Here is a 144,179-nt window from a genome sequence, read left to right as displayed (position 1 = left end):
GTCCGTTGAGTCGGTGATGCTATCTAACCATCTCATCCTCTGCCACTCTTTTCTCCTTTTGCCTTCAATCTTTCCCAGCATCAGGGTCTTTTCCAATGAGTCAGCTCTTCGCATCACGTGGCCGGAATATTGGAACTTCCACTTTGGCATCAGTCCTTCCAATGAATATTCAGGACTGATTTCCTTTAGGATTGACTGGTTTGATCTCCTTGCAGTCCAAGGGACTCTCAAGAGTCTTCTTTAGCACCACAATTGAAAGCATCAATCCTTTGATGCTCAGCTTTCTCTGTGGGCTTTCCAAGTAGCACTAGTGGTAAAGAACTTGTCAGTGCAGGGCACGTAAGAGACCAGGGTTTGATCCCTAGGTTGCGAAGATCCTCTGGAGAAGGGCATGGCAACCTACTCCAATATTATTTCCTGGAGAATCCCCATGGATGTAGGAGCCTGGTGGGCAACAGTCTATAGGGTCAGGAAGAGTTGGACATGACTAAAGCAGCTTAGCAACTCTCACATCCATGGGTGACTACTGGAAAAACGATAGGGAATTTAATTCAGATGACCATTGTATCTACCGCTGTGGGCAAGAAGCCCTTCAAAGAAATGGAGTAGGCTTCATAGTCACCAACCTCTTGCTTAAGATCAACTTATCTTCTAGCTCTCTTTGTTTGGCTGGGCCATGAGGCTTATGGGATCTTAGTTCCCTGACCAGGGATTGAATTCAGGACCTTGGCAGTGAGAGCACAAAGGCCTAACCGCTGGACTGCCAGGGAAGTCCCTATACCCTATAAAGCATCTTCTCACATCCCTGCCTAGGTACAGTCCCTCTGCCATCATTGCCCATACCGTCCCTTTAAAGCTGCAGTTATGCAATTGTATATTAACTACCTGGAGTGTTGCTTGGACTGGCAGAGACAATGCCTACCTTGTCCTATTCAGCAAGCTACCTAAGGCAATGTTTGGCCCAGAACCAGTGACCAATAAATATTTGTTGAGTAGATGAATGAAAGTTACCCATTATCAGGGATACATGTGTCAGTGTCAGCCAGCTGGCCACTCCTCAGTGATGGGGCAGCTGGGAGCTGTGCAGAAAAGGTGGGGAAGGGGTAGGATGAGGCTGGCTGATCCTGAGGGTCCCTTCTGAGACTCTGAGTCTCTGCTGTCCCTCCCAGAGGTCCAGAGGACACTTATGGGCTTCCTGCTGCTTGCACTGCAGTCTGAGACCTGTACAAAGTAGGTCAGGTACCATAATAGAACTCGACAAGTCACTCACGAGAGACCTGGCTGTCCCAAACAATTCAAGTCAGAGAACCAGGCCACGGCTGAATAGGCAGACGACGAGGACGTTTATTAAGGTGATACAGCATAATGAACCCAGGGCAACAGAGAGATGTCTGACTCGCTATTAGATCAGTTATCAAACACTACAGCAGTGTCCCCTCTTCACCGTGGAAGCCGAGCTAGCCAGTGACATGTTAGGTCAATCAAGGGATGCAGTCACCGTCGCTGTAAAAACAAGCACTAAGGTCCCTTTTCAAGTCTAATTTAGTGCTTGGATTTCTACTGGACCTTCCTGATCACCTTGCGTAGCATTTAATGACAAGGTGACTTTGGGACAGCGCCTCTACCGGCTACTTCAAACCACCCCTGGGCTATTTCAACCCTTCTGAATTTTGTGGCAAGCAGCTTCCAAACCTGTTGAAAGTCAACGGGGGTCAAATACTCAGTCATTTTAGGAGAAGAGACATATTTTGGCCTCACCAAAGAGGTTTCAGCAAGCAGGTGACACAAGTACCTTGAAAGAATGGGCTGCTCGGAGGTAAACTGGTTACGAAAGTGCCCCTGATGGCGGAACTTCAGCCGGATCACAGCTGACTGCAAAAAAATGCCCGCACTTCCAGCATGGTGTTGGTGTATCCCTCAATCAGGTGCTCGCCTGTGTCTATAATTCATCCCCATCCCCTTACATTCTGAATACATGGGATTCCTGACTCTCCAAATTTTCTGTTATTGTCCATCTCTGCAGAAAACACTGCTCAAGTGACCCTTTCCTCACAATACCATGTGAGGTATAAGATATAAACATATCTTATATTATTTATTAAATAATTAACTCTTATATCCTTGTCTGACTGGGCCCCTGTGAGAGCGTATATGGTCAAGAGCAGGGCATTTTATTTATTTAGTATTTTCTCATATGAGCCCCAGTGCTTGATGTAGTCTCTGGCAAACAGGCATTATCACATACATAGTAGTTTAGTTCATCAAAGAGTGAGTGGACTGATGAATGGACAGATGAACACAGGACTGGGAGGCAGGGGTTTGGTACCGCAAAAATGTGGACATTCCTCCCTGAGCCAATTGAAGCCACTCAAGAGTTTACAGGAAAGAGTTATATGTTTGCTTTAGAAAGATCAGTCCAGTGACAGGGAGTGAGGGTTGTAGAGACCTCCTGCAGAGGGATTTGTGGGGAAGATGTAAGAGTCCACCAAAGACATAATGGTGGCCAGGCGAGGTGACAATGGGACTGGAAAGAAATTGATGTATCAGGAAGGTAATTAGGACCTAATATAAGCAAGACTTGGTAAATACTTGAATAAAGATGGTGAGAATGACTTCCTGTTATCTGCCATGAATAAGTGGGTAGATGGAAACACCATTCAGTGAGTTGGGAAAGTCTTTTAAACTGCATAGAGACTCTTTCCAGAATTATTTCTGACATGAGTGTTAAATTCCATAATCATATTAATAATTTATTAGTTGTCTGTAGTGTATCTTTTTGTTTTTCTGTAAAAAAGATATACGGATTAAGTTACACCTTTCTGAGGACTTGTGTATATTTCTGTTGCCTATGAGTTTCTGATTTAATTGGCTAACTTTATTGATCGTAATCTGAAGCTCTTTCAGTGCTGAGCTAGGTTGAGGTTTACTTTTGTTCTGAGACTTGTCGTTCTGACAATATCTTGCTTTATATTCAAAATAAAGTTGACAACAGAAAATTCTTGGGGCAAATATTCTTTGACCTCAGAATTTCATGAAGATTCATATTTCACTATCACTGTGGCAAAAAACATGTTCTTTGAGTCTAACACGTAGGTGTTAATATGTGACAACAGACAGCAAAGCCCATAAGTGTATGTTCCTGTTATTTGGACTTCTATTCATGTGTTTGGAAGATGTAAATGAAACTTTTGAGTACCTTGTGGAGTCTACAGAAGAAAGCATTGATAACCTAATGGATTCTGTAGAGAGAGTATATGTCTGGGAAAAGTATGGCAGAACCAGAAGCTCAGAAGCGCTAAGATTTCCACCAGAAACTTGGAAAGTTTGTACATCAGTAGTGAATGGTGATCACAAGATGGACAATGTGTTAGAAGACTGGCAAAGCAAGTTTCAATGAAGTTAAATGTTTATATTATCTAAGAAATCACGGACCAATCATTTCAATGTGCATTTTGGACAGGACCAAATATCAAGGTCCTTTTGTGTGGACCACATGTCTCCATGAAGATTTTGGAAAGTACCAAATGTCCTGCAAGAATAAAAATCAGTAACGTCAGTTCTCTTAACCCCCTGATTTAAGGCTATTACATCAAACTGTAGTCAATTGCTTCTAGCAAGCCTTTAGCAGAAAGTAAGAAATCAATTTGAGCAGATGTGTGTTTATGGACAGTAATGAATGATATCTTTAAAAGTGAAATATTTCTTCTTTATTAGGCATTTTTAAATAACGTGTCATATTTTCATTAAATTTTATAAACATTTCATTTCTAATACTTCATCATTGGGGAAATAGGGAAATTTGAATTTATAGTGGATCAATACATAAATTTTAACAACTAATGTGCACACCAAAAAAGACTGTTCATTAAATTCCAATGCATTCAATAGGCAAGCACTTCTGAGTTGAAATCAGAGAAGACTTATGGTCTCTGGTTCTATTCTCAGTACAGGGGACACAGGGACAAATTGGTCCAGCGCCTTGACTTCAAGGACCTTACAGTCTGGGCTGAAGACAGACCTTCAGATGATGAAACACAGTGCTGAGATGAGTGCATCACAGGAAACAGGGGAGTGCCCACGTTGCAGGGAATGATCAAAACTCTTCAGAGTGGTTGAAATGAGGGCTTGCGAGAGACTTCTAAGAAGAGGGGGGGTTTTGAACTGAAATGACATGGGTGCGTGTGATTTTAAGATGTGCTCATAAAACTAAGCAGTTCCTCATTCCTGGAGCATAACACTCAAGGAAGGAGAGATAAGAATGGAGACCGGGTCAGAAGCACCTGCTGTTGTTCAGCCACTAAAACATACCCAACTCTTTGCAGCCCCATGCACTACAGCATGCCAGGCCCCGCTGTCCTCCAGCCTCCCAGAGTTTGCTCAAATTCATGTCCGTTGAGTTGGTGATGCTATCTAACCATCTCATCCTCTGTCTCCCCCATTCTCCTTTGGCCTTTAATCTTTCCCAGCATCAGGGTCTTTTCCAACTGAGTCACATCAAGTGGCCAAAGTATTGGAGCTTAAGCTTCAGCATCAGTCCTTCCAATGAATATTCAGGACTGATTTTCTTTAGAATTGACTGGTTTGATCTCCTTGCAGTCCAAGGGACTCTCAGGAGTCTTCTCCAGCCCCTCAATTCTAAAGCATCAATTCTTTGGCGCTCAGTCTTCTTTTTTTTTTTTTTTTGGTGCTCAGTCTTCTTTATGGTCCAAGTCTCACATCTGTATGTGACTACTGGAAAAACCATAGCTCTGACTACACAGACTTTGTCAGCAAAGCAATGTCTCTGCTAGGTGTCTTTTAATTTCATGGCTGCTGTCACTGTCCAGAGTGATTTTGAAGCCCAAGAAAAGAACACCTGTCACTACCTGTTAAATACTCTAGGATTTATCCTGAGAGTGGCTAGGAGACAATCCATTGTTTGCGGCAGAGCAGGAGCCAAAATCCAAGGTGGCCTCTGAAACACCTCCCTCCCTCCTTTCCCCATCTTCTGTGGCACAGAATCCCAAGATCCAATATTAGGATCACATCAAGATGACATCTGTGGGGCCCAATTTGTTTTTTAACTAAAGGAAGGTCATCTCGCGCACCTTGAGGTCATAGGAGAGGAGAGGCACCCAGCGTCTTCGTTGGTACTGAACCCCCACTTCACTGCCAGAGTGGAGGTGCTCCTCTCCTGAACTCTCTCGTACAGGTGTGCGCCAGGCAGTGCCCTCACCCGGCTCTGTGTTTTTCTTCTCCCAGAAACAATGGGATTCTAAGTGCATTGCCCAAGAACTGGGGAAGCTGCAGTCTCTTTTCAGGCTGTGGCCCTGAGCTCTCAGGCCTTCACAATGGCTTGCCTGATAGCAACAGGCTGTTGAAGACTTATTGTCTCTTTGAATTTTGTTGTGTGTCCTTTTCTTTCTTCCCCATGAAAAGAAAGGGGGCCATTCTTTCCAGAATACAGGGCATTTTTCTTCTCCCCATAGTCACTCAGCAACCTTGAAGTTTGCAGCAGTTACAATAAACAACTTTGCCTCTTGGCTTTGCCCTTTGGAGGCCAAGGCTTGTTTTCTCAGGGACAATAGGTAGAAAATTCCCCAGCGATCAATTCTTCTCATTAAAAGTAACGATAGATGCCATTTGCTGAGTGCCTTTTTATATGCTGAATACTAAGCTAGTTTGTTTTCTTTTTTAATTAAAATGTTAAACCTTTCATTGGGAGAGAATTTGATTTATAAAGGGGCTGCAGACAGACTGCAAGATTTTCATGTTCCTTTTACCAAACTTCCTCAAACATGCGCGTCCACAGGATAATGATCAAAGATAGCAAATCAATGTTCACATACTATTGCTATTAAGTAATCTACAGACCTTATTCAAAGACTGTCCATTCCCCTTTTTCCTTGTTCTAGAATCCAGTTCTGGACCACATACTGCATTTGCTTGCCATGTCCCTTTATTTCTGGAATCTAGAGGGATTCCAAATGTTCCCCATTTGTCATGACCTTGACACTTTTGAAGAGTCCTAGTCAGTTGTTTTGTAGAAGATTTGGCCTCCATTTGGGTTTATCTGATATTTCCTCATGTTTGGATTCAAGTTTTCCACTTTTTTGTAAAAACAGCAGAAAAGTGATTTAGTGCTCTTCTCAGCTTCAAGGGTCCCGGAGATAAATGTGTCTCACCTCTGGTCACTTTGGTCACTGGTCACTGGGCTCAAATGGTAGCAGCCAGATTTCTCTCCTAGCAAGTCATTTTGTTCCTTTCTAATATGGCGCCAGAGTGTGAGACCATGTGACTATCCTGTCTCTCGCTGTTCCTTCACCTACTATTTTTAGCATTCATTGAAGACTTTTGACTGGAACAATTTTTACTGCAATGTTTGAAAAAGTTGAGTTTTCAAAATTTTGCATTGTTTTGTACATATTTCTAAGTTGAGATTCTCTTATAAGGAAGGACTTTCTCTTTCCTTCCATGTTCTTATTTATTTGAATATTTATGTCAGCATGGATTCATGGGTTCTGATTTTGTCCTGTGATTAGAATCTATCACCATCGTTATATATCCTGTTGTTTAAATTGTTCTACTTTTGGCCATTAGGACAAAGTTCAAATTGGTACCTATGTACATTTAAGAAGTCCCCGTTTTTTCTTGAACATCTTATTTTTTAGGGACTAAGAAGATATGTTGAAGATGAAATTCCAATACTTTGGCCACCTGATGCGAAGAGCTGACTCATTTTAAGAGACCCTGATGCTGGGAAAGATTGAAGGCAGGAGGAGAAGGGGACGACAGAGGATGAGATGGCTGGATGGGGTCACCAACTCAATGGACATGGGTTTGGGTGGACTCTGGGAGTTGGTGATGGTCAGGGAGGCCTGGCATGCTGCGGTTCATGGGGTCACAAAGAGTCGGACACGACTGAGCGACTGAACTGAACTGAAGATGATATGGGCTCATCTTGTACTTTTCTTGCACCAGTCCTGGAATCAGCTGTTTATCCAGACTGATTTCTTTTATTAGAGGATGATACCTAGAAACCAAAATCTGGGTTCTAAGAATGTTCATTGCTACTGAGCATCTCTATTTCTAGGCCCTTTTGGTAGACAGTACATACACTGACTTATTTGATCTTCTCAACAAGCTTCTGGTAAAGAATTAATTGTGGTCATCTTATCAGACAATGAAAATGAGAGCATTTGGCGTGTGTTGAGGTCTCACAACTCAATGTGGAAGAATTAGAAATCAAACTCATGTGTTGGCTTGAAAAGGCAATATCCTTCGTACCATGTGGTGCTAACTCCTGGAGGGTGAGGGCAGGCCTCTCCTTTCTAGTTGGCATGGCTGACCCATGCTCCTTCATGCCTCCTCCCTGGATATTTCCTCAATATTTTTTTCTAGTTGACCAGACTGCATCATTCTACTGAGGCCAACATAATCTACTTTTGAGGGTCTCACTTTGGAGTCTCAAGCATTCTTTGATTACCCACCAGTTCCTTTCTTTACTGATTATTCCTGTTCATCTATCTAGTTCTTTATTCCTCCAGGAAACCCTCCATGATAACAACACGTGCACAACATCCATCAGAATCCTGATCTTATTTGTAGCCAATCAGTTGATTAATTACATGACTATTTGCTTAATGCATAACATCTCTGCTAAAATTTAACATCTGGGAGAGCCGGAATAGTGGTTGGTACATTACTTGACTTACAACAGGTACTTAAGCGATATTTGTTAACTGGACAAACAGAGGAAGTTGGCCACTCCTCACTCTACTTCCCAAAGGATTACACCAGTGGATTCTGAGAAAGCGCTCTTGTCTCCCCCAGGCTCCAAGGAAATATTTATCTTCTCTTGCCTGTCTTTCCCCAACAGTAGAAAGGCCATTCCTCTGTGATCAGCAGGAACTCCATTTTGCTCTTAATTACTTAATTGTTTCATTAAGTCTAATTGCTTAATTGGATTAATCCCAACTTCCCTCAAGGGGCATCAGCAGTGGACAAGCTCTCCACCCACTGGGGAGAGGATCTGCTGCAAGACCATCTGAGCACAGTCTACTGGTCCCCTCTACATAGATCCTCTGGATGGAGGTAAAAGTCTCTGCAGATTAGCAGGGCTTTGAGAAGTTAGTGTATGGACTTTGTGGGGAGGCTGGTGAGGCCAGGACTAAGTGCCTGCACCCTAAGAGGACAGCTAAGATGCCAGTCCCACAGGACTCCGGGACAGGACAGGAAATGCAAACTAGTGCTGGGGGCAATGGTGTGCAGGCAATGAAGAGAGCATCCTGATGAATAGGAAGGGGGCCGCCAAAGCTGGCCCGGTTCCCACATCCACTTCCACCCACCTCCCTCCAAGGGGACGTCACATCATCTCCTTGTGAGCCCAGCCCACTGGTTCTTCACAGGGTTGCAATTGAGCCTCATTTAAGTTGGTGATTTTCAAGAACTCTATCCCAGACAGTTACCGGGCAATCTTGAACATTCCTACAACTGAGTTTCCACCCCCCCGCCCCGCCTTATCTGGAAACCAACCCTCACCCAACAGGCCTCCTTGCTCCCACAATAGATCTCTGTCTTGTCCAGCAGACTGGGGTCCGTGCTCAGGGTAACAGTTGTATCTTGAAAACCTGAACCACTGAAATCTGTGAAGGCAGCAACTATCTCTTTCTATGTGGGACAGTGTCTCTAGGGCCACAAACAAAGTCTGGCACAGATCGGGAGCCCAGTAAGTGCTTAGAGGAGGAATGAGTCAAACAGCTGTTGCCTTTGTGGCTAAGAGATATATACTCACCCTGTGACTTAGAATGGCAGAGTGGGGAAGTGGGTTTGGGTCCTGAGTGAGAAGGGATGTGTTCATTGTCAGCTACCTTATGGAGTCACAAGTGGTGTCTCCATTCCTAAAGGACTCCAGGGGGACTTTAGGTACAGGGATACTAGAAAGGAATTTCTGCAGAGTTGGACCACATGGCTTATATGATGGACCCCATGGCTCTAAAATACTATGATTCAATAGGCAGCAATAGTACAGTGATTAAGGCAGAGAGCTTTGGGTCATATACAGTTCAGTTTGTAAATTGCAATTTAATTTTATTCCTGATTTTATCATCTTACAATTGTGTGATTGGAGCAAGTCCTCGTCTGTTATTCATAAATTGTCCAATGACAGGGGAGACCGCAGCCAAGAGCGTCATGTCTCCTCCATCATTTTCTACTCCCTACTTAGCTCATGCATCATTGCCATGGTTCTTCCTTGTCACACACACACACGCACATACGTACAAACACATCAAATCAGACTGGGGTGTTTTTCTCATTTAGATTTACAAGCTGACATGAAAATCCATTACTTGAACTACTTACTTCACATACAAGGCTCAAGGGAGAAGAGTTATTTTTACGAAGTCAGAGGAGGCACCCTGACCCGGGCCTTCTGGAGCCCATCCCAGGTCCTCTGCCAGCTGGTCATGTGTTTTGAGATCACATGGTCCCTGACTCTGAATGAGAAAGATGCCACTGTGGGCCTCTCCCCCAGGGGCAGACGTGCTCGTGAACTTGAGAAGAGATGTGTCGACTTCCGGGGAAGGTGCTAGAGCCTGCTGGAGGAGCATTCACAGTTACCTGCTCCTGGACTAGTTCTAGGATATTCCGATGCTGGAGGCCCCATAGAAGTGTTACTTTTCTGACAGTGGATTTCACGTTTCAGCACATAAAAATTTCAAAGGAGAGAAAAATCAGCTTTTAACTTTTCCCCTCTGCAGCTTCTCCAGACTTGACAGTAACTTGCTGGGAATGGCATTTACACCAGAAAAAGCAAGAAGGATAGTTTGGGGCCTGGCAAAGGCCTGTCAGGGCAGTGATCTAACAGGCCTGGTCTAGAGGGCTTCCCCAGGCCCCAGGGCTTCCCCAGGCCCCAGGGCTTCCCCAGGCACCCAGGGCTCCATGTTGACCTGATGGGACTGGAGGACCATGTCTGCTTCAGAACATGTGAAAAAACATTTTGCAAAATCACCTGAACCTTTTGGACTGTTTTTGTTCAACTGAACAATATTAAAAACTCAGATATGTGTTAACCTACTATGATGATCTTTGTGCAAGAGAAAAAAAGGCTGTTTATTAAAATAAAGCCTCTGACACTGAAGAAAAGCAAAGATTTGGTATCCTAGGGTCTAAAGTCATCTCTGATAGTAGATGAAAAAGTAAAAACTGTGGGCAAGAAACAATTTAATGTACTATATATATACACATTTTAGATAACATATATAAATGAGATAATACAGTGTATTTCTGACTGACTTATTTCACTTAGCATAATGTCCCAAGATATAGCCACGTTGTCACAAATAGCAGGATTTCCCCTTTTTATGACAGAGTATGTTATTTATATATGTATATATAATATATATCATATGTATTGTTACATATATTATTCTACCATATAATAATCATTATATATATATATATATACACACACACACATATATAATGAAAGTGCAGTCACTCAGTCATGTTTGACTCTTCGCGACCCCATGGACTGTAGCCTACCAGGCTCCTCCGTCCATGGGATTTTCCAGGCAAGAGTACAGGAGTGGTTGCCATTTCCTTCTCTAGTTGCCTGAGCTAGGAGCAATTAAATCCATTTCTTTTTCTCCTTATTCAGGAAACATTCCAACAGGTCAGGCTTACACTCAAAGGTTACTGAAACACCAAGATGCAGTCTAGGCATGCACAGCCCATCGGCATCACTGAAGCTGGTCTGGGGATAACCAAATGCATTCTTGTTTTCATTAACTTAATGGATGTTCAAATTTGAGCTTTTCTCTGGAATCTTTATTTTCTTCTGAAAAATGAGATTTAAAATTCTAGCTGCTATCAGAGATCAGATCAGATCAGATCAGTTGCTCAGTCGTGTCCGACTCTTTGCAACCCCATGAATCGCAGCACGCCAGGCCTCCCTGTCCATCACCAGTTCTCGGGGTTCACCCAGACTCATGTCCATCCAGTCAGTGATGCCATCCAGCCATCTCATCCTCTGTCGTCCCCTTCTCCTCCTGACCCCAATACCTCCCAGCATCAGGGTCTTTTCCAATGAGTCAACTCTTCGCATCAGGTGGCCAAAGTACTGGAGTTTCAGCTTTAGCATCATTCCTTCCAAAGAACACCCAGGGCTGATCTCCTTCAGAATGGACTGGTTGGATCTCCTTGCAGTCCAAGGGACTCTCAAGAGTCTTCTCCAACACCACAGTTCAAAAGCATCAATTCTTCGGCGCTCAGCCTTCTTCACAGTCCAACTCTCACATCCATACATGACCACAGGAAAAACCATAGCCTTGACTAGACAGACCTTTGTTGGCAAAGTAATGTCTTTGCTTTTGAATATGCTATCTAGGTTGGTCATAACTTTCCTTTCAAGGAGTAAGCGCCTTTTAATTTCATGGCTGCAGTCACCATCTGTAGTGATTTTGGAGCCCAGAAAAATAAAGTCTGACACTGTTTCCACTGTTTCCCCATCTATTTCCCATGAAGTGATGGGACCAGATACCATGATCTTCGTTTTCTGAATGTTGAGCTTTAAGACAACTTTTTCACTCTCCTCTTTCACTTTCATCAAGAGGTTCTTTAGTTCTTCTTCACTTTCTGCCATAAAGGTGGTATCATCTGCATATCTGAGGTTATTAATATTTCTCCCAGCAATCTTAATTCCAACTTGTGCTTCATCCAGCCCAGCGTTTCTCATGATGTATTCTGCATATAGGTTAAATAAGCAGGGTGACAATATACAGCCTTGACGTACTCCTTTTCCTATTTGGAACCAGTCTGTTGTTCCATGTCCAGTTCTAACTGTTGCTTCCTGACCTGCATACAAATTTCTCAAGAAGCAGATCAGGTGGTCTGGTATTCCCATCTCTTTCAGAATTTTCCACAGTTTATTGTGATCCACACAGTCAAAGGCTTTGGCATAGTCAATAAAGCAGAAATAGAAGTGTTTCTGGAACTCTCTTGCTTTTTCCATGATCTAGCAGATGTTGGCAGTTTGGTCTCTGGTTCCTCTGCCTTTTGTAAAACTAGCTTGAACATCTGGAAGTTCACGGTTAACATATTGCTGAAGCCTGGCTTGGAGAATTTTGAGCATTACTTTACTAGCGTGTGAGATGAGTGCAATTGTGTGGTAGTCTGAGCATTCTTTGGCATTGCCTTTCTTTGGGATTGCAATGAAAACTGACCTTTTCCAGTCCTGTGGCCACTGCTGAGTTTTCCAAATTTGCTGGCATATTGAGTGCAGCACTTTCACAGCAGCATCTTTCAGGATTTGGAATAGTTCAACTGGAATTCTATCACCTCCACTAGCTTTGTTCATAGTGATGCTTTCTAAGGCCCACTTGACTTCACATTCCAGGATGTCTGGCTCTAGGTCAGTGATCACACCATCGTGATTATCTGGGTCATGAAGCTCTTTTTTGTACAGTTCTTCTGTGTATTCTTGCCATCTGTTCTTAATATCTTCTGCTTCTGTTAGGTCCATACCATTTCTGTCCTTTATCGAGCCCATCTTTGCATGAAATGTTCCTTTGGTATCTCTGATTTTCTTGAAGAGATCCCTAGTCTTTCCCATTCTGTTGTTTTCCTCAATTTCTTTGCACTGATCACTGAAGAAGGCTTTCTTATCTCTTCTTGCTATTCTTTGGAACTCTGCATTCAGATGCTTATATCTTTCCTTTTCTCCTTTGCTTTTCACTTCTCTTCTTTTCACAGCTATTTGTAAGGCCTCCCCAGACAGCCATTTTCCTTTTTTGCATTTCTTCTCCATGGGGATGGTCTTGATCCCTGTCTCCTGTACAATGTCACAAACCTCAGTCCATAGTTCATCAGGCACTCTATCTATCAGATCTAGTCCCTTAAATCTATTTCTCACTTCCACTGTATAATCATAAGAGATTTGATTTAGGTCATACTGAATGGTCTAGTGGTTTTCCCTACTTTCTTCAATTTAAGTCTGAATTTGGCAATAAGGAGTTCATTGTCTGAGCCACAGTCAGCTCCTGGTCTTGTTTTTGCTGACTGTATAGAGCTTCTCCATCTTTGGCTGCAAAGAATATAATCAATCTGATTTCGGTGTTGACCATCTGGTGATGTCCATGTGTAGAGTCTTCTCTTGTGTTGTTGGAAGGGGGTGTTTGTTATGACCAGTGCATTTTCTTGGCAAAACTCTATTAGCCTTTGCCCTACTTCATTCCATATTCCAAGGCCAAATTTGCCTGTTACTCCAGGTGTTTCTTGACTTTCTACTTTTGCATTCCAGTCCCCTATAATGAAAAGGACATCTTTTTTGGGTTCTAAAAGGTCTTGGAGGTCTTCAAAGAATCGTTCAACTTCAGCTTCTTCAGCGTTACTGGTTGGGGCATAGACTTGGATTACTGTGATATGGAATGGTTTGCCTTGGAAATGAACAGAGATCATTCTGTCATTTTTGAGATTGTATCCAAGTACTGCATTTTGGACTCTTTTGTTGACCATGATGGCCACTGCATTTCTTCTGAGGGATTCCTACCCACAGTAGTAGACATAATGGTCATCTGAGTTAAATTCACCCATTCCAGTCCATTTCAGTTCGCTGATTCCTAGAATGTTGACATTCACTCTTGCCATCTCTTGTTTGACCACTTCCAGTTTGCCTTGATTCATCGACCTGACATTCCAGGTTCCTATGCAGTATTGCTCTTTACAGCATCGGACCTTGCTTCTATCACCAGTCACATCCACAGCTGGGTATTCTTTTTGCTTTGGCTCCATCCCTTCATTCTTTCTGGAGTTATTTCTCCACTGATCTCCAGTAGCATATTGGGCACCTACTGACCTGGGGAGCTTCTCTTTCAGTATCCTATCATTTTGCCTTTTCATACTGTTCATGGGGTTCTCAAGGCAAGAATACTGAAGTGGTTTGCCATTCCCTTTGCCAGTGGACCACATTCTGTCAGATCTCTCCACCATGACCTGCCCATCTTGGGTTGCCCCACGGGCATGGCTTAGTTTCCTTGAGTTAGACAAGGCTGTGGTGGACATTAACTCACAGAAAGGACCACTTTCACATGGTGTAAGTCTTATAGTTTCCACTGGAAGACAAGCATTGACAAAGTAGATGCTATTTTATCTTCATTCAATGAAAATGAGCTGAGTAAGCTTACTCAGCTGAGTAAGCTGAGACTTACAGACTCAATGCAATGGAGCCCAAAATCACATGGCTGCTAAGAACTAAAGTGTCTTAATAAATAAATACAATTAACTCTTCTGAATGTAAGTCCAGTGCTATTTTCTTGGATCTATATTGGGAAAACAACCTACTAAGAAATCAACAGTTTATTGGTGCTTTGGTTCTGAGTAGACTCTAGCTTTTTTTTTTTGCCTTCATTATTTTAAATGAAGTTTATTTTTTTTAATTATTGGAATATAGTTGATTTACAGTGTTTATTAACTTCAGGTATATAGTAAAGTGAATCAATTATACATGTGTGTCTGTGTGCTCAATCGCTCTGTCATCTACTACTCTTTGTGACCCTGTGGACAGTAGTCCGCCAGGCCCCTCTGTCCATGGGATTATCCAGACAAGAAGATTGGAATGGGTTTCCTTTTCCTTCTCCAGGGGGTCTTCCTGACCCAAGGATTGAACCCATGTCTCCTTTATCTCCTGCATTGGTAGGTGGATTTTTTTTACCACTGAAGCCACCTGGGAAGCCCCCATGCATATACATGTACCCACTCTTTTTTAGATTCTTTCCCCTTAGGTCATTACAGAGAAGATAAATATCACATGATATGTGGAACCTAAGGAAACGGCACAAATGAACTTGTTTATGAAACAGAAACAGAGTCAGAGGTGTAGAAAACAATCTTAGAGTCACCAGATTGGAAAGGAGGGAGGGACAAACTGGGAGATTGGGAGTGACGTATAGACACTAGTAGACTGACGCGATTCAGCATGGCTGCATGCCTTGGAGAAGGAAATGGCAACCCACTCCAGTATTCATGCCTAGAGACTCCCAGGGACAGAGGAGTATGGTGGGCTGCCATCTATGGGGTCAGACCATCGGACACGACTGAAGCGACTTAGCAGCAGCAGCAGATATAAAATAGATAATAAAGACCTACTGTATAGCACAGAGAACTCTACTCAGTACTCTGTAAAGAGTCTAGCTTTTTGACAGACATTTGTTAATATGTTTCTCTATTGTTGCCTAACAGGACTTAGCTTACAGGTCACAGTTGGTGCATAATGACTTTAACAGCTGAGTTCATGGGCCTCAGAGGACCAGAGCCAAGGCCAGTGGAAGTTAATTGTTTAAACAGCCATCTTTAGCCATGTAAATCAGGATGGAGAATGTGTCATTCTATCTTCGGTCAGTCTGACATTCAATAAATCAGCTTACTTTCTTTCTTTATCTCCCCGTGTCCACTTCTCATGAGTTTTCAAAAATAATGGTCACAGATTTTACTTTCAAACTCACAGTGCTTCGGCCTTTCTAAGTGTGACTTGAGGAATCTTCAGGTTCTATAGAAGCCAAAAAGGATATGCCCTAAGGGTGTCATCATGATGGCTTGACCTTAGGAAAGTTACTTCACTTTAAGTTGAGTTTATATTTCTCACTTGGGCCTTGAGGGAAGGACCTGAAATTTTGAATGGGGGCTTATGCTTTACCCAAACTTAGTGGACTCTTGAGACTCATTGTGCTTCAGTACTGAGAGGGAAACACAGAGTGAGACTATGCTTAAGATGACCCCCACTGGGGACAGCAAAACAGCTAAACTGTGAAGTCCCAGGAGACCAGTAATAGTAAGGGACAAGAATTTTCAGTTTCCTTCTTCCAAATTACATACGCTAACCTTCTCAGTCAGGGGACTCAATATTTAACTATAGTTTTAACACAAAATGGGAGATAGATAATGCAATATCCAACTGAAATGTCACTCATTTAAGCATTTACTTGAATGGACATAGCTTTACAAGATAAATACTATTTAAACTAATATGCATATGTATTCTTGCCATCTTAATACCAGTGTCTTTTTTTTTTCCTGTATTTTTTGCATTTATTCCACAAATATTTATAAAGTACTGACTGAATTGCAAAGACTTGGGCTAGCATTTGGTTTTAATGAAATGTGTGTAACTGTTCCAAGTATAGATTTTTATGTACTCTTTTTTTTTTATTGGCATGTAATTATTTCACAATGTTGTATTGGTTTCTGCTGTACAATGAAGTGCATCAGCTATATGTATACATATATACCCTCTCTCTTGAGCTTCCTTCCCCCCACCCCCGATCCCATCCCTCTAGGTCATCACAGAGCTCCGAGCTGAGTTTCCTGCGCTGCATACCAGGTTCCCACTAGCTCTGTATCTTACACATCACAGTGTGTGTATGTCAGTGCTACTCTCCCAGTTTTTCCCTTTCTTCCCCGCAACCCATGTCCACACATCCGTTCTCTACACCTGCATGTCTATTCCGGAGAAAACCATAATTTAAAATGACACCTGAACCAAATCTGTATGCAGGTCAGGAAGCAACAGTTAGAACTGGACGTGGAACAACAGACTCGTTCCAAGTAGGAAAAGGAGTATGTCAAGGCTGTATATTGTCACCCTGCTTATTTAACTTATATGCAGTGTACATCATGAGAAATGCTGGGCTGGAAGAAACATAAGCTGGAATCAAGATTGCCAGGAGAAAATATCAATAACCTCAGATATGCAGATGACACCACCCTAATGGCAGAAAGTGAAGAGGAACTAAAGAACCTCTTGATGAAAGTGAAAGAGGAGAGTGAAAAAGTTGGCTTAAAGCTCAACATTCAGAAAACAAAGATCATGGCATCTGGTCCCATCACTTCATGGGAAATAGATGGGGAAATAGTGGAAACAGTGTCAGACTTTATTTTTCTGGGCTCCAAAATCACTGCAGACGGTGACTGCAGCCATGAAATCAAAAGATGCTTACCTCTTAGAAGGAAAGTTATGACCAACCTAGATAGCATATTAAAAAGCAGAGACATTACTTTGTCAACAAAGGTCCATCTAGTCAAGGCTATGGTTTTTTCCAGTGGTCATGTATGGATGCGAGAGTTGGACTATAAAGAAAGCTGAGCACCAAAGAATTGATGCTTTTGAACTGTGGTGTTGGAGAAGACTCTTGAGAGTCCCTTGGACTTCAAGGAGATCCAACCAGTCCAATCTAAAGGAGATCAGTCCTGGATGTTCATTGGAAGGACTGATGTTGAAGCTGAAACTCCAATACTTGGCCACCTGATGCGAAGAGCTGAGTCATTGGAAAAGGCCCTGATGCTGGGAAAGATTGAGGGCGGGAGGAGAAGGGGACAACAGAGGATGAGATGGTTAGATGGCATCACCGACTCGATGGACATGGGTTTGGGTGGACTCCAGGAGTTGTTGATGGACAGGGAGGCCTGGTTTGCTGCGGTTCATGGGGTTGCAAAGAGTTGGACATGACTGAGTGACTGAACTGAACTGAACTGAACTGAATCCTAATATACATTGTAGCACTGTTTATAATTGCTAAGACATGGAAACAACCAAAACGTCCAATGACAGATGAATGGATAAAGAAGATGTCTATATATATGCAGCAGAATATTACAATGGAATATTACTCAGCTATACCAAGGAACAAAATGAGTCATTTGGAGAAATGTTGATGGACCTAGAGTCTGACTTATTGAGTGAAGTAAGTAAGAAAGAGAAAAACAAATTTTGTTATCTGCTTTAACCATTTATATAATTTGTAAGAATGTTACTGTATTTCTACAGTATTTGTATGTTGCAATTTTAACGTGCCCTGATAGCCACTGTGATCTCCCTAAGTAATTCTACTGTCACATTTTAAAAGAGTTTTTCCTGAGCTACACACCCATGGTCATTCTTATTGAATTTAAGCATCCGCCCTGAATATTTCTGAATATGCAGAACCTTTGCTGGTTTAGTCTTTTTAAGACTTCAATTCATAAACACCCATCAGTTACCAACGATTTGCCTTAGGGGAGACAGGAGGGTCAGGGGGCTAGCTCCTGACTTCAGGTCCAGTTTAGCCTAAGGTGGGAGATACATCAATCAAACAATGACACAATTACATGTAAAAATCACATTCTAGATGTACTAGAGGGGTGCTTGGTGCTAGATGCTTGGTGCTCTGGAAGAGGGTAATGATCTTCCTGAGAAAGTAAATGAAAGTAAAGTTGTAGAATTGCATAAGCTTCCCTGGTGGCTCAGACACTAAAGAATCTGCCTGCAGCACAGGAGGCCTGGTCTCTGGGTCAGGGAGATCCCCTAGAGAAGGGAATGGCTACCCACTCCAGTATTCTTACCCAGAGAATTCCATGGACAGAGGAAAAGAGTTGGACATTATTGAGCAATTTTCATCATCATTTTGGGGCTTCCCTGGTGGCTCAGATGGTAAAGAATCTGCCTACAATGCAGGAGACCTGGGTTTGATCCCTGGTTCGGGAAGATACCCTGGAGAAGGGAATGGCTACCCACTCCAGTATTCTTGCCTGGAAAGTTCCAAGGACAGGGGAGCCTTGTGGGCTACAGTTCATGGGGTCACAACAAGTTGGACACCACTGAGCAACTAACACTTCCATTGTAGCACTGCTGGCTGGATTGTATTTCTTTGAATTAATTCTACAAAGGATAAAGTGGGGAAAGAAGGGTGAGAATGCTTAGAATCTTGAGGCCGCAGATCATCATCATCTAATCCCCCTGCTGCCTGTAAACATACATGACATGTGAACACAGCTGCTTTCCCCTTTAAAGCTTCCATCATGTTGTTCTACAACAAGGGTGCGTCAAAGAACAATTTTGCTGGCTACTTTATTGGTTGAGTTAACACAACAAATACCATAAATCCAGTAATTACTAATTGTCTCCTCCATTATCAGGGAAGAAATGAATCATAAACCTTTTATTACTTTAACAGTGGACTGCAGGAAGGATTAATCTCCCAGAGAGGCATTTTTCATCTTCACCTGGTGCCAGCTCCCTCTCCACACTCATCCTTACCTCCATGGGCTTCCTGCTTAATGCTCTGCCGTGGCTCCTGTTGGGATCAGGATGTCTTGAACTATCTGTGAGCATTGGCAACTGGTGATAAATCTCTGTATCCTTTGGTGACTTAGCAATTACTCTCCTTCCCTCACTGGGAAGAGAATGAAACAGCGACCGTGGTAACCCAGAGTTCTTTCCCACTTGCTGTGAGCCAGCAGTGTAGGCTATTGCTCTGGGCATCCAAGGCCAAGAGCAAGTCTTTAGAAATACTGCTTTGAGGCTGGCAAACTGTGCTTGAAAAGAACAGCTTGTCCCTAGCAAGAGAGCTTTGACCTGGGTATTGATTTTTCATGTGCAATGTCTTGGGTTTACTGTCTCTTACAGGTTACTATCTCCTATCAGGGTTCCCCTGATAGCTCAGCTGGTAAAGAATCTGCCTGCAGTGCAGGAGACCCTGGTTCAATTCCTGGGTCGGGAAGATCTGCTAGAGAAACAGTAGACTACCCCCAAGTATTCTTGGGCTTCCTTTATGGCTCAGCTGGTAAATAATCTGCCTGCAATGCCGGAGACCTGGGTTTGATCCCTGGGTTGGGAAGATACCCTGGAGAAGGGAAAGGCTACCCACTCCAGTTTTCTGGCCTGGAGAATTCTATGGACTGCACAGTTCATGGGGTCTCAAAGAGTCGGACACAACTGAAGTTTCACTTTCACAGATTAACGGACACAGTCAGATATCAAGAGCATGTGTGAAAAAAGCACCCCAAAGAAAGGGAGGATGCAGCCATCATCAGAGACAGACTGGAGCTGCAGCTGTTAAAGCATTTTCCTCCTGATGTCATAGGTGGGTCCCTGGTCACCATCCATCTTCACTCTTCTCTCCTGTGTCTACTTACTGCTACAGTTTCATCCACATTCAAGACAGCATGGCATGCTGCTGCTGCTAAGTTGCTTCAGTCGTGTCGGACTCTGTGTGACCCCATAGATGGCAGCCCATCAGGCTTCCCAGTTCCTGGGATTCTCCAGGCAAGAACACTGGAGTGGGTTGCCATTTCCCTCTCGGATGCATGAAAGTAAAAAGTGAAAGTGAAGTCGCTCAGTTGTGTCTGACTCTTAGCGACCCCATGGACTACAGCCTACCAGGCTCCTCCATCCATGGATTTTCAGGCAAGAGTACTGGAGTGGGGTGCCATTGCCTTCTCTGCAGCATGGCATAGCATGGCTTTTAAAGTCCAAGGCCCAAGACTCACTCCATAGACTTGGGCACATTATTGCCCTTTCTTTCTCATTCTTAAATTTTCTCAATCATAATGCAAGCTGGATAGTTTCTGCCTTATAGCAGAGGGCAGCTAAGCTCAAATACTTTGGCCATCTGATGCGAAGAGCCAACTCATTGAAAAAGACCCTGATGCTGGGAAAGATTGAAGGCCAAAGAAGGGCGCTGCAGAGGATGAGATGGTTAGATAGCATCACCAACTCAATGGACATGAATTTGAGCAAACTCCGGGAGACAGTGGCGGACAGAGGACCCTGGTGCGCTGCAGTCCATGGGGTTTCAAAGAGTCAAACATGACTCAGTGACTGAACAACGACAATGATAATAAGTATTATGAGTTCTGACTACAAGAGGTTCTGGAGCCTTGAAAATATTCACATGCAACCCTTCTCTGCTCTGATCTTGGCCTACTTACCCTGCATGTCCAGCACCACCTTCCTAAGAGATAATAGCTCACTCTTTGTTTGATAAACAATCACTCTTTGCACAGCTTACTGAAGCACCTTCTATGTGCCCACCTCTTATCTTGATCCATGGGTTACATCAATAAACAAGTTCTCTGCTTCTTGGGGGTAATGTGCTAATGGGAGAGACAGACAAAAATAGACATAATAGTGAAATAAAGCATACAAAAAGATGTGTGTGTTAGATGCTCAGTCATATCCAACTCTTTGCAATCCCATGGACTGTAGCCTGCCAGGCTTCTCTGTCCATGGAATTGAATTGTCCAGGTAAGAATACTGGAGTGGGCTGCTATTTCATTTTCCAGGGGATCTTCCTGACACAGGGATCAGACCCTATGGTGGAAGGTGATAAGAATTGTGATAAAAAATAAAATAAAATAGAGCAGCAATGGGTGTTAGGAAGTGCTCAGGATGGGGGGCAGGGTGAAGGAAGTTGCAATTTGAGCAGGAAGTTCTTGCAGGTCTCATTAGGGTGGCCTTCACTTACTGCATACCAGGCATATATGAGGCACTCCCAATAGTCCATTGAATGTCTGTATTTATCTAGACTTTACAGAGGTGGAAACTGAGACTTAAAAAAAACAAACAAACAAAAAAAAACTAATGCGCTTGATACAAATAGCAAGTGGTAACAACATTATTTAAATCTGTGCTCTTAACTGCTATTGTCATTTCATCAAATAAATTTAATATATAGTCTACTCTGTCAGCTCCCATGATAGGTTTTTTTAGGAGTTTAACAGGCAGTAAGAAGTAGTCACATGGTCTCAAAGATGTTAAAATCTCAATATCTGTAAAGTAATAATAATCATAGACCTGAATGACTCTAGATGCCCTGGAACAGAAACTCATTGATGGGGAAGTAAAAGGCATTAGAAGAGTAACAGAAGTGAACCAGTCAGTTTATTACTGGATCCGTAATGCTCTGAACTGCCAGAAACTTCTGTGGGGTGTTGCTACCATTTTATGCCATCACAGCCCTGCCCATAATACACATTTGTTCAGCACATTTAATACCGAGGAAGAACATAGCATTCCACAGTTTACAACAGTATATTAAAGGCTTCCTAAATGCCAGTAGCAAAGGAATTGCCTTAACATTGTTTAAGCCAGCATCTCCCAAATTTGTTTGAGAGAATTCTTTTTTGCACAGATTCATAATGAAAATAATAGTCCACAGAGACAAGTTTAGGGAAATGCTACTCTAGGGAAATAAGACTTTCTATCCCTTGACTCTTAAAAGGAACATGTGCAAGTTCTCACTGTCATGTTTACGTAAGTACATATTGGTGTGTATGCTAAGTCATTTCAGTCATGTCCGACTCTTTGTGACCCTATGGACTGTGTATCCCGCTAACTCATCTGTTCATGGGGTCCTCCAGGCAACTATACTGGAGTGGGCTGCCATGCCCTTCTCTAGGGGTTCTTCCCACCCAGGCAGCAAACCCTCGTCTCTTATGTTTCTTGCATTGGCAGGCAGGTTCTTTACCACCAGAACCACCTGGGAAGCCCACGTATTGGAAGAAGGATTTTAGTAGAAATAGGGATATATTTGGAATCAAGAAGCCTAAGGTTCAGTTTCTATCCTTGTGATACTGAGCTTGTCACTGAACATTTTCTGAGATCTGGATTTCTCACCCATGAAATTTTGTAGAGAAATTGGATGCTATAATGGATCAGACACTTCTGAGAAAGTGCTTTGCCTGGAGAACCACTGATAAGTAGAGTTTGAATGTGAACTTATGATCTCCCTCTGCTCAGATATCATCAAAAACAGGCAAGAATATAACTTTTCAATGTTCTGCATTAAGAGAGCCAGAAAAAAAGTTCCTTAATGCTGAAAGGAATAACTTATTTTTTACGACAATAAATAAATTGTTGAGGATACAGAAGTCTCTCCCCTAGTCAGTTGCCCCTCTATCAGTTACACAAGGTAACACCCCAACTTCCCAAAGGACTTGCTAATGATCCTGAAAGGATACAGGAAAAGAGAAAAGCGTGAGATTTTGAAAACTTGATAGAATACAGCATACAGTAGATTATGGACTCATTTGCTTCCCTCAGAGCTCAGTTGGTAAAGAATCTGCCTGCAATGCAAGAGACCCCAGTTCGATTCCTGGGTTGGGAAAATCCCCTGGAGAAGGGAGAGGCTACCCACTCCTGGAGAATTTCATGGACTGTATAGTCCATGGCATCGCAAAGAGTTGGACACGACTGAGCGACTTTCACTTTTCACTTTATATCATGGTGAAAACTGGTTCTGCACTATTGTTCATGCTATGAAAAAGTGGCTTATTTTAAATTACAATAGACACAAAAGCAGACATGAAAATAAGTGTACTTAAGACTTTGGCTCTGGTTATGAATACAATTTTCCTTTTGCATTAAAGAAGAGATTTTTTCCCCCCAGCATTCTTTTCTGTAGAGAAAAGGCCCCTAATCCTGGAAAAAAACAAAAAACTTAGATAACTTCTGATATCATCAAAATATAGATCGAAAAATGTCTTAGTTCCTTTGATGCAACAAAATACCACACACTGGATTATAAACAACATAAATTCATTTCTTATAGTTCTGGAGACTGGAAGTCTAAGGTCAAGGTGCCTGAAGATTAGGAGAAGACTCTTGAGAGTCCCTTGGACTGCAAGGAGACCCAACCAGTCCATTCTGAAGGAGATCAGCCCTGGGATTTCTTTGGAAGGAATGATGCTAAAGCTGAAACTCCAGCACTTTGGCCACCTCATGCAAAGAGTTGACTCATTGGAAAAGACTCTGATGCTGGGAGGGATTGGGGGCTAGAGGAAAAGGGGACGACAGAGGATGAGATGGCTGGATGGCATCACTGACTCGATGGACGTGAGTCTCAGTGAACTCCGGGAGTTGGTGATGGACAGGGAGGCCTGGCGTGCTGCGATTCATGGGGTCACAAAGAGTTGGACACGACTGAGCGACTGATCTGATCTGAGGAGTCACTTCCTGGTTTGTACCATCTTTTTGCTGTGCCCTCACATGATAGAAAGAGCAAGCGAGTTCTCTGTGAGCTCTTATAAAGGCATGGATCCCGTTCATGAGAACTCTGACCTCATGACATCATCTCTCAAAGTCCCCACCTCTTACACCATCACATTAGGGATTTTGATTCCATATATGAATTTGGGGTGAGACACAACTGATCTATTACAGTAATAAGTTTTCTACTGGTCATTAGGAACACATGTAAATCATCTTCAATTACCCTCTGATTCCGTGGTTTCTGAATCCAGGACTAAAATGCTGACTCCAAAAGGAAAAGCCAGTTTGACAAGGACACTCTCTACCAGGTTCCTTCAGAAAGGATTTCAAGCAGACAGGTTGTTGTTGCTGTTTAGTTGCTAAGTCATGCCCGACCCTTTGCGACCCCATGGACTGTGGCATGCCAGGCCTTCCTGTCCCTCACTATCTCCTGCAGTTTGCCCAAGTTCATGTCCATGACAAGGACAGGTTAGAACCACTCAATTAAATGGAAGAGTTGGTTTTCCCCCCAAGCTCATTCTCAGGCAAACTTCCACCCAAAGTTTTAGTTTCAGCTCACATATCTTCCCTGTAACACTTCCCAGATCCATCCATACAGAACTGGCCACTTGCTCTCCTGCTCAAACATGTTTCTTCTATTTGCCTTTCTCACACCGGTTCACTCTGTTCTTTTTTTTTTTAATTTTATTTTATTTTTAAACTTTACATAATTGTATTAGTTTTGCCAAATATCAAAATGAATCCGCCACAGGTATACATGTGTTCCCCATCCTGAACCCTCCTCCCTTCTCCCTCCCCATACCATCCCTCTGGGTCGTCCCAGTGCACTAGCCCCAAGCATCCAGTATCGTGTATCGAACCTGGACTGGCAACTCGTTTCTTACATGATATTTTACATGTTTCAATGTCATTCTCCCAAATCTTCCCACCCTCTCCCTCTCCCACAGAGTCCATAAGACTGTTCTATACATCAGTGTCTCTTTTGCTGTCTCGTACGCTCTGTTCTGTGTACTCAGATATCTGTCCCCTCTGGCTCTGAAACTTCCACCAGGGCAAAGACTGTTTCTGGTTCATCTCTTTATCCCTTTTCCCTGGATTGGTGCCTGCCCTCATCTGAGAACCAACATCTACCAGCTCTCAGTCTTCAGCAAATGACTTTACCTCTTTGTGCCTCGGCTTCCTCAACTACAAAAGTCAGAATAATACCAGTAGCTTCCCCAGAGAGCTGTGGTGAGAGTTAAATGCTATTCTTCTTAAAATGTCCATGGAAAGCAAGATCCATTCTTGTTCCTGAGCCTCAATGACTTTATTCCACATCCAGGAATAGTTACAGTGAGTTTGTGGTCTGGGGATTTGAGTTTTGTAAAGATATATTCCCCCTGGGGTGTTCAGAAATGAATGAGGCATGATCCACCTTACCACCTGGCATCTCCTTGTCTGGGGGGCCCGGCGCTGACAGCAGAATGGCCCAATGGCTGGGCAGAAGTTCATGAGCAAAACAGCAATAAAGGTCTCTCGACTGTCACAGCTGCACCCCGAAAAAAGTTAATTAAAGGATTTTTTTGCACATGTCTTCAAATCAAAGAGGGCATGGATGAAGAAATCTGCAGAAATTATCTAAGGCTGCTTCAGCCTTAGCATTTATTATTCAACACCTCACTCTTTGCCCTTATTATAAATATTTAATCACTGCACAACTGTAAGTGGCTGGGTCTTCCAAGAGGACCTGGGAGCATTAAGGGGAAGCAGGAGGTGGTGGGAGGGTGGTGGCGAGAGAGGAATATAAGGACAGGAAGCCTCCAGGCTGTGTCGAGGTGAAGCAGGGCCTTGAGGGGGTGTGAAGGACACTGCAGAACCGGGCTTTGAAAGCATGTTATCAAGGACTTGAGCATTTTGCTTTGGATGTATCCACTGGAGTTCAAAGTCACCTCCACCCTCCACTGCTTCACAGCCACTGTCAAGGGTGCCCGTGAAAAACAAGCAGAACATGTTCTCAATGAAAGTGAACTCCTAGCAGTGAGAGGTGCTATCCATGTCCACGCCTTTTGTCTGCTTTCTTTCTCTCTGTGTCTCTCTTTCACACACACACACACACACACACACACACAGAGCCAGAAAGCTTGGCAAGCTTGTGAGCTATCAATAATGTATGTGCAGCATTGCATCCACCCCCAGGCCAGGAGACTGTGTGGGGAGAAAGGACTTGTGTTACTCCTGGGCCTTGATGAGGTCACGTCTGCAGTCAGCAGGTTGGGGGAAGACTTCGTGTTTGTGCTCAGTCATATCCGACTCTTTGCGGCCCCATGCACTGTAGCTCTCCGGCCTTTTCTGTCCCTGGAATTTTTCAGGCAAGAATCCTGGAGTGGGTTACCATTTTCCACTCCAGGGCACCTTCTCGATCCAGGATTGAACTCTTGTGTCTTACATCTGAATTGGGAGGTGTGTTCTTAACCACTGAACTACTTGGGAAGTCCTGGGGCAAGACTCCTTATGTGAAATGGGTGTGAGTTTGCTCAGATAGCTGAACATCATAGAAACATGTAACACTCATATAACACTCACCACCATGTTTTTGGTTGAGCTGTAGCCCCTACAGATCTGTATGCTGAAATCTTAACCCTGGGGTTAATGTGACCTTATTAACCCCGAATGTGACCTTATTCAGAAATAGAGTTGTAGGACTTGTAATCAGTTAAATGAGAATGCTGCCATCCTGAAGCAGGGTGAGCGCAAATCCAGTATATGTGAAGTCTTCTTATAAAAGGGAGAAATTTGGACACAGACAGGCAGACGGGGAGGAGCCACATGAGGATGGAAGTAGACACTGAGCAATATTTCTGGAAACTAAGGGATGCCTAAGATTGCCAGCAGACCAGCTGAGAGTCAGGAGAGAGATACAGAGCAGAGACTGCCTCACAGTTCTCAGAAGGAATCGACCCTGATGACCCACTGTCAGACTTCTGGCCTCTAGAACTGTGGGAAGAAATTCCTCCTGTTGATGTCACCCAGCCCGTGGGGATTTGTTATGGCAGCTATAGCAAACAGATTCACCAAGGCAGGAATTTTTAAGGTTAGTTACTCACCAGAATCTTGGCAGCATCACTCTGCAAGGAGGTACCCTTCCAGCTCTCTGTGTCTCCAATTCCTCTGCCACACTGGTTCCTTTTTTTTTTTTTTTTTTGCTGTGAACATCAAATTTTACTTCATTTTATTTATTTATTTTACTTTAAGACTTTATTAGAGCTATAATCAAACCACAGACTGGAATGCCATAAAGTCAGAGTTCTCCAGAATGAGAGGACCAATAGATGTTTTGTTATATAAAAAATAAAATAACAGTTACATGTAACTATATTATGTAGTTAATATTTTGTTGTTGTTTAGTCGCTAAGTTGTGTCTGACTCTTTGCCACCCTATGGACTGCAGCACGCCAGGCTCCTCTGTCGTCCAATATCTCCCAGAGTTTGCTCAAATTCGTGTCCATTGTATTGGTGATGCCATCTGCCACCTCTTCCTCTGTTGCCTCCTTTTCCTTTTGCCTTCAGTTTTTCCCAACATCAGGGTCTTTTCCAGTGAATCAGGTGGCCAAAGTATTGGAGCTGCAGCTTCAGCCAACATCTAATGAATATCCAGAACTGAACTTTAAGAGTGACTCTTTTGATTAGTCTATCCATAAAAAGTGTACTGATTTCAATGTTCATCTCATCTACAAACACCCTCACGGAGACATCTAGAATAATGCTTGACCAAGTAGCTGCTTACTCGGTGGTTCAGTCAAATCAACACATAAAATGAACCATCATGAATATTTTCTACAATTGTAGGTATGATACCTGTGTTATGCACATTCTATAAAGCAAAATGTAGTCAATGGATAAATAAATGTGGTATAACCATATATCAGGATATTATTCTACCCTTTAGAAATTCCAACACATGTTACAACATGGATAGATCTTGAGAATGTTATGCTAAGTGAGATAATCTAGTTAAAAAAAGATGAATACTATATTATTATACCATTTACATGGCATGCCTAGAGCTCCCTGGTGGCTCCATGGTAAAGAACCTGCCTGACAATGCAGGAGACTTGGGGTACATGGGTTCTATCTCTGGGTTGGGAAGATCCTCTGGAGAAGGAAATGGCAGCCTGCTCCAATATTCTAGCCTGAGAGATCCCGTGACAGAGGATCCTGCTGGGCTACAGTCCATTGGGTAGCAAAAGAGTTGGACACGACTTAGCGACTAAACAACAAGAACAGCAAAAGAGTAGTCAAATGTATAGAGAAAGAAAGTCGCTGTTTGGTTGTGAGGGGCTGTGGGAAGGGTGGAATGGATAGTTAGTGTTTAATGGGGACAGAGTTTCAGTTTTGCATGATGAAAATAGTTCTAGAGGCGGATGGTGGGATGGTTGCCAGACAAAGTCTATGTGTTGATACTTACTGCCACTGAATCGTATCCTTAAAAATGGTTAGAGTGGCAAATTTAAATTTCAGGTGATGTGTATTTGGCACAATTTTTAAAAATACAAAGAAGAAAACTGAATATCTTGCAGAGCAGTTGAGATATCTGTGGAATCTGGTTTCATATTAAGTTTCCAGAAGTGGGCTGAAGGGAAAAGGTCACTGCCGACTCCGATGGTGGGGCCATATGGCAACCCTATTAGTCTTGCTCGTGAAGCCACAAGGACACCCATCTTTGGAAAGGCTCTGTCCTCTGAAAATCTAGTCTTGGCTGACAGCCCTGCAGTGGGTCTAATGGTCCCTTCTGTGTGTCTCTTCCCATCTCAGCATCTGTATTAACCAGAGTTCCCAGAGAAACAGAACCAACAGGTGTTCTATGGTATGTATAGGAAGATATTTATTATAAGAAATTGGTTTATACAGTTATGGAGACTGAGAATCCCCATGATTGATCCTCCATCTGCAAGCTGGAGACCCAGGAAAGCTGGTGGTATAATTCACTGAGTCTGAACATTTAAGAGCCAAGAGTGCGATGGACAAGAAAAGATCAATATCCTAGCTCAAATAATGAGGCAGAAAAAGACAGAATTCTTCCTCCCTCTGCCTTTTTATTCTATTCAGGCCCTCAACAGATTGGATGTTCAACCATACTGAGGAGGGAGATTGGCTTTACTGAGTCCACTTATTCTAATTTCATCTGGAGACACCCTTACAGGAAAAAAGAAAAATGTTTAGACAAACATCTAGGTATCCTGTGATCCAATCAAGGTGACATAAAATTAACTATCATAGTGTGCCTGGAGTGTATCTGGAGGAATGAATGACAAGTCTGGGTCCTGGCTGCAGCAAAGAGGGTACCAGAGGCCAGAAATTCCTCTGCAAACATAAACAGTGCCTAAAACACATTAAGTGGACAGAAAAAGGGGAACTAACCTACATGTTGGTTATAACACCTTCCTCATGTTGCTTATAAAGTCAGCGTCATGGTGCCTGATGGCGAGAAACCCAGCCTTGTATGAAAGCAGCTGTTTTATGTTGTTGTAGTGATGTTATGATCACTTTTATTACTAGCATAATATAGTCTCTTCTAGTAGCTCTTAAAGTTGTTAATAAAATATTAATGCATTTTATTTATTTTTTCATATATTTTACTGCAAAAACAAGGCATATACTGTTTTTTTTTCTCACATACAATCATTAATTTAGTGATTGACCTCTTGGGAGAGCAATCCTTAGTCTATGATTAAATACAGGTTTCAAGAGGCCTGAACAGGGGCTGTGAAAATTCTGCCATTGGGGTTTCCTGGAGATCATTGTGGAGGGCAAATAAAGGGAATTGTCTTCTTTGGAGTATGCATGGCATGTTGAGAGTCCCTTGGACTGCAAAGACATCAAACCAGTCAGCCCTAAAGGAAATCAGTCCTGAATATTCATTGGAAGGACTGATGCTGAAGCTGAAGCTCCAATACTTCGGACACCTGATGTGAAGAACTGAGTCATTGGAAAAGACCCTGATGCTGGCAAAAATTGAAGGCAGGAGGAGAAGGGAATGACAGAGGATGAGATGGTTGGATGGCATCACTGACTTGAGGGACATGAATTTGAGCAAGCTCTGGGAGTTGGTGATGGACAGGAAAGTGCTGCAGTCCACAGGGTCACAAAGAGTCAGACATGACTGAGCGACTGCACTGAACTGAATTAATGGCGTGTTTATGTCATACGAGAAGAGAAGCATGCATGCTGTGCAGTGTGGTCTGTGGGTGTTGATGGGCTCAAAAACACATCAGTTCTCTTCCAAGGTGTAATCTTCCTTTAATGCCTTTCATTAATGATTTGCATTTGGTGTTTTATCTGTTGGGCCTTATGTTTGTTCTCTTCTCTTGATCCTCAAATCTCTCCTCTTTGTTCCTTGTCCTCCATCAGTTTTCTCCTGCAGACTCTGTACTAATGTTTTCTTGCCATTGATCCTGAGTTGTTTCAGAATCATGATACACAACTGAACTATCTCTACATTTTCCAAAACTATTTGTTGTGTGTATGTGAGGTACTGAATTCTGTGTTATCAAACACATCTTCTATCATCTTTTATAGACATCACCTCTCATCCCCGGCCACTGCTGACATTGGTAAACTGATCTGACTTTGCTACGTGATGTCAGGGTGTTTGCTATGTGATGTTAGGCTTCCCAGGTGGCTCAGATGGTAAAGAATCTCCTGCCAATACAGGAGACCTGGGTTCTATCCCTGGGTCTGGAAGATCTTCTGGAGGAGAAAATGGCACTCCACTCCAGTATTCTTGCCTGGAGAATCCTGTGGACAGAGGAGCCTGGTGGGCTGCTGTCCATGGGGTTGCACAGAGTCAGACACAAGCGACTTAGCAGCAGCAGCAGCAGCAGCAACTATGGGAGCCATGTTCAAAAGCAGGACTTCCACGGATGACTAGTGACTGTTTCTCTGCATGTATATGTGTTGAGAGAAAAGAAATCCATTTACAATTCTTATTTATTTTTAAAATCAAGCATTTTCATAGAATGTATTTTTTACCAAGAATTGTAGTAAGTGCTCCACACATGTCAACATATTTGATATTAACACCGGTGACCCAATAAGCTATGAACTATCATTGCCTATCTTTTATAGATGGGGAAATTGAGATAATAGACAGTTTAAATACAGCTGCTCAAGGTCTCATAGCAAGTCAGGTTTGGAGCTTGAAGCATCAATTACTTTATTAGTCCATGGAATGCTGCTGCTGCTTTTGCTAAATCGCTTCAGTCATGTCTGACTCTGTGCGACCCCAGAGATGGCAGCCCACCAGGTTCCCCCATCTCTGGGGTTCTGCAGGCAAGAACACTGAAGTGGGTTGCCATTTCCTTCTCCAATGCATGAAAGTGGAAAGTGAAAAGTGAAAGTGAAGTCTCTCAGTGGTGTCCAACTCTTAGTGACCTCATGGACTGCAGCCTACCAGGCTCCTCCGTCCATGGGATTTTCCAGGCAAGAGTGCTGGAGTGGGGTGCCATTGCCTTCTCCAAGTCCATGGAATGGCCTGTCTTAATTCCCACAAAGTGGCCTAGAAGTAGAGAAAAGAGCTCCAGTTAAAATGTTTAGATGGCAAAGGATAAGGAAACTGACCTCAAAGAAGTGAAGCTGGGAGATGAGAATTATTAGAAGAAAGGAGTACACAGCAGTAGAGGGATGGGCTTTCTGGAAACTTCCAGGGACCAGACGGTAACAATAGTTGGTTTTGGATAAAGCATAGAGTGCTATCACTCTGTGGAGCGGATCATGAAACACTGTCTGAAAACACAGGGCAGGGCTGTCTTGAAATGACCTTTTCTTGGGGTCCTAGGAACTTGTCTAAAGATTTTAACTGAGATTAAAGGAAAATACTTGCAGTTATATAAAGTGTACCTTTTAGAATGTATTTAAATATGAATGTTACAAAGTTTTGGGTTATTCTAATTTTCCTTAATATTTAGTAATCCAATAAAGACATCATGTAATGTTTCCCCTCTCAATCCTTACAAGAGAAATACATGCTCAGTTGCTCAATTATATCTGACTCTTTGCAACTCCATGGACTGTAGCCCATAGCCGTCATCTGTCCATGGTATTTTCTAGGCAAGAATACTGGAGTGGATTGTCATTTCCTTCTCCAGGGGATCTTCCCAACCCAAGGACTGAACCTACATCTCCTGCATCTCCTGCACTGGCACGTGGAGTCTTTACCACTGAACCACCTGGGAAGCTCATAAAAGAAATACATACCTTTAAAAATAATATAAATTTGTAAAACAATCCCCTAAGGCTTAAAGAAAATATCTAAATTACCAACTGGAAGATGCAAGAAAAAAAACCCTATATAGAGGTATAGATATATCCTATACCTACTATAGATGCATTGAAACCCCAGGAAAGAGAAGCAGTTGAAATTAGCCCTTCTCTTTTACTTGAATAAGATGACTTTTGATGATAGAACTTCCCATATTTTGAAAAGAAGGACTGTTTTAATCGTTTGGAACTTCCTTTTAGGGAATTAGAAGGTCAGCCTGTCTGACTCCCTGAGGAAAGCTAATGGGTATTGGAGAGCTTTCTTAGGAGCAGAACAGGACTTTTCTCATTTATTTGCCACTGGGTACAGTAAGTCCCCTACACATGAACCTTCAAGTTCTGAATTTCCCGAGATGCAAAGGGGCATTCCATCAACATCAGGCTTGTGTGAAATTGCAGTTTGCCTTCATCTCTTATTGCTGGACGATCCTTCAATTCCACCATCTCCCACCTCCACTCCCTCCTCCAGTTAACTCCTCTTGCCTGTTCAGTGAATGCCGGCCCCTGCATGCCATCTGTAGTACTATACTACTGCATTTTCAATGTACTGTACTGTCAGATTAAAACTTTTTTTGTATTTGTGTTTTATGTATTATTCATGTGAAAAGTATTATAAACCTATTACACATACAGTACTATATAGCCGATCATGTTAGTTGGGTACCTAGGCTAACTTTGTCGGACTTGGAACAAACTATACTTATGAACATGCTCTCAGAATGGAACTCATTCATATGGAGGGGACTTACTATATCTCCAATGTACATGGCACATTATGTGAAAAACCACAGCTGAATGGAGAACAGTTTTCCTTAGTCGTCCTATCCATGAGGTACACCATTATGATATACATGCTTGATAACACACACCCATACACAGACGACTCCTGTAGGAGTATTCACATAATTCTCCATGCCTGTTAGGTGGCCTGGAACACAAAACCATCATTACAATGTCAGAGTCCTCCATTTACAAGCTTGACAAAGGCCTGTCACCGTCCTTGTTGGTCAGTGTCACACTGACTCACCAACTGAGAGATTCTGGGAGAATCTATCAATTCAAAGCAAAGAGGATGCTTGTCATTTGAAAAATAAATTTACAAGTCTTGCAAAAACATAAGATGGCCTAAAGTTGCTGGAAGTGTTGGAGTATTGCTCGAATCACCTGTGGAGTCTGGGTGGGGAAAGCTGTCACCATCCACATTCCTGCCTTTCCCTACTCTGTCTGTCCCCATGTATGATGCTGTATTTGTTTCTATATTTTAGCCCTCCTAGAAAACACATTTCAGGACTATGGAGATTCTTGTGTTTCTTGTTCTCTAATGTGTTCCAATCACCTAGAAAGTGTGCCTCAGGACACAGTAGGTGGTCAATCAATTTGTGCTCAATAAATTAATGCTCTGCTTTCCTGTCTAGAATATTACCAAAGGTTGTTGTTGCTGTTCACTCCTTCAGCCCAGTTTATAGAAAAATGATTGACATACAATAGACACTCAGTGGATATCTGTTGAATGAATAAAATAGTGACACATGTTTCCAAAGAGCAAACTTGAAGAAGAAAAGGGAAGAGAAGTCCTTGGCAAAGTTGCTGCAAATCTTGCATACTTTTACAAAAAGTGACCTCTTTATGAACTTCTCAAAAAAGCTAAGTACCATACAAAGGTTACTTCATCATGTTAGTAATCAATTTTATTTTAAAAAATCAAAGCAAATCCCCCTTATTTCATTCTTTGTTCACTTAAAAATTTACATGGGTCTATAACATAAACTATTTATATTACATATATGAAAGACATGACACATTCATTTTCATAATGACATTTTTGTTTTTCAAGGTAAATTGCCAAATGATTTTGTTTTGTTCCATTATTAACTGTGAAATGTTTATTCTTTTCTCTTCCGAATCAATTATTGAAAATGGCTTATTTCCAGTACCAATTCATCCTGGGACAATCTTGAACTTGTTTCTTATTTAATTTTACATTCTGCATTTGTCACCTATATTACACACAAGTCTGTTGCCATATTATTTTGTTAAAAGTCTTCACAATGGAAATGAGATAGAAACTATTTCATCTTTTGGATATGAAAGGTTTTCTTAAACTATTCTTTATTTTATCTTTTTAATTAATTAATTTATTTTAATTGGAGGCTAATTATGTCACAATATTGTGGTGGTTTTTGCCATATATTGATATGAATCAGCCACGATGTACATGTGTCCCCCATCCTGAACCCCCTCCCACCTCCCTCCGCATCCCCTCCCTCTGGGTTGTCCCAGTGCACCTGCTTTGAGTGCCCTGTTTCATGCATCGAACTTGGACTGATCATCTTTTTCACATATGGTAATATACCTGTTTCAATGCTATTCTCTCAAATTATCCCACCCTCGCCTTCTTCCACAAAGTCCAAAAGTCTGTTCTTTCTATCTGTATATAGGAAAAGGAGTACGTCAAGGCTGTATATTGTCACCCTGTTTTTTTAACTTATATGCAGAGTACACCATGAGAAATGCTGGACTGGAAGAAGCACAAGCTGGAATCAAGATTTCCAGGAGAAATATCAATAACCTCAGATATGCAAATGACACCACCCTTATGGCAGAAAGTGAAGACGAACTGAAAAGCCTCTTGATGAAAGTAAAAGAGGAGAATGAAAAGGTTGGCTTAAAGCTCAACATTCAGAAAACGAAGATCGTGGCATCCGGTCCCACCACTTCATGGAAAATAGATGGGGAAACAGTGGAAACAGTGTCAGACTTTATTTTTGGGGGCTCCAAAATCACTGCAGATGGTGACTGCAGCCATGAAATTAAAAGACGCTTACTCCTTGGAAGGAAAGTTATGACCAACCTAGATAGCATATTCAAAAGTAGAGACATTACTTTGCCAACAAAAGTCCGTCTAGTCAAGGCTATGGTTTTTCCTGTGGTCATGTATGGATGTGAGAGTTGGATTGTGAAGAAGGCTGAGCGCCGAAGAATTGATGCTTTTGAAATGTGGTGTTGGAGGACTCTTGAGAGTCCCTTGGACTGCAAGGAGATCCAACCAGTCCATTCTGAAGGAGATCAGCCCTGGGATTTCTTTGGAAGGAATGATGCTAAAGCTGAAACTCCAGTACTTTGGCCACCTCATGCGAAGTGTTGACTCACTGGAAAAGACTCTGATGCTGGGAGGGATTGGGGGCAGGAGGAGAAGGGGACGACAGAGGACGAGATGGCTGGATGGCATCACTGACTCAATGGACGTGAGTCTGGGTGGGTCCAAAAGTTGGTGTTGGATAGGGAGGCCTGGCGTGCTGTGATTCATGGGGTCACAAAGAGTCAGACATGACTGAGCGACTGATCTGATCTTACCATCTTTCTAAATTCCATATATATATGTGTTCATATATGTACTAGTGTTTTTCTTTCTGACTTACTTCACTCTATATGATCGGCCCCAGTTTCATCCACCTCCTTAGAACTGATTCAAATGTGTTCTTTTTTATAGCTGAGTAATATTCCTTTGTGTTTATGTACCACAACTTTCTTATCCATTCATCTGCTGATGGACATCTAGGTTGCTTCCATGTCCTAGCTATTATAAACAGTGCTGCAATGAACATTGGGGTACATGTGTCTCTTTCAGTTCTGGTTTCCTCGGTGTGTGTGCCCAGCAGTGGGAATGCTGGGTCATATGTGTCATATATCCAGTTTTTAAATGAATCTCCACACTGTTCTCCATAGTGCCTGTTCCAGTTTGCATTGCCACCAGCAGTGTAAGAGGGTTTCCTTTTCTCCACATTCTCTCCAGCATTTATTGTTTGTAGACTTTTTGATGGCAGCCATTCTAACTGGCATAAGATGATACCTCATTGTGGTTTTGATTTGCATTTCTCTGATAATGAGTGATGTTGAGTATCTTTTCATGTGTTTGTTAAACATCTGTATGTCTTCTTTGGAAAAATGTCTGTTTAGTTCTTTGACCCATGTTTTTGATTGGGTCATTTATTTTTCTGGAATTGAGTTGCATAAGCTGCTTGTATAATTTTGAGATTAATTCTTTGTCAGTTGCTTTCTCTGCTATTATTTTCTCCCATTCTGAAGGCTGTCTATTCTTCTTGCTTATAGTTTCCTCTGTTGTGCAACAGTTTTTAAGTTTAATTAGGTCCTATTTGTTTATTTTTGCTTTTATTTCCATTACTCTTGGAGGTGGGTCATAGAGGATCCTGCTGTGATTTATGTCAGAGTGTTTTGCCTATGTTTTCCTCTAGGAGTTTTATAGTTTCTGGTCTTACATTTAGATCTTTAATCCATTTTGAGTTTATTTTTGTTTATGGTGTTAGAAAGCATTCTAGTTTCATTCTTTTATAGGTGGTTGGCCAGTTTTCCCAGCACAACTTGTTAAAGAGATTGTCTTTTCTCCATTGTATATTCTTGCCTCCTTTGTCAAAGGTAAGGTGTCCATAGGTGCATGGATTTATCTCTAGGCTTCCTATTTTGTTCCATTGATCTGTATTTCTGCCTTTGTGCCAGTACCATACTGTCTTGATGACTGTAGCTTTATAGTATAGTCTGAAGTCAGGCAGGTTGATTTCTCCAGTTTCATTCTTCATTCTCGTGAATGCTTTGGCTATTCAAGGGTTTCTGTATTTCTATACAAATTGTGAAATTATTTGCCCTAGTTTTGTGAAAAAATATCATTGGTAGCTTGATAGGGATTGCATTGAATCTATAGATTCAGTTCAGTTCAGTTCAGTCGCTCAGTCATGTCTGACTCTTCGAGACCCCATGAATCACAGCACTCCAGGCCTCCCTGTCCATCACCAACTCTTGGAGTTCACCCAGACTCACATCCATTGAGTCAGTGATGCCATCCAGCCATCTCATCCTCTGTCGTCCCCTTCTCCTCCTGCCCCCAATCCCTCCCAGCATCAGAGTCTTTTCCAGTGAGTCAACACTTCGCATGAGGTGGCCAAAGTACTGGAGTTTCAGCTTTAGCATCATTCCTTCCAAAGAAATCCCAGGGCTGATCTCCTTCAGAATGGACTGGTTGGATCTCCTTGCAGTCCAAGGGACTCTCAAGAGTCCTCCAACACCACATTTCAAAAGCATCAATTCTTCGGCGCTCAGCCTTCTTCACAGTCCAACTCTCACATCCATACATCCACACAGGAAAAACCATAGCCTTGACTAGATGAACCTTTGTTGGCAAAGTAATGTCTCTGCTTTTGAATATGCTATCTAGGTTGGTCATAACTTTCCTTCCAAGGAGTAAGCGTCTTTTAATTTCATGGCTGCAGTCACCATCTGCAGTGATTTTGGAGCCCAGAAAAATAAAGTCTGACACTGTTTCCACTGTTTCCCCATCTATTTCCCATGAAGTGATGGGACCAGATGCCACGATCTTCGTTTTCTGAATGTTGAGCTTTAAGACAACTTTTTCACTCTCCTCTTTCACTTTCATCAAGAGTCTTTTTAGTTCCTCTTCACTTTCTGCCATAAGGGTGGTGTCATCTGCATATCTGAGGTTATTGATATTTCTCCTGGAAATCTTGATTCCAGCTTGTGCTTCTTCCAGTCCAGCATTTCTCATGATGTACTCTGCATATAAGTTAAATAAGCAGGGTGACAATATACAGCCTTGACGTACTTCTTTTCCTATGTGGAACCAGTCTGTTGTTCCATGTCCAGTTCTACCTGTTGCTTCCTGACCTGCATATAGGTTTCTCAAGAGGCAGATCAGGTGGTCTGGTATTCCCATCTATTTTAGAATTTTCCACAGTTGATTGTGATCCACACAGTCAAAGGCTTTGGCATAGTCAATAAAGCAGAAATAGATGTTTTTCTGGAACTCTCTTGCTTTTTCCATGACCCAGCGGATGTTGGCAATTTGGTCTCTGGTTCCTCTGCCTTTTCTAAAACCAGCTTGAATATCAGGAAGTTCACGGTTCACATATTGCTGAAGCCTGGCTTGGAGAATTTTGAGCATTACTTTACTAGCGTGTGAGATGAGTGCAATTGTGCGGTAGTTTGAGCATTCTTTGGCATTGCCTTTCTTTGGGATTGGAATGAAAACTGTCCTTTTCCAGTCCTGTGACCACTGCTGAGTTTTCCAAATTTGCTGGCATATTGAGTTCAGCACTTTCACAGCATCATCTTACAGGATTTGAAATAGCTCAATTGGAATTCCATCACCTCCACTAGCTTTGTTCATAGTGATGCTTTCTATAGATTGCTTTGGTTCATTTACTCATTTTCACTATATTGATTCTTCTGAACATTAGTTTGAGTTTCTTGTGATCCTATTTGGAGAAAAGGCTAAGATACGACAAAAATTTAGCTTTTGAATCCCTCATTAGTAGGAGATTACCATAATACAAAGCAGTTTTTGTCATTGAAGGATGAACCCTATCTACCACCCTGGGTCCACTTCCCCCAGCCACCCCCCTCCAAGCTTGGAAATGGTCCTGAACCAGGCCTCCTGATGTGCCATTCTAACCTGGGGAAGGGCCAAGCTGCCAAGAGGTAGGCAAACACAGAGGCCTGGGACACAAGTCCTGCCAACAGAACTAATTGTACAGCAACATTCTTTGGCAGCTCCACAAAGAACGTCAGGGCTGTCAAAGGTGTGGACAGAGAGGCACTGCCTACGTGCCTGTCGGGGGAGGGATGTTTGTATCCTCAGGATGCCAGGAGGCATGAACCTGGCAGGAGGCACCTTTGCCTTACTTTATTCATTGTCCTCATAAACTGCAGGCAGGTACAAATAATTTCTCAGTCACATCTCATCAGCTCAAGCAGCAAATTTGGCTTGAAAGGGGAAGTCAGGGAACCACCCCTGAAGTGTTCTCTCAGGCTAATTTCTTGTGTCAGTTTGATTGTGGACCTTGCCCCCGGAAAACTGTGCTCTCTTCTGAGGAAGAAAGTCATTTTAGACACAGCCTCAAACCCTTGGATGAGGATGAGATAGTTGGTTGGCATCATCGATTCAGTGGCATGAGTTTGAGCAAACTCATAGATGGTGAAGGACAAGGAAGCCTGGTGTACTGCAGTCCATAGGGTCACAAAGAGTTGGACACAACCAAGCGACTGAACAATAATAACAACGGATCCCTGGGGCTCAAATCCTGGAGACCTGGCTGTGGAAGGGAGTGGTGAAGTCAGAGCTTCTCTAGCTGGCTTGCCTCACATAACAGATGCTGGGAAAGAGGTCTTCATCCAATGCTCCACCCTCTACCACAGTCCTGTGTTGATACGCATTGGCTGGAAAATCCAGAACTTGGTTCTATCTTCTGAGCCCTTCTTCAAGTGAAGGCAAGACCCAGCTACTGATTTACAGTGTGGACTTAAAAACATCCACAACCTAAAAGTTGAGAATTATGTTTTAAGATTCAGTGAGAATTTTTTAGGACTTCAAGCCACAGAAATAGCATCTCAGGTAACCCTGAGAGAACTGCTTGGAGGAGGAGCCTAGTGGAGAAGCCAGGTTTTATAGGAATTTTTTAACAAAAGGCAGGTTTCTGAACATCAAAAATTATTGTAAATGGAAGAAAATCAAGTACTCCACTTTAAGGAATTTAGTGCTTTTCTATATCTATGGGAAGAAGCAAGAGTTGGGACTCACTGAAATCATTGTTTTGACATGCATCTCAGCTCTCTGGGGCCAGTTTCTTGAGTTTTTACAATCTTCTGAATTTCCTCAGGACTCACTGTGGGGAGTGGCTACAGTCTGATGGCTGCTGGATGGCAGATATTCTTTCCTTTCTGAGTTCCCTAAGGGCTCAGCAATTCACCATCCCTGGATGGTGCAATTTCTGATGCCTGGGACATCCTTTGTTTATTTACAAGGCAGGAACTATTCTATTTCTCACCAGGCACTGTTACACATGTACACCCATTGTGTCCTCAAAACAACTGAAACAGAGCAGGACCCTGTGGGGCTCCTGGGCACAGAAGCTTCTCTGGCTCCCATTTCTTGTAGGGAACAGACTCCAGCCTTCAAGACCTTCCCTGAGTTGCAATGGGCAGAAAAGAATAATTGCTAATCCAGGAATTAATGGAATGCACATAAAAAAAGGGAGGGACAGTCAATAAACAGTAGTGAAGTCTTGGGGCAGTGACTTGGTTCCCTTTAAGGCATGCACAGAACATTGTCTTTAAGCTTTCTTTTTAAATTTTTTTTAAAGTTTCTATTTATTTATTTATATTTTTGGCTGCTCTGGGTCTTCATTGCTTTGCCCAGGCTTTCTCTAGTTACAGTGAATTTCATTGCACAGACTTCTCATTGTGGTGGCTATTGTTGTTGCAGAGCACAGCCTCTAGATGCTTGGGTTTCAGTCATTGCAGTCTCCAGGGTCCAGATCTTGGGCTCAATCGTTGTGGTGCATAGGCCTTATTTGCCCTTCAGCATGTGGGATCTTCCCAAAACCTATGTCCCCTGCACTGGCAGGTAGATTCCTATCCACTGGACCACCAAGGAAGTCCCTGTCCTTAAGCTCTTTAGAGAATTAAAACTCAGCAAATGGAAGATGTCAGCGTTTTTCATACCAGAGAAGCTTATCAAGAAGATCACCTGAGACCAGACTAGGGGAGCAGAGAGATAATTCACCTATTGGCTCAGATGGTAAAGAATCCACCTGCAATGCAGGACACCTGGGTTTGATCCCTGGGTTGGGAAGATCCCCTGGTGGAGGGCATGGCAAATCACTGCAGTATTCTTGTCTGGAGAATCCCCATGGACAGGGGAGTTTAGTGGGGTACAGTCCATGAGGTTGCAAAGAGTCAGACAGAACTAAGCAACTAAGCACAATCCTACCAGCACCCCACCCTTGAACCACTGCTATAAATTGCCTCATCAAATCCTCCAAGATGGGGCACAGTTTTTGGGGGGCAGGAGCCCACAGTGTCCCCCTTTGCCTGGCAAAGCAATGATGTTATTCTTTCCTACTTCACCCAACACTCTGTTTCCAAGATTTGTCTAGTGCAGATGCTAGGTGGAATCTGTTCCAGTAGTTTGTTTGAAAAGAGCAGCCTGAGGTCAAGGAAACAGTCATCATTTTGCTAATGTCTTTGTATTAACTCATTCTGCAGCTTGATTCTATTCAGATCTTGATGAAGCAGGCATGCCCTCTATACATCAGCAGCCCCCCAGATGACTGTGGCTTTCCAGAGGAAGCAGGACTGCCCTGCTGTCTCAGCCTGAATGGAGCCCCGGCTTAGCTCAACTGGATTAGTCTATCTTCAGCCAACTGTAGATCCATGAGATTGACTGCTTATCATATATGACAAGAGAATAATGATGATGATGATGATGATGATAATAATCATTAAGGTGTGAACTTTGCTTAACTCATAATTCAAGCAAACAAACTATAGGGATATGTATTTTTGAGACAAGGGAGAAAACTGACGTGGATTTGATACTGTATGAACTAGCTATTTGATGATCTTAAGAAATTCTTATCAATTAAAGTGCCATCTATTGAGTGCATGAGTGTGTGTGTGTGTGTGTGTGTGTGTGTGTGTACTTTGCCCTTACCTGTAAGGAAATTGCACTGATGAAATACTTCAGGTAAAAATTGGAAGAAAAAAAAAATGGGAGGAGGATGAATGAAACAAGACTAATAAATTGTCCAAAGTTGGGCAAAGGACACGTGGGTGCTTTTTGCATGTTTAGCAATTTTCATGATTAAAAAAGATAATAGCAGAATTATCTCGGAGAAGTGGCAAATTAAATGGTGTTTTCTTCTTTGTGCTTCTTAGAATTTCCAAATTTTATATAGAATTATGCATATCTTTAGTTATATTAAAAAACAGTCTTTTTTGTTCCACAATTTGCATTTTCTAAGCTCATACTTAGTTGCTTAGCTTTCTCTCATCAATTTGTATGAAAAGCCCTCTAAAATATTTCACATACCTTCCTGACTTCCTTGAAATATGCAATGAAGTATATAAGCTAAACTTTTCTTTGTGATCACAAGAGATTACAGAAACTCACCAATTCCCCCTCCTGCCTCCATCCACACCCTCTGCAACAAGACTTTGCAATGTCTCCCATCATGAGTTAGGGTCTGTTTTCCATTTCCTTGAACTTGGATTGGTCTGTGACCTACCATTAGAATATAACAGAAGTGATTATATGCCAGTCCTTAGTCTAGATTTTAGGAGTCTTTGTGGGCTTTCTGGCTTTCTCAGACCCCTATCAATTATCAGAAAAACAAGCTCAAGTTATGCTGCTCAAGTTTGAGGAACTACTTTTTGTAGAGACATGGTTTAAGTTGAGACCATGTAGAATAGCCTGCCTGTGGCCTAACTACCAGTTGACCAAAGATTTATGGTCAAGCACAGATGACAGAAACTAGCCCAACCCAATGCCTAGACCCTCCCAGGACACATAGCCTCCTGAAAAACACTCACTGCTTATTATTGCATCCCTCTGGGAGTCTGCGGCTATCTGTTACTTACAATTTTTGGCAATAGATAGCTGATAAGGGTCTCTAAACTATGGCACTAAATGAAATGAAGTGATGACCTTTGAACAGTGGATGAATATTTGTCTCTGCCCTGAAATGACCTCAGTGTCCAGTGCTTCACTGTTCTTTGTTTATTTTAAGAAATATTTGGCAAGATTTTACTATGACTAAGGCACTGGAGAAGACTCTTGAGAGTCCCTTGGACTGCAAGGAGATCCAATCAGTCCATTCTGAAGGAGATCAGCCCTGGGATTTCTTTGGAAGGAATGATGCTAAAGCTGAAACTCCAGTACTTTGGCCACCTGATGCGAAGAGTTGACTCATTGGAAAAGACTCTGATGCTGGGAGGGGTTGGGGGCAGGAGGAGAAGGGGACGACAGAGGATGAGATGGCTGGATGGCATCACCGACTCGATGGACATGAGTCTGAGTGAACTCCGGGAGTTGGTGATGGACAGGGAGGCCTGGCGTGCTGGGATTCATGGGGTCGCAAAGAGTCGGACACGAATGAGCGACTGAACTGAATTGAAGGCACTGTGTGAGGCATTGCTGAATAGGTTCAGATTTACATTATCAATTTCAGGGACCCACGATTATTTAGAGTGACTTACTCATTTTGTCCCTTTCCCCAGTGTGGACTCTTAGGTCTTAGTGGGGATGCACAGGGGAATTTGCATAGGTGCTCACTTCTGGGAGAAACATACACCTAGTTTAAGGCTGTTGGACTCTATTCCAAGGACATTTTTCTCACAGACAGAGCAATCCCTTACTGCATTAAATCCATTAATGATGCTGAGGATCCGCCTTCTTTCCAACAAATCCCTAGAGTTCCAGGCAGGAACTATCTCATGCAATTAAGGAGATACAATCAAACAAGATATTTACTACAGATTTTTTTTTCTTGCACACCCAGACATAATGAATTAAAAACTCTGAACAATAGAAAAACGTGTAGCTATCTATAAATCTAGTCTAGAGAAATAAAGTACAAGCTATACAATTTAATCCTAAGTGCCTTTTTATTAATGAAATGAAGCACACTAAAATATTCATGTACATTAAATTTCTTATAATTAAAATACTGGCATTTTTTAAAAAATGTTCAAAAGAAGTGAGTAGAGCTGTGATGTGTATTCAAAATGACTATATTCTCATTCCTGGCTTATAATAGATCACTAATTTGAGTGCAAGTTAAAATTTTTGAAAGTATGTACAGATAAAGATTTCCTAAATTGAGTTCAGTTCAGTTGGGCAAGCATATTTAGCCCCTATTCTAAACACCAAGCTGAAGCAGACATTGTATAACTACCAAAATGCTCTGTGGATGTTCTTATAAAGAAGTATGGGCTATCCTAGTAATAACAGTAACCCCAAGAATCAATATGAGCCCATGAAAGAAGACTTAGCCCTGGGAAAGACAGTTGTTTTAGGGGGCTAAGGGAAAGGTACAGAGTGGAGAGAGTATTTGGTTGGGTTCAGTCTTCAAAGACGAGCAGGAGTTAGCCCACGGAAGGGCAAGGGTGAAGCCTGATTGTGATAAGAAAGTTTGATCTCCATCTCACAAATGAGCACAAGGCTGGCAGGAGTGGGAGTAGATTTATAAATTTACATCACAAGGGATTTTACCCAAAGCTACCTGATTCTGAAGTCTGTGACCTTCTGCTACAGCTGCCATCTTCATTACAAGCCTCTCCCTCCTTGTTGGATGTATAAGCAGTTTGAAGTTCTTGTTAACTTACTCTTATGTGTTCACAAGGAAAAGCTTCTTTCCAGGTCAACAGCAATGTGGGTTGGAGAATGAAGTGGATGATTACTTTGGTCTAAAGTCAAACATGGTTCTCAAACACACGTGATGCATTCCACATAGGGAGGTTTACAAGATGAACTACTTCCCATGTGACAGAATCCCATCTGGTAGAGTCTAGCTAAAGCAATATCTCAACCATAGAGCTGTCCATCTGAACATAGCTTTTGGTTTGGAAGAATCCTACCAAAGTTATGTGTATGCTGCTGCCAAATCTCTTCAGTTGTGTCCGACTCTGTGCGACCCCATGGACTGCAGCCTACCAGGCTTCTCCGTCCATGGGATTCTCCAGGCAAGAACACTGGAGTGGGTTGCCATTTCCTTCTCCAATGCATGAAAGTTAAAGTGAAGTCACTCAGTCGTGTCTGACTCTTAGCGACCCCATGGACTGCAGCCTACCAGGCTCCTCCATCCACAGGATTTTCCAGGCAACAGTACTGGAGTGGGGTGCCATTGCCTTCTCCCAGTTATATAATGAACTACATTTGCTTAACAACAACTGCCTACTAAAGTCATCCTAACTCATACAGTTCCTTCCAGCCTCTGCAGCATTATCTTCTATTCCTGGTTGCTCATTTTCTAAGCTCCCTCTAGGCTGTTTTTGCTATTTCTTCCAACATGTCCATCTCTTTGCTGCACTAGAGTGTTTTCACTTGCTGCCCCTCTTCCTGGGACCCAGTCCCACCCTCTTCTCACACTCTCTGTGGATGTCTGGCTCCTTCTCAACAGATGGGTTTCTGCTTAAACGGTACCTCCTTGATCAAGTCTTTCCTAACCACTCAACCTCAACTTTCCATGAGCACCATCAGTCTCTATCACATGCTTCAAGTTTTCTTAGTTGTGAACTTCCTGGCTTTTCTAGAATTACTTACTTATGTCTGTTGATTTTCTATCTCTTGGGCACATGACAGTGTGGGCTTTGACTTAATTTTACTCTTTATTTAGGACCTAAAACAGCCCCTGATATATTCTAAGTCTTTAATAAATATTGACTGAATGAAGGAACTGAAGAAACACAATTCCCACCCGTGGTTCACTGGGGAGGAAAATCTTATCTGACTCTTTTTCTGAATGGCAAACAGCGTAGGGGCTATTTCCTATTACCACTAACACATACTTGGACTTAGTTGTTGAGCTGGGCTTGTAATCAAGTACTTAATAACGCCACCTTGTACCTTTGTACAAGAGTACCCTTGTACCTCCCCCTTCTAAGCAGTCTTCATTTTGTTGCTGGAGGTTAATTTATTATTTGTCTTTAGAACAAATGCTCATTCCAAACATTGTCTCCACATTTGGGATTCACATCCTCTTTTTGACCCAGTATCTGTATATAAGTATTTATATTGGCGCATTAAGCTTTATATATCACTTTAAGTGTCATCAGTGTGGTCCAATTGATTTTCTTCTCTGTTTCAGTGATGTCTTATTTTTTTATCCCCATGCACAGGTAAGAACACTAAGCTTCAGAACTGAGATTAACTCACTGGTTTTTTTTTTTTTTTTGAACCAAACAAGTTATGCCAGGAGCAGAATGGAAGCTGTGTATTCAGGTCTTGTCAGGGTTTGTTTCTTAAGACCTCAACCCCAGTGGGCACAGGGATGAACAAGAAGGGATCGAATCATCGTCTTCAAGGAGCTTACAGTCACAACCTGCTTTGATGCATTACAAGCTGAGCAGAGCACCTGGCATGGTGTACAAATCCAATAAATATTTAATAAACGACCAAAAAGGGAAGTGATAAAATCACAGTATGCTGAATTGTCTGCTATGATTCTATGAATCTCTCAAATGGCAATATAAGGGAACAATGACAATACAAGGGTCAGTAATTAAAAGTCTTCAATCAAGAACAAAAGGTGATATGGTGGATTTACACACTTAGATGCAAGTAATCCTTAGGAGGTAAAAGTAGGATGAATTTATTATGGAATTGTGGGCATATGTAGTTGAACTTTAGAAAATATTGGGCTTGCTATTTAGGCAATCTCTGCTCTGTTCCTTTGCAAATAGCTCTGGCAATTTCGTGTGGCTGCATTAAAAAGACACGTGAGAAAAGAACCCCATCCTCCTCACATATTGTGTGTTTTCAGTAGGCCACTCCAGAGGTCCTGTCCCTCTCTCTTCTCAGAGAGATAAAAGGGCCTCATTACCCTTGCATCATTTTAAAATTTAAGATATAGGAAAAGACAGAAACAGTGATGACAGGCAGAGGACACAACTATCCAAGCTGTGGGGAAAGAATGATGCAGGCATGACAGGTATAAATCTAACAGGCCCTTCTGGAAAATCCACACAGATTACATTTCTATGTGAAAGGCAAGAGCCAGGCCATTTTCTACTCTTTGAATTAATAAATGAGCATCTTTGGAATAAATTATAGGTATTTTGAACCTGAATGAGTTATTATAATGGCTTGTCAAAAAATAAAAACAAACAAGAAAGCCACAATGGATTGGATATTGTAAATGGTGATGGTAGTTTAGTTGCTAAGTCATGTCCGACTCTGCAACACCATGGACTGTAGCCCACCAGGCTCCTCTGTCCGTGGGATTTCCCAGGTAAGAATGATGGAGTGGGTTGCTGTTTCCTTCTCCAGGGGATCTTTCCTACCCAGGGATTGAACCCAGGTCTCTGGCATTGCAGGCAGAGTCTTTACTGACTGAGCCACCAGGGAAGCCCCTGGTAAATGGTGAAGTGGACTGATAAAGGAGCTCATTTGCAATTAATATTTATTTCCTATTCTTTTTAGATTTTAGAAAGCCCAAAGAAAATGTTTATGTCTACTCTGTGAAAAGAAGCATCTCTCTTTAGTTGCTGAAACTTTACCAAACAAACTGGTCCAGACCATGCTGGCTTACAAGATCTGCTCTAGGAGGAACTCTGTGGACTCCCCTGGGCCAGTTAATTCAACATCTGGTGGAAGTACCAAACACACACTCCATCTGATATGATTCACAAGTTGCAAGACATCCTATAAAAACCCTTTTAACATATATTATTGAAAATCTCTATTATAGCCCTCCAACTTAGTGAATTTGATTAAATCTCCATGACAGAAAATAAGCCATTGTAACATATGCACTCGTTTTGCAAAGGTCCTATTATAGCGTAGGCATGCTAGCCTTATTATGTTAAAAATGAATGGTCCTGGGAAAATAATTTAGTGAGAGATGAACTTAGGAGAACTAAACGCATCTAGTACTGAACAAATTACCAAGTGAAATTGCTTTGCTATGAAACTTTGGGCTCATTGTCAGAGATGTTTAGTCTGCTCAGAATGTTTGATCTGGGAGAATGCTTGTGTTCAGACAGAAATTCAATTTCCACGGTGGGGGCTGGAGAGCCTCCACCATGCTACCGCGACTTGACTCTGCCAGACGCTGGATCTGGGCCCTGGAGAACAGAGATTCCAGGCACACATCTCCAAAGCCCTGGCTCCAAGTCCTGGTCCCAGGCAAGCACAGTGATGTCTCCAGCCATGGATGCCCATTTACCCTGGTGAACTGGAAGGAATATATGCATCATAGCAAACTAACCCTCACAGACACCCTTACTCTGAACAGGAGGTATCCCTGAAGTTGGGCACTGAATGTAGCCTTCCAACACCATGTCCAGCCTGGGCCATGAGGAAACAACTCCAGGATCAGCTGCATGTACAGATCAAGTAATGGGATAATAAATTATTTCTCTGGTGGGTGCACACTTTCAAAAGTTTTCATATCACTTAAACAGAGGAAATGCTGGTTCTTAATGGGAAAGAAACAGATGGACTCATAGAATTCTTCAGTAATTCTGGGGGACCTGAGAGGTCATCTATGACGTACACACGCTTCTAGATGGAGAAGCAAGTCTGGGACAGGTAAGAAGAAGAGTTAAAGAAAGAATGAGATCCTTGACTGGAACTCGAGCCTCCTGATACCACAGTTCAGTCTCTTTACGCTTAACTCTCTGGGCCTTGATGAAGGAGGTTTCACAACTAAGATTTCATGTGACTTCTTTGGTTTTCACTCCCAGGAGGCAGCCAGACCAGGGATTGTTCCCTCCAGTTTACAAATGGAAGAAAAGAGGCAGGCCCGGGTCCACGGGCAGTACAGCAAGGTGTGGATATTAAATCTTTTGACTCCATGTCCTGGGGTTTATCCCTATACAAACTATCTGAATATAAACACTTATAACCACACAGAATAGGCCAGCTGACGTGAATTTCAGATTATCCATGTGGTTCATTGTACCTAAATAAAGTGAATGAATGAGTGAATGTTAGTCGCTCAGTCATGTCTGACACTTTGTGACCCCACGGACTGTAGTCCACCAGGCTCCTTTGTCCATGAAATCCTCCAGGTAGGAATACTGGAGTGGGTAGGCATTCGCTTCTCCAGGGGATCGTCCTGACCTAGGGATCGGCCTGGAATCTGCACCAAAGGAAGAGCCCTTACTGTCCGAGTCATCAGGGAAGCTCACAAAATAAGTTGAAGCTACCTCCAGTAGATGCGTCATGTTTTCTTTCAATTTGTGGTGTGAGATGATACTGAAAAGGTCAACCAAAGACCAAAGGGTCTTGACTAGCAGAAAGGTCCAGATGGTGGTGTCAGTCTCCAGGCTGGGATGCATCCTTGAACATTTTTGGGAAGTGATGTGGCTTGATCTGAATTATGGTTTAAGATGATAACTGGTGGAATTAACTGATACACTTTGGGAGACATCCAGAAAGGCTCATCTCAGCCAAGAGGAAAGCATGAGAAGCTTCCTGCTTCAGTGTGGTTCACTTAAAGGTTGAGAAACTGTAGATTTAGAATTGCCTACAAGCTTGAGGTAGCAACAAAGCAACCCATACCTTCGCCTCCAACACGTCTTCCAGAATTTGGCTCAGAACACCTTCGAGGCCTTTCTGAATGGCCCCAAGGCTGTAGGTGGGGCTGTCACAGCACCTGAAGCCTGGCCCCGTCATAACACACGTGCCACCTTGCTCTGCCACCCTGTCCATCTCTCAGATGGACCCTGGGAGCCTTGAAGCAACTCCCATGTCTTATTCATGGCTCTCTTCAGTGTCTGGACCCAGTGCCTGGCACACAGGGCTGAGACCAAGGCCTGCACACATGTTCGTTGAGTGGAAGGAAGGAAACAGCCTGCGTTCCCATTTCGGTCTCCGTAAATATTGACAGAGTCACTTTCCCTACTTGCAGTCTGGTGTCACTGTGTCTGCTGTTGCCGCATGAATGTGTGTGAGGCTGGCAGAGGCTATCTTGCTGCTATTGTGTACACTGTGTGTGTGTGTTCCCCTCTTTCGCTATATAAAAAGCAAGTGTCTCCATAAATCTCCATACTGATCATGTGCATTAAAAAAAAAAAAAAGCAGTACTCAACTCCTGTCCAAATTCTGAAGGAAGTATTTGCAAAAGAATCATAGTGTGGAAGGAATTTGAGACACAAGCCAGGCCAACCTCTATTTTTTACAGATGAAGGAGTAAGGGCCACGTAAGGGCAGGCTCTTGTGGACACTCCTTTTCCTAATTAGAAGTGGAGGCTTTACTTCAACTCTGGTATCCTTCTCCCAGTCCATTATTCACACTCCAGGAGCTCTCAACTTAATTAATTTAATTTGTCACTGAGATGTCATACTTAGGTTAGGACCAAAAACTGAAGCTGGCTATGTCTGCAGCAAGGAAGAATAATTAGCATATTCACCTGTTGTGCTGACTTTTATCCTTCTAATCACAGGGCCAATTATTGTTTTAAGTAAATCTGTAAGGTGGAAAGAGAGATACAGAGATATGAAAAATTTTTCCCTGAATCTAATAAGGTATTGGGTTGGTCAAAAAGTTTGCTTGAGCTTTCTATTAAGATGGCATGGAAAAACCAGAACAAACTTTGGCCAACCGGATAGAACTTCTGCCTTTTCTTGGAAGCCTTCTGGACTGAAGGAACAGTTCAAAGCCAACCAATTATTCTCCAGTTTAACCTTTCTTTCTCTTTTCTGACCCTGTGGTTATTGAGGAAACAAAAAGGCATAGAATGGGTCTTTTATAGAGTTACCACATTATTAACCATAAAATTTTATTTTCCTACTAGAATATTAACAGGATTCCCAGGTAACTCAGTGGTAAAACATCTGTCTGCTAATACAGGAGACACAGGAGATGCAGATTCTATCCCTGGACTGGAAAGATCCCCTGGAGGAGGAAATGGTAACCTACTCCAGTATCCTTGCCTGGAAAATCCCATGGACAGAGGAGCCTGACAGACTACAGTCCATGGGGTTACAAAGAGTCAGACATGACTGGTCAATTGAGTGTGCACACACACACACACACACACACACACACACACTCATGAATAATAACACCTTGTACCTGGTTGGATTGTATTCCCCCCAAAGATATGTATAACCCTAAGCCTGGTACCTGTGAATGTAACCTGATTTATAGACAGGATCTCGCAGATGTAAATAATTATCTTGAAGTCAAATCATCTTGAATTTAGAGTGAGCTCTAAATTCAATGACAGATGCTTCCTGAGAAAAGAGAGGAAAATGTAAGGCACAGAGTCACAGAGGAGAAGGCCATACGAAGATGAAGGTAGAGATGGGAGAGGCACACACTTTCAAACCAAGGCATCCCAAGGATGGCTGGCAGCCACCAGAAGCCAGAAGGGCGCTGGCAGGCCCTGGCCCTCTCCTAGCTTCTGGAAGAGCCACATGTTCCTTGGCTTGCATGTGGCATTGTCTTTGCTTCACACTGCCATCCCTCTATGTATGTCTACCTCTGTGTCCAAATTTCTCCCTTTTAGAAGGACAGAGTCATATTGGATTAGGTCCTACCCTAATAACTTCGTTTTAACTTGCATTTGTAAAAATCCTATTTTCACATTTGTAGGTACTCGATATGGCACCCCACTCCAGTACTCTTGCCTGGAAAACCCCATGGACGAAGGAGCCTGGTAGGCTGCAGACCATGGGGTCGTGAAGAGTCGGACACGACTGAGCGACTTCACTTTCACTTTTCCCTTTCATGCATTGGAGAAGGAAATGGCAACCCACTCCAATGTTCTTGCCTGGAGACTCCCAGGGACGGGGGAGCCTGGTGGGCCACCGTCTATGGGGTCGAACAGAGTCGGGCACGACTGAAGCGACTTAGCAGCAGCAGCAGATGGACTGAGAATAGGGGTCTTCCCAGGAGACTCTAGTGGTAAAGAATGCAGCTGCCAATGCGGCAGACTTAAGAGACTGGGGTTCAATCCCTGGGTCGGGAAGATCTCCTGGAGAAAGGCATGGCAACCCACTTTAGTATTCATGCCTGGAGAATCCCACGGACAGAGGAGCCTGGCGGGCTACGGTCCACTGGGTCACAAAGAGTCAGACATGACTGAACCGACCTAACACGCATGCGCACAAGACTGAGCGTCTACGCATTTTTTGCTGGGTGCACAGTTCAATCTGTAACCGAAGAGACAGAGTAGCATCTCCTCTAGGGCCTTCAGAAGGAAACAATGCTTTTGATACCTTGAAGTCAAAGTTCTGGCCCCTAGAACCAGGAGAGAATACAGTTCTGTTCCTTTCAGCTACCTGGGTTATGAGTAGCTTCTTACAACAACCCTAGGAAAGGAATAGATGCCTCATCAAGTCCATGTCCTGTCATTCTTTGCTTTTCTTCACCTTTTCCTTTTCTGCATAGTTTTTACCACTTTCTCTGGCAGCTTCCATCTAGGAGTTGAATGTATTTAATTTTAATGCAAGTTGTGCAGAAATGTACACTTCATTTTGTTATATAATAGTTACCCATGGCTATTGTGGAGGCAAACTGAGAAAAATGGTATCTTTAATAATATATATGTAAATAGAAACACAAGCGCTGTTCTCTAGCAGGGATATACTGGCATAGCTTAGTGTCCCTAAGTCCCTGTTTTTGGGTTGACATCTTTTTTGTTCTCTTGACTTCCTCTTCTTGGCTACAAGACAGCTATAGTACACTTGTCAGATCTACATGCCTTGCATTCAAAGTCAGGAACGTTAAGTTGACATAGACATGAGGTTTTCCCTCATGCAGCTTTTTTGGATCAGGAAAACCTCTGCTTCCTAGATCCCTACGTACATCTCACTGGGGAGAATTCAGTTTCAGGACCACTTCTAGCTACAAGAAAACCCCTGACTTTTGAAGTCTCTGCACTGGAGGACAGACAAGGGAGAAGAGAGTAAGTAATCAGCCAACAACCCTTGCTACAGCATGCTATTCCAGGCTCTGGGTGCTTTTATGGGCATGGGTCTATAGATCAGTGATCCTCAAAATGTAGCCTAAAGAAGCATTTCCCAGAAAATTTGTTAAAATGCAGATTCCTGGGACCCACCCAGGATGACAGGCTACCCAGGGATATTGAGGCTGCCAATCCATGAACTGAACTCCAAGTACCACTAATTCAGTATCCCTTTTGGTGTTATTGGCATCATTGTTTCCTAAAGATTGTAAGAAAATGAGAAGTTGTCAAGAGGGCTAGACTTTTAATGCTCTTCCTACTACTACCATTCAAATTATTTTGAACATAAACAGAGAGAGGAAGGGGAATTTCCAGCTGTCCTGTAGTTAGCAACAACTTTATCTGTTGACCTGGAGTTGGCAGATGTTGGCCTAAGATTTTGGAGAACTCACTCTTATGTTCTGCCATGACACGTTCATTTAACCTTGGCTTAGTCACTACGCCTGTGTGGGTCTAGCTCTTCGTCAGTGAAGTGGGAGTGCTAAACTGTATTTATTATTACTTCCTTTCCTTCTCTCACTTGTATGAATCATTATTTTGTTCACTTAGACAAAGTCACTCTTTCCTGTAACAGATACTTTTGAGCATCTACCCAGGGTCAAGTCTTGTGCTGGGAGCACCCAATTTCTCTGTATTTGCACTTTGAATGGGACGTTTGATTTCATTTTGCAGATGTAAGAATCAGTGTTAAATGAAGAGTCTTTGTGTGTTCAATGGCAGAATAATTATTGAATAAAACCACGTGGACAGTGAACACTCCTTTTGCCTTGAAAACTGATTAGATCACCCTTCAACTTGATGTACCTTGAAGGGCCTGAATGGAAAGACTCAGTGTTCCTGAACTCGGATGCAAGAAAAGACTTGCTTCCCTTGCTCAGAGGATATGTTTGTTGTCTTTTGCAAATCAAAGTATGAATTGTTTAATGGATTTGGCTTTGCAATTTTATCATCTTAAAAAAAGAGAAAGAGAAGCAGCAAGAAAGAGGATCACACATCCATTTACTTTTGGAGCTGTCCATTGACTGTCTCCCAAGTAGACACCAGTCATTTCAGCACTGAGCTTATCAGTCAAGTCTGATCTCAACTCCAACCAGAATGAACAAGCTCTTCTCGATGGACTTCTGTCCCATCCTGGCAACTGCAGGTAGGAAGATGTTCTGGGTCAATAGAGAAGGAAGCCGACTTGCCATGGACTCCCAGTCCAGTGCCTCATGCCAATTTTCCACATTCCAAAAGAATTAAAGAATTATGGGGGTGGAGGCAGGACTGTCACAAACAATTTTGGATGCATCCAGCATTAGAAAACAGAGGTCTGTTAATAATATCAGATCAGTCTGCTGGAGGCTCTTTCCAAACCAAACTGCTGGCCAGCAGGATTGGGGGTACAGACACCATGCTCAGCTGCTCCGTCAGGCACCCGCTGGCTGTTGTTAAAGTTGGAAGGGAGTCATCCTGGGAATCTTCATGCTGCTCTTGATCCAAGGACCATCCTTTCTTTCATTCTCTTTCATCAAGCGCTTGCATGCTTGCACTTGACCACAGATTAATAAGACTGTTTGCACGAGCCAAGTCAGAAAGCCAGAGGGAGAGACACAGCCTGCGGACACCACTGGGATCTAAGTTCTTCTGGGTCCAGCTTTTAGAATAAACCCGTGCCTTGCAGGACAGCCAATTTCTCATTTGTCTCCTGAGTCTTAAGCTGGGCAGCTGCCTCACTATGACTAGTGGTCCCACAGCCCTCGAAGCTCTTCCTGAAATAGGAAATTTGGTTTCTCATTCCAGATACACTGTTTTTGTATTTTAATAACTTCTGAGTAGAAGACTTTGCAAACACTATCATAACTCTAGATCTGATATTTTTTTCCCTTTGGATTGGCAAAACTAATGGAAACACCTTTAGTTATCGACTTTTGAAAGCACATTTTAAAAGACATTGATTTATTTTTCTATTATGAGACTGATTGTCTCCTGATACTGCCCTGAGTGGTCAAAACTATGGCTGTTTATGACTGGAGATAATAAAGCAAGATGAACTATCAACTTAACAATTACTAATACCACTGATATGCCTACTATTATTGTTATTATGCCTACTATTGTTGTTTAGTCACTCAGTCATGTCCTACTCTTTGCAACAACCCCATGGACTGCAGCACACCAGGCTGCCGGGTCCTTCACTATCCTTCACTGTTCTTCACTGTCCTTCCCCTCCTTCACTATCTCCCAGAGTTTGCTAAAACTCATGTCCATTGAGTCAGTGAAGCCATCCAGCCATCTCATCCTCTGTCAACCCCTTCTCTTCCTACCCTCAGTCTTTCCCTGCATAAAAGTCTTTTCTAATGAATCAGCTCTTCCCATCAGGTGGCCAAAGTATTGGAGCTTCAACTTCAGTATAAATCTTTCCAATGATTATTCAGAGTTTATTTCCTTTAGGATTGTCTGGTTTAGTCTCCTTGCTGTCCAATGGACTCTCAGGAGTCTTCTTCAGCGCCACAGTTCAAAACCATCAGTTCTTTGGTGCTCAGCCTTCTTTATGGTCCAGCTCTCACATCCATATATGATAACAGGAAAAACCATAGCTTTGATTACATGCACTTTTGTTGGCAAAGTGATGTCTCTGCTTTTTAATATAGTGTCTAGGTTTGTCATGGCCACAGTCCATGGGGGTCACAAAGAGTCAGACATGATAAACAACTGAGCCTGAGCACACACTAGGTTTGTCATAGCTTTTCTTCCAAGGAGCAAGCATCTTTTAATTTCATAGCTGCAGTCCCCATCTGCAATGATTTTGGAGCCCAGGAAAATGAAATCTGTCATTGTTTCCACTTTTTCTTCATCTATTTGCCATGAAGTGATGGGACTGGGTGCCATGATCTTAGTTTTTTCAATGTTGAATTTTAAGCCAGCTTTTTCACTCTCCTCTTTCATGCTCAACAAGAGGCTCTTACGTTTATCTCCACTTTCTACCATTAGAGTGCTATCATTTGCATATATGAGGTTGTTGATATTTTTTCCGGCAATCTTGATTCCAACCTCTGATTCATACAACCCGACATATCACATGATGTACTCTGCATATAAGTTAAATAAACAGGATGGCAATATACAGCCTTGACATACTCCTTTCCTGATTTGGAACCAGTCCATTGTTTCATGTCCAGTACTAACTGTCCTGCACACAGGTTTCTCAGGAAGCGGGTAAGGTGGTTTGGTATTCCCATCTCTTTAAGAATTTTCCACAGTTTGCTGTTATCCACACAGTCAAAGGCTTTAGCATAGTCAACGAAACAGAAGTAGATGTTTTTCTGGAATTCCCTTGCATTTTCTGTGATCCAATGGATGCTAGAATTTGATTTCTGCTTCCTTCGCCTTTTCTAAATCTAGCTTGTACATCTAAAAGTTCTCACTTCACGTATTGTTGAAGCCTAGCTTAAAGTATTTTGAACATTATCTTGCTAGCATGTGAAATGAGCACAACTGTACAATAGTTTGAACATTCTTTGGCATTGCCTTTCTTTGGGATTGGAATGAAAACTGACCTTTGCTAGTCCTGTGGGCATTGCTGAGATTTCCAAATTTGCTGGCATATTGAGTGCAGCACTTTAACAGCATCATCTTTTAGGATCTGAAATAGCTCAACTAGAATTCCATCACCTCTACTAGCTTTGTTCATAACAGTGCTTCTTAAGGCCCACGTGAATTTACACTCCAGGATGTCTGGCTCTAGGTGAGTGATCACACCATTGTGGTTATCTGGGTAATTAAAACTTTTAAAGTATAGTCTTCCTGCATATTCTTGCCACCTCTTCTTACTACTTCTTTATTGCTTCTTATTAATGCTATTTTTTATTATACTTTTTGGATGTGGACCATTTTTAAGTCTTTATTGAATTTGTAACAACGTGACTGCTGTTTTTGTTTTATGTTTTGATATTTTAGTGGTGAGGCATGTGGAAACTTAGCTCCCCAGAGCAAGGCTCAACCCTCCACATGCATTGGAAGGTGAAGTCTTAACCACTGGACCACCAGGGAAGTCCTAACCTTTAGTCTATTATTGTTCTTTATGTTACTCTCATTACTACTACTGTGATAACTCCTACTGCTGCTACTGTTGTCCTTGCTGGTACTACTGTTGCTGCTGTTGCTGCTGTCATGGTGACAATGATGGTGATTACCATTTCTAGTACTTTCACCATCTCTGCTACCACTACGTCTACTACTACTACTATTACTGCAACTCTGTAACAAATCCTCGGTATCCAGTGGCCTCAGAGGCCATTCAACATGGAGATGGAGGAACAGACCAAATCCTGGAGCTCATCTGTTCCCAGGTGGCTTTTGGGAGGAGCACCACATTTGTTGGATGGGGAAGCAAAGAAGAAAGACATGTGGAGGGGAATAAGAGGACAAGGCATTCCAGCTGAAGGACACAGCATGAGCAAAGAAGCAGGGGAACCAAAGCTTGAGAAGCTCTTCTGGAGTTTTCAGGAGGTCAAAGCCAAAGGGCCCCCAAATCGAGGCTCTCAAATGACGTGTGCATCTGGTCTTTCAGCAGAAGAGCTGGGCTGCTGGAATTTCACCAGCCTGCCATTGCATGAATCTCCCTTCTTGGTTTCCATTCCCTTCCAATTTCAGTGTATACGTCATACAGTAGACTCACCACAGCACCTGGTACTTTGTATCTTCTGCAATCTCTGATCAGCTTCCTTGGTTTAACCACTCAAAGTCACCCTTTCCTCCTGTGATAGATATGACTTCCACACACCATTTCTCCAGAAATGGTACTGGGAACACAAGACGCTGATACTCACCCACCCTCATCCTGAAACCTGTGCCTGGAGCCTGAGGAGGGACTGTGGTAGGACACATCAGGTTAGGGGAAGCTTGTCATGGCTTTCACACACATTCCTCATTCTTACTTAGGTTTTCAGTTTGTAGAGTGGAGATGATGATAATTTACTCAAAGTATATCATATAGGAGAATGCAAGAATGTGGCTTATAAAAACTGTAAAGTTAGTGTTGCTATTAATGCTGTTGATTATCCACATCTCCATGGTCACTTTGTATGCAATAAACATGTCATTTGACACCTCCCCTGCATAGACCTGGGCTTCCTTGGTTGCTCAGCAGTAAAGAATCTGCCTGCAATGCAGGAGACACAGGAGACTTGGGTTTAACACCTGGGTCTGAAAGATCCCCTGGGGAAGGAAATGGTAACCCACTCCAGTATTCTTGCCTGGAAAATCCCATGGACAGAGGAGCCTGGGGGGCTACTATCCACGGGGTTGCAAAAGAGTCAGACGCAACTTAGCAACCAAACCATCACCACTATGTAGAATTCCAGCCTGCTTACCCCTCTATTGGTGATGGCAAAGGCTGCAGTTTTCCCAAAGTCTCTGGAGTAGTGTTTTGCCGGCTCTCAGAGTTTTCGTATATCCTGAAGCAGTGGAGGCTGATTTTTCTTCAGGTTGGACTGTTTGGTTTTGTGCTTTAGGAGAAGCTGGCTTCCCTTCTATAGTCAAATCTCTTATTTCAACCTGAAGCTTTGGGTCCCCTGAGGCCACTCTGATGGCTGCCTGGACAGGACAATGAGCAAGCAGAATGGGAGGGAGCTCGGGGTGTGTTGATAAAGGGGCTAGTCAACAAGCAGGCTTCCCTAGTAGCTCAGCTGGTAAAGAATCCACCTGCAATGCAGGAGACCCTGGTTTGATTCCTGGGTTGGGAAGATCACCTGGAGAAGGGATAGGCTACACAATCCCATATTCCTGGACTTTCCTGGTGGTTCTGGCAGTAAAGAATTCACTTACAATGCGGGAGACCTGGCCTTCATCCCTAGGTTGGGAAGATACCCTGGAGGAGGGCATGGCAACCCACTCCAGCATTCTTGTCTGGAAAATCCCCATGAACAGAGGAGACTGGCCAGCTACTGTCCATGGGGTCACAAAGAATCGGACATGACTGAGTGACTAAGCGCACACACACACACACACACACAGAGCGAGCAGGAGTGGAATGGAGACATCCTCTAATAGAGAGGTGGGTGGTTTCTGTCCCCCTGGCCTCTTTATTTTCACTCTTCAGACCTCAGTATGATTCAAAGTCTTGTGGGTTCTCTGGCTCACTTCTGACACATTCCACATTTGACTATCTCGCAGTTTCTTCTCCCCTGTCCTTTCTGCATCGGAAGGTTGGGTGGGAAGACTGGAGGAGGAATCACCCCTGGTGAAAGAGCACCAGTAGATGATGAATGGGATGAGAGTGTGTCATTTCTTCCCCACCTCAAACTCTGTTTTATATTCTGGGCGGTGGTGGAAGGAGGTTTGTGGTGCTTGTCATTTGCTATGAAAGTACTATCACTATATTTTCTCAGATACTGTGCTAGGCCTGATGAAGATGTTAACGTGCCAATTAGCACAACAAAAATAATAAAAATAACAGTATGCATATGGTGCTTAAAAACATAAAGTTTTGTGAGAGTTTCCATGTATTTCACTCATGATTCAGTGCATGTTCATTGAGTGTTTTCTCTGATGAAGCTCTAATAGGGGGAACTGAGAAGTTCATAATCTAGTGTTAGAGATAAAAAAGAAAAACAAAAACATGAAGTGGAAGGAAGTAAATGTCTATTACTTTCTCCAAAGAGCGTGAGTGGTTGACTGGCTGGCAGCCCATGGGATGGCATCACCACTAGGCTTCCAAATGCAAACTCTTCACTGTGAACAAGAATGTCCCCTCCAGATGGTTAGTCCTTTGAGAAAAGAGACTGTCCCACCTTACTCACCATACAACAAGGTCCAGGACTGGACTTATGCTGGCTGCTTTTTCAGCCCCTTGGCTGAATATCCTATGCTTTGATCTGCCTCCCTTTCATGAAACTGTCTTCACTTAACTTTCTGACACCACCATCCCCCAGTGCTCCTCCTGCAATGGGACACACCTCACCAACCTCCAGATGTGGTAAACCCTCACACCACCTCAGGTCCTCATCTTTCTTTTCTTTCTAATCTCTCTCCAGATTTTCTCATTCTTTTTCGTGGCTTTAGATAGTGTGTATAAAACAGTGCCCCCCAGACTTTAATGAGCTCTAGACGTTTGACTCTGCTTGGGTATATGATAGGAACCTCAAAAATGTGTTGTTCAAAATCAGTCCCTTATCACCCAAACCTTTTTCCTCCCTAATCTTCCCTGGATCACTTCCTACATCCCTTCCCCTGCCTGCTCTTCCCTCACCCTCAGTGTTAGAGTCAGTGGTAGGAATCTTGTGCTGTTTCTTTTCTCTCAACCACCCACCCCAGTCCAACTCCTGAGGGTTCAGAACCATACTCACATCCCTGATTCCCCCACTAGCCCCAACTCCAATGTCATGATACTGGCTGGTCGTCCAGCTACCATCACCTATTGCAATACTTATTACACTAGTCTACTAACTCATGACTTCCTGATTGGCCCATCAGAGAACCAGAGTGAAGTTTTTTTTTTTTTTGTATTCATTTATTTACTCATCTGACTGCCCCAGGTCTTAGTTGTAGCACTTGAGATCATCACTGGGTCATGTGGGGTTTTTTGCTGTGGCTCCTGGACTCCTGAGTTGTAGCAGGTGAGCTCAGTAGTTGCAGTGTGTAAGCTTAGTTGCTCTAAGGCATGTGGGATCTTAGTTACCCCAGCCAGGAATCAAACTGGTGTTCTCTGCATCGCAAGGCAGATTCTTAACCTTTGGACCACCATGGAAGTACCAGCATGAAATTTTAAATCTGTTTTAAAATTTTAAATCTGAAATTTTAAATCTTAAAAAATTAAAAAAGACAACACCCCAACAGCTTCCCACTAAAGTAAAATTAAAATTCAAAGCTCTCATTATGATACACAATACACTATATAGAAATTGGTCTCCACTTACATACTTCTCCCAACTTCATGCTGTGCTACTTACCTCTTTGTTTCCAAATATTCTAGCCAACTGAACTGTTTCTAGGCTTGGACCCTTTTCCCAGGCTGTAGAAGTTCCCAATTCTCATTCTGCAGGCTCCTCTTAAAGAATATCTCCTCTGGGAGGCCTTCCTAGTCAGCCTCCCCACTAACTCTGTTAGATCACCCTGTCTTATATTTTCACTAAACTCCCTGCTTACTTATATGTGAGTGTCTGGCCATTTAGAATGTAAGATTCTTGAGGGTGGTGGATAAGCTCCGTGGCTGTTCTTTTCCACAGTACAACTTGTATTATCCTCGTGCTTAATAGACTATAAATAAATATTTGTTGGCTGATAAGTAAATCCTAAAAGTGCTCTATCCAAGGATGTGTTTGCCAGTAGCCTAGCATTACAGTATCATCCAGTGTGGGGATTATATTTCTCTTCAAATTAAGTAAAAAAATGCATTTGCTCAAGACTCATTTCTTAAAGAAATATTTTTGGGGGGATAAGAAAGGAATTCTAATCTTCATCCTCTATTTAAATGCCAAGAGCATTGAACAAACCTACTTAGCCACCTAATATTAATCACTCTTATGAATTACTTATTTTTAATTAAGGGCTTGATTATTAAAAGGTGAAATCTATTCACTGCATGTAGAATATTTTACTTGCTGCTTTGACTTATCTGGGTCTGGCGAGGTAAGAAGGCTTTGAATCATGGGTGGTCTGTAAGTCTCAGTCCCAAGCTATTTTTTTTCTGATTTATTCTGTTGACCACCCTTTCTCAGATTCTGCTGTGCACACTGTTAATCTCCCTGAGGAGTCCCTGAAAACAGTGAATAGATATGAGCTATTGGAAAGTCTAGCAGTAAACATACCGTTTTTCCCTTAGCATTTCCTAGACTTGTTTTGGGAGGAAACACTTTCATCTCTATGTCCAGAGTCTTGCCACTAGAGGTATGATCATTTCTCTGACATCGTGGGCACTATAATCTCACACTCTCCCCCTTATGCAGGAAATCTGAAATGTTGATTTTAACAAGATCCCCAGGTGTCTCCTGTTCACACTGAAGTCTGAGAGGCAATAACTTTAGGAGGCAAGGAGATCATCTTGTCTCCTGTGACCTTCCCAAGAACCCTTTGCTGTCACTATTATCATCCCTATTCTAGAGATGGGAAAACTGAGATCAAGAAAGCAAATATGACTTTGCTGTCTCTCAAGTCCAATGAGCAACATACACAAGATGAGAAGAACCCACAGATCTTTATTCCAGTACTTCAATTGCAATGCAATGAAGGAATATTGGATCAGAATGAAACAGAGGGGAATATTGATTTTTTAGGATTTTAAAATAAAACTTTCATCATGAATCAGGGTAAGGGACCATTCATACTGTAGAGAATTGGGAAAAAAGTAAATGAGACAATGGAAGTGTAGATGGGAACTCTATCAAGTGAACAAACAACTGAATTTGGAGTTTTTGTTTCCTTAGCTGCATCTGTGCAGGGGTGCCATGGACTATGTCCCCCTCCATACAAACTCCTCTCCAGCAACTACTCCTGACATGGACCCATTCAGGCCAAGGGCTGGCCCAGGTTCCTACTCTTAGAAGACCCAGCTATTGCACCATGTCTTGATAACACCACCAAAGCTGACCACATCTTTATAAATTGTCCCATAAAAAGTAAAAACAAAAGGAACGAAATATAGATTATCCCAGATTACTCAATTTCAGTGTGTCAGCAGTTATCTGTTAAAACTCTAACAGTAGCGTGTGCTTCTGTAATCCCAGTATTATACTTCTACATTTGCATGCATGCCAAACAAAAAAGTAATGGATATGATCTGTATACAATTACATACTTAGATAGCTGGGACAGTTCTAGATACAGTGTTCTGCAACACAGAGACTATTATATTCTTTGATATGTGTTATTGAGAAAATCCATCATCCAGGTTTTTTCTTTAAAAGCTACTCCAGTGTATGTAGATACCATATTTTATTTAACCATTCTCATGTTTATGGACTTTAAGATAATCCCCAATACTTTTGCTCCTGCAAATTGTGATTCACTGGCTGTCCTGCTTGGTTCTGCCATGCCTGTGTGGAAGTGTTGGTCTAGGAAAGCACTTACAAATGTTGCTTGGTAGGTGGGCATGCACAGCTGTCCCTGGCAATGCTAAATTGAGGTCCAAGGGGTCTCCAGCACTGAGTCCTGTCAGCAGTGGATCCGTTCTCCAACACTTGGCTTATCCAACTATTTAATCTTTGCCTATCTAACATGGAACAATAGACTGGTTCCAAAAAGGAAAATGAGTATGTCAAAGCTGTATATTGTCAGCGTATTTATTTAACTTATATGCAGAGTACATCATGAGAAACACTGGGCTAGAAGAAGCCCAAGCTGGAATCAAGATTTCCGGGAGAAATATCAATAACCTCAGATATGCAGATGACACCACCCTTATGGCAGAAAATGAAGAAGAACTAAAGAGCCTCTTGATGAAAGTGAAAGAGGAGAGTGAAAAAGTTGGCTTAAAGCTCAACATTCAGAAAACAAAGATCACGGCATCCAGTCCCATCACTTCATGGCAAATAGATGGGGAAACAGTGGAAATAGTAGCTGACTTTATTTTTGGGGGCTCCAAAATCACTGCAGATGGTGACTGCAGCCTTGAAATAAAAAGACGTTTACTCCTTGGAAGGAAAGTTATGACCAACCTAGATAGCATATTCAAAAGCAGAGACATTACTTTGCCAACAAAGGTCTGTCTAGTCAAGGGTATGGTTTTTCCAGTGGTCATGTATGGATGTGAGAGTTGGAGTATAAAGAGAGGTGAGCACTGAAGAATTAATGTTTTTGAACTATGGTGTTGGAGATGACTCGTGAGAGTCCCTTGGACTACAAGGAGATCCAACCAGTCCATCCTAAAGGAAATCAGTCCTGAATGTTCAATGGAAGGACTCATGTTGAAACTGAAACTCCAATATTGTGGGGTCCTGATGTGAAGAGCTGACTCATTGGAAAAGACCCAGTTGCTGGGAATGATTGGGGGCAGAAGGAGAAGGGGACAACAGAGGATGAGATGGTTGGATGGCATCACCAACTCAATGGACATGAGTTTGAGTAAACTCTGGGAGTTGGTGATGGACAGGGAGGCCTGGCTTGCTGCAGTCCATGGGGTCACAAAGAGTTGGACACGACTGAGTGATTGAACTGAACTGAACTATCTAACATATGATAAATGCTATCTCATTTCTGTTTAACTTGCATTTCCTGACTAGACAAGCTGAGCATCTTTTCCTCAATGCAGGGACAATTTGAATTTGCTCTTCTACCCGTTGTTTTCACTTATTTTCTTTTTTGTGGTTTGAATTTTCAGCATAAATTTTTAGACATTCTTTATTTATTGTAAATAATGATACTGTTTTATATAGTGAAGGTGAAGATCATCTCTCCTAGAACCTCATGTTAAGTTTTGTGTTGTGTCTATTGAGTTTTTTGGTCTGAGATTACTTCTTTTTTTTTTTTTTTTTTAGGATTTTGATATCTTTAAGTGTCATTTTTTTTAACATTTTTTTAAGATTCTTATTTTGTTCCATTGTGTATTTCGTTTAAGGAAGCCTTCTTCATTCCAAAGTCACAGGGTATTCTCCTACTGTAATGTTAAGAGTATTTTAAAATTATTGGGTATTCATTCCTCCTTGAAATTCTTTTCTCTCTGCTTAGAAGCAGAGTGCTAATTATATTGGAGATTTTATTTTTTTATTTATAATGGATAGCCATTTCCTCCAATCACATATTGATGGTTGCTTCCCCTACTGTATAATTAGGAATTAAACTTAACTATTGAAATAATCCTTGTTTCCCTTTGACTTACATACTTCAGAGTAGATAAATGTGCTCCCCCAGGAACTCTTTCTCATGGAAAGTTTATATATCCAGTTCCTTCCCTCTTGAACTTCTACCATCTTTGTGTCCTTCACTTCTAATCATGCAGAGTGAAGAAAATGTGAATCATCATTGGAACATTCTATGGGCCATTTCTGGAAATGCCGTATGTTACTTCCATCTACATCCACTGACTCATTCCTAGACACAAGGGGAGATGGAATATGTCAGTTTCCCGTGAGCCCAGGAAGAAAATGAAATACATCTGGCAGTGTTTCATCCTCATCCACTGGCGGTCATCTCTCCTCCATCCATGCTCAGTTCTCATTGTACGTAGTGATCTGCTTCTGTACTCATCCTGATAGTTCATCACCAGTTTATCATTTGTTGGACAATGCACTGCCATTTTAAGTTCCATAGCATCTAATATATATTGGTATCTGGTAGAGAAAATTCAACCATATTTTTTTTTTAAATTTTGAATTTCTATTGTCTATTTTGTACTTTTATTTTCCATGATAAATATTAAAATCAATTAGTCATATATCCTAAAGAATGCTACTGGATTTTGATTGGATTGCATTGAACTATACATTTATAGCTTGAATGAGAGATAAGTAACATCCTTTAAATATTGAATCTTCCCTGTTCAGTTCATAGTTTGGGTGGTGGTGTCCCAACTGTATGCATTTTCTCAAAACTTACCAAATTTTACTTTTTTTGTTTTGTTTTGTTTTGGTTTCTAATCTCTCTTTTTTTAAATATAAATTTATTTATTTTAATTGGAAGCTAATTAATTTACAATATTGTATTGGTTTTGCCATACATCAACATGAATCCACCACAGGTGTACACGTGTTCCCCATCCTGAACATCCCTCCCACCTCCCTCCCCATACCATCCCTCTCGGTCAACCCAGTGCACCAGCCCCGAGCATCCTGTATCCTGCATCGAACCTGGACTGGCAATTCGTTTCACATATGATATTATACATGTTTCAATGCCATTCTCCCAAATCATCCCACCCTCTCCCTCTCCCACAGACTGCAAAAGACTGTTCTATACATCTGTGTCTCTTTTGCTGTCTTGCATACAGGGTTATCATTACCATCTTTCTAAATTCCATATATATGCGTTAGTATACTGTATTGGTATGTTTCTTTCTGGCTTACTTAACTCTGTATAATAGGCTCTAGTTTCATCCACCTCATTAGAACTGATTCAAATATATTCTCTTTAATGGCTGAGTAATACTCCATTGTGTATATGTACCACAGCTTTCTTATGCATTCATCTGCTGATGGACATCTAGGTTGCTTCCATGTCCTGGCTATTATAAACAGTGCTGTGATGAACATTGGGGTACACGTGTCTCTTTCAATTCTGGTTTCCTCAGTGTGTATGCCCAGCAGTGGGATTGCTGGATCATAAGGCAGTTCTATTTCCAGTTTTTTAAGGAATCTCCACACTGTTCTCCATAGTGGCTATACTAGTTTGCATTCCCACCAACAGTGTAAGAGGGTTCCCTTTTCTCCACACCCTCTCCAGCATTTATTGCTTGTAGACTTTTGGATCGCAGCCATTCTGACTAGTGTGAAACGGTACCTCATTGTGGTTTTGATTTGCATTTCTCTGATAATGAGTGATGTTTAGCATCTTTTCATGTGTTTGTTAGCCATCTGTATGTCTTCTTTGGAGAAATGTCTATTTAGTTCTTTGGCCCATTTTTTGATTGGGTCGTTTATTTTTATGGAATTGAGCTGCAGGAGTTGCTTGTATATTTTTGAGATTAGTTGTTTGTCAGTTGCTTCATTTGCTATTGTTTTCTCCCATTCTGATGGCTGTCTTTTCACCTTGCTTAGTTTCCTTTGTTGTGTAGAAGCTTTTAAGGTTAATTAGGTCCCATTTGTTTATTTTTGCTTTTATTTCCAATATTCTGGGAGGTGGGTCATAGAGGATCCTGCTGTGATTTATGTTGGAGAGTGTTTTGCCTATGTTCTCCTCTAGGAGTTTTATAGTTTCTGGTCTTAGATTTAGATCTTTAATCCATTTTGAGTTTATTTTTTAATCCATTTTGAGTTTATTTTTGTGTAAGGTGTTAGAAAGTGTTCTGGTTTCATTCTTCTACAAGTGGTTGACCAGTTTTCCCAGCACCACTTGTTAAAGAGATTGTCTGTTCTCCATTGTATATTCTTGCCTCCTTTGTCAAAGATAAGGTGTCCATAGGTGCATGTATTTATCTCTGGGTTTTCTATTTTGTTCCATTGATCTATATTTCTGTCTTTGTGCCAGTACCATACTGTCTTGATGACTGTGGCTTTGTAGTAGAGCCTGAAGTCAGGCAGGTTGATTCCTCCAGTTCCATTCTTCTTTCTCAAGATTGCTTTAGCTATTCGAGGTTTTTTGTATTTCCATACAAATTGTGAAATTATTTGTTCTAGCTCTATGAAAAATACCGTTGGTAGCTTGATAGGGATTGCATTGAATCTATAGATTGCTTTGGGTAATATACTCATTTTCACTATATTGATTCTTCTGATCCACGAACACAGTATATTTCTTCATCTATTAGTGTCCTCTTTGATTTCTTTCACCTTTAAATGGTAACAATTAATAAAGCTGACCTAAAACCTGGTGGAGTTGAACACTCATTTATTTTCAACCTTTGTTCTTTTATAATAAATGTTTTTCAGCTATGTGTTTTCTTCTGAACACCATTTTAGCTAAATCCCTCAGATTTTTCTTCATAAAAACATCAATAGCAGGTAATAGAACAATGAACTTTGAGTGTTCTCTTCACTGAGATGCAACAACTACTAAGATTTTACAATATTTACTTTATCTATCCTTTTTTTTCTGAAATGAAATAATTTAAAGTAAATTCACACATATTTCATTTCTGTAAATGTTCTCAGTAAGTATTTCTTAAAACTGTGAATGAATCATTTCTTATATAACCACAAGACCATCATGATGCAGAAACTGTAAGCACAGTTCAATTAAATAAAAAATTAAATCTTAGTTTCTTTTAAAATAGGTGAATCTAAACTACATTTCCTTATACTTATTGTACTAAATATATATTGGGATGCAAGGAAATCATATTATTTTGCTTTTTATTATTATTATTCTGTCAGGGTTTTTCTTTTTTCAGTCTTGTATTAGAAAGACTCTTTTACCCTCTTTTGGTATAGAAGCTATAGATTCATTTAATAAATGTTATGACTATTTTTGTATCTTAATACCCACATTTAACTTTTCTTTCTGAAAAAGGCTGCATTAATAATGGCCTACATGAAAAAATAATCTAAAAAGAAGTGGATTTATATCTATGTATAACTGATTCACTTTGCTTTACACCTGAAACTAACAACTTGTTACTCAACTATGCGCCCATAAAAGTTAAAAAACAAAAGCTGACATTTATCTTTATGCCCTCCATGTACCTGAGGAAGACACAGACTTTCATCTCCTTTTCCTTTCATTTACTCTGCGCTCTTTCCATGTTATCGTTTCCCAGAAATTTAGCTTCAGTCTATTATTAAACACATAAAATCACCATTTAGTATGAGTTGCTACAGAGGGACAGCAGAGACTTCCTCAGCTGACCTGTAATTAACTGACTTCACCAATTCTCTGCATTTTCTCTGTAAAATGCAGACCAGAGCCCACCGCCAAGGGGCAAAGCTGCTGTCTTGCAGGCCTCTGCTCTCATAGAAAGGGCCACTTATGTTTCCCCTCAAAGCTGATTATACCAGGTGTAAATTATGTGGTTTAATTAAATATTACACAAATCATCAGCACCTAAGTACAAAAGGAAAGAGTTGTTACCATGAAAACCACCCTGAGTGATTTGAATGATTCAAGAAAGATGAGTAACATAAAAATGCTGTCTAATTACATGTAGGTAAGATAAATGTAAAAGAATGAAAACATTTATAAAATACTAGAAAGATCTGACACTCTGATTTCTTGTCAAATTAATTATTTCTTTCTCTAATTAAAAGAAATTAAAAGAAAAAGAAAAAAAATGCTAGTGATGTAAAGCAGATGATTTGTCAGAAATGCCATACAGAAAACTATTCAGCTAAGGCACACATAGATTAAAAAAACTTGATCCAAAATGTTGGCAAATGAACTGTTTTCAGATAAAAATTGTAAGTAAAAATTAAATTTATTTTAAATAAAAATAAAATCTTGTATTGAGACATGGTTGTTTTTTCCTTTCTTTTGTCTATCAGTCTTAAATATGTAGCTATGAGAGCTTCCACTACAGGATCTTATTCTTACTGTCAGTAGTTATTATTTATTATATTTTATTTGTCCTCTGTTACTTTTTGTCTTTGCTGAATTTCACCTTTTGCTTTTCAGTTCATATGTTTTCTTTCTAGATTACACCCATGAAGATTTTCAATTTTCTACTGAGATTCTAGAATTAGTACATTGCTTCAGATCTTCTGTGTGAAACAAATATCTTTGTGTCTTTAATTCTTTACCTATAACATGGCTAAGTGTGGAATTCACTTGCCCTGTGGGTGCATCTTAATGAGTAACTTGATGTTTGTTCAAGTAATTCTGTTTCCAATAGGTAGATATTCTTTTCTACTAGCTTGCAAAGAACTGAAATTCCTCAACCATTCAAAAATGGATATAATACTATTTTGGCCTCAGAAGAGTCTTAATAAAAGGGAATAATATTGTACATATGGAAGTATGTACATATTTACCTCAAAAATTTACAGATTTTTTAAAAAAAGTTAAAAATAATCTAATTTATTTCATTGCCATACTCCTATCATATGTCAGAAAATACTTTTAGACTACAAAGAAAAAAGTTCTGTCCTATTTTCTTTAGCAAAATTATTTTAGAAGTGGAAAAGCACTTCACATGAAACCATGGGGATTCATCAAAATACTCCATAAAGATAATTGTTTTCAGACTTAAAACACACATATTTTAAAAATTGCATTATTTAGTGAGTGTGGGAGATAATTTCCAAAGGAAAAATAAATCTTTTCAAACTATTTACATGAAAGTGAACTTCAAAAATAAGAGGAAAGTGTGAAGAAGAGATGAAAAGACAAAACTCCATAGATTTATAGGTATATTTTGTTAATGCAAGAAAAAGTTGGGATGATTCAGGGAGTTTTAAAAACATTTGTATTATTGGAAAATGAGTTTGTTATCTCAGGTCCTATCACAAAGCTACTGCTGTATTATTTCAAAAGTTTTGAAATTAGAGTCCACTAAAAGAGCATCAGAAAAGGAAGGAAGGAGAGAGGCAAAGAGGGAGGAAATGGGAGAAAAGGAAGATAGATTTTAAAACCTTCAACCTATCTTGAATAAACAAACTAAGAGAAAATAAAATCATTCCATCAATCATTACACAGAAGGCTTTGACTTATGTCTTTCTTACTGAGTTATTTTAAAAAGAGAGACACAAAACTAGCTCATGGAAGGGATTTCATTTCATTTTATAATTTTCTTTCTTAATCTTTGGCATTCTGACCCTTCATGTCTTCCATTGTGTTGTAGACTATGCCCTCAAATAATCATCCACCTACCATTTTGCCATCATGATAGGCATAATAAAGGCCCCCAAATATTTCCATCCTCTAATTCCTAAAACGTGTAAATAAATATGTTACTTTGCACCACAAGAAGGACTTTGCAGATATGATTAAATGAAGAATTTCAGATGGGGAGATTATCCTGGGTTATCTAGCAATTCAAATGTAGTTGCAATGGTACTTACAATAAAAGGTGATATGACATTAGAAACAGGGGTCAGAGGTCAGAGTGATGCCATTGCCCGAAGGGGACCATGAACCATGGAGTGTGGGCAGCCTCTGAAAGTTGGAAAGGACAAGGGAATGGATTTTTTTTCCATAGAGCATTCAGAAGACCTCCAGAACTTAAAAAAAAAAAAAAAATTCTATTGTTTTAAGCCACTGTTTGTGGGAATTTGTCAGAGCATTCATAGGGAACACATGCTTCCAGGTGGTACTAGAATTTGTGCTTTCTCAAGGTTTCCTCACTGGTTTTTCTTTCAAACCTCTCAGAACTTACCCTGGAAGATGTTGAGATCCCAGGTCTCAGAAGGGGCTCCCCTCTGGATATCCAAGCTTCCTTGTCCGGTGGACCAGAGTCTTTATCTTTCACTCGAGACAAGAAATTCTCTAAGTTCCAGCCCAAGCACTCTCTCTGAAGGGGACCCTTAAGTCTCCACGTTCATCCCAGTATGCTCCCCATGAACAGAACAGCTAGGGGCGGGGGCTCTCATAGAGATCTTTTCATAAAAGAATCCTGACTATCGGTGCACCTCTTTGGCACTCTTCAACTACCCCCAATCACCCTTTGCATGCTGAAGTTGAAGCTCCAGTACTTTGGTCACCTGATTCGAACAGCCAACTCATCAGAAAAGACCCTATTTTCTGGGGAAGATTGAAGGCAGGAGGAGAAGAGGGTGGAAGAGGATGAGATGGTTGGATGATATCACTGACTCAATGGATATGAGTCTGAGCAAACTCCAGGAGATGGTGAAGGACAAGGGGGCCTGGTGTTGCAGTTCATGAGATTGCAAAGAGTCGGACAGGACTTAGTGACTGAACAACAATAAAGCATCAAGCTCCCTCCCCAGCTTTGCCCCTTACCTGTCGGTCTTCAGCACCCTCTTTCCGCTCCACCATTCTCCGTGCCTCAACCTCACTGACCTTCTCTGGCTCCCCATGCACCCCAAGCACAATCTTCCCTTTTCTATTTCCTCCACAGGGAGACTCTTCTACCTCTCCTGTCCCTTAAGTCTTTCTCATCCTTACTTCTTCCCAGGAAGCCTTCCCTGAAATCCCCACTCTCTGGAATAGGTTCAAAGTCACCTCCTCTTTTCTCTTAATGCTCCCATCTCCCACCTAGACACTCCCAGTTCATAGAATTTATTCATTAACTGCCTGTTCTTCCTAATAGTCTCTCACTTTCTACGACAATGGTTTTCAAATTGAGGTCCCCTACCACCAGGGGTACTGAGGCTTCCCCGGTGGCTCAGAGGTAAAGAATCCACCTGCAATTCAGGGGTCACAGGAGAGGCAGGTTCGATCCCTGGGTCAGGAAGTATCCCTAGAGGAGAGCATGGCAACCCACTCCAGTATTCTTGCCTGGAGAATCCTACAGACAGAGGAGTTTGGTGGGCTACAGTCCATAGGGTCGCAAAGAGTCAGACATGACTGAAGTGATTTAGCATGCATGCACACACCACCAGTGGCACCAGAATCACCAGAAAACGTCTTAGAAACATTAATAATCAGGTCACAACCCTGACCTATAAGAGGAAACACTGGGTTGGGGACCAGCTGTCTTTTTTTAAGGCGATTCTGATGGACGTTAACTTTGAGAGCTGCTGTTCTGGAGAATAAATACCATTTCTGACTTCTTCTTTTGGGAATATGGGATCACATACTTAGTGTTTAATAAGTATTTATGAAATTAACACAATAACTTTATACTAGAAGGCAGATTGAGTGACATGGTGGGTATCAAAATTTTGCAGATAATATCAAATTAATCCTAGCAAAAACCTTAAGCAGGCAATATTATTATTTCAGTATTACAGATGGGAAAAATAAGGCTCAGACCTACTTGCTTGAAGCCCTCCTGTTTGTATGATAACCAAAAATGAACAAAAAGTGTTTTTACAAATGTGGGACAGCAACCTCTACCTGGCTAATTCCACAGCTGTTTTCTCATGTTCACACCATGCTACCCTCAGACACTCACATTAAGGTGGTTTTCAACTGGGGGAACTTAAAGCAGACAAATCAACAAACATACAAGGTCTTGTCTCAGTGACCATATTTCTCATCACATTGGATCAAGATTGGGGTACTGTTATCAGTGTTTTTATAATGTATACCCTACTGGGACCTCCCCAGTGCTCTAGTGGTTTAAGTCTCCATGTTCCCAGCACAGAGTTGCTGGGTTTGATCCCTGCTCAGGGAACTGACCATTGGAAAAACCCCTGATGCTGGGAAAGACTGAGGGCAGGAGAAGGGAGTGACAGAGGATGAGATGGTTGAATAGCATCACCGACTCCATGGACATGAGTTTGAGTAAACTCTGGGCGATAGTGAAGGACAGGGAAGCCTGGTGTGCTGCAGTCCATGGGGTCTCAAAGAGTTGGAATCGGTGACTAAATATCACAACAGGGCACTAGACCCCACATGCTGTAACCAAGAGTTCGCAAGCCTCAAGCAAAGATCCCACATGCCATAGTGCAGATTGAAGTTCCCATGTGCTGCAAGTAAGACGGCTCAGCCAAATAAATAAATGAATATTTTAAAAAATTGTTATTAAAAAGTTATACTTATACTCTTCTGTACAACTGGAGTTGAAAACAATTGTTTGGATGGAGTTTTCTGTCCTGAGCTGCAATTTCTTGTTATTTCTTGTTGTCTCATCTCAGCCTGGGCTTTTGTTCCACCTCCTTGATGTCTGTAATTCACCTTGTCCCTTGACTGACAACCGACCTCAGGCATCCACTCTTGGCAATGAGGAAATCCTCCGAGCAGGCTTCAGTGTGTCTCCTAACTGCATATACCATGACTGTGGGTAAGGGGCACCCTCCCATCCCTCAGTCCCCAGGCTCTGTCTTCATCTCTTGATTAGCTTTCTGCTGGGGGAAGGGAAGCAAGCAGATGTAAACTCTCTCTCTAAAGTACTTGCAAGTAGTCAGTATTATTCTCGCAACCAGTACAGTTATGAGTCCACACTGAGAGCTCACGGATGGGGGCCATCATCCTCAGATTTGAAACATAAGCCTCAGTATGTGACAGAGCCTAGACTCCAATGCAAGTGTGTTGGTCAAAGTTGAATACTCACATTTCGTTAATGTCTCTTACAAATTACTTTTCTAATTAAGCGCCTGCTTATTAAAGATGCAATCTGTCACTGCACGGGTGATGCCCGACTACATTCCCGTTTCTTCTTTGCTTTGCCCAGATGTTGTTTACTAAGATGCGTTTCCTTAAAATTCTACTTTGCCATCCCATCCCTGAAGTAAACTAGCTGATCGTTGCCCAGCCAGGTAAAAGTGTTAGTCACTCAGTCGTGTCCAAATTTTTGCGACCCCATGAACTGTAGACTGCCAGGTTCCTCTGTCCATGGAATTCTCCAGGCAAGAGAAATGGGTGGTTCCCTCCTCTAAAGGATCTTCCCAACCCAGTGATCGAACCCAGGCCTTCTGCATTGCAACCAGATTCTTTACCACCTGAGCCACCAGTCCAGGTGGGAGGACCAGTCAATGAAGAACTACGGTTGGGGGTGGCTTGAGTTAGAAGAGCTTGCTTTTGTTGTTGTCATTGTTCTTCTGCTTTTTGCTCTTTTAGACTGAATGAGATACTTTCTATTAATTTGTAGGCTGGGAAAGATTTCTCTTTATATCAATTGTACTAAAGATGAGTGAAAAACTTCTGGCCTTTGAGATAAGGAGTTCTCCATCCCAAGGCACAAAGCTGTCAGTGTTGATGTTACTAGAAATACTCTGTTCCCGAAAGTGATGGCTTATAGCTACAACCCTGTTTGCACTGGGCACACGTAGTTTGGTCATGCAGTTTTATTATGTCCAAGATGTTTATAGAACAGGAGTAATTAAAAACACTCCAAATCTCTACTGCATTTTTCTGCAGTCTATTGAAAGGGATATGAGGATGGTTCACAGACAGCTCCCAGCATGCTCCTGGATGCTCTTCCCCGGCCTGTGGTGTCTCTCTTCTTGAACACTTGTCCCTACAATAAACACACAGAAACATCTTGTCTTCCATCCTCTGTTCAAGTGGCCCTTTTTCTACCTTCCATTTTCTTTTAGATCTCTCAGTTCTTAAAATATAGATCCACTCAGGCTTCCTATCAATTGCAAAGAAATTTCCTATTTCTGTTGGTGTTGTTCAGTTGCCATCCTGTCTGACTCTTTACGACCCCATGGACTGCAACACACCAGGCCTCCCTGTTCCTCACCATCTCCCGTATATCCCCAAAGTTCCCATCTGTTGAATTGGTGATGCTGTCCAACCATCTCATCCTCTGCTGTTCCCTTCTCCTCTTGTCTTCAATCTTTCCCAGCATCAGGGTCTTTTCCGATAAGTCATCTCTTCACATCAGGTGGCCGAAGTATTGGAGCTTCAGCTTCAGCATCAGTCCTTCCAATGAGTATTCAGGGCTGATTTTTCTTAGGATTGACTGTTTTGATCTCCTTGCTGTAGGAGATTTTCTGTAGGAAGGGGGGAATTGAGGAATCTAGCTATTAGATTTTTTGCATGTGTATATTTTGAAAAGAGTGATATCTGTGACTATTTATTAGTAATATATATTCTATAAAATAATAAACAGAGAAACTGCTCATTTCACATTTACTTTATTTATTATGTGTGTTAGTTATTTAGTCATAACCGACTCTTTGCAACCTTACGGACTGTAGGTTGCCAGGCTCCTCTGCCTTTGAAATTCTCCAGGCAAGAATATTGAAGTGGGTAGCCATTCCCTTCTCCAGGGGATCTTCCTGACCCAGGGATTGAACCTAGGTCTCCTGCATTGGCAGGCTGATTCTTTACCATCTGAACCATAGTAGCTCAGACTTTCTATTATAGTAAGTACTTTATTGTTTTCATTAAACATTCCCAGCAATCTGATTAGGTCTCACTAGATCCATTTTACATTGTAGGAAACTACACTTTATGGAGGTTAATTGATTTGCCCAAAGCCACAGTGCTGGAGTTTCAAGTGAGTTAAAGCCACTATGTGTAACTGCTCTGCTAGCCTTTCAGTGGGGCACCACCTGCCCTAAATATTGTTTTGAAATTAGAGCCCTGCAAACTGAGTTTGTCTCATTTCTTCAGTGAGAAAGCAGTGAGGTGCAATGAGGTCTCAGAGTTAGTTTCCCTTGATTTGTTTTACCCGCATTTTGCAGACGCTGGGTGAATATTTTCTTTCTAAGAACCAAGCAGTATTCTTGCTTGTCAATTGAAATTGGACACTGGCAAGAAACTGGTCCACCAAGAAGATGCTGAGGTTCAAAGGTAGACCGCCCTGGGACAGGCTCTACTTTTATAAACATCACATAATGTGGCATTTCTTGGGTATCCTGTTACTTCATTTTTTCTTGCTCCAACAATCTGCTCTTTCTGAATTGGAGAATGATTTGCAAGATACCAGTAAGAGTTGGACCAACATTCTAGTCTGTCTAGTGTGTTATCTCCCACTCTGTGCCCTGGGGTTAATCACTCAGTCTCACTAATCTATGAGAGCACCGCTGCTGAATGCTGGTATTCCAACATTGCACACAGGAAGAAGGTTTCACAGAGGGTATAGAGAGGCAACAGGCTCGGCTGGAGACACGGATCCCATGGATAGAGCAGCATTTCCAGTCACTTTGTTTCCAGAAAAAAATCCAGAACTGATTCTCCACAGCTGATCAATTGGGTCATATACTACCCTTGGCTTCATCTTGAATTTCACTAGATTTTTAAGAAGGCTTCTCAACAGGCAGTAACTACCAAGCAAATGAGCAGACCAAGCTGAAAACGCAAAGAAGAAACCAAGTGGACTAAAAACTGCTCACGTGGCTTAGGGGAGACGTAGACCAAAGGCATCATCTGCAGAGTTTCCCTGATTCATGACAGCGTCAAGTTCAAGTGCAAAGGTATCTTTCCAATTGAATTCAAAGTCTAGTCAAGAAAAGAGAATTCAATCTAGGTATCTTAGAAGCATAATGTTTACTATGGGAATTAGCAACACACAAGATGGACAGTGGAGAAATGTCATCTAAGTCAAGGGGTATGCACAGCAGGGACTGCCCAGGGGAGGGGAGACCATGGAGGAAAAGGTCATCTATTGGAACCAGAACCAACAAATACACAACAACTGCTGAGATGCTCAGAGAAGTAAACTCTTGTTTCTCCCCTCTTTTCACCCTCTAGTCTCCCTGTAGACAAGTTGTCCAAGAAGCCAGAGGGCAGTCAAGTCAGGAAAACAGTACCACTTGGCTGGAGAGGGTGGTCTGAAATCACACAGGCAGTGACCATGCCTGGCCTGAAAGAGTGAATATCCCTAACAGGAATCCAAGTGTCTGAAAGAGCATAGCCAATTTTCTGCTATTTCTCTCCCTGCTCAGAAGACAGGACTGTGATGGGTAAGAAGGTTGTGATGTGGACCACTTTCCTCCCGTGATATTTCGTTAACTAGATTGTCACAATTATAGCCAGGATGCCTTTTTATTTGTGTTTGAATGGAGAGAATGTGGATGAAAACAAGATCCACTTTCTCTGGGGTTACCCTGCGAGAGGCTCTGTGCTAAATGACTCTACTGATTACTCATTAATCCTTTCAACAATCCTAGGAAGTCAGTTTTATTACCTGCATTTTCCTAATGAACAAATAAAACGAAGTTGTAAAAGGGCAGTCTACTTGCCCCAGGCCTCACAGCTTCTCTGCAGAAGGTCCAGTGAGGGTGGGAATCCACCGCTGTGTCTTAAGCACATGTACTAAAATCCTGTGTCAAGCAAACTGTTGGCAATAGCACAGAAGTGGTAGAGAGTCCCAGTGCCTGGGTTGTTTAGTGAGCACGCGAGTTTTCTCTGTTTTAGCGTGAAGTGAACTAAAAAAAGGAGGAGGGAGGGATGAAAGCAAAGAAAAATCAAAACAAACCAGGCTCTGGGTTTTGATTGGGGATAAAAGCTAATTTCAGCAGAAGGTAAAAAAGAGACCTGCTTCAAGTTCTGACTGGATGTTTGGAAACCAGAAGTAACTGTGTTTCCTGTTCAGATGTTGCCAGGTATCTATGTCCGATCCTTGGATCCCTTGCATTTCTCTGTCCATAGTCTCCTGCGAGCTATGTGCCCCCTTTCTCTTCCTTGGGAACCGGGTTTCTCTCCTGGAACATCTCTCAACCCCTTGTCTATTGTAGAGAACAAAGCGACACAGAGACAGCGATGAATATATCACAAAGTCAAAGGCATAATCACTGAAACCAAATGGAAAGAAATTCACAAAATGACAGTTCGTGTGAGGCACCCAAGTTGCTCAGGTTGGTTTCTCAGAGTATCTGAGTAGCTCCTGCTACAAATGGTTGTGCAGGAGCAAAGACTTCTTTCTGAATTATCCCCGTGCAGGGAGCTGGGCTGGGAGGCAACTGAAGGGCAGCCAGGGACCAAAGCTCAGGGCCTTGCCTCTGCCTCTGACCCTGCCTGGAGGGGGCTGCAGAGGGGGCGCATTCATCTTTTGATACTCTTTCATTTTCAAAATACATTCCTGAGGCAGCCGGGGCTCTTTAAAGAGTATGACTGAGTTGGTTCTTTGAGAGGCAGGCGGTGGCAGATGGGTAAGTGTGAAAATGTGATCTCTCTGGGATCTCACACCACGGAACACACACCAGACACCACTGGAATCACAGCTTTCAGGGGAGAGGGCTCGATTTATGGCCAAAGTGCTGTGCCTAGCATTTGGCTTTTGGAACACAATGAACAAGGATATCCAAAGGATAGGAGGTAGAGCCTCCTTTGCCAGATCCTCCTACAACCCAACTCATTTATATTATCTTGAAAGATATAGGCAGCTGACCAATTTGTTTCTGTTCATTGTTTCTGCCTGCAACAGTATTTGGATTCATAATGTTGACAGGGATATGAAGGTCCTTTCTTCCCCTCACAATGATATCTGTAATTGACATCCAGCTTAGCCACCCTGGTACCAACAAAACCAGATAAAGAAACAAACACAAGCAAAGCCAACTTGATTGAAGATGCACACTGATTTAAAGATCATTAATACAGCATTCATTTCCACAAATATTAATAAGTGCAGACCATGTGCCAGGCAATATTCTGAACCTGGAGGAAATACATAGGAGGTACACCTTCTCTTCAAAGAGAGCTGAGCTAACAGAGAGAATCCTGGTGTTGACTCTGGATTTCCTTAAGTGCACGGAGGTGCTCAGAGTGGTCTGGAGCCCTCAGAGCCCTGCCTGAAGTGTCTTTGCCTTTCTCCAACTGCTAACCCAGTCCCTAGCCCCAGGGGAGCCCTGTTCATAGGGTATGAAAAGGAACTGACCACTGTCAAAGAAGGTGATGTTTAAGCTGGGTCTTGAAGGGCGAACGGAAGTTTGCCAACCAGTAAATGATGAGAGCACCGGGAGGCGGGAAGTAGAATTGCAAAGATTAGGAAGGTGGAACATGGAGGGGAAAGACTGATGCTGAAACTGAAGCTCTGATGCTTTGGCCACCTGATGCAAAGAGCTGACTCATTGGAAAAGACTCTGATGCTGGGAAAGATTGAGGGCAGGAGGAGAAGAGGGTGGCAGAGGATGAGATGTTTAGATAGCATCACTGACTCAATGGACACAAGTTTGAGAAAACTCCAGGAGATAGTGAAGGACGGGGGAGCCTGGTGTGCTGCAGTCCATGGGGTCGCAAAGAGTCAGACACAACTGAGCGACTGAACAACAGCACGGAAGGGAGGGGAGCTTCCATGTGTGCCTTAGTCCCTCGGGGCTGCTGTAACAGACCCCACAGACTCTTACTTATCATGGTTCTGGAGGCTGGAAGCCCAGGATCAGGGTGTCAGCATGGATAGGTGCTGGTGGAGCCCTCTTCTAAGCAGCACCCAGAGCTTCTCCTTGCACCTTCACTTGGGCAAGGAATCTCCCAAGGCCCTTACAGCCATCATTGGACCCCACACAAAAGTAAAAACTACAGAAAGCATGTTTCAGACTGTCAGCTTTTCTGGATTATTCACTGCTTTTAAAAATAATAGTTACTATATATATATATATTTTTTTAATTTTATTTTATTTTTATACTTTACATAATTGTATTAGTTTTGCCAAATATCAAAATGAATCCATCACAGGTATACATGTGCTCCCCATCCTGAACCCTCCTCCCTCCTCCCTCCCCATACCATCCCTCTGGGTCGTCCCAGTGCACCAGCCCCAAGCATCCAGTATCGTGCATCGAACCTGGACTGGCGACTCGTTTCATACATGATATTTTACATGTTTCAATGCCATTCTCCCAAATCTTCCCACCCTCTCCCTCTCCCACAGAGTCCATAAGACTGTTCCATACATCAGTGTCTCTTTTGCTGTCTCGTACACAGGGTTATTGTTATCATCTTTCTAAATTCCATATATATGCGTTAGTATACTGTATTGGTGTTTTTCCTTCTGGCTTACTTCACTCTGTATAATAGGCTCCAGTTTCATCCACCTCATTAGAACTGATTCAAATGAATTCTTTTTAATGGCTGAGTAATACTCCATTGTGTATATGTACCACCGCTTTCTTATCCATTCATCTGCTGATGGACATCTAGGTTGCTTCCATGTCCTGGCTATTATAAACAGTGCTGCGATGAACATTGGGGTACACGTGTCTCTTTCCCTTCTGATTTCCTCAGTGTGTATGCCCAGCAGTGGGATTGCTGGATCATAAGGCAGTTCTATTTCCAGTTTTTTAAGGAATCTCCACACTGTTCTCCATAGTGGCTGCATTAGTTTGCATTCCCACCAACAGTGTAAGAGGGTTCCCTTTTCTCCACACCCTCTCCAGCATTTATTATTTGTAGACTTTTGGATTGCAGCCATTCTGACTGGTGTGAAATGGTACCTCATAGTGGTCTTGATTTGCATTTCTCTGATAATGAGTGATGTTGAGCATCTTTTCATGTGTTTGTTAGCCATCTGTATGTCTTCTTTGGAGAAATGTCTATTTAGTTCTTTGGCCCATTTTTTGATTGGGTCATTTATTTTTCTGGAGTTGAGCTGTAGGAGTTGCTTGTATATTTTTGAGATTAGTTGTTTGTCAGTTGCTTCATTTGCTATTATTTTCTCCCATTCTGAAGGCTGTCTTTTCACCTTGCTGATAGCTTCCTTTGATGTGCAGAAGCTTTTAAGGTTAATTAGGTCCCATTTGTTTATTTTTGCTTTTATTTCCAATATTCTGGGAGGTGGGTCATAGAGGATCCTGCTGTGATGTATGTCAGAGAGTGTTTTGCCTATGATCTCCTCTACGAGTTTTATAGTTTCTGGTCTTACGTTTAGATCTTTAATCCATTTTGAGTTTATTTTTGTGTATGGTGTTAGAAAGTTGTCTAGTTTCATTCTTTTACAAGTGGTTGACCAGATTTCCCAGCACCACTTGTTAAAGAGATTGTCTTTAATCCATTGTATATTCTTGCCTCCTTTGTCAAAGATAAGGTGTCCATAAGTGTGTGGATTTATCTCTGGGCTTTCTATTTTGTTCCATTGATCTATATTTCTGTCTTTGTGCCAGTACCATACTGTCTTGATAACTGTGTCTTTGTAGTACAGCCTGAAGTCAGGTAGGTTGATTCCTCCAGTTCCATTCTTCTTTCTCAAGATCGCTTTGGCTATTCGAGGTTTTTTGTATTTCCATACAAATTATGAAATTATTTGTTCTAGCTCTGTGAAGAATACTGTTGGTAGCTTGATAGGGAATAGTTACTATATATTTTTAAGTTTTTCTCTAAGCTGTTGTTTAGTCATGAAGTCGTGTCTGACTCTTTGTGACCCAGTGGACTGCAGCCTGCCAGGCTCCTCTGTCCATGGGATTTCCCAAGCAAGGATATTGGAGTGCATTGCCACTTTCTTCTCCAGGAGAGCTTCTCAAGCCAGGGATTGAACCCACATCTCCTGCACTGGCAGGCAGATTTTAATTTTTTACCACTGAGTCACCTGGGAAGCCATTTCTCTAAGTTATTCATATCCTTATGTATTTATATAAGGGTATCCTTGCTGCTGCTGCTGCTGCTGCTAAGTCGCTTCAGTTGTGTCTGACTCTGTGTGACCCCATAGACGGCAGCCCACCAGGCTCCCCCATCCCTGGGATTCTCCAGGCAAGAACACTGGAGTGGGTTGCCATTTCCTTCTCCAATGCATGAAAGTGAAAAGTGAAAGTGAAGTCGCTCAGTCGTGTCCGACTCTTCGTGACCCCATGGACTGCATCCCACCAGGCTCCTCTGTCCATGACATCCTTCTATATGACAAAACCACTTCTAGTATTTTTAACACCAGTTTCTTTAGGACATTTTAACACTCTGATAATTGTTTGCTTGAGTTTTAAACTCAGTTTGGCAATTTTTAAAAATAATACAGTTAAAATTCAAATTATTCTTTATCCTTGTGACCAGATCGTTGGTGAGCATCATTTTCCCACTTGAGCCCTGAGTAAACAGAGTATAGGAAATCTGCCCAAGTTCATGAATAAAAGCAGCAAAGAGAAACACTGACCTGAACCCTGTCCTTCCATTCGTCCTGATGTCCTGCCAGAGTTTGAAGCTGGAGCAATATAAAATATCATGGTGAAGCAAATAAAGATATTATTGCTATAATAACAACAACAAAAAGAAAATGAAATGAACTGGTTCAAAATGAATAAGCAAGATGCCTACTAACCCTTAACCAGCTTATTTCCAGAGGTTTTATGTTGACCGTTCCCTCACCTGCACACCTGCCCCTAAAACCAGAAGGGAATAGAGTCAGTTCTTATCTCAGCTTCCTGTCCGCCCCATGCTGCTTCCAGAAGGTGGACCGAGAATCTGGGGAGCTGATCTCCAGCATGATTTCGGCAGCCATCACTGATCCCTGCTACAGCTGCTTCCATACTTTCTGAAGGGTTAACTCCTGTCGGAATGAGAGAGCGCAGATGACCACAGAAATCGAACTCTCCAGACTCGGGCTGAAGTTGAGTTCCTGAAGCATGAGTCATCCAGGAACAATGAATAATGAAAATGGCTAATTTATAACTGGGCACATCCAAGCAAAGGGTGCATGCGTGTGGAAGGAATGGGTAATGATAATTTTCCTCATTAACAATAGAACTGACTTGAGTGATTAATCTGCCACACAAATGTGTTAGGATCATAAAAGCCACCATGCTGGACACTGGGGGACAGGTTGGGGCGGCCACCTGTGCCTAACCATCAGCCTGGGACATTGACTGGCATTTCCCTCTCCATCAGCATCTCCTGGCCACTCAGAATTCCTGAGTTTCCCTCCTGACACCAGCTGGCTGGTGCCTGGGCCCTAAATAAGTGACTCTCTACCTCTTTACTATTCTTCTTTCTTTTCTCTCCTTTCCTTTCTGTTTAACCTTTGATGTTTACGCATCTCTCACTCATCTCTCTGCCTCTCCCCCATCTTTTGTTTATATTCTGTCTCTGCTTCCGCAACATCTCAGATTTCCATCCCTGACTCCCCCATTTGCCTGTCTTCATGGCCTCTCTTCATGGCCTCTCAGCTTCTCCCCTCTTGCATTTCTTTTCACCTCCTTCTCTTGCCCTTTCTCCTTCCTACATTAGCCTTAGTTGGCACCCTTGGCATAAAATCAAGCCTCAGAGCATTAAAAGTGGAAGGACCTTCAGGGCACAGCTTTTCAAACTTTAACATGAACATGAACATTGTTGAACAGGATGTTGTTAAAGAGCAGGCTCTGCTCTGGCAGATCTCAGCTGGGACCTGGGATTCTGCAGTTCTCAGAAGATCTCATGTAATTCTGATGCTACAAGTCCCAGGTAGCTGACACTCTGAGGACCAAGGATTTCCAGAAGCTCTATGTCAAGTGCTTCACTGAACAGAGAAGGAGACCAAGCCCTAAATGGGGAGAGACTTGTCCAGAGCTTGGATGTTGGATGAGCAGCTGGCAGGATGGGAACTCAATTAATCTCAGGGCCTTCTGTCTTTACCTGAGTCAGTGAGACCGAAAATATCCCCTTCTTTTTCTGATAGAAGAAGATAGAAGAAGAAGCTGGCTGATCCTTGATGTGTATTGGTTTTCATATCTACAGTTTAGGGTGGAGAAAACTCTATCTTCCATTTTGAGGCAAGGTTTATGGCTTCAAAGAACAGATGTCTTGGACTCAGTTCTGGGTTTGAATCTCAGCACTGATACATGTCATCTCTTTCCAATTGATAAGTCATCTAATGTTTTGGGGCCTCAGGTTACATTTACATATAAAATTGGCATTTACTTTGGGTGATTTTGAGAATAGTCTTCCCAGGTGGCTCAGTGGTAAAGAACTCGCTATACCATTTGCTAAATGTGGGAAACACGGGTTTGATCCCTGGGTTGGAAATATTCCTTGAAGAAGGAAATGGCAACCCACTCCAGTATTCTTGCCTGGAGAATTCCATGGACAGGGGAGCCTGGCAGGCTACAGTCCATGGGCTCGCAAAAGAGTCACACATGACTGAGCGACTAAACAATAGCAATTTTGAGAATGAAACTGTGAGTGATGTGCATAAGGTGTCCAGCTCAGAGCTGGCACTCACTAAAGTCATGCTCGTCTCAGCCCGCTCCATCTTTACCCTCGAGTTTCAGACTAATAGTTCTCATTTTCAGTGTGAGCACCTGTCTTTCAGACAGAAACATGAGTTGAGCAGTGTGCCATCCACCCCGTCCTGTTCTGAATGCCTGGTGTGCATTCAGCCTTTCATGAGTCATCAGTAGATGAGGAGCAGGAGAACCTTCTCAAATTAGGGCTTTGGGGTACAACAGACTAGTATTTAAGTCTCCAGCTCCCCGAGTGGGGATCTTCAGGCCATGACCCACCACCCAGTAGATCCAAGGCAGCTTCCGACCATGGTTTCTTATCATCACCTTTTCCCAAGAGCCAAATGTGATGGCCACACCTTCCCTCCATCCACATCCTGGGCTGCACACTGTAGCTCAGCTACAACCACATAGGGAGCAAAAACCCAAAGATACATTCACAGGGGAGTATAAAATGCTTTCCTTTGATACCCTCCATATGAATGGAAATGAACAATCCTGGTCTCCGTGTTTCATACTGTTCATGGGACTCTCAAGGCAAGAATACTGAAGTGGTTTGCCATTCCATTCTCCAGTGGACCACATTTTGTCAGAACTCTCCACCTTACCCATCTGTCTTGGGTGGCCCTACACGGCATGACTCATAGTTTCACTGAGTTAGACAAGGCTGTGGTCCATGTGATCAGATTGGTAAGTTTTCTGTGATTGTGGTTTTCATTCTGTCTGCCCCCAGATGGGTAAGGTTAAGAGGCTTTTGGAAGCTTCCTTATGGGAGAGACTGACTGAGGGGGAAACTGGGTCTTGTTCTGATGAGTGGGGCCATGCTCAGGGGAGTAAATCTTTTATCCAACTTTCTGTTAATGGGCAGGGTTGTGTTCCCTCCCTGTTATTTGACCTGAGGCCAAATGATGGTGGAGGTAATGAAGATAATGGCTACTGCATTGCTACACTCAGTGCCCCCAACCCTGCAGCAGGCCACCACCGACTCCACGCCTCCGCTAGAGACTCCTGGACACTCACAGGCAAGTCAGGATCAGTCTCTTGTGGGGTCACTGATCCTTTCTCCTGGGTCCTGGTGCACACAAGGTTTTGTTTGTGCCCTTCAAGAGTCTATTTTCAAGTCCTGTGTAAGTTCTGGTGGCTGTATGGTGGGGTCAATGGCGACCTCCTCCAAGAGGGCTTATGCCATGCCCAGGTCTACAGCAAGGAGATCCAACCAGTCCATCCTAAAGGAAATCAGTCCTGAATATTCATTGGAAGGACTGATGTTTAAGCTGAAACTCCAATAATTTGGCCACCTGATGTGAAAAACTGACTCATTTGAAAAGACCCTGATACTGGGAAAGATTGAAGGCAGGAAGGAAAGGGGACTACAGAGGATGAGATGGTTGGATGGCATCACTGACTCAATGGACGTGAGTTTGAGTAAACTCCAGGAGTTGGTGATGGACAGGGAAGCCTGGTGTGCTGCAGTCCATGGGGTCTTAAAGAGTGGGACACGACTGAGCGACTGAACTGAACTGGTCTCTGTTATTAATTTTGCTGTTGTTACAAACAGATTTCAATTTCACTCTTTTTCACCACCTCTCTGTTTTTTCCTTTCCTTTTTTTCCCCCCCAATCAATGCAAGTTTGACTTCCTCAGGACAAATAACTTGTTCCTTTTAGTCTAACTCCTACAGTGCCAGATGACATCAGCCAATTAAGAAAACTGAGAGACTGTTGGCAGTTTTTAGGGTTTCCAGGGGGAAGGAAGGTAGATGTTTTATTTTTATGCTCAAACTTAAAAGTCACAGGGGCTTTGAGTCTGAGGGTCTTTGGTCCCTCTCAACAGAGCACAGTATCTCACAGTGCCATTTCCCCAGGGCGACCTGGGGAAGATTTTTCTTGAACAGCCTGAAAACCAGAGTGAGTGAGGCTGAAAGATCCTGCAAAACATCAACTGAGCTTTATTCTGGGCTTTATTCTGGGTTCAGACTGGCTGTGTTGTTTGTTGGAAGTGTGACACAAGGAAGTCATTTTTCCCTTCAAGTTTCACTGTCCTCAAATGAAAAGTGGAGTTGACAATCCTTGTCTCCCGACATACAGTAAGTCCCCTCCATACAAGCTTTCAAGTTGCAAACTTTCAAAGATGTGAATGGGTGTTCGCATGTCCGATCACGCAAGTTAGTTCATGTGTCTGGTGTACATTGTCACATGTGTGCATCTTCTACAAGAGGTTGTGCTTTTGTGTACTTTGCTGTACAGACTGTATAGAGTACAGTAGTATGATATTTTTAAGCCCAGGATGTCCTGAAGCAAGCACAAAAGTAGAGCTGATATAACTGGTACAACTGAGCTTTTCAAGAAATGTGTGTGTGTGTGTGTGTGTGTGTGTGTGTGTGTGTGTGTTTGTGCGCATGCTCAGTCATGTCTGACTCTTTTGCGACCGCCTGGATTGTAGCCCACCAGGCACCTCCGTCCATGGAATTTTACTGGCAGGAGTACTAGGGTGGGTTGCCATTGCCTACTCCAGGGGATCTTCCTGATCAAACATAGGTCTCTTGCATCTCCTGCCTTGGCAGGCGGATTCTTTGCCACTATGCCACCTGGGAAGCCCCCACTTTTCAAGGTACTGTAGTATAAAATTAAAAGTGCTTTCTTTATTTTTCCAAATCTATTATTTGTGTGAAAAGCATTATAGCATTATTACAATACAGTACTTTATAGCCGATTGTGTTAGTTGGGTACCTAGGCCAACTTTGTTGGACTTAGGAACAAATGAGCCGTATGAATGTGCTCTCAGAATGGAACTCATTCGTATGGAGGGGACTTACCATAGTTTCAAGGGTGATTGGACTGTGTGTGTTTCTCATGCCTAACACAGTGTCTGGCGGAGAGAGACACGTTCTTCATGCCTACATGCTTCCTGCAGCCCCTGCTTCTGTGTCCTCATGGCGTCTTTTCTGAGCTCAGGGAGAGCAGGCTTGTACACATGACCCTGATCTATGACTCGCACCAAGAAAACTCCTGCCCAAATGATTTTAGTGTATGTGTGTGTGGTTTTTGTTGCTTTTGCTTTGTTGTTTTATTTTTATGACATCTACCATATAGCTGAATATGTTTACATTCTGATTTCAGAAAGCAGGAAAGGTAAGATGTTCACTTAAATTTAATTACAGGCCACAGAGTATGATTAAAACAGATGGTTTTTGAAAATTATGTTGTATGCGGTTTTTTCCTTTCCTTTTTTTTTTAAAAGAAAAATCAACAATATAATTTTGCTGGCTTTCTTTTCCTGAGTCTCTTCTCTGCACTTGGATTTCTTTCTCTCTCCTCTTCTTTGAATTCCTTTCTGCCTTCCTTTCTTATTTTCTAAAAGGTTCTGGATTGTTGCCAGTTATTATTATAAGCTGAATGCTTTGGCTTTGAGCCAAGATGTTGATAGTTAAGCATGAAGCCAGAATGGATAGTTTCTCTCCTGTCTTCTCCTCACATACTGTGCCCCTCTGCAGCTGATGGGAGGGGGAGTGTGCAAGCTCTTCTGCCCTCCAGATTTTGCAAATGTGCTCTGGTCTCTGATCCTTGGGAAAGCAGGGTCATATTAGGGATACAAGATCACTGTAAAAATTTAGTGCAAAGATTTTTAGGGTAATTTCTTATCTATTAGTTATTTGGGGAATTAAGTTAACTATCATAATTGGGGTCTGACAGAGGTGTAAGGCTTATTCTTGGTGTGTAGTGGTTTCAACATGGAATATATTACCTGAAGACTGATCAGTTTCAGGAGAAAGGGAAACAGAGATGTTAGCGGAAAAAAAAAAAAAAAAAATCACCAATCTTTGCACTCACTGAAAATGTTACACCCTCATGTTCAGAGAGAGGAGCTGTCAAAACAAAAATTCCAAGAAGTGGGTAGGAGTTTCCTATGGCTTCTGTAGTAAGTTACCACACCTTCAGTGGTTCCAAGCAACATGTGTTTATTATTATTTACTATATAATATACTTCTTATCTTATTATCTGAAAGTCAGAATTCCTGAAATCAAGGCATCAGCACTTCATCCCTTCTGGGAAAGTTTAGGGAGAATGTGTCTCTTGTCCCTTCCAGCTTCTAGAGATTACCTGCATTCCTTGGCTTGTGGCCCCTCACAGCAATGATATTACTCTGGCCACCTCCACATCACACCTATCCCTCTGCTTCCTTGCTCATACCACCTGGTTCTTCCTCTAACTCCCCTGCTTCCCTTCTTATAAGAACTGTTGTCACTAAATTGGGCTTACTTAGAAAATTCAGAATCCTCTCTTAATTCTTAATCTTCTTAATTTAATCTCAAGGTTTCTTCCTCTAACTCCCCTGCTTCCCTTCTTATAAAAACTGTTGTCACTAAATTGGGCTTACTTAGAAAATTCAGAATCCTCTCTTAATTCTTAATCTTCTTAATTTAATCTCAAGGTTCTTAATTTAATCTGAACTGCAAAGTCCCCTTTGCCATGTCAAGTACCATATTCCCAGATTCCCAGGTTTAGGAATGTGAACCTCTTTGAGGAGGGATACCATTCTGTTTACCTGGGGGGAGAGGGGTGGGTTTCCTGCTTCTCCCCTTCCTCTGATAAGTCCTGGAAGGCCCAGAAGGCCCAGAATGTGAAATCCCAGATGGCTACTGTCCTGGAGAAGTCATTCTATCCTTAAATTTAGTTGAAAGGCAACCCGGTGGACGTTCAGGGTTTGGTTTTTCCACTTCACACTCTATTGTTGTAGTCTAGGCCTTAAATCTGCCCACGGAAACCAAGGCACAAGTGTCAGGACCTGGAGGAGCGCACCTCACCCCCATCCTCAGCTGCGCAAGTCGGGGGGATATCTTCCTCCTCCATGCTCACTTTCCCTCCCCTCTGTCTCCCCAGTATCAGCTCCTTCTGAACCCATGCACATTGATGCTGACACTGGAATGACCAGGCACGCTCCATGCAAACCTCCGGAATGACCTTAAGCCAAAAAATACAAATACCTAGAGACTGATTCCAAACTACACCTGGGCATCTTGAGATTTGCTCTTCCCCATGACACTGTTGTAGTCACTGTTCAGTCACTAAGTCCTGCCCAACTTTTTCTGACCCCGTGGATTGTAGCATGCCAAGCTTGTTTGTCCTTCACTATCTCCCAGAGATAGTGTGTTCAGTTCAGTTGCTTAGTTGTGTCTGACTATTTGCACCCCCTTGGACTGCAGAACGGAGAAGGCAATGGCACCCTACTCCAGTACTGTTGCCTGGAAAATCCCATGGATGGAGGAGCCTGGTAGGCTGCAGTCCATGGGGTTGCTAAGAGTTGGACAACGACTGAGTGACTTCATTTTCATTTTCCACTTTCATACATTGGAGAAGGAAATGGCAACCCACTCCAGTGTTCTTGCCTGGAGAATCCCATGGATGGAGAAGCTTGGTAGGCTGCAGTCCGTGGGGTCGCACAGAGTCAGACACAACTGAAGTGACTTAGCAGCAGCAGGACTGCAGAACACCAGGCTTCCCTGCCCTTCACCAACTCCCAGAGCTTGCTCAAACTCATGTTCATCAAGTTGGTGATGCCATCCAACCATCTCATCCTCTGTCATCCCCTTCTCCTCCCACCTTCAATCCTTCCCTGCATCAGGGTCTTTTCCAATGAGTCAGTTCTTCACATCAGGTTGCCAAAGGAGTTTCAGCTTCAGCATCATCAGTCCTTGAATGAATATTCAGGACTGATTTCCTTTAGGATGGACTAGTTGGATCTCCTTGCAGTCCAAGGGACTCTCAAGAGTCTTCTCCAACACCACAGTTCAAAAGCATCAATCCTTCTGTGCTCAGTTTTCTTTATAGTCCAACTCTCACATCCACACATGACTACTGGAAAAACCATAGCTTTGACTAGACAGACCTTTGTTGGCAAAGTAATGTTTCAGCTTTTTAATATGCTGTCTACTTTAGTCATAGCTTTTCTTCCAAGGAGCTTGCTCAAATGCATATCCATTGAGTCAGTGATGCTATTTAACCATCTCATCCTCTGCTGCCCCCTTCTCCTTTTGTCTTCAGTTTTTTCTAGCATCAGGGTCTTCTCCAATGAGTTGGCTCTTCACATCAGGTGGCCAAAGTATTAGAGCTTCAGCTTCAGCATCAGTCCTTCCAGTGAACATTCAGAGTTGATTTCCTTAAAGATCAACTGGTTCAATCTCCTTGCTGTCAAAGGGATTCACAAGATTCTTCTCCAGGACCACAGTTCAAAAGCATCAGTTCTTTGGTGTTCAGCTTTCTTTATGGTCCAACTCTCACATTTGTACATGACTCCTGGAAAAATTGTACCATTGACTGTGGACTTCTGTCAGGAAAGTGATGTCTCTGCTTTTTATTACATTGTATAGATTTGTCATAGCTTTCCTTCCAAGGAGTAAGTATCTTTTAATTTCATGACTGCAATCACCATCTGCAGTGATTTTGGACCCCAAGAAAATAAAATCCCCATAACACACCAGCAGGCTAAAAGAAAAGAAAAGTGGAAGAGTCCTCAAAACTCAACCTTTGCCACATTCTTTCTTCCCTTGCTGTTGTGTTAATGATTTCCACAGAGATCATATCCTTATACTCTGCTCCTTTTAGTAGATGATTTTACAAAAGTGTAAAAAGAAATTGTTTAAAAATCATATAGAGAAATCCAGAACATTACACATACAGGGCATTCATATTTTAACCTGGTTCAAAGCATGTGACACAATCTCAATCATCCTGGATGTTTAAGCAGCATTTTATTAAAAAGTGAGCAAGTTAATACATCAGCAACTCAAAGAAAAGACAATAAAATCAGGGTTTAAAGAAGAAGAAGAAGAAAAAGAAGAAGAAAAGTAACACTCGGTCTTGCCAGAGATGAAAGAGTTAGATCCCCAAGGTTAAGAAATAGAGAACATGTAGAAATGTGTTTGTTTCTTATATAAACTCGATATTATGCCTTTGCAATAACCTTTGCTCAATGCAGATATTAAAACTTCATGGCTTGAATGTGTTTTTGTACAACTGAATAAACAAAAGAATATTATTTATAATACTCCCCAGAGGAAAGGCTTAATATCTCTTCATTATTAAGGATATGTGACTTAAATTATTTTTCAGGTCTCCAGATGAACAAGATTGCTGGTTTTGCTGACATTCATGGGTGTTAGAATATGACACTGAAGTGATAGCTGACTCTTGGAGAGAAAACAGCAGCTTTTTGTTTTTTTTTCCTGAAAATTTGCTTTTGTGGTAAGAAAAATTCAGTGATCATTTTGTGGCATTTTTGTTTGCTGTGACTTTAAAGTGACCAAAGGAATGAAGGAGGCTGTCCTTAAAGGGAACACAAGAGGCAGAACTGGGGTTCTTTGCCCAGCACTGAAGGAGGAAGAACAAAGCTGGACAGGCGAGTGACTCCAGAAAGGACAGGAGGGTATGCCCCGTGGGTGCTGGCTTGGAGTTAAGAACTGGCACATGGTAAGATGGACCCTTTCAACCTGATACACTGAACTGACCATTTGGGTATTAATTAAACTCACAGTTCCTCAGCTCTTACAGGGAGAATTGGGAGCTAAGATTAAAGCCTTATAATTTGTCAATTGCTCATGATTGATGTAAAACTATTCAATATAATCCATTACAAAAGCACACACTTGATCCCCAACATGTAGAATCCGTACTTCAGATATTTTCAAGTCTTAAAGGGGGAGATGCATTCCAAGTTATTTTTGTTGTCAAGAAGTCCCAGGAGAACACATTTCAGGCTCCTGTTGAGTTTGGATCAGCTCTCCACCCGCACTCAGAGCTTCTGCGTGTCTTTGTGCATACACAAAATCTCTTCTAAGGATCTCTAATATTAAATCTTTTAATTGAGGTAAGGGTCCTCATTCCTACTTTTTTTTCTTTTTTAAAATGATTTTAAAGTTGCATATTTTTGTTGTTGATTGTTGTTGTTGTTCAGTTGCCCAGTTGTGCCCGACTCTTTTCAACCCTATGGCCTGCCTCGTGCCAAGATCCCCTCCTGGTCACTGCCTTGCCATGGTGAAGGGGCTTGTGTAACTCAGTGAAATTATGAGCCACGTTGTACAGGACCACCCAAGATGGATGGGTCATAACAGAGACTTCTGACAAAACGTGGTCCACTGGAGAAGGGAATGGCAAACCAACCACCCCAGGATACTTCCCGTGAGAACCTCATGAACTGTATGAGAGGCATACTTTATTCATTTATTTATTCACCTAGTTGCGTGGCAGGTAGGACTCTAGTTCCCCAACCAAGGACTGAACCTGCGTACCCACAGTGGAGCTGTAGGGCCCCGATCGCTGGACCACCAGGGAAGTCCCCCTCATTCCTGTTCTTAATACCACCTTTTCTTCACATGCCTCTGTTGTCATCTTCTTACCTAAGTCCACAAATTTATCAGCCTTTGGTCTTTCCTCAAAGCCTTCTTTTACTAACAAAGAAGGAAGAATGGACACTGCACTTGGAAATGGAGAAGGCAATGGCACCCCACCCCAGTACTCTTGCCTGGAAAATCCCATGGACAGAGGAGCCTGGTAGGCTGCAGTCCAAGGGGTCGCAAAGAGTCGGACACGACTGAGCAACTTCACTTTCACTTTTCACTTTCATGCATTGGAGAAGGAAATGGCAACCCACTCCAGTGTTCTTGCCTGGAGAATCCCAGGGACGGGGGAGCCTGGTGGGTTGCCGTCTATGGGGTCGCACAGAGTCGGACACGACTGAAGCGACTTAGCAGCAGCAGCAGCAGCAGCAGCACTTGGAATAAAGACATCCGTGTTCTAAATACAAGTCTCATTGCCTTTCTCTTGAGCCTGGCCTTGCCCTTTGTGTAAATGACATCAGATTAGATCACACTCCAGGGTCCACTTCTTACTATCCTCCCATCATCTTCCTACATGGAGAAATTCTGAAAAAATTGCTTGCTTATTTCTAGAATTTCTTATCCAAACTTTTCAATAACTGAATCTTTCCTATCACTTTTTGTGGGGGGAAAAAATAAAACATCTTTCTTGGCAATCAAGAAAATTATCTCAAAGACATCCCTAATTATTTCTTTGCCCTCCTGTTGGGATGACAACTGTTGGGAGAGAAAACAGACTATTGTATGGATCATATCAGATGATCTGAATTTGCTTATTTCTCCTTTATAACTTGGAGCAGGTTTTACAGGGATCTTTACAAATTGAATTTTTTTCCTCTCAAAATGGAGACGTAGTGCTTGCCCTGACCTACTTCCGAGTAATTTTTGGAAGATCTAAAAGGAGGATGTGTGTCAAAAGAATTTGCCGTCCAGAGACACGTATATAACAGTAGCCGTATCTGTTAAGTACCTCGACTATCCGTCTGTTGGAAGCCACACATATGACCATACTGTCCCCTGGACCCCATCCCCTCCATAATGCTTAGATATTTTGTTTCACGTCTTTCCCCATCTAACAAGAAGCCTGTTCCCCGGCCAAGCAGCCATATTATGATCTTGGTTTATGTCATCCTCTTGCAGACATCAGAGACCTTCATGTTCTTTTCTTTCTGCCTAGAGTATCTCTTCTCATTATTTCCATTGGATTAAATATTGTGTTTCTGTTAGTGGTGTAGTTTGTAAGCAGACAGCCCTCCACCCCGACATCTTTTTATTTAAACAAAACAACAATGAGAAGACGAGACAGAAACAGTTGAATTCTCTTGGTCCCTTTCACTAATCTCATTCTTTTTTCCTCCCCAGCAATAAAAACACTCTTTTTCAACTTGGCAAATATTAGTCTCTTGAGTAGTTTTTATAAGTACATGTGCATATTGCCATAAAATATATTGTATTGCTAAGCATGTTTTAACAATACAACATATTACATATGTTAAATATATAATATGTCTATTATGCTATCATAATATTGTGCTATCTAAAATATTTTTTTTTTAATCCACCAAGGGTGTACACATGTTCCCAATCCTGAACCCCCTCCTACCTCCCTCCCCATACCATCCCTCAGGATCATCCCAGATTCATGTTGATGTATGGCAAAACCAATACAATATTGTAAAGTAATTTGCCTCTAATTAAAATAAATAAATTTAAATAAGATAAAATAAAATAAAAAATTTTTTGCAATTTTTCATTGAATATAAAACCAGAATCTCTTACTAAGACCACAGGATCAAAAGGAGTCAAAAGCAATTTTTTTTCTATAATATATTTGGCAGCAAAGTCTAACTTAACCTGAACCCATTATGTGGTAAAATACGACCAGAATTGACATGAGGCTATTTATGGCCTTGATTTATTCTACTTTATTTTTTTAAATATTTTTTTTCTGTATAAATACTGATATTCTTGGTTTTATACTGTTGGCCCAGGTTTGGGAGGGGGGCGGTGTTACCAAAATATAAATATGTGCCTCTCTGAAATGAAAACAAAAAAAGAATTCTGAAACACACCACATCTGGCCCCCCAAGGTTTTAGAAAAGGGATTTGGACGAGTACGTTTTTGAAATCAATCCATGTTGATTCACAAAGCTCTAGTGCATTAATTTTAACTGCTTTAACAGCTTGGTAATATTACATTGTATGATATGATTCAACTTATTTATTCAGCCTCCGGTTGATAGACATTTAGGGTATTTCCAATTTTGCACAATTTCATACAATGCTGCAATATGACTCTGGTACATGAATCCTTGTGCAATGAAGAGAAATTTTCTAAAAGTACAAGTGATGATGCACAGGGTATATGCTTTTCTACTTTTATTAGCTATTGCCAAATTGCTCTCCAAAATGGCTGTTCCAACATAGACATGAGCTGTTAGGGCATGAAAGATTCCTTTGTTTCACATTCTGGCAAACATTTGAGATCTATGGTCTAGGAAATGATCATATGTGTATTCTCCATACAGGCTCAAAATGAACATTTCATCTCCAGTTTAGATGGTACAAGGTTCTGTATGTTTCATTACATCACACTCAGCAATTATGTTATTTATTTATTTATTTATTTATTTTTGTCTGGAGCCTGAGCCTCGGGATGGGGTGGGAGTGGGACCACCTTCCTCAAGCTCTCCATGGGAGGGCCAGTCTGGTCTTGAGTCCGCTTCTCTCTGAGCCCAAGGAAGCAATGTCCACTCTACATAGAATTTAGATACAAATCAAGCCAAAGATAAAAATCAAGCCATTGACATAACTGTGTCCTGAGAATAGACGAGCCAATATTTGCCCATATTTAGAAAATAATTGTTTTTAATTGAAGTATAGTTGATTCACAGTATTGTTTCAAGTGTATAGCACAGCCATCCCATTACATATACATATGTGTGTGTGTATAACTGAACATGTATAACATATATATACATATACACATATATACACATGAACATGTATATTCCTTTTCAAATACTTTTTCCTTATAGGAAATAACAATTATGTTATTTAACATAAATAACATATAACATATAATAAATAATAAAACATATATAAATAAACATAAATAACAATAAATAACAATTATGTTATTTAAATGTTCTGCGTCTTTATTATTTTGTTCCTGAGACATCAGTAACTGAGAGAGGCATATTAATTCCTTCCAATATAATATTAGATTTTCCAGCTTTTTATTCCTATTCTGTCATTTCTTTTATTTAATATGAGGGTATAAAATTGGATTATGTAAATCCTAAATCACAATATCTTCCTGATGCGTTTTTGTTCCCTATAATACTTTTGGGTCTTCTCAGGTGGCACTCGTGGTAAAGAACCCACCTGCCAATGCAGGATACATAAGAGAGGCTGGCTCAATCCATTGGTCAGGAAGATTCCCTGAAGGGGGAAATGGCAACCCACTCCAGTATTCCTGTCTGGAAAATTCCATGGGCAGAGGAGTCTGGTGGCCTACAGTCCATGGGGCTACAAAAAGTCAGACATGACTGAGCATAAATACATAATACTTTTGGACTTCTGTCTTTTTTTTTTCTTCTGATATTAAAACAGCTACACAACCTTTCTTTTGGTTAGTTTTTCTCAATCTTTTGATATTTGCAAATTTTATTAAGCGATTATCTTTCCTTTTCTCTCTCTTGTACAATCTGAGAGTTTATCTTCTTATCTGGCAACTTAAGCCCATTTACATTTATTATGACTACTGATATATTTGTATTGTGTTATAGTTTTTTATTTTATGTTTTCTATTTTTTAAGTTTTTTGTTCCATTTTAATTTTTATTTTCTATTGAATTGATAAAGTATTTTCAATTCCTCTTTCCCCCCACCAAGCTATAAGTTACTCATTCTATTATTGTGCTTATATTTTCTTTCATCTTTGATTTAACACAGTCAAAAATTGAAAACTATCTTTTCTCACTTCTGGAACAAGAGAAAAATCCTTTATTTTAAGCACTATTTCATATTTTAATACCTCATTATTTCTGGACATATGTGTGTGAGAGAGAAAGAGAATGTGTTTCTTTCTGATACACATCATTCAGTTATTCTTTCAGCAAATTCTCTTCCTTGTAAATTCTCATTTCTCTTACAATGTCTTTATTTTACCTTCACACTTGTATGGTAGTTTAGCTGGTTGTAGAATTCCTAGTGGACTCTTCTTTCCTCCAGCAATTTGAAACTGTGATCTGTTGTCTGGTCTGACTCAATTGACTGCTCTTGTAACTGTTGATTATATGGGCCATAAGAAATCTGTCCTCCAGTTTACCATTTTTCTGTATCTGATTTTAATCTACTGTGTAACTTACCCTTTGAGTTAAATTTTACAGTTTTAATTTTTAATGTTATAATTCTATTTGGGTCTTTTAAATCTTCTGTTCTTTTTTTGAGTATCTAGTTATTTTAAAATATTTTTATGTGAATTTTTTTTTATCTATATCAGATTGGTTTTTACTTAATTCTTTGATATTTTATCTGTGGCAGTGCTAGTGGTAAAAAACCTATCTGCCAATGCAGGAGACAGGAGACACTAGTTCGATTCATGGAAGATCCCCTGTAGGAGGAAATGGCAACCTACTCCAGTGTTCTTGCCTGGAGAATTCACAGAGGAGCCTGGTGGGCTGTATGTCCATAAGGTTGTAAAACATTAGACACAACTGAAGCAACTTAGAACACACATACAAGTACTCACTGTCTTGTGACGAATAAGCCACTTTCCAATACTGCCAAAATAGTTATTTATTTGCTTGTTCTTACATTAGTTAGAATAATCAGACCAGTCAATCCTAAAGGATATCAGTCCTGAATACCCATTGGAAGGACTGATGTTGAAACTGAAGCTCCAATACTTTGGCCACCTGATGCGAAGAGCTGACTCATTGGAAAAGACCCTGATGCTGGGAAAGATTGAAGGCAGGAGAAGAAGGGGATGACAGAGGATGGATGGTTGGATGACATCACTGGCTCAATGGAGATGAACTTGAGCAAGCTCCAGATGTTGATAATGGATAGGGAGGCCTGGTGTGCTGCAGTCCATGGGGTCCCAGAGTCAGACACAACTAAGTGACTGAACTGATACTATAATTACTACACAGTTTTAGATTTTACCTGAAGTTACATTTAAACTTTTCCCTTTTCCACTTTATGTTAAAGTTTTTGTATATATTGCATCTATATACTTAGCATTGCATCCAGACCATATTACAATTTTGTCTTTTGCATTCATTCATATTTTATTTTCTTGGTCTCCAAAATCACTGTGGATGGTAACTGCAGTGATGAGATTAAAAGATGCATGCCCCTCGGAAGAAAAGCTATGACAAACAGCATACTAAAAAACAGAGACATCATTTTGCTGACAAAGGTCCATATAGTCAAAGCTATGCTTTTTCCAGTAGTCATGTATAGACGTGAGAGTTGGACCATAAAGATGGCTGTGAAAGTGAAAGTCACTCATTCATGTCCAACTCTTTGTGACCCCATGGACTATACAGTCCATGGAATTCTCCAGGCCAGAATACTGCAGTGGGTAGCCTTTTCCGCTGAGCACCAAAGAATTGATGCTTTCAAACTGCGGTGCTGGAGAAGACTCTTGAGAGTCCCCTAGACAGCAAGGAGATTAAACCAGTCAATTCTGAAGGAAGTGAACCCTGAATATTCATTGGAAGGACTGCTGCTGAAGCTCCAATACTTTGGGCACCTGATTTGAAGAACTGACTCACTGGAAAAGACCCTGATGCTGGGAAAGATTGAAGGCAGAAGGGAAAGGGGATGACAGAGGATGAGATGGTTGGATGGCATCACTGACTCAATGGACGTGAGTTTGAGAAGACTCTGGGAGTTGGTGATGGACAGGGAGACCTGTCAAACTGCAGTCCATGGCGTCCCAAAGAGTTGGACGTGACTGAGCGACTGAACTGAACTGAGCATGGGCCCCCCCGCCCCCATCAGAACAAAACCCAGTTTTCCCCCACACTCAGTCTCTCCCATCAGGAAGCTTCCATAAGCCTCTTATCCTTACCTGTCAGAGGGCAGACAGATTGAAAATCACAATCACAGAAAACTAATCAAACTGATCACATGGACCACAGCCTTGTTTAACTCAAGGAAACTATGAGCCATGCCTTGTAGGGCCACGCGAAGAGGACTGGTCATGGTGGAGAGTTCTGACAAAATATGGTCCTCTGGAGAAGGGAACGGCATTAAGGAAATAGCATTAATGGTACCAAGGAAAATCCTTAGTCACTCTGAGTTGTTTTTCTTTTACATGTAATTTATTTTCCTCTTATACTGCTCTAAAGAAATTTTCCTTTTTTGTATGTTTGTGTTTTGGGGATTTTTTTGTAATTTATCTTTAGTTTTCAGCATTTTAAACTACTTTGCTGGACATATTTCAGCCTACCTTGATTTCATTTTGCTGAATTTTCTGAATCTTTCTAGATAGATAGATATAGGAAGATTTTAGGCATTATGTCTTTCAAAATTTATTTCCATACCTATTTTTTTTGTTGTTCCTCTGCAATATTATTGTTAGACCTCTAAAACTTTCTCATGGGTTTCTGAATCTGCTCATTTTTTATTTTTTTCTCTGTCCTTCAGACTGTATAATTTCTATTCATCTATCTTCAAGCACACTGATTCTTTCCTATTTCATCTCCATTCTGCTACGAGTCTTTTCAGTGAATTTTTATTTATATATTGAGTTTGACACTTCTAAAATGTCCATTGTGTTCCTTTTTATTGTTTCTATTTTTCTGCTCAGAACTTTTACCCTTACATTTGTTTCAAGTATTTGCCTTTATTTCAAGGATGATTTCATAATAGCTGCTTTAAAGGCTTTGTCTGGCAATGCTGACATATGATTGATCTTGAGATTGGAATATAATGATTGCCTCAACTTTATAGAATTGGTCAGATTTTTGTTTGTGTTTATCAAGTGACTTTTGGATTGAATTCTGGACATTTTAACTATTATTTTGCGAGGCTCTGGTTCAGTTAAAATCCCACAGAGAACATTTATTTTTGTTTTGTTTTAACTGGCAATCACCCTGATTAGACTGTCATTATACTTCTATCTTACCTTTTTTGGTTGGTGACTCCAACATCAGTCCGTTTTCAAATTCCTTGCTCTGCTGTTTGTATGTATATATATATATACACACACCACATCTTTTTTATCCATTCATCAGTTGATGGACATTTAGTTGACTTTTGTATCTCAGCTATTGTAAATAACGCTGCAATAAACATAGGGGGTGCATATTTCTTTTCTAATTACTGTTTTTGTACTCTTCAGATAAATACTCAGTAGTACAATTGATGGATTGTATCCCACAGGTTCTAATTTTTAAATGTTTGAGGAGTCTCCATAATGTTTCCATAGTGGCTGTACTAATTTACATTGCTACCATCAGTGCCTGAGGATTCCCTTTTTTTTCACATCCTCACCAACACTTGTTATGCATTGTTCCTGCACGTGTACCACCCAGAAGTTACTCTGAAGTTTAGTCTGTGGGTAATTTCAGAGTCTGGTTCCTAAAGCCTTTGTTCAGCCTTCTTTGGCTCTGCTCCACCCATGAGTGGTCCAGGAATGAGTCTGAAGCTTGTGTAGATTCATGCATAGAAATAGGGAACCCTTTCAGACCGCTCTTCTTTGTATTTTCCTCCACACAAACTTTCAGAGGCCACTTTTTCCATTCCCTCTGGCGAGAAAGACAGTGTTTTCTCTAGATACTAGCTCACAAAGATACTGGATTAATTCCATGTCAGTAAGACAACCTTAGTGCAAAGTAGTAAGGGTATTCTCTCAAATATTCTATTCAAACAATATTTTCTTAGCATCCCCTTAAGAGAGAGCAGGGTCTTCTCTTGGAATTCTAGATGTCTGTGATGCTGCCGTGGTTGCAGGACCGTTTGCTACCGTGATTGCCCTCACGACATGACTAGGAGAGGGAAAAAAATGTAAAGGGGACGACGAAATCATCTCATGCTCTCTGACGTGCTCTTGTCTCTGTCCTCTGGCTTGAAACAGAGGGCTTCACTAGAAGCTTTTTTCTTTTTCCCCATGCCCACTCTATACTTGATCATTTAAGCCATTCTTGAGTCAAAGCTGGGAGATGAAGGAGGGAAAAAAGAAAACCCTGAAAATATCCCAGTAATGAAAAGTTACTCATGTGTTTACTTCTGTTTACAACCCCTTGCTGGCCATTATTGATTAGTTTCCAGAATCCCTAGGTAGTTTCATTTTGCATTATGTTCAATTATTTTACTTGTTATTAGACCATTCTATCTTGGGCAGAATTGGATCTAAATACATACATACATATATATATATATATATATATATATATAGCTTCAGAAATTTTTGATTTAATTTTACTTTTACATGTATAACATATTTAAATGGTTCTAGAGTTAAAACTATAAGACGGGTTTTTTTTGGGTTGAACTGCATTCTCTCAAAAATCACATGCTGAAGCTTTGACCTCCAGAACTTTGGAGTGTGACTATTTCTGGAGATAGGGACTTTAAAAAGTAACTAAGTTAAAATGAGATCCTAAGAGTGGTCCCTAATCCAGTCTAACTGGTGTCCTTAGGGGGATTTTTGGACTCACGACAGACACCAGGGGTATACACTTGCAGAGCACAGATCATGTCAAGAGGCAATAAGAAAACAGCCTTCTGCAAGGAGAGAAGTTTCTGAAGAAACCCACCCCGCTGACACTTTGATCTAGGACTTCTAGCTCTGCCAGACAATACATTTCTGTTTAAGCCACCCCATCCGTGGTGCTTGGTTCTGGCAGCCCCAGCAAACTAATGCAAGAAGACTGCACTTTATTTATTTTTTTCTTTGTCTTCTACTCATTCTCCATTTGCTCAGTGTTGGCAATTTTCCTTCCTATGTGCTGTAAACTCCACAAAATTCATTTCTTCGTTATTTGCAACAACCTCTTAAACTTGCTATCTTTATGTCTCTCTTTATAAACAAGGAAACTGTTAGAGCTGGTAAGCAGGAGAGCTGACCCCTGACACATGGCTACACAACCCAAGTGCCTTCTGTCACGTTGCATGGCTCAGTTAAACTCACAAATACGAAGAAGGTAAATGTGCAAGCATGAGATTCCCTAGGTTCTCATTTAGCTGCAGCTCAAAACCTGAAGCGCAATGTAAAAAAATGCCATTTTAATTCACCGATCTTTTTTTTTTTTTTTTTTTAAGAAAAAAACTATTGTTCATGCAGTCAGGGCGGTGCAGATCCCTTCCTGAAAAATTTTGACCAACTCCAAGCACCATTCAGAAACATGAAGGGCTCTCAGCGGGACCTTGTTATTCTGAACATTAATACAAAGCCATTCCGTACAATACAATACAACTTGATTTTGTATGGTGCCCCATTCAAGTAGGCACCCCAACGGAAGCTCATGTATCCAGTTTTTAATCATATTTGAGTGATTTAATTTCAAACACACAACCACTTTTGCTTAATGCAACCTGCGTTAGAAGAAAGGTTCCTTTCTGGCAACCAAGTGAGAGGATGACAAGGGTTTTATTCTGACTCTGACTCAATAAGCCACATTTTGCCTCTGATGAGGGGGTATAAATACCACCTAGGGGAGGGTGAATGATGGGTGGTATGGGATTTTTCCATTTCCCCCCCTCTAGGAAGTACTTATGTGCTAAAATTACAGTATTGAATAACAACAAAAACGATAAAAAATGCCTTAATTTTTTTTTTCCTTTCCTTGGAGAAAAAAAAATCATGTTTACCTGCCTATAATACAAAAGAAGCTTAGTAAAGTGGAGTGAACAGTATATTGAGATTCTTGGTCTTTACTCTAGGTTCTGCCGATTAACTGACCAACCTTGCATCCTTAGGCAAGTCCTTCTTCTTCCGTCACGTTCAGTTTCCACGGGGAAGCGCCCTTCGGAGTGTACATTCTCTGTCCTGTTTCTAAATACGGACTCCTGCTTAGCCCTTTCTTCTTGGTCTTGGTGTTTGAGCACTTCAGAGAGCTCACTGATTCATAACCACTTTGCTTACAGGTGCTCAAGGAGAAGCTCCGTTTGAATAGATTTTTGAGCTAAAGATAATGCTTTGGGATGAGTTGAGGTGAGTCCGTACAACTGGATGGAAGAGTACAATTAACACACACAGCTGAAACGGGTACCAGAAATCAAGAATGGGAGTTTTTTTTGTTATTTACTTATTTATTTTACCCTGATAGACTATTTTTACATATGGGTGAACAACAAAAACTTAACGAGTAACAAGAAGGTGCCCTCTTAGCAAGGAGATGTCCCTGTTGATGAATCATGCAGACAGGAAGTGGCAGAGCCTGCATTTGCCCTTCAGTTCAGTTCAGTTCAGTCGCTCAGTTGTGTCCAACTCTTTGCAACCCCATGAATCACAGCACGCCAGGCCTCCCTGTCCATCACCAACTCCTGGAGTTCACTCAGACTCATGTCCACCGAGTCAGTGATGCCATCCAGCCATCTTATCCTCTGTCGTCCCCCTCTCCTCTTGCCCCCAATCCCTCCCAGCATCAGAGTCTTTTCCAGTGTGTCAGCTCTTCACATGAGGTGGCCAAAGTACTGGAGTTTCAGCTTCAGCATCATTCCTTCCAAAGAAATCCCAGGGCTGATCTTCAGAATGGACTGGTTGGATCTCCTTGCAGTCCAAGGGACTCTCAAGAGTCTTCTCCAACACCACAGGTCAAAAGCATCAATTCTTCTGTGCTCAGCCTTCTTCACAGTCCAACTCTCACATCCATACATGACCACAGGAAAAACCATAGCCTTGACGAGACGAACCTTTGTTGGCAAAGTAATGTCTCTGCTTTTGAATATGCTATGTAGGTTGGACATAACTTTCCTTCCAAGGAGTAAGCTGCATGGCTGCAGTCACCATCTGCAGTGATTTTGGAGCCCCCAAAAATAAAGTCTGACACTGTTTCCACTGTTTCCCCATCTATTTGCCATGAAGTGGTGGGACTGGATGCCATGATCTTCGTTTTCTGAATGCTGAGCTTTAAGCCAACTTTTTCACTCTCCACTTTCACTTTCATCAAGAGGCTTTTTAGTTCCTCTTCAATTTCTGCCATAAGGGTGGTGTCATCTGCATATTTGAGGTTGTTGATATTTCTCCCGGCAATCTTGATTCCAGCTTGTGTTTCTTCCAGTCCAGTGTTTCTCATGATGTACTCTGCATATAAGTTAAATAAGCAGGGTGACAATATACAGCCTTGACATACTCCTTTTCCTATTTGGAACCAGTCTGTTGTTCCATGTCCAGTTCTAACTGTTGCTTCCTGACCTGCATACAGATTTCTCAAGAAGCAGGTCAGGTGGTCTGGTATTCCCATCTATTTCAGATTTTTCCACAGTTTATTGTGATCCACACAGTCAAAGGCTTTGGCATAGTCAAGAAAGCAGAAATCAATGTTTTACTGGAACTCTCTTGCTTTTTCCATGATCCAGTGGATGTTGGCAATTTGATCTCTGGTTCCTCTGCCTTTTCTAAAACCAGCTTGAACATCTGGAAGTTCATGGTTCACATATTGCTGAAGCCTGGCTTGGAGAATTTTGAGCATTACTTTACTAGCATGTGAGATGAGTGCAATTGTGTGGTAGTTTGAGCATTCTTTGGCATTGCCTTTCTTTGTGATCGGAATGAAAACTGACCTTTTCCAGTCCTGTGGGCATGCCACTGCTGAGTTTTCCAAATTTTCTGGCATATTGAGTGCAGCACTTTCACAACATCATCTTTCAGGATTTGGAATAGCTCAACTGGAATTCCATCACCTCCACTAGCTTTGTTCATAGTGATGCTTTCTAAGACCCATTTGACTTCACATTCCAGGATGTCTGGCTCTAGGTCAGTGATCATACCATCGTGATTATCTGGGTTGTGAAGATCTTTTTTGTACAGTTATTCTGTGTATTCTTCCCACCTCTTCTTGATATCTTCTGCTTCTGTTAGGTCCATACCATTTCTATCCTTTATCGAGCCCATCTTTACAAGAAATGTTCCCTTGGTGTCTCTCATTTTCTTGAAGAAATCTCTAGTCTTTCCCATTCTGTTGTTGTCCTCTATTTCTTTGCATTGATTGCTGAAGAAGGCTTTCTTATCTCTTCTTGATATTCTTTGGAACTCTGCATTCAGATGCTTATATCTTTCCGTTTCTCCTTTGCTTTTCACTTCTCTTCTTTTCAAAGCTATTTGTAAGGCCTCCCCAGACAGCCATTTTGCTTTTTTGCATTTCTTTTCTATGGGGATGGGCTTGATCCCTGTCTCCTGCACAATGTCACAAACCTCATTGCATAGTTCTCAGGCACTCTATCTATCAAATCTAGGCCCTTAAATCTATTTCTCACTTCTACTGTATAATCATAAGGGATTTGATTTAGGGCATACCTGAATGGTCTAGTGGTTTTCCCTAATTTCTTCAATTTAAGTCTGAATTTGGCAATAAGGAGTTCATGATCTGAGCCACAGTCAGCTCCTGGTCTTGTTTTTGTTGACTGTATAGAGCTTCTCCATCTTTGGCTGCAAAGAATATAATCAATCTGATTTCTGTGCTGACCATCTGGTGATGTCCATGTGTAGAGTCTTCTCTTGTGTTGTTGGAAGAGGGTGTTTGCTATGACCAGTGCATTTTCTTGGCAAAACTCTATTAGCCTTTGCCCTGCTTCATTCCATATTCCAAGGCCAAATTTGCCTGTTACTCCACGTGTTTCTTGACTTCCTACTTTTGCATTCCAGTCCCCTATAATGAAAAGGACATCTTTTTTGGGTGTTAGTTCTAAAAGGTCTTGTAGGTCTTCATAGAACCGTTCAACTTCAGCTTCTTCAGCATTACTGGTTGGGGCATAGACTTTGATTACTGTGATATGGAATGGTTTGCCTTGGAAACGAACAGAGATCATTCTGTCGTTTTTGAGATTGCATCCAAGTACTGCATTTCGGACTCTTTTGTTGACCCTGATGCCACTCCATTTCTTCTGAGGGATTCCTGCCCGCAGTAGTAGATATAATGGTCATCTGAGTTAAATTCACCCATTCTAGTCCATTTTAGTTCGCTGATTCCTACAATGTCAACATTCACTCTTGCCCTCTCTTGTTTTACCACTTCCAATTTCCCTGATTCATGGACTTGACATTTCAGATTCCTATGCAATATTGCTCTTTAGAGCATTGGACCTTGCTTCTATCACCAGTCACATTCACAGCTGGGTATTCTTTTTGCTTTGCCTCCGTCCCTTCATTCTTTCTGGAGTTATTTCTCCACTGATCTCCAGTAGCATATTGGGCCCCTACTGACCTGGGGAGTTCCTCTTTCAGTATCCTATCATTTTGACTTTTCATACTGTTCATGGGATTCTCAAGGCAAGAATACTGAAGTGGTTTGCCATTCCCTTCTCCAGTGGACCACATTCTGTCAGATCTCTCCACCATGACCCTCCCGTCTTGGGTTGCCCCACGGGCACGGCTTAGTTTCATCGAGTTAGACAAGGCTGTGGTCCTAGAAACCCAAGTAAGATGGTAGGTATTGCAAGAGGGCATCAGAGGGCAGACACACTGAAACCATTCTCACAGAAAACTAGTCAATCTAATCTCATTTGGCCTTAGCTGGATGCTATCTCACCTTGCAATTGAAGGCAGAACCTTTCTAACTTCAGGTCTGCTTCCTCGGCCATCGCTAGAACCACGGAGTTCCTTCCGTGACTCCACATCACAGGAATGGAGAGGCAGCAGACCTCCTGTTAAACAATTTTCCCCAAGGCTGCCAGGGCATTCATCCTCAGACATGGTAAATAAACATGCATGGTATCTGTGGTGCAGTCTACCAAATTCAGAGAACAATTGTTTTTTATTTATCCTATGGGGCATCCATGACTTCTTTTGGCTGCCTATTTGACCTTTCATTTTCTTGCAATCCTAATCCTCTCCATTATGCTGGAATAAGATACCAGGTAACCTCTCTGATGAGGTTTAATTTAAGAATTAAGCTTCCTTTAAGGGAAGCTGATTCTCAATTGCCCGAACTAAGAGATAAAAGGGAGATAAAGACTCTCCAGGGCCTTTCAGTACCATCGCTCTTGTCCACCCCTCACCCAGTCCCAGGCTGTACCTGCTGGCTCAAGTCCTGGCCTAGATCCTGACCCTTGGATTAAGCAACCCCTTATGGCTCCAAGGTCATACATGTTGGTTCTTATTTTCACAGGCTTTGATCCTTGAGACTTCCTATGCCTTTGGCTCAATCTTAATTCTGGCTTCTTTAGCCTGTTTTTGCAAATACCTTACATCCCCAGCCAAACTCAGCAACTCAGCCACTGACCTATTTCACTCTGCCTCTTATCCCTAGAGATAGGGTTTCTTAAATCATATTTCTCTACTGATATTCTAATAATCTTCCAAGAATTAATCCGTAATCTTTGACAGGAGAGATTTAAGAACACTGAGATAATAGGCTGCCTTTTGGGAATGGCATGCCTTTTCCCAGCACCAGCAATGTTTCAGTTCTCCAACACCAGCTGCACGTCAACAACTCAATCCTGTTCTGACACTACCTACATTAACGCTGGTCCTGCAAGTTGAAGGCTCAGTTCCACAGGACTGCCCTCACTTCAGACACTCACTGCAAGTCACACTTCACACCCACACAAGTCATACCCCAGGCAACTCACACTTCTAGCTGGCCAACTACAAATTTGGAAGTTTCTACAACTCCCCGGTCAGGTTCAATAATTCACTAGAACAATTCATGGAGCTCAAGATAGCACCTACTATTGAAAGTGAAAGTGAAGTCGCTCAGTCCTGTCTGACTCTTTGCAACCCCATGGACTGTAGCCCACCAGGCTCCTCCATCCATGGGATTTTCTAGGCAAGAATACTGGAGTGGGTTGCCATTTCCTTCTCCAAGGGATCTTCCTGACCCAGGGATCGAACCCAGGTCTCCCACATTGTGGGCAGACGCTTTACCATCTGAGCCACCAGGGAATCCAACTGGTTTATTACAAAAGATACAACTCAAGAACAATCAAATAGAAGAGATGAACAGGACACAGGGAGTGGATGCAGTCTAGGGTATACCACTCTCCCAGAACATCCGTGTGTTCACCAACCCAGAAGCTCCTCAATGTCATCCTTTAGGGGGTTTTATGGAGATTTCAATACATAGGCATAACTGATTAAATCACTGGCCATTGGGGATCAAACTCAATCTCCAGTTCCTCTCTTCTCCCAAGGGAGGTAAAGAAGCAGGACTGAATATGCCAATTTTCTAATCATGACTTGGTCTTTCTGATGACCAAGTCATTTAGCCCCTTGTCTTCCATGAATCATCTTAATAGATAGGTAGCACTCTTATTACTCAGAAAGGCTTTAGAAGCATTGGATCAGGAACTGTGGACAAAGACCAGTTTTTTCCTTTTTTTTGTTTTAATTACACCACAGGAAACTATTAAAATTTGAACTCATGTGCACTCAACCCAGCCAAGATTCCAGAGAGTGATTCATATTGTTGGGCAGAGGACAAACCCTTTTTCAATTTGCAGGACCTCAGGGCTACAATAACTATAAATGGGCTCAGCTGAGGGTCGAGTGTGCCTCCCTGGTGGCTCAGCCAGTAAAGAGTCTGCCTGTAAAGTAGGAGACCGGAGGGTTTGATCCCTGGGTTGGAAAGATCCCCTGGAAAAGGAAGTGGCTACCAACTTCAGTATTCTTGCCTGGAGAATTCCATGGATGGAGGAGCCTGGCAGGCTACAGTCCATAGGGTTGCAAAAGAGTCAGACACAATTGAGCAGCTTTCACCGAGGGTCAAAGGCAATCATGCTGACCCCAGAGAGACTGTCAGTCACCAAGATTTCCCATGTACCTGTTACATGCCAGGTGCCAGGTGAGGCTGTGAGATTAGTGAAGTCACTTAGTCGTGTCCGACTCTTTGCAACCCTATGGACTGTAGCCCCCAGGCTCCTCCCTCCATGTGATTTTCTAGGCAAGAATACTGGAGTGTGTTGCCATTTCCTTCTCCAGGGGATCTTCCTGACCCAGGGATCGAACTCAGGTCTCCCACACTGTAGGAAGACACCTTACATCTGAGCCACCAGGGTTAGTCCTGGGCACAAAATAAAGCTCCCATCTTCTAGCAGCTGTGGTTGCAGGAGGCATGCAGGACTCATGCTACATCTTCAGATTCCCCCAGGAGATTCCAACTGACTGCAGAATGAGACATCTCAGAAGGCAAGTGTGTCTGAGAGGACTGCGAGCCACAGGGAAGTACCAGAAACTGCAGGAGAAGACCCTGAACCCATTAACAGGATCTAATGGGAAGCCATGGGGCAAATGGCCTCATTCTGTGAAACACTGAAGTCCAAGGTGCGGGTCTCAGTTCGCTCTACCAGAAAAAAAGCCACAGGGTGTCCACACACGTTTGATCCCACTCCTAAGCAAGGAGAGAAGGAGAGTTCATGACCAAGCACCTGAAATAGCCATGATCAGCAGTGAACCCAGTGACAAGGATGAGCTGCTGAGAGCCTCAAGTTCAGCACCAAGTTGTAGACCAGGTGAGCTGAGTGAGGATGCTCAACTTTGAGATGCAGAACCTCAGGCAACTGGATTCACAATTCTTGCTTCCTGATGCATTTCAGTTTGAAAGCACTTCACAGCCAATGGTCCAGTGACTCTTGGGAACCCATTCTCTGCATTTATTCCCTGTAACACTTTGGGGAATGCAGTAGGTAAGGCCCTGTCCTTTAAATATGTGTGCTTCTGTATAGACCTTGCCTGGAGGATCCTGTGGACAGAGGAGCCTGGCAGGCTACTTTCCATGGGGTCGCAAAGAGTCAGACGTGACAGAAGCGACTTAGCTTGCACACACGTATGGACCTTAGAGTAGAAATAGGCTAAAAGCTTTGTTATATTTTGTTTGTTTGTTTCATGTAAACATGCCTGTTGTGGCAGATGTGTGGACATGGGGGTGAGGGGAGGTGGGATGAATTGGGAAATTGGGATTGACATGTATATAATACCATTTGTAAAACAGATAACTGGCATAACCAGCAGGAACTTGCTGTATAACACAGGGGGCTCAGCTCAGCGCTCTGTGATGACCTAGGTGGGCAGGATGCTGCGGGGGAGGGAGGTGTGCAAGAGGGAGGAGATATATATACATATATATATATATATATATATATATATATATATACAGCTCATTCACCATGTACAGTAGAAAGCAATACAACACTATAAAGCAACTATATGCCAATAAATTATAAAAAAAAATCTTATTTGAAAATTTATTCCTTAGGGACACTACTCAGGAAATGCATTACCGACTCAATCACTGGTTTAATGGACATGAATTTGAGCAAACTCTGGGAGATAGTGGAGGACAGGGAGCCTGGTGTACTGCAGTCCATGGGGTCGCAAAGAGTCAGACACGACTTAGTGACTGAACAGCAAGAACACTCTGGAAAGATGGGGGCTCTGACTCAACCACCTGTTTAAATCTCCTATCTGCTTCTATTCTCACATCATTGCAACCATACTGACTTATAGGATGTTTTGCCAACAAAGTAAACACCTCCCAGGACATTGGTACTGAGGTTCCCTTCCAGTACTTTATTTCCATATTCAAGTAGTCCACTTCCACGCTGCATTTAGATCTTGACTCAGGTATAGTCCAAAGTGGCATTCCCTGCCTTCCATGTATCAAGTGCACTGTCTCTCACACATATCATCTCTAACTTCTTACTCCAAACTTCCTTTTAGTATTACAACTCAATTTAAATCAGTACACATACATCCCCCCACTTCCAAAAAGAAAACTTTACTTGGAAAACTATTTGATTACTTCACTCATGACCTGAATTTAGAGCAGAATCTAGCACAAAGTAAAAAATTAATCATCTGATAAGTGACAGTTGTTTAAGTGATTATAAGTAACCATCAGATCTTTTGTCTTTGGGGTTGGAATGGTAGATCCTGAGGCAGAGACACTTGGTACAGAGAGAATTTGTAGGAAGACAGCTACTAGGTCCCATTAGAGTATGGGTGAGCAAATTTCTTCAGTTGGAGGCATGAAAAGAATACTCAAGAGTTCCAGCGCTTGGAAAAGCACTGAATAATGTGTCTCAGAAGTCCTGTGATTCCTGTTCTTCCCAGATGATTTTGAAACTATCCAAAGACTGGACAGGGCTTCCCAGGTGGCACTGGTGGTAAATAATCCACCTGCCAATGCAGGAGACATAAGAGACTTGGATTCGATCCCTGAGTAGATAACCTGCAAGAAGGCACAGCAATCCACTCCACTATTCTTACCTGGAGAATCCCATGGACAGAGGAGCCTGAAGGGCTAAAGTCCATGGAGTCGCAAAGAGTCAGACACGACTGAAGCTACTTAGCCCACATGCAGCGATTGGACAAGTGGCTAATAATCCAGTTTTCTCTTTCACACACGTGTCTCCTTACATTAAACCCTCCATGCCTTGAATAAATAGAATCTCTTGCTTTTTAGAAATCAAGACATACTAGCAACATCTTCATACTTTCTGTGGTTTTTAAGACCTGGTAATGTCAATATATATTTGTGCTACAGAGAGAAGATGAAAGAATCCATGAGAAAGGAGAGAAATACAAAATAGAAGGAAGTTAATGAGCATCTCTTGAAGACCTGGTAATTGCTGTTAATTGTGTGGGTGTAATTATCACATTTAGTTTTTCACATATATTAGGTTGCTTTGGATATGTGTGTGTGTGTGTGTTAGTCACTCAGTCATGTTCAACTCTTTGTGATCCCATGGACTGTAAGCTGCCAGGCTCCTCTGTCCATGGGATTTCCCAGGCAAGAATACTGGAGTGGGTAGCCATTCCATATATGAAGAATCCACCTACCAATGCAGGAGATGCAGGAGACAAGAGATACAAGTTCAATCCCTGGGAGTTGGGAAGATTCCCTGGAGAAGGAAATGGCAACCCAATCCATTATTCTTGCCTGGGAAACATCATGGATGGAGGACCCTTGAGGGCTACAGTTCATGGGGTCAAAAAGAGTCAGACATGATTGAGTGACTGACACAGCACATGGTGCACGCACACACACATGCACACACACATGTGTGCACACACACACACGCACACACACACACACACACTAGTTTGAGGATAAAGGATTTTATCTCACATTTGGGAAGTGCAGATCCAGTAGAGATATATCAGGGACCAAACTTCAGTTCTCTCCTATTCTTTTGTCTCCTTTTGGTGTGACAGCTTCATCTGCAGGGTATCTTCTCCAAGTCATCTGATGGATAAAATCTCCAAGTCAGCATGCTTCCAGGGGGCAGATTAAGAAGGCTGCTTCCGTACATCATAGCTAATCTATCAGTGATCCCAAGCTCTGATAGGGGGCAGCCTGGCCTCCCAAAACCCTTGCTCTCCAGAGGAATTAATGACCAATATTAACTGTGACATTTTGAATCTCATCGCTGGATCTGGGGGTCTTGCCCACCCCTGTGAGTTGCAAGAGTTACAGAGGATGGAGTGAGATGTCTGAATGGAAGATAGATTCTCTTAGGAAACAGAGAGTGAGGAATGAATGTATAATCTCTATATGCAGAAAACTGAGACTTAGTGAGATTAAGTATCATGTCCACACAGTAGTACTAACTGACCACACAACCAGTGGCAGAAGGAAATTTGTACCCAAATCAGTCTATTCCAAAGCTTTATTTATTGCATAAGGAATAAGGTGGGGAGGGGCAGATAAAAGAGGGAAAACAGCAGAGAGAGGGAAAGCCAGAATTAAGGAAGTCGTACGTGTCCTCCCCCAGCAGGCCAGCTTAAGAACAAAGTGGCCATGTGGTTTTCCAGTTCATTACTCCTTGGCATCAGCAAATTCTCATTTGTGAGAAGGAAACAATGGCTTTAAAAGGCTCATAAAGATTCTTGGACATCAACAGAGGCTTTCCCAAACATAATTTCATTATATCAGGAGGAAAGTGAATTTGCTCTTTTCAGAGACAATCTTCACTTCCAGTTATATTAATTTACAAATGAACAGAAAACAAGTGTCCTGTGGTTGGCTGAACTCCAGATATCAGAGGAAGAAAGTAGCTGAAGTCATTCAACTAAAGTAAAACATAACAGACATTCCCATGCCTGACTTTTAAAGACGCTTCCAGATTTATAATTTCATGCTGAGGTTGAACCTCTTGGAACCTGAGAACAGTACTATATTTTAAGGGAAAGGACATTTTCCTCTGACCTCTGAGACAAACAGGTCTGTAATCTTTATGCTGTGATAGCATCACTAAGTGGGTGTCGTGGGACAGGGTTGAGTGTAGTCTAAGATTGGGAGTGAGGGGACCCTGTGGGCCACAGTACCAGACCCTAAGGATGCTATTCAAACAGGTGTGAGCACATGAACCTGGTCAGGCAGGTAAGTTGGGTTCACAAGGTTTTATTCAGCAGGCCTTACTCAATGCTCAAAGTCAAATCTTCAGATGATTTGACTCATTTTGGAAGAGTTCTCACATGTTACTAGGGTTGCTAGAGCCAGTGTCTCCTAGGTAAAAGTCTGAAAGGAGAGAGGTAAGTATCCAGTTGTTCAGTTGTTCAGTCGTGTCCAACTCTGTGCCCCCATGAACTGTAGCACACCAAGCTTCCCTTCACTATCTCCCTGAGTTTGCTCAAGTTCATGTTCATTGAGTCAGTGATGCCATCTAACCATCTCATCCTCTGTTGCCCCTTTCTCCTCCTGCCTTCAATCTTTCCCAACATCAGGGTCCTGGGTAACTGACACAAGATTTTGAGAGGAACACAAGGGAAGATTACACTTCCATCACAAGGTCTATGTCTGTCTGAGTCAGCTAGATGGAATAATTCATATCTAATGCTCAAATGCACGCCAACCCATGCATACAGCTGTGGGCAACGAAACATTCTTCCCAACTCTTCTACATTGAGTATTAATAATATATTTTATTGGCTTCATCATGTTTCAGTTCCCTCCATATAAAATGGATATAACATACCTAACTCATGGGATTGCTGTGAAGGGGATTTTGGGGAGGATTAAAGTAATAAGTGCAAACAAAGAGACTAGAATGTTGCATGGCGCATAGCAAATAATAGAAATGAATAGCTACAAAACCTATGTATTGGTCAGCCTGAGATGCCATAACAGAATACCATAGACTGAATGGCTTAAGCAACAGAAATTTATTTTCCCACAGTTCTGGCAGATAGGAAGTCCAAGAACAACATGTTAGCTAACATGGTTCTTGGTCAATGACCTCTTCTTTGCTTGCCGATGACTACCTTCTTGATGTGTCTTCTCATGGATGAGAGAACAAGAGAGAGAAAGCTTTCTTTCTATTTCTTTATAAAGGCACAGCTCCTATTGGACCAGGGCCTCAGCTTCATGAATAGTTATCTTCCCAAAGCCCTGTCTCCAAACACATCACACTGGGGATTAGGGATTTCATATGTTAATTTGGGGGAGCACACATATTTTCAGTCTATGACAGCCTGTATAAATAATGGTACCTAAAATTTCCCTAAGGCCATCAGGTATTCCTAGGCTTCCAAAGATGCTTAGCTTGATGAAAAAATATCATCAGAGGAGGAGTTAATCTCATCTAAAAGGGTGCTCTTGACCCTGTGTTCTCCAGAGTTCTCCAGTGGTTTCTCAAACTTAGTGTGATAACTACACCAAAGTCGTTACAAATCCACTTGGAATATTCTGTTAGCGTTGCTGCCTGGGTGAAACTTTGGACTGAGAAATGGCATAAGTGACTTTCTCTAGCAATCTATGCAGCTTATCGTAGGATTGCTTTGAAGAACTCCTGCTTAAATACTCTCTGCCTCATTGTATTGGCTAGAGAGTTGAACTCACTCAGTATGGAAGTAGTAGCATATAGAGTGGCATTTTTTGTGGAAATCATCCCCTCTCAGAACCCTTGCCATCTTCTTTCCTTTTTCTATTATTTAAATTAATAAATTATTTCCTCCAGGAAGCAAAGCCTCGTTTCCTGTTCATTTCTACTACCTGACACTTGTATTCACAGTTCCTACTTTGGGGTCTATGATGAACAGGATTGATATTTCGCAGTTTTTTTTTCACAGTATTCCAAAGAAAGTTCAACATTTTTTAACATATAGTATCACATAAACCACTGCCAATCAACATTTGCAAATCTATATGAAACCGGTTTCTCATACATGTTTTAGTACTTCCCAGGTGAGCCTGAAGAATGGGGACACTCACATCTCTGATATGGTGAAGTCTCAGGGATCTGAGAAATATCTAGGTTAATGGAAAGATCAATGGAAAAATTACAGATGTTAGATAATTTCTCTTTTTCCTAGGTAATTTCTTGAATCCTAGTGGTCACACATTCAAATCCTATAGCTTTGATGAAACCAAGGCAATTTTTTATGACTCAGTTGTCTCATGTGATGGTAAGAAAATCTTTTACTTGCCTACAGATATAATCAGTCCCAAGTGACACTGCTTGCCAAGTCTTTGGCACAAAATGGGGTCTGAAGAAGGTATTTTTTATATTGTGTGTGATCTCAGATTCCTGAGAAATAATTAATAGAAAATGTCTAGACTAAACTTTGATAACTATATTCACACAAGACTCCTGTTAATATCAGTATTTTTATGAAGGATCTGATTCTGGTCAGGCTTCCTGGTGGCTCAGCAGTAAAGGAACCTCCTGCCAACGCAGGAGACATAAGAGACACAGGTTCGGTTCTTGGGTTGGGAAGATCCCTTAGAGGAGGGCATGGCAACACACTCTGGTATTCTTGCCTGGAGAATCCCCATGGTCAGAGAAGCCTGGAGGGCTACAGTCCATGGGGGTCGCAAAGTCACATGGGCACGCTTGAGCAACTAAGCACACACACAATAAGATTGGCACAAAAGACGGGAAATTGCTTTTAGCAATGACTGATTACCTATTAACAAAAATAATCCTTTAGGGAATCTAAAAATAAGCCAAATTTCAAAATACTGCATTAATATATGAATCCAGCAAAGTTATAGGATACAATAGAAAAATACAAAAAAATGAATTTATATGAGAAGTGAATAACTCAAAAATGAAATATTTTAAATAACCATTTATAACATGGTCTTTGTTGCTAAATCGTGACTAACTCTTTGCGACCCAAGGGACTGTAGCCCACCAGGCTCCTCTGTCCATGGAGTTTTCCAGGCAAGAATATTGGAGCGGGTTGCCATTTCCTTCTCCAGAGAATCTTCCCTACTCAGGGATCGAACCCAGGTCTTTCTGCATTGCAGGTGGTCTCTTTACTCACAAAACACATAGAGATATATTTTCCAAAAATGTGCAAGACCTTTACTCGAAAAACTGCCAAACATTGCTGAAAGACATTTAAGCCTAAATAAATGGAGATACATAGTATATTCATGAATGGGACAACCTGTCAAAGTGTCAAACCTCTTTGAATTGACCTGTAGATTTAATACAATCCCATTGAAAATTCTAGAAGAATTATTTTAAAAAATTGACATACTAATTCTAAAATTTGTGTCGAAATTTAAATGATCATTAAAAAATAATAAAGTTAAAGAACTTATATTCTCTGATTGTCTCTCTAAGTTACAATATTATAAAGAGTTTGTTTTTGGAGTAAGGGTATGAAGATACATCATTAGAACTTAATAAGAAATCCAAAAGTAGACTCACAAACATGTGGCCAATTAATTTTTGGCCAAGTCATTATGCAACACAGTGGGAAAAAGTCTTTTCAAGAAATGGTATGGTATCAGCTAGGTAGCAATCTGGAAAAACAACTGATTACGGAACATTACCTAACAACACACACACAAAAATTATTTTGACATGAGCCGTTAAACTAAATGTAAGCCCCAAACTCTAAAGATTCTAGGGAAAAAAACCAGAAAAACAATGTTGTGACTTTATTTCTTAGAATACAAAAGGCATTAAACATATGAGAAAAATAGATTTACCAAATTTGACATCATGAAAATCAATTGCTTCTAGTCATCAAAAGACATTATCAAGAAAATTAACAAGTTAGCCACTGAGTGGAAAAGAAGAATTTGCTACACAAAGGACTTATATCTAGAATATATAAATGGTGTCCACATATCAAAATAAAAAGATCACAGTCCAATAAAATTGGGCAAGAGATATAGACATCTATTTCACTGAAGAAGATAAAAAATGCTAGAAGATGCTCAAAATATATCTGTCATCAAAGAGATATAAATTCAAACCACAATGGAATAAGCCCACACCCTCTATAATGAGTAAAACGAAAACATTGACTACTTCAAATAGTGATGAGGATATACAGTAACTAGATCTTAGACATTGCAGGGGGGTGGGGGAGCTGTAAAATGGCACAATCATTTCAGGAAGCCTTTAAGCAGTTAAAGATGCATATTAAAGGTTCACATATCCCATGAACCAGTCACTTGCCCATAAATCCCTAATTTATGGGAAAGAAATGATAGCACATGCCCACAAAAATGTGTTATCAGAATCTTCAAAGCAGTTTTATTTATTATAGTTGAAAACTAGAAAAGATCCAAATGTGTTTTACAGGGGAATAGATAAACAGATTTTAGCATACTTATAGAATACTATACAACAACGAAAAACAACAACCTAAATTAAATAAAAGCCAACGAACAGCATGGATGAATATCAGAAAGGTTGCATTAAGTGAAAGAAACCAGATACAAAAGAATAAATGTTGCATCATTTCCTTCATATAAAAGATCACTTGAAGTTTAATTAAGTTCATGTAAAGTTTAAGAACGAGTACAACTAGACTATGGGAGTAGAAAAGAGTGAAACGTTAGCTGTGAGAGTCAGGCAGGGATTGACCGCAGATGATCATAGGAAATGCTCTGTGGTAATGAAATGTCCTGCATCTCCTTCGTTGTGTTTCCATATGTTACAGTGCCTTAAAACATTGATGCGTCTCTGCCCTGTGTGCAGAGCTTGGTTCAGCGGTTCTGTGACTCCCTGAAATGTGCACTAGGGTTCCTAGTGGTCTGGACTGTTTTCTTACAGCATGACATATACAGCAACGTCCTCCTTAAGGGTTTGGTCTGGGACTCACAGAGCCTCATTTCTGCCACATTCAGCTGGTTAAAGTAAGCCACAAGTTCAGCCCAGAGCCAAGGAAGGAGAAACAGATTCCATCTCTGGATAGGAGGGACAGCAGGCAAGAGAGAGAAGAAGAGAAGGGATTGTTTGCAGCTTCTGGGAGATCATTTAACACAGTTTAAATGTTCATCACACGGGTATACATATTTGTCTAAATTCTCCAACTATACTTTTAAAATCTGTGCATCTCACTATATATATATTAAAATGTGGTAACTGAGAATTCTCACCTTAGCCCTTTCTAGTTGACCATGGGAAATAAAAGCACAAGAAGGAAGACTTTCTAGCAAATGGATATCAAGGTTCATTCATTTCCTGAAATTCATTTGGCTGAGTTCTCTTTCCAGAATCAGTTAAAAGGACAAAACACAGTCTGAAGACCAAACGGAAAAATTAAAATTGCTCATTAGGTCATTCACAAAACTCTGCTTTTGAAGAATTATAGTGTATAATTTGGCTACTCGAGCAAACTATTCAAAGCTTGTTGTAATTGAGTATTTTATCTTATGCTAGCAGAGAGGGGTCTCCCATAGATTTTACGTATTTTATCCCTTCATTTTGAGGAATGCAGAAAAAGCAGTGAAGTACAGTGATGAAAAGCACAGGCTTTGGAGAGATAAGGCCTAGGAGAGCTCTGTCAGTCAATAACTGTGTAAACTTGGACAAGTGGATTCATCTCTTAGTGACTCATTTTTCCCAACAATAAAAGTCACCTAACTGACTTATTAGGAGAATTCAAAGAGGTCATCCTTAAGTGCATATCATGGTGTTGAGCATGTACAAGGGAGCCGATACGTGAAAAGGAAGGAATGTGGTAACGATAAAAATACCAAAAAACAACAGAAATGCCATATCTCAGCAGCTAAAGACCTTCTCAACTTAACCACATCCTTAGCACCCCTCCTTCCCCTCAGGATCCTGAAGTCACACACATTCACCAGCCCCACCTGCCCTGTCTCTGCAGGGCTCAGTTGTAACTCAATTCAGTTCAGTCTGATTCTTGTCATCAAAGGATTATGGGTGGAAATGCAAATCCCACTAAGGAAGAACTTTGCAATTATTAGGCCTCTCTGTAAAAGAATGGATTCCAGTAAAGAGTGACTTTCTAATCACTAGCGGTATTAAGTGAGAGAGGCTTAATAACTTTTCAAGTTTTGTTCCTTAATGTTGTCAGAAGGATAAGTGCTTGAATTCTGCCTCACACGCTATTTGTATTTCTTTGCATGGGTCAGCCTAGCTGAACCTTGATGTCCTCACTTATAAAATGGGGATAATAATAACCATGTCTAAGAGCTACCCTCGGGGGACATCCCTGGTGGTCCAGGGGTTAAGAATCCACCTTGTAATGCAGGGAACATGGGTTCAATTCCTGGTCAGGGAACTAAGGTCCCACACGCTGTGGAGCAACTCGGCACATGTGCCACAGCTGCTGAGCCTGCACTCTGCAACTCGAGAGTCTGTGTGTCAGACTCTCAAGATTCTGCATGCCTCGACAAGACTCAGTGCAGCCAAATAAATAAGTAGGATAAACAGTGATTTATATGAACTGCCTAGTCTGGCCTCCTGCTCCTGTGGCTCAGCAGAAAAGAAACTGCCTGCAATGCAAGAAACGCAGAACACACAGGTTCGATCCCTGGGTCAGGACAATCCCCTGGAGGAGGAAACAGCAACCCAGTCCACTATTCTTGCCTGAAAAATCCCATGGATGGAGGAGCCTGGTGGGCTACAGTCATTCACGACTGAGCAACTGAGAACACTCACACCTAGTCCAATACCCTATGAACTTTTGTCACTGCACTCGCTGTTATGAAACCCCTATTATATGTCAAGCCCTGTGCTGGAATTCACAGTCCACTAGGAATACAGGTAGAACAAGATATACTTACAGTACAGAGTGAGAAAAGTTATGCAAATTATAAAAATAATTTTGCGAGTGCAACAAGGAAGCACTAACTGCCTGGGTAATTATGAAGCAAAACTGAAAATTAAAAACAAACAAAGCTCACTTGTATTTGATTATTAAATTTGAAAGATTATCGTAGTGCTTGAAAAGCACTCTGAGATGTTTTTATTTGGTATAATGGGAAATACAGACTTGGGATATTAAACCTAGTGAAGGTTATAATTGATAGAGGACAGACTTTGATTATGGTCTGAGTACTGGTTGAGATTTTATCTGTGTGACTTCATATAATTAGTATGCATACTCTATGCTTCGGGTACCTAATCTGTCAAGTGGGAATAGTACCGTATCTTTCACCACGTTGGTTGTGAGGGTTATGTGTGATAATATATCTAAGATCTCACAACATAGGACCAGACATAACTGGAGAAGTATCCGGTTGCCCATACTGTGAGATGGATCATATAGCTGGGATTCCTTTAGATCCTGTAAGAGAAGACCCTAAGAGTGGCTTGAATGATCAGAACAGTTTTATTAACTCACATAAGTCCAAAGGGAGGTCAACACAGTTGATCAACTCAGTGACTTAAGGATGCCAGCAAGAACCCATTTGTTCTGTGGTTCTGCTGTGCCATCCTCAGCTGGTTGGTTTCACATTTCATCTACCCTTCAAGATGGCAATGACACCTCCATACATTATGTCTTAATATAAAGACATCCAGGAAGAAGGGACTTTTCTTCTATGTATCTGATACACATCTTATAATAGTTGTTGTTCAGTCTCTTAGCCGTGTCTGACTCTGTGACCCCATGGACTGCAGCATGCCAGGCTCCCCTGTTCTCCACCATCTCTTGGAATTTGCTCAGATTCATGTCCACTGAGTTGGTGATGCTTTCTAACCATCTTATCCTGTTTTCCCCCCTTCTCTTCTTGCTTTCAACTTTTCCCAGCACAGGGGTCTTTTCCAATGAATTGGCTTTTCGAATTAGGTGGCCAAAGTATTGGAGCTTCAGCTTCAGCATCAGTCCTTCCAAAGAACATCCAGGGTTGATTTCCTTTAGGATTGACTGGCTTGATCTCCTTGGAATCCAAGGGACTCTCAAAAATCTCTAGCTCCAAGGTTCAAAAGCATCAATTCTTCAGTGCTCAGCCTTCCTTATGGTCCAACTCTCACATTCGTACATGACTACTGGAAAAGCCATGGTTTTGACTATATACACCTTTATCTTATAATATAGTGGTTCCCAAGAGGTTTGGTCTCAGAATTCCAAAGATTGTTTGTGATTTACATGTATCAACATTTACTTTAATAGAAACTAAAACTGACAATTTTGAATTATCTATTTACATATAAAAACAAACTCATTGCATGCTAATAAAGCATCATTTTAATGAAAAATAACAAAAATACTTAGTGAAATATTTAAAAAATAATGAAGTATTTTAAAAATATTTAATGAAAAACAACAAAAATATTTCCATATTTTCTAAAGCAAAAGCAATATATATATTTTTTAATTAGTAAAAAATGACATTGCTTTTCTTTTTATTCAAATCTCTAACAGCCGGCTCAGTGGAACACAGCCAGGTTCTCAGATCAGCTTCTGCATATAAGTTCTTGGATATACCACTTTGGTTCAAGTCACTGATAAAATTTTGGCCTCACACAAAAATGAGAAAAGAAGTGCTTCTGTAGTCTTTGCAGATAATTATAGATATTTTTCATTTCTACTGCATCAGAACTCAACAAATGGTAGTTTCTTGAAAGTTAGTAGTAGTGTGGAATCTGAAGATACATATTTTTTGTATTCTCTTTCATGATCTCTTGCACTTAAATGGAAATATTGCCTACGCACAATCTTATAACATCATTCATTGGTTCTTTGGAAAATGTTGCTTTACTGAGTAATGGAGAACTTCCAAATGTTGACATATTTTATATACAATATTTAAAAACAAGTCACTGTTTGTCCCATCAAAAACACAAAGTCTTTTCTTTTTGAGAAGTCAGGCTCATAGTAGAAGGTAAAGTTTATCCAAAGAGTCTGTTTTTTCCTTCAAGTTTCAAATTTCGTCTTTAGCAACAAATAGTGTTATCCGTTTCCTCTGAAGTAGGAAGATCCCTTGATTCGGTTTTACAAAAACTTCTGCGAAATACCCAAGTTTAGTAACTGTAGTTCATCAGTTGCTGCTGCCGTTAAGTCGCTTCAGTCGTGTCCGACTCTGTGAGACCCCATAGACGAGCCTACCAGGCTCCCCGGTGCCTAGGATTCTCCAGGCAAGAACACTGGAGTGGGTTGCCATTTCCTTCTCCAATACATGAAAGTGAGAAGTGAAAGTGAAGTCGCTAAGTCGTGTCCGGCTCTTCCCGACCCCATGGACTGCAGCCCACCAGGCTCCTCCGCCCATGGGATTCTCCAGGAAAGAGTACTGGAGCGGGGTGCCATTGCCTTCTCTGAGTTCATCAGTATTTCTTTCAAATAAAAAGAGTGAGCGGGTGAGCTTGTAGAACAAACAGCTGCTTTGATTTGTAACTCAGTCACATACATGCTTCCCCAAGTACCTGGTCACGCAGCACAGGGTCCTAACTGGACTCCCCATTTCGTCACTCAGAATATTAAAAAGATTGTACTTAACAGCTACAATTCAAGACAATTAATTATATACATATAATTACATATACATATAATTTATTTAGATTAATTTATAGTATATAAATACTATATATAATTATTATATATTAATTAAATATATTAATTATATTATGTATTACTCTATAATATATACTGCAATTACAAGTGCAATTAATATATTATATAATATATATATGTCTATTACTGCTCCATTAAGGATATGCTTAAATAAATCTGGCATTTCCCTGTTTGTATTTTTTTACACCTGTGGTTGTGAACACAGTAAGCACGGGACAGTGTGGCGCCACCCCTCCGATTCATGCTAAGGCACCAGCCGTTCTACCTGACTCGCTTTTGCACCCTTAGTGCCTGTGTCAACACCACACTGACAAAGAGAAGCAGCATCTTAGTATTATTACAAAAATAATTATGCCATTCTTGAACCCCAGAAAAGTCCTACTTTGAGAGCTGCTATGTCAACCAGTCCATTCTGAAGGAGATCAGCCCTGGGATTTCTTTGGAAGGAATGATGCTAAAGCTGAAACTCCAGTACTTTGGCCACCTCATGTGAAGAGTTGACTCATTGGAAAAGACTCTAATGCTGGGAGGGATTGGGGGCAGGAGGAAAAGGGGATGACAGAGGATGAGATGGCTGGATGGCATCACCGACTCGATGGACGTGAGTCTCAGTGAACCTTGGGAGCTGGTGATGGACAGGGAGGCCTGGCGTGCTGCGATTCATGGGGTCGCAAAGAGTCGGACATGACTGAGTGACTGATCTGATCTGATGTATTTTATTTTATTTTATTTATTTTATTTTTTTGATGATTTGCCCATTTTATTATTTAAAAAATATCAACTGTAATTTCTTTTTTTTTAATTTAATTTTATTTTTAAACTTTACATAATTGTATTAGTTTTGCCAAATATCAAAATGAATCCACCACAGGTATACATGTGTTCCCCATCCTGAACCCTCCTCCCTCCCCATACTATCCCTCTGGGTCGTCCCAGTGCACTAGCCCCAAGCATCCAGTATCGTGCATCGAACCTGGACTGGCGACTCGTTTCTTACATGATATTTTACATGTTTCAATGTCATTCTCCCAAATCTTCCCACCCTCTCCCTCTCCCACAGAGTCCATAAGACTGTTCTATACATCAGTGTCTCTTTTGCTGTCTCGTACACCGGGTTATTGTTACCATCTTTCTAAATTCCATATATATGCGTTAGTATACTGTATTTATGTTTTTCCTTCTGGCTTACTTCACTCTGTATAATAGGCTCCAGTTTCATCCACCTCATTAGAACTGATTCAAATATATTCTTTTTAATGGCTGAGTAATACTCCATTGTGTATATGTACCACAGCTTTCTTATCCATTCATCTGCTCATGGACATCTAGGTTGCTTCCATGTCCTGGCTATTATAAACAGTGCTGCGATGAACATTGGGGTACACATGTCTCTTTCCCTTCTGGTTTCCTCAGTGTGTATGCCCAGCAGTGGGATTGCTGGATCATAAGGCAGTTCTATTTCCAGTTTTTTAAGGAATCTCCACACTGTTCTCCATAGTGGCTGTACTAGTTTGCATTCCCACCAACAGTGTAAGAGGGTTCCCTTTTCTCCACACCCTCTCCAACATTTATTATTTGTAGACTTTTGGATCGCAGCCATTCTGACTGGTGTGAAATGGTACCTCACAGTGGTCTTGATTTGCATTTCTCTGATAATGAGTGATGTTGAGCATCTTTTCATGTGGTTGTTAGCCATCTGTATGTCTTCTTTGGAGAAATGTCTATTTAGTTCTTTGGCCCATTTTTTGATTGGGTCGTTTATTTTTCTGGAGTTGAGCTGCAGGAGTTGCTTGTATATTTTTGAGATTAGTTGTTTGTCCGTTGCTTCATTTGCTATTATTTTCTCCCATTCTGAAGGCTGTCTTTTCACCTTGCTTATAGTTTCCTTTGATGTGCAGAAGCTTTTAAGGTTAATTAGGTCCCATTTGTTTATTTTTGATTTTATTTCCAATATTCTGGGAGGTGGGTCATAGAGGATCCTGCTGTGATGTATGTCAGAGAGTGTTTTGCCTATGTTCTCCTCTAGGAGTTTTATAGTTTCTGGTCTTACGTTTAGATCTTTAATCCATTTTGAGTTTATTTTTGTGTATGGTGTTAGAAAGTTGTCTAGTTTCATTCTTTTACAAGTGGTTGACCAGATTTCCCAGCACCACTTGTTAAAGAGATTGTCTTTAATCCATTGTATATTCTTGCCTCCTTTGTCAAAGATAAGGTGTCCATATGTGCGTGGATTTATCTCTGGGCTTTCTATTTTATTCCATTGATCTATATTTCTGTCTTTGTGCCAGTACCATACTGTCTTGATAACTGTGTCTTTGTAGTAGAGCCTGAAGTCAGGTAGGTTGATTCCTCCAGTTCCATTCTTCTTTCTCAAGATCGCTTTGGCTATTCGAGGTTTTTTGGTATTTCCATACAAATTGTGAAATTATTTGTTCTAGCTCTGTGAAGAATACTGCTGGTAGCTTGATAGGGATTGCGTTGAATCTATAAATTGCTTTGGGTAATATACTCATTTTCACTATATTGATTCTTCCAATCCATGAACATGGTGTATTTCTCCATCTATTAGTGTCCTCTTTGATTTCTTTCACCAGTGTTTTATAGTTTTCTATATATAGGTCTTTAGTTTCTTTAGGTAGATATATTCCTAAGTATTTTATTCTTTCCATTGCAATGGTGAATGGAATTGTTTCCTTAATTTCTCTTTCTGTTTTCTCATTATTAGTGTATAGGAATGCAAGGGATTTCTGTGTGTTGATTTTATATCCTGCAACTTTACTATAGTCATTGATTAGCTCTAGTAATTTTCTGGTGGAGTCTTTAGGGTTTTCTATGTAGAGGATCATGTCATCTGCAAATAGTGAGAGTTTTACTTCTTCTTTTCCAATTTGGATTCCTTTTATTTCTTTTTCTGCTCTGATTGCTGTGGCCAAAACTTCCAAAACTATGTTGAATAGTAATGGTGAAAGTGGGCACCCTTGTCTTGTTCCTGACTTTAGAGGAAATGCTTTCAATTTTTCACCATTGAGGATAATGTTTGCTGTGGGTTTGTCATATATAGCTTTTATTATGTTGAGGTATGTTCCTTCTATTCCTGCTTTCTGGAGAGTTTTTATCATAAATGGATGTTGAATTTTGTCAAAGGCTTTCTCTGCATCTATTGAGATAATCATATGGCTTTTATTTTTCAATTTGTTAATGTGGTGTATTACATTGATTGATTTGCAGATATTGAAGAATCCTTGCATCCCTGGGATAAAGCCCACTTGGTCATGGTGTATGATCTTTTTAATGTGTTGTTGGATTCTGATTGCTAGAATTTTGTTAAGGATTTTTGCATCTATGTTCATCAGTGATATTGGCCTGTAGTTTTCTTTTTTTGTGGGATCTTTGTCAGGTTTTGGTATTAGGGTGATGGTGGCCTCATAGAATGAGTTTGGAAGTTTACCTTCCTCTGCAATTTTTTGGAAGAGTTTGAGCAGGATAGGTGTTAGCTCTTCTCTAAATTTTTGGTAGAATTCAGCTGTGAAGCCATCTGGACCGGGGCTTTTGTTTGCTGGAAGATTTTTGATTATAGTTTCAATTTCCGTGCTTGTGATGGGTCTGTTAAGATTTTCTATTTCTTCCTGGTCAAGTTTTTGAAAGTTGTACTGTTCTAAGAATTTATCCATTTCTTCCACGTTGTCCATTTTATTGGCATATAATTGTTGATAGTAGTCTCTTATGATCCTTTGTATTTCTGTGTTGTCTGTTGTGATCTCTCCATTTTCTTTTCTAATTTTGTTGATTTGATTTTTCTCCCTTTGTTTCTTGATGAGTCTGGCTAATGGTTTGTCAATTTTATTTATCCTTTCAAAGAACCAGCTTTTGGTTTTGTTGATTTTTGCTATGGTCTCTTTTGTTTCTTTTGCATTTATTTCTGCTCTAATTTTTAAGATTTCTTTCCTTCTACTAACCCTGGGGTTCTTCATTTCTTCCTTTTCTAGTTGCTTTAGGTGTAGAGTTAGGTTATTTATTTGACTTTTTTCTTGTTTCTTGAGGTGTGCCTGTATTGCTATGAACTTTCCCCTTAGGACTGCTTTTACCGTGTCCCACAGGTTTTGGGTTGTTGTGTTTTCATTTTCATTCGTTTCTATGCAAATTTTGATTTCTTTTTTGATTTCTTCTGTGATTTGTTGGTTATTCAGCAGCGTGTTGTTCAGCCTCCATATGTTGGAATTTTTAATAGTTTTTCTCCTGTAATTGAGATCTAATCTTACTGCACTGTGGTCAGAAAAAATGCTTGGAATGATTTCTATTTTTTTGAATTTACCAAGGCTAGCTTTATGGCCCAGGATGTGATCTATCCTGGAGAAGGTTCCATGTGCGCTTGAGAAAAAGGTGAAATTCATTGTTTTGGGATGAAATGTCCTATAGATATCAATTAGGTCTAACTGGTCTATTGTATCGTTTAAAGTTTGTGTTTCCTTGTTAATTTTCTGTTTAGTTGATCTATCCATAGGTGTAAGTGGGGTATTAAAGTCTCCCACTATTATTGTGTTATTGTTAATTTCCCCTTTCATACTTGTTAGCATTTGTCTTATATACTGTGGTGCTCCCGTGTTGGGTGCATATATATTTATAATTGTTATATCTTCTTCTTGGATTGATCCTGATGTATTTTAATAGGTAAGAAAATACAGCTTTAGTTGAGCAAATCTCCCAATAGAGAAAATAAAATTTTACAGTAAAAAGTTGATTGACTAAGTCTCATTAAAGTATCCTATATCTGGTTTTATTTAGCATAAGACTGGATATTTTAAAAAATTATAACTATTGCTATCTTTTATTTATTAAAATATTAATATTTTTGATAGGTAAGAAGTGAATTTATTCAGAGAAAAAAAAAAAACACACTCTACAGACAGACTGTGGACCATCTCAGAAGGCGAGAGCAGCCTAAAATGTTAATATATTTTTACTGTAGAAATTTAGACATATAAAAAAGTAAAGATAAAAAACATTTAAATGAAAGTTCCTCCCCTGCTGGGGATAAATCCTGTTAATATTTTAGGGAACATCTTCCTTTCTTTCTGGCCATTTATACGATTTTGCAATGTGTGTGTGTGACTTTTTTAATTTAACATTGTCTCATGAACATTTTTTCATATCATTAAATATTTATGGACGACATCACTCTAAATTATTCACTTCCCCTTCTGACAGGACATCACATTCTGCCTGCAATGCACTGGCACAAGGTTGCTCGGGGAGACAGTTTTGCGACCCAGGGCTCTGGCGTTTTAGGAACTCTGCCTTGTGGTGATGGAGTTTAGTGATGAAGTCACCAGAATCCGTGTGGACTCTTGGCAACTGCTGCCTACTCAGGAGCATTCCACATCTCGGTGGCATGCCCTTGTGTTTGATTTTTTTCTCACCATTTCTATAGCCATCCCTGAGGTCCTCTTAAACTTGCTTAGCTAGCCGAGACAGCCTCCAAATCTTTCTGAAACCAGCTTCTCCTCGCTTACTTCCTTCTTGCTGCTACTGCTGCTGCTAAGTCACTTCAGTCATGTCCGACTCTGTGTGACCCCATAGACGGCAGCCCACCAGGCTCTGTCATCCCTGGGATTCTCCAGGCAAGAACCCTGGAGTGAGTTGCCATTTCCTTCTCCAATGCATGAAAGTGAAAAGTGAAAGTGAAGTCGCTCAGTCGTGTCCGACTCTTCACAACCCCATGGACTGCAGCCTACCAGGCTCCTCCGTCCATGGGATTTTCCAGGCAAGAGTACTGGAGTGGGGTGCCATAGCCTTCTCCCACTTCCTTCTTATCTTGGTACAAACATCCTCTTCAAATGGTTTTCTTCCCATCACCCTTTGATTCTTGAATTTCATGACTCCCTTCCGTGTAGGCTGTACTGCTATACTTCAGGACTTTCCATCTCCCTCCAGCTTTGGTTCTCATTTATCTCTTTACTTGAAACCTCAACTCCATCCAGTCTGAAGGACTACAGAGAACACTGTGTCAGAAGACATTTTTCCAAAATGGCCACAGTAGAATTTCTGCTTCCATATGTTTTTCCAGAAACTTCATATTTCTCCATCAAAAGGCAGAAAGTAATATTTTTCCCTCCTTTGAAAGTAAGTGGGCTTTTTAGATGTCTTGGACAGAGCAAGAGAGACTCTGAATGGTTTCTGAGGCTGAATTTGAAAAAGAGGACAGCTTCTTCCTGGTTCTCTGTTTTTTTGGTGTGTTTTATTGAAGTATAGTTGATTTACCATGTTGTGTTAACTTCTGGTGTACAGCAAAGCCATTCAGTATACATATATATATATTTTTTTTCATATTATTCTCCATCATGGTTTATTACAGGATATAGAATATAGTTCCCTGTGCTCTACAATAGAACCATATTATATTTATTACTGTGTATCTGAGCTGCTGTGGTAGCTCAGATGGTAAAGAAGCTGCCTGCAATGTAGGAGACCTGGGTTTGATCCCTGGGTCAGGAAGATCCCCTGGAGAAGGAATGGCAACCTATTCCAGTATTCTTGCCTGGAGAATCCCATGGACAGAGGAGCCTGTTGGGCTACAGTACACGGGGTCACAGAATCAGACATGACTGAACGCTTAAGCACACACGGAAGTACACACCCTCCTTTTCCATTTGGTAACTGTAAGCTTGTTTGCCTTGGGTGTGAGTTTACTTCTGTTTGTAAGTAAGCTCATTTGTATCATGTCTTGTATTCCACATGTAAGTGATATCATGACATTTGTCTTTCTCTGACTTGCTTCACCTAGTGTGATTGTCTCTAAGTCCATCCATTTCCTGCAAATGGCTGAGTTTGAAGAGGAGCAGCTGCCTGGCTATCTCTTTGGACACACACCTCAGGAACCCGGGGCCAACATCTAAGAAGGCTGGCCCTCTTGAAGCCTCAAAGCTGGAGTGACCATGTTGAGGCAGCAGGAGTAGGAGATGCTGCCGCAGCAGCCTCTGACATTGCAGGCATCAGCTGATGAGTCTCAGATGTGTGAGTCAACAGGCCTTCTGAGGACTCCCATCCCAGACAGAGAACCAGCCCAGCTGGCACTGAGAAGAGTGGACTCGGGTTATCTCTCCTGAGCCTTGCCCTAACTGCAGGTCTGTTGTTGCTGAAATCTAAGAAGTATGATTATAAAATCCCATAAAGTCTACTTCACCATTGCTCTGTGAACACCCCATCCGGATAACTTTGGGTTTATTGCCCTTTTTTTAATTTTAATTTTTTAATACCAAAAATCATTTTGTACTGGGATATAGCCAATTATCTTTTAGGATTTGAAATAACTCAACTGGAATTCCATCACTTTCACTAGCTTTGTTCGTAGTGATGCTTTAAGGCCCACTTGACTTCGCATTCCAGGATCACACCATCTAATTGAGTGATCACACCATCGTGGCTATCTGGGTCATGAAGATCTATTTTGTATAGTTCTTCTGTGTATTCTTGCCACCTCTTCTTAATATCTTCTGCTTCTGTTAGGTCCATACCAATTCTGTCCTTTATTGAGCCCATCTTTGCATGAAATGTTCCCTTGGTATCTCTAATTTTCTTGATGAGCTCTCTAGTCTTTCCCATTCTATTATTTTCCTCTATTTCTTTGCATTAATCACTGAAGAAGGCATTCTTACCTCTCCTTGCTGTTCTTTGGAACTCTGCATTCAAATGATATATCTTTCCTTTTCTCCTTTGCCTTTCGCTTCTCTTCTTTTCTCAGTTATTTGTAAGGCCTTCTCATACAACCATTTTGCCTGTTTGTATTTCTCTTTCTTTTTTTTAATATAAATTTATTTATTTTAATTGGAGGCTAATTACTTTACAATATTGTATTGGTTTTGCCATACATTGACATGAATCTGCCACGGGTGTACATGTGTTCCCCATCCTGAACCCACCTCTCACCTTCCTCCCCATCCCATCCCTCTGGGTCATCCCAGTGCAACAGCCCCGAGCATCCTGTATCATGCATTGAACCTGGACTGGCGATTTGTTTCACATATGATAATATACATGGATGAAACTGGAGCCTATTATACAGAGTGAAGTAAGCCAGAAAGAAAAACACCAATACAGTATAATAACATATATATATGGAATTTAGAAAGATGGTAACGATAGCCCTGTATGCAAGACAGCAAAAGAGACACAGATGTATAGAACAGTCTTTTGGACTCTGTGGGAGAGGGTGAGGGTGGGATGATTCGGGAGAATGGTATTAAAACATGTATTTCTCTTTCTTCGGGGTGGTCTTGATCACTGCCTCCTATACAATGTCATGAACCTCTGTCTATGGTTCTTAAGGCACTTTGTCTATCAGATCTAATCCCTTGATTCTATTTGTCACTTCCACTGTAAGGAAAAGGTCAGTCTTCATTTCAATCCCAAAGAAAGGCAATGCCAAAGAATGTTCAAACTACTGCATAATTCCACTCATCTCACATGCTAGCAAAGTAATGCTCAAAATTCTCCAAGCCAGGCTTCAACAGTATGAACTGTGAAATTCTAGATGCTCAAGCTGGATTTAGAAAAGGCAGAGATCAAATTGCCAACATCTGTTGGATCATAGAAAAAGCAAGAGAGTTCCAGAAAAAACATCTACTTCTGCTTTATTGACTATGCCAAAGCCTTTGATTGTGTGGATCACAACAAACTGGAAAATTCTTCAAGAGATGGAAATACCAGGCCACCTTACCTGCCTCCTGAGAAATATGTATGCAGGTGAAGAATCAACAATTAGAATCAGACATGGAACAACAGTCTGGTTCCAAATTGGGAAAGGAGTATGCCAAGGCTGTATATTGTCACCCTGCTTATTTAACTTATATGCAGAGTACATCATGTGAAATGCCAGGCTGGATGAAGCACAAGCTGGAATCAAGGTTGCCGGGAGAAATATCAATAACCTCAGATATGCAGATGATACCACCCTTATGGCAGAAAGTGAACAGGAACTGAAGAGCCTCTTGATGAAAGTGAAAGAGGAGAGTGAAAAAGTTGGCTTAAAGCTCAACATTCAGAAAACGAAGATCATGGCATCTGGTCCCATCACTTCATGGCAAATATATGGGAAAACAATGGAAATAGTGACAGACTTTATTTTTTTAGGCTCCAAAATCATTGCAGATGGTGACTGCAGCCATGAAATTAAAAGATGCTTGCTCCTTGGAAGAAAAGCTATGACCAACCTAGACAGCATATTAAAAAGCAGAGATGTTACTTTAACAAGTAACTTCAACAAAGGTCCATCTAGTCAAGGCTGTGGTTTTTCCAGTGGTCATGTATGGATGTGAGAGTTGGACTATAAAGAAAGCTGAGTTCTGAAGAATTGATGCTTTTGAACTGTGGTATTGGAGAAGATTCGTGAGAGTCCCTTGGACTGCAAGGAGATCCAATCAGTCAATCCTCAAGGAAATCAGTCCTGAATATTCATCGGAAGGAATGATGTTGAAGCTGAAACTCCAATACTTTGGCCACCTGATAAGAAGACCTGACTCATTGGAAAAGACCCTGATGCTGGAAAAGATTGATGTCAGGAGGAGAAGGGGACAACAGAGGATGAAATGGTTGGCTGACATCGCCAACTCGATGGACATGAGTTTGAGTAAGCTCTGAGAGTTGATGATGGACAGGGAGGCCTGGCGTGTGCTTCAATCCATGGTTCACAAAGAGTCAGACACTACTGAGTGACTAAACTAAACTGATAGCCAATTCATATTGTGATGGTTTGAGGTGAACAGTGAAGGGACTCAGCCATACATATACATGTATCGAGTCTTCCCCAGAGTCCTCTCACATCCAGGCTGGCACATAACATCGAGCAGGGGTCCATGTGCTATGCAGTAGGTCCTTGTTGGTTATTCATTTTAAATATAGCAGTGTGTACATGACCTTCCCAAAGTCCCTAACTATCCCGTCACCCTGGCAAACTTGTTTATTTTCTAAGTCTGTGAGTCTCTTTCTGTGTCGTAAATAAGTTCATTTGTATCATATTTTTTTAGATGCCACATATAAGGGATGTCATATAATATTGCCTTTTTAAAACATTTTATTATGCATTTATTTTTATTCCTGAACTATTATTTTTTTAAAGCAGAACCATTATCTACCTAACATTCTATACTTGTCGCTTTTCAACCTACCTTAAACTTTAGAATATATTTATGTTGGTAGGTAGCATTGATTCATTTTAACTAGTGTGCAAATTCCACTAGATGAATATACCACAAAATACTTAATTTACCAGTTAATAGATACTTGAACTGGGTTCAGTTTTTTGCTGCTATGACCAATACTTGTATAAATACTCTTGTACCTGTGTCTTAGGTCACATGAACAAGAGTATATACACCTGAGAACAGAATGAATGTAACATACTTGAGAATGGAAATGCGCATTTACAAGATAATGCTTTAAAAGAGGTTGCACCAGTTGCTACTCTCAATAGTAATAGCAAGATAGTATAATTATTAACACTTAGCTTTGCTGATTATATTACCTTTTACTTACCTATTGGTTGCCAATCATCTTAATTTGTATTTAAATGGTTACTAATTAGACTGAATAGATGATATAGATACAGACATAGGTATAGATGAATGGGACTGTTTAAGGATTTTATCCAGATTTCTGTTGAATTTTTGTGTTTTTTCTCATTAATTTGGGTTGCTGCTGCTGCTGCTGCTGCTGCTGCTGCTAAGTCACTTCAGTCGTGTCTGACTCTGTGCGACCCAATAGACAGCAGCCCACCAGGCTCCACTGTCCCTGGGATTCTCCAGGCAAGAACACTGGAGTGGGCTGCCATTTCCTTCTCCAATGCAAGAAAGAGAAAAGTGAAGGTGAAGTCGCTCAGTTGTGTCCGACTCTTAGTGACCCCATGGACTGCCGCCTACCAGGCTCCTCCATCCATGGATTTTCCAGGCAAGAGTACTGGAGTGGGGTGCCATTGCCTTCTCCGTAACTTGGGTTAAACCTTCATTATTTTTTGGATGCAAGTATTTTGTTGTTTTCTGTGTTTCAACTCTTCTTCTGTTTTATGACTTGCCTTTTCGTAACTTGCATAGTATCTTTGGATAAATGTGTTGGATTTTAATGCAATTAAACTTACAGTCACATCCTTTATGTCATTATGTCTTCCTTGGTTGAAATGGCAAGTGTGAAAGGGGAAGTTTATGTACAAACACACTTATCTGCCTGGATATTATAGAAATGTTTTAGCATTTTTAATGTTGTATCTTACAATTTGGTCTTGAATATATGTGGAATTCTTGTAAAGGGGGATTGATTTTCTTTTTTCTTCGTATGAATAACCAAAAGATCTACACCATTCACATGTTGATCATTTTCCCCAGTTTCCAAAATGTGTTCTCTATCAAATTCTGTTTCAACACATGGGTCCCTATTAGAACTCTTCTGTTACACTGAACTTTTAGCTTCTTAGCTTTAATATGACATTGCCTTCATTACTTTTGCTACAGAACTAGAAACCTGACAAAGTAAACTGCTCCACCCAGCTTATTCTTCTTCAGAATATCCTCTATATTTCCCAGGCCTTTGTACTTCCATGTAGATTTCATTACCAGCTTATCAAATTCTAAAACAACCTATGGGGAGTCAGATTGGAATTACATTGGATCTTCAGATCAGCATGAGAAGATTTGACCTCTTAAAATATTGGGCCATTGTGTTGCTAAATACGGTACATCTATCCATTTATTTGGGTCTTTAAAAAGACTTCAAATATATTTTATTACTTAATAGGTGTGCATCTTTAAAGAAGATGTATGTACACATATATTTTATTGCTATTGAAAGTAATACTTATTTTTATTGTTTCTGCTTGAATATGGAAATGCAATTTAAAATATATTGATTTTATATGTAGCAATTTTTATAAACTTTATTTTTAATAATATGTTGGTTCTTTGTGCATGCATGGTAAGTCACTTCAGTCATGTTCAACTCTGTGAGACCCAGTGGACTGTAGCCTTCCAGGCTCCTCTATCCATGGAATTCTCCAGGCAACAAAGTTTTCATCATAAGCAGGTATTGAGCTTTATTATTTACATTTTCGGCATGTATCCTCTAACCTTTTGAAATGCATGGTGCTTTTGAGACATATCTATGTTATGTGTATCAATATTTCAGTGCTTTTTATTGTTGAAGGGTATCCCACTATTTGGATAAATTTACCAGTTTGTTTATACATTCACCCATTGAAGAACATTTGGGTAGAGTCTAGTTTTTGGCAATTATGAATAGATCTGCTAGACTCATTCATACAGGTTTTTGTGTGAATGTAATCTTTCATTTCTCTAGGATTAATTCTTTGGATTGGGATTGTTGGGTCAGATGGTGAGTATTCAATGTATGCAAGACTTTAAAGAAATTACCAAGGTGTTTTCCAAAATGGCCATCCTATTTTGCAATCCCACCATCAGAGTAGGAAAGTAAGAGTTATTCTGTATTATCACCAGCACTTAGTAATGCTACAATTCTAGAAGGTGTGTAGTAGTATCTCATCATAGTTTTAACTTGCATTTTCTTGATGGTTAATAATGATGTTGAGCACAGATTCATGTGTTTATTTTTCATTGCTATCTATTTTTGAGAAGTAATTGTTGAAGTCTTGTTTATTTTGTAATTGGACTATTGTTCTTACTATTGAGCTTTGAGAAATCTTTATATATTGTGGATACAAGTCTTTTATTTATTATCTCATTTCCAAGTATTTCTCTCAGTTTATTGTTTGTATATTCATTCTCTTAACATTATCATTGACAGAGCTGTTTTTTTTACTTTGATAAAATTTAATTTATCATTTTTTTCCTTTTATGGATCATGACTTTGGTCTTTTATTTAAGCTGTCAAAATTTATAATAATTTAAGTTATCAAAATATCTACATGTAGAGTTATTTATAACAACTTCATTAGTATTTATGGAGTCTCACTTTACAATCTATAATCAAGTTGTAACTTACGTCTTCTTTCTTCTCTTGTTTGCCTAGATAGATATTTATGTTATTGATGGTTTTCAAAGAGCCAGTTTATGATTTTATTTATTTTCTCTATTGTTTTCCTGTTTTCAATTTTATTGACTCCATCAGTTTTTATTTCATATATTTTGAAGCTCTATTGTTAGGTACCTAAGCATTTCAATTTGCTTTGTCTTCTGGTAAATTGACCCTTCTGTCATTCCATGTATCTCACTTTATACCTGACAATTTTCCTTGCTTTCAAGATTACTTTGTCTGATATTAATATAACATTTCATTTTTATTTTCATTAGAGTTTTCAAAGTATGTATTTTTTCATTTGTTTACTTTTAACCTACTTATATCATGATATAAAGCACAGTTTGGCTTTATTCTTTATTATCTAATTTGATATGCTCTATCTTTTAATTATCATGTTTAAATCATTTATGTATAATGTAATTTTTTTAATTTTAGAGTCAAGTCTACCATTTTGTTATGTATAATGTGTTACCCTTTTTATCTCCTTGTTTTCTCTTTCCTGTCTTATTTTGAATTATTTAAACCATATTTTATCCAATTTTAATCAATCTATTGGGTTTCTTTTTACTATATATCTTTTAAAGTTTTATTTTTGTTGCCCAAGGCATTACACTATTCATATTTACCATTTCACTTTCTACTTAGAATTAATATTTTGCCGCTTCAAGTCAATGTAGAAAACTTACCATCGTGCATATTATTTTATACTCTCCTGCTTTTGTTTTTTGACATACATTGCATTTTAAAATATCAAGAAGCCTCATCAGACAATATCATAATTCTTGTATTCAATTGTCAAATGTGTTTTGAAGACCTTAAAAGGATGAAAATAATCTATATGCCAAGAATTTTACTAATTTTTTTTTTTTTTTTTTTTTTTACCATTTCTTCTTGTTTTTTATTCCCAGTGTTCCAAGTTTCCCTTTAGGGTCATTCACCTCCCATTTGAAAAACATTCTTCAGGATTATTTTTAAGCAATAAGCAAATTTACTTAGTTTCCTTTCATCTGAGAATATCTTCATTTCACCTTCATTCCTGAAGGATATTTTCACTGACTATGGATTTCTGGGTTGACAGCTCTTTTCTCTCAGCACTTTACAAATATTGCTCACTTCCTTCATGCCTCCATGGCTTTAGATGAGAAATATCCTGCCATTCAGATAATTGTTCTTCTAGAACTAATGTGTCACTTTTTTCCTCTAGCTCTTTTCAGACTTTTTTCTTTAAGTTTTCAACAGTTTGATTTTGATGTGTCTGAGAATGGAGTTCTTCAAATTTAGAAATAAATTGGTGCGAATGCCTATGACAGCTGGAGTAGTTGAGGAAAGACTTCAGATCTCAATGTAGATTGGATTCCTTAAGAAAATAGAAGAAAGAAAGAGGATTGAATAAGAATAGTCTTAGACCGTTCTAAGAAGGGTTCGGCCAAACCAATGGTTGTTCTTGAGCCAAAGGTACTTACTGGCAGAATCCTACATCTTATAGGAATGGGTCTGCATCAGCACACCCATTATGCTCGATCATTGACTAGAAGCAAACTTTGAGAAGCACAGCCTTGGCACAGATATGGTGACATACCTGAAGGAGCAGTAGCTGGGTTCACTGGTATGCTTCCAAAAGCAGATCTGAGCAGCTCATTTCCATGGCTGCCAAATCTACTTTGTAGAGTATCACCCTAGCAACCGTTAGAGAGTAGAATGTAGTGACCAGGGGTTCTGGTTACACTACAGAAGCAATGATGGGAGAGTAGAGTGATCATGTTGGAGTTGGTGAGAAGAGATCACAGTTTGGATCTATTTTTTTTTATCTCTTTTTTTAAATTTAATTTTATTTTTTAACTTTACAATATTGTGTTGGTTTTGCCATATATCAAAATGAATCCACCACAGGTATACATGTGTTCCCCATCTTGAACCCTCCTCCATCCCCATACCATCCCTCTGGGTCGTCCCAGTGCACCAGCCCCAAGCATCCAGTATCGTGCATCGAACCTGGACTGGTGGATCTATTTTTAACATAAGGTCAATCAAATTTTCTGAGAGGGTAGTTTTGATGTTTAGGATAAAATGCAGGAATAACTTAAGTTTTTCAACTTGAACAGCTCAGAAACAGTCATAGAGTAAGAAACTTAAGGTTCTGTCAGAATTAGAGGAAGTCATAAGGAAATATAAGAGGAAGAAATTGAATATGGAATTCAGTATTTGTTTACAAGCAGTTAGGATTTAAAGAAGGAGAGAAAGAAAAGTTTTTTAAAGAATATATACAGCTTTTAATAAACGAGAGAGGAAAACTTAAGGTTAATATGAATATAAAAGGATAAGATCAAGGGAAATAAGGAGAGTGGTAATTAATCTGTAGACCTTTACATAGACAAAGCTAATGTTTTCCACTGTCTGGGTCAACAGGGTAATCTTATATGCCTGTGTGACATGACACTTAATTGTCAGCTGAAATCAAATCTAACCTTGGAGTCTTTCCTAAAAATGAATCCTTAGTAGCTCAGACTTTTCAAAGACTCTTACTCTATCCCCTCAGTAAATGGATGGCAGGATTGAGGACAGGTAAGGGAAGATCATAAACCCAAATCACAAAGTCTTTTCATCTCAAGGACTGCAATAAGCCCAGCTAGTCTGATGTCCTGTCTCATATTTTTCCTCTACTTCTGAATCTAAGCCAGACTTCCCAATCTTGATCAGGTACATATTCCATCAGACACTCAATTCTCCAGAACATATCTGCAGGCAAGGTTAGTCTACTCTGATCAGTTCCTGAGATTCTGTAGATAAAGAGTAGTTCACCAAAATGAGTACAGCCCTAAAGGATTTGCAAGATGACACGAAAGAAGCAGATTGTTCTCAGATATTCTAACCCTACTTCCCCTTCCCCAACCTTCTTTTCCAGTCCTGAATAATGGGAACATCAGAAATGGTCTCACTTTATTTCCATATTCAAGTCCTACTAAGTTTGATGTCCATCTCACATATCACCATCTTTATAAGGTCTCCCTGACAACATAAGCTGTGCTTTATCAACATAAGCAATCTATTTCTTTTTATAGACAAAAAAGGTGTCTGTATTTCTCTTAGAATTCATCAGTTTCTACCTTGTGTCAGATTTCATGTTCTCTGTCAGTCAACTTTGCTTCTGTAATAGACAACTGCAAAAAAAAAAAAAAAAAAACAGCAAAGTAAAGCAGCATCCTTTTCTCACTCATGTACGGTGCTAGTTGACTCAGCTCCAGGAAGCACCCCTGTCAGGAGAAGCTCTACTCCATATGTCTTCTCATACTGGGACCCAGATGGATGGAGCAACAAATGCTCTTTGGAACCGGCCATTGTCATGGCAGAGGGCAGAAGTGCAATGGAAGACATTTGCAATATCTTTTAAAACTTTGGATATAATATACTCCCACATCCTACTAGCCAAGTTTAAAGTCAATGACGTAACAATGACACAACTTCCACAGGAAGAAGAAGCAAGCTACGTGGCAATGAATGGGGATGTATGAGGAAACCTTTAAGAGCAATTATACAATTAACCGTGTCTTGCCCGTCCTGGTTTTGAGCCCCTGAAAAGCAGAGCCTGGGAACAATTCCACTGTGACCTCTGTAAGATCTAGCACTGTGGCTCAATGTGTAGTAGGTACTCAGCCAGTGTCTGATTAATGAATGGGTATTTTTCACAGCAAAACTACAAGGCGACCTATTGTTTTATGAGAAAACGTCAAGCTGTCTGGATTTTTCACTCTTCATTTATTTCCAGCAAGTTATCACTTTCTGAAAAGGCAATATTGTTCTAATTCCAAAATCTCCCTGAAGTATTACATTTCCTTTCCCATGACCTTTGAGTGTTCATGGAACAGCCTAGATGGGGGAAGAAGCATGGCAGGCATGGGAAGATTGGTGTCAAAAGCAAGCATCCTTATACCCCTGGGTTGAATTCTGACCTTGCAAATGACAAGTTTCATGGTCACAGCAAGTCACTTCACCTCCAGGAACCCACTTCCTCAACCTAAACATGGGGACAAGAATTCCTGACTTGCTCGTGTGTAAGTAAAAGGCCCATGATGTACTTAGTCCCATAAATAGTATTATTACATTTTTTTTTACAAAATTACTGAGTACAATGATAATAGATTGTTTGTTGGCATCTTTTAATATCTAGTGTTCTTTCTCATGGTAAATCAAATCCCCAAAGCTGTGTTTCTGGCCCTCTGATTATTCAAGTTTTGGTTTCTTTTATAAAATGCATAGTTTATTCCATATGGTTTTCAGATCCCCTCTACTGACATCCTGGTTGGGCCATTCCAACAGCTGTGATTCTGCCATGGGACTTGCAAGTTTCTTTAGGAGACCATAAGGCAGGGGTGACTTTGACAACACAGGCCACTGACTTACTGTGTGATGCCAATCAAGCCTGTTATTTTTACCAGGCTCAGTTTCCCCATATTTACATGTGACAGAGTTGGGCAACATGATCTCATAATTTTATTATTAGAAGTAATTTATATTAGTTACATAATGATCATGATTGCAGATAGCCATTTTGGAGATTCTAGGTATGGAACTCACTGCTATGTATTGCTTTATCAAGTGGTCCAAAATGTTTTAATCTAGTAGCATGACCCAGAGGAAAAGATGAATTTGAATGTTCTTCATCATATAGCAAAGACAGTGGAATCAAATAACCACTGGAATTCTTTGGTCTCCAAACTCTTTGTCAATGGTTGGGTTGATTTTCATTCTGAGAAGACAGATTTCCAGTATGTTACTCCAGAAACACCCAGAGTGGTAGTTTGGGTGGATTCTTCTTCTTCTCTCTGGAGTCTGTGAAAAATGCTTGTGTTTGAGCAGAAGCCTTCATGTTCCTGAATTTGCATTTTCTCATCCTCTCTACCACCAATAGCAAAGATTAAATATCCTTAATTCTCATCTTTGAAGCAAATTCCTGCTCTGGCTTTGACTGCCAAATAATCCCATTCCAGGAGCAAGTGAACAAATGACCTGGGAAAAGCATACAGACAGCCAGTTAGGTCTAATTTCCACACAGTGGAGCCTGAGATTTATCTGTATCATGCCTGGGTCTGTACACTTGTGGTACCGCTACTCCAGGTAACTAGTGACTCAGTATCCCATGCCCAGGTTCTTGGGTAGAGCTGAAGCATACTACTGACCTTTTTTTTTTTTTTTATTTTTTTTTATTTTTAAACTTTACATAATTGTATTAGTTTTGCCAAATATCAAAATGAATCCATCACAGGTATACATGTGCTCCCCATCCTGAACCCTCCTCCCTCCTCCCTCCCCATACCATCCCTCTGGGTCATCCCAGTGCACTAGCCCCAAGCATCCAGTATCGTGCATTGAACCTGGACTGGCATCTCGTTTCATACATGATATTTTACATGTTTCAATGCCATTCTCCCAAATCTTCCCACCCTCTCCCTCTCCCACAGAGTCCATAAGACTGTTCCATACATCAGTGTCTCTTTTGCTGTCTCGTACACAGGGTTATTGTTATCATCTTTCTAAATTCCATATATATGCGTTAGTATACTGTATTGGTGTTTTTCCTTCTGGCTTACTTCACTCTGTATAATAGGTTCCAGTTTCATCCACCTCATTAGAACTGATTCAAATGAATTCTTTTTAATGGCTGAGTAATACTCCATTGTGTATATGTACCACCGCTTTCTTATCCATTCATCTGCTGATGGACATCTAGGTTGCTTCCATGTCCTGGCTATTATAAACAGTGCTGCGATGAACATTGGGGTACACGTGTCTCTTTCCCTTCTGGTTTCCTCAGTGTGTATGCCCAGCAGTGGGATTGCTGGATCATAAGGCAGATGCTCAACATCACTCATTATCAGAGAAATACAAATCAAGACCACTATGAGGTACCATTTCACACCAGTCAGAATGGCTGCGATTCAAAAGTCTACGAATAATAAATGTTGGAGAGGGTGTGGAGAAAAGGGAACCCTCTTACACTGTTGGTGGGAATGCAAACTAGTACAGCCACTATGGAGAACAGTGTGGAGATTCCTTAAAAAACTGGAAATAGAACTACTGACCTTTTATTCCAGAAAATATTTATGAACTAATAGAATGCCTCAGAATCCTCTACAGAGTTTTGTCAAGATGCGTACTCCTGGCTCATGTTCCAAAGATTGTAGCATACTTAGTCACTCAGATAGAAATGTAAAGAATTTCCAGTGTAACATATCTCAAATAGTTTTGTAAGGAAGGTAATATTCAGTGTACTATGGTTATCCCAGTTGACATCCATAACTTCATCCCCAGGGCTGAGGGCAACTCAACCCCCAGACTTTACTCCCATCTCTCAGAGGAACCAGCTGTCATTGATGGCTTTTTTGCTGATATTTACCTTCTTTTTTGTTTCCAGGGGAATACTTTATGCCTTTCTCTATGGTTAGTTCTCCAAGGTACCAGCCCATTGGCCCTTTTTTCCCTAGTGTTCTCTGAGATACCTCAGTGATCTATGACTTTACACCCCCCTATATGGATAGCTGTAGTCATATTACTATTTCAAAACACATGTAGGGATTCTTGTATTTTCTTAGGGCAGCTGGCCAGAAGATATGGGATGTCAGTTGGACAAACAAGGTGGATAAGATTGGGTCAGAGGCGGAAGAACAATAGAAGAAGAAAGGACCACACTGGTGAAGGACAGAGAGGTGAATTTGGAGGATGCTGCTGCAGAGTCCAGGTGTTCAGAGTATGACAGAGATTTATAAAACTGATGTGACATCCACAAGAGAGGCTTCCTGAATCCCCCACTGGAAGTTACTGTTCCCTCCTCTGAATCCTGACAGCATTTTATCTGCCCTCTCCTATGGCATTCAAGCCTTTCTGTTTTATAACTTGACTCTCTCTGTCCACGGACTGTTTCTACTAATAGATCATGGATCCCTTTAAGGAAGAAAGACCATGGTAACAAGGTGACCCAAAACATGAATAGATTGAGAATCCTAACACCTGGGTTTTAAGTTTAGACTCTGCTATTCACTACCTTTGGGGCCTTAAGGAAGTCCCTTAAATTCTTGAAGTGTTGATTTTCTTATCTGTAAAGTAGAAATGCCAACAATATCAGATTCAATGATGGTTAAAACAGAAAACTGAGATAATGTACAAAAACACTTAGCCCAGCATCTACCACATGGTAAGCATTCAAAGTTAAATCTTCTTTTGAAAATTTAAAATTTCAAAGTTAAATTTCACAGTTAAATCTTATTTTTTCTAAAGAAGAATTGATGTTAGATTCATCTTTTCATCTTAGACTGAGTCCCTTCTAGAATTCTTCCTTGGCCATGTTACCATCCCTTGTATCTTGGGTACCCTTTATTGGCAGCTGTTTTCTATGCAGTGACACAGGAATCTACCTGCTTCCTTCTAGTGTGGGTCCCATCCATAATTCATGGGTTTTGAAGAAGAAGAGAGAGCACTGGGGTTGAGAGAAAGAGGAACGGACTTCCACACCCATTTGGTGGCCAGAACCCAGGGGCAAGACGCCACCTAACTACAAAGGATGCTGATAAAGTCATCTTCATTTGAATCCCGACTCAGGAAATACCCCTGTTTCTAGACTGTTACACCATTATCCTTGAAAACAACCTACTCATTATTTATACAGAGTAGCACTGAGGTTGTACAAAATCACTGTGGCCCAGGGCAGGGAATTAGTGGTACAGGTGTGTGTGCTTCCCTTGCATATGCCAGGCGTCTCCTGTGGGCTTGTCTCAGCATCACTGATGTGATCACATGACAAGAAGCATCCCTAAACCCCTTGTCAGGATGAACCAGGGACATTTGTGCTCACTGAATCCTCACTGCAGTTGATGAGACAGGAGCTGGTGTCATCCCTATGTTACCAATGAGGAAACAGGTGCTCAGGTTCATAGACAACTTTCCTAAGGTTGCACAGGTGAGGGAGCAGGGCAGGGATTTGAATTCACAGAGACCATGTCTCTCGCTGCAGTACCATGATGCCCTTCTCTTTGGCAGCCCCTACATTAATCCTGGACAGTGAGGTCAACCCTTCCATGTTCCACAGGCCATTTTTTCCCCTACTTAAATGCTGCGAGCTTGGGTAGGGGCCAGGTACTCTCTATTTAATGACAAAGAAGCTGAAGACCCTGGAGGTAAATGCCTTGCCCAAGTCATTTCCAGTCAGTAGGAGGTAGAGTGTGAGCTAGCTGGCTGCCTGTGGCACTGCTTGAACCCCCAGACCAAAACGCTGGTGCTGGGGTCTGACAGCATCTGGCCCTTCTCCCCACATCTGAACCCTGGCATGGGGAGTATTGCCTGGGAATCTCCCATTGGAGTGGCCTCCCTGGCTTTGCAACCAGGGTCCCTTTGCAACCAGGAACCTCCCTGCCAGCAGCAGGTCCAGGAGGTGATGCGGGCTGGGAGGTGGGCACTGATGTTGTTCAGTCACTCAGTCATGTCTGACTCTTTGGAACCCCACGGACTGCAGCACGCCAGGCTCCCCTGTCTTTCACTAATTCCCAGAGTTTGCCCAAATTCACATCCATTGAGTTAATGATGCCATCCAACCATCTCATCTTCTGCTGCCCCTTTCTCCTTTTGCTTTCCCAGCATCAGGGTCTTTCCCAATGATTCAGCTCTTTGTATCAGGTGAACAAAGTATTGGAGCTTCAGCTTCAGCATCAGTCCTTCTAATGAATATTCATGATTGCCCCTCCACCGAACATTCATTGGGAGGGGGGCACTGGATGTGGAGAAAAACCACATGGGCAAGGGTCAGGCTTCTGGTATCCCAGAGGTAGGGTTGCCTGTACCAGGCTGTGTCTGGCAGGGCTGGAGGTAAGAGAGTGGCAAGGAGTGGGATCCACCTGGCTCTTTCCTAAGAGCCAAGCTAGTGGCCAAACAACCGGGCACAGTAGAACCTCAAGTTCTGTCTCTAAGCTGCATGGGCTTGTTTGAGTAAAGGGCAATGCTGGGTAGATGGTGGTTAACTCATATGAGCATGAACACGTTTCTACCTAGATATCTTTCTAGAATTGGGGTTCTTACCCCAGGGGTCGGTGAGTGGGCTTCAGAAAGGCTTTGAAAGCCTTTTGAAAAGTTTCTGAATTTGTGAGACTTTTACCCAAAATATGCTCATTTGATGACTTTTTCAGATTCCTCCAGGACCAGCAATGAGAAATGAATGAATGAAT

Source organism: Bos indicus, chromosome 21 (assembly GCF_029378745.1).
Source record: "Bos indicus isolate NIAB-ARS_2022 breed Sahiwal x Tharparkar chromosome 21, NIAB-ARS_B.indTharparkar_mat_pri_1.0, whole genome shotgun sequence".
Lineage (NCBI taxonomy): Eukaryota > Metazoa > Chordata > Mammalia > Artiodactyla > Bovidae > Bos > Bos indicus.
Note: the sequence above shows the minus strand (reverse complement) of the source record.